Source organism: Falco biarmicus, chromosome 2, assembly GCF_023638135.1.
Source record: "Falco biarmicus isolate bFalBia1 chromosome 2, bFalBia1.pri, whole genome shotgun sequence".
Lineage (NCBI taxonomy): Eukaryota > Metazoa > Chordata > Aves > Falconiformes > Falconidae > Falco > Falco biarmicus.
The window spans coordinates 77,263,241-77,388,186 of NC_079289.1; the positions used below are offsets into that span (position 1 = coordinate 77,263,241).

At 39.6% G+C, this 124,946-nt stretch overlaps 3 protein-coding genes across 6 annotated transcripts; 1 reads left to right on the forward strand and 2 right to left on the reverse strand.

Annotated features, from left to right (window-relative positions):
* Positions 1-229: 229 nt before the first annotated feature.
* Positions 230-4,983, reverse strand: PIGP (phosphatidylinositol glycan anchor biosynthesis class P). Its single transcript, XM_056329322.1, has 4 exons — positions 4,565-4,983; positions 3,207-3,279; positions 2,561-2,679; positions 230-1,171 (listed from the first exon to the last, which is right to left on the reverse strand). The coding sequence occupies exons 1-4, from the start codon at positions 4,644-4,646 to the stop codon at positions 1,041-1,043; spliced, it is 405 nt and encodes a 134-aa protein (XP_056185297.1). The 5' UTR covers positions 4,647-4,983; the 3' UTR covers positions 230-1,040.
* A 381-nt stretch (positions 4,984-5,364) lies between these two features.
* TTC3 (tetratricopeptide repeat domain 3) lies at positions 5,365-77,779 on the forward strand (the record flags this gene model as incomplete). The annotated part of the gene is made up of 46 exons (XM_056329096.1): positions 5,365-5,945; positions 6,193-6,280; positions 9,239-9,284; positions 10,450-10,582; positions 10,998-11,082; positions 12,332-12,385; positions 14,498-14,621; positions 15,592-15,677; positions 16,490-16,584; positions 18,360-18,422; positions 21,616-21,670; positions 22,917-23,079; positions 23,214-23,262; positions 25,109-25,232; positions 28,492-28,546; positions 33,037-33,097; positions 35,461-35,527; positions 37,620-37,757; positions 38,799-38,879; positions 39,612-39,724; positions 41,974-42,100; positions 46,194-46,316; positions 46,501-46,602; positions 47,284-47,376; positions 48,083-48,147; positions 49,564-49,706; positions 51,985-52,299; positions 53,095-53,358; positions 53,800-53,846; positions 56,598-56,654; positions 57,909-57,985; positions 58,727-58,879; positions 59,198-60,107; positions 62,010-62,075; positions 62,746-62,895; positions 64,128-64,267; positions 65,722-65,790; positions 66,502-66,598; positions 67,559-67,659; positions 68,321-68,414; positions 69,019-69,117; positions 71,139-71,560; positions 72,025-72,145; positions 72,298-72,525; positions 72,723-72,812; positions 73,448-77,779. Coding segments are annotated over 46 exons (6,525 nt in total), but the record flags the coding sequence as incomplete, so codon positions are not given.
* Positions 77,780-78,005: 226 nt separating this feature from the next.
* Positions 78,006-100,983, reverse strand: VPS26C (VPS26 endosomal protein sorting factor C). Of its 4 annotated transcripts, none has more exons than XM_056329768.1 (8): positions 100,542-100,954; positions 93,057-93,200; positions 91,654-91,803; positions 88,398-88,478; positions 85,795-85,869; positions 80,675-80,825; positions 80,175-80,327; positions 78,006-78,558 (listed from the first exon to the last, which is right to left on the reverse strand). In XM_056329768.1, exons 1-8 carry the CDS (start codon positions 100,596-100,598, stop codon positions 78,476-78,478), a joined length of 894 nt encoding a protein of 297 aa, XP_056185743.1. In that variant the 5' UTR covers positions 100,599-100,954; the 3' UTR covers positions 78,006-78,475. The 4 variants fall into 4 exon arrangements, 3 of the variants coding, with proteins under 3 accessions (XP_056185743.1, XP_056185742.1, XP_056185741.1); XM_056329767.1 differs by lacking the exon at positions 100,542-100,954 and adding an exon at positions 93,918-94,023; XM_056329766.1 differs by lacking the exons at positions 78,006-78,558; positions 80,175-80,327; positions 80,675-80,825 and adding exons at positions 82,673-83,358; positions 84,288-84,447; positions 84,679-84,817 and having other exon boundaries at positions 100,542-100,983.
* Positions 100,984-124,946: the final 23,963 nt, after the last annotated feature.

A 124,946-nucleotide genomic window follows, 5' to 3' on the forward strand; every position in this document is an offset into this window, starting at 1 on the left:
ACAGTTAAAAAAAAAGTAATTTCAAGACCTGTTTCAGAAAATCTTCACAACCTACCTTCCTTATTCCTGGTGATCTTGTTATTTCCATAAACCCACCAATTTGGGGGGGTGGGGTGGTGGGGGTGGAAAATCAACATATTTTGCTGAATAAAGAATTATGTAAATAAAATTGGACCACTACACACCTTTACCCAGGGCAAATACAGAACCACAGAAAAATGGCTAAATATAACAAAAAAATAGCTACATTTTATTAATATTTACAAATGAAAACCGTATATCTACAATGTAAACACTTCAAATTAACATCACTTGCAAAAAGAAGTTCCTCAAGCATTTGACTAGCAGAACACATTTTCTCTCCTTGAATTCAACAGGAAATAGGTTAAGCTACGTCCAAAAGCTCTTTTCCTTTCACTCTCACAGGGAAATTACAAGCAGAAATCTACAAGTAATAGAATACTATTCTAAACTCACAAGGATGGTTAGATATTTTCTGGTTTTTGTTATTTTAAAGCAATTTTCTGTTGCGTTAAAGGGGAATGGAGTAATTTAGCAGGAAATAACCTCCCCCTCCCCACCTTCCAACTCTGCTTACCAAGGTGAGAGGCTGGGTGCAGCTAGGGTTAAATTCTAGGCGATGTTCAATTTACCACTACCAGTCCAGTTGCATTCAATATGTATATTAAACTACCATGGGTCTGGATACACTGGTACCAGCCTGCACTGCCAGTCCAGTCGTGCTCATGAACTAGCACGGCCACACTCTAAGGTATGGTTGCATTCAATGAGAAACTGTGATGATTAAAACAAGATTAATGTGACGTAAGTCTCATGCCAATGCAGATTATTAAGGCACATGCATAGTAATAAAATCAAGCCATCTCAACGAAACATGTTAACATAAATTTAGTTTGGAAGTCAGAGAGAGAAAAAAAAAGCTTTGTTCTACAGCAGAAGGAGGGTTATTTAGCTTAGAGAGTTTTGGTTTTCCTTATGTAACACTTCCACTAATCCTTTATTCAAACAGATCCTAATAACTATCTGCTATTGCAGATTCCTTTATCAGGAAGGAAAAACATTCTGTTTACTTCACTGATGGGAATATCCCTCAATGCTGGAATTGCTTCTTCTTGAAATTTCTTCTGTTGCTGTTTTTTTGCATAGTTATCTACAGGAGACAACGAGAACATTTCATGTATTAAAGACTCTTCTTTCAAGAAATTCATATAATGGAACACTATAAATTCAGCTACTATAACTGATGCTGAAAATCCCATCTTGCTGAGGTGTAACAAGACAGTCATCAGAAATGCTTTACATCATCAACATATTATCAGAGCCCCTGAAAAAATCAACCCTACCCTTCTGCTGAAATCACTGCCTGGGACTTTGCTTGCCTTAAGATGCCATATGACATTAAGCCATAACAACCCAAAGATAAAAAGAACAAACAAACAAAAACCCCCACAGTGAATAGCTCAGTCTGTAGTTTAAGCACCTGTACTAGGATTTCTGCCGAGAGATGCTGTCCACCCTCCCTTCATCCTGGCTGCTTGTTCCCATCACCACACAACAACGATTCCTCTAACAGCATAAACATTTTTACAGGTGCACTCTGAACACACATTACCAAACTGTTTCCTCTGAAAAAGAAAACTTTCTAATAGTTGTTTTTCAAACAGAGTAGGTCCCCCATCCCACCTGCCATACAGCCAAACTGTTAGGTTGACATCAAACAAGAGGGTGACATGAGAGTGTGAATGAACAGCCAGGAACACAAAGATGACTAAAGGGCAGTTCTTGACAGAAGCACTGGAGTAATGCATTTGAACTGCAGCCTTGACTGATTTTTTTCCTTAGCAGTTCAGTGTAATGTAATGCAATGAACACAGCTTGTTAAAACAATGCAACTTCAGCAGTCAGCAATAGGCAACTTCCTTGACAAATTTTAGAGTCTGCATGTTTTGTAACAAAAATGGCCACCTGCAAATAGCGGTGGAATTCCTCATGTGGAGAAAGATGCCTGGAGAATATTGTGAATGCTTAGAACATGTCTCCTTGACAGGAGTAAAGTCTACAAAAAAGCTGAGAGAAAACCCTGAAGAACAGCTTTTTTTTAGACAGGGAATCACTAACATATCTGATCAGGCCTCAATACTGCAGCATCCACCTCTGCATCACCTTGACTCCTGCATGCCTTCCCACTTCTGCTGCTGCCAGGTAGGTACTCACCTCCTTCCTCCCGTGACACTCACTGGTTTGTAATGCAAGGTGCATGGCAGGGAGATCTTCACATGCCTAAGCCCTGTTCCTCTAATGTGGTCTGTTCTACTAATAAAGTACGCTCTACTAGTTGCAAACCCCTGCCATAAGATGGCAAAGAGGGAACAGTCAGGCTTGTGGCTATCATTTCACTCCAGTACTTCCAAGAACTCCTCTTCTACATCAAAATATTTAAAGGCATAAATTTGGTTTATATTATATGTAGCTACATTATATGTATTTACAGAAATTACCAGTTAAGTGTCAAAATCTTAAAAAACACCAGTAAAATTACCTGTAATGGTATGCGTTGAGTTCAGTGGAGCTGTACTCATCATGTTAATACCAAAAAGTAATATATAACCAATTCCTATAGCAACTAGTAGGTACACTGGCAAAGCAACTGCCCAGTATCTGAGGAAAAAGATTAACAAATAACAAAAGATTAACAATAACAAATACCTAATGATATAACAGGTTTAATATAGTGGTTGTTACTGTATCCAGCACAAACTTAGCCAAGAAGAAAAAGAAACACTTCTGAATATAGACCCTGACCTCTCCCAAGATCACTGACTGCAGGGTCGCTGTAGCTAGTTTGGTATAAACCACCAAACAGATTCCCTACAGAAGGGTTTTGTTTTTTTAATTATGGTTTAACATTTACTGTATTTTCATTGGCAAACTTCCTGAAAACAAAATGTCAAATTTATCACAGAACACTCAAATACTATTTATTTCATTACATAATGAAAAATGCTCATCATAGCTACTTATCTACATTAAAAAAATGCTTCACAAAGATTGGTCCTTTATCAACAGGAAAAAATGGATTAAATACAATGTCAGTACTTAAAAAAAAGTTTTGTAATTTGAAAATAATTCAGGGTGTTCTACACTTACACATATTCAGGCTAAAGGGTTTAATTGGTTGAACTTACTTTTGAGGCCAGTATGTTAGTCCCAATGAGAACAGCCAAGTCTCAGGAACATATGCCCAGATAAGATACAATACTGCACAAAAGAATTAAAGAGTCATAATAGTACAACTGATACTGTTTTAGACTTACTCCTTAAGTTTAAGAGCAATACTTCTCTACTGATACATGCTGAGATAGTATTTGGCTTTTACACTATTTAAACCAAAACAGCTCTACCAAAACATTGTAGAATATGCCTCTCAGACAAAAAAACTACCCAATATGGGGGCAATGTTTTGCAGCTGGTTACATGATATGATTTTTATATCTGCTTTAACATTTAGTTTCTGATTTCCTATGTAGAGAGACAAGAATTACTAGCAAGTTGAACTGCAGAACAAAAAACCCGCAGCAAAAGGATGCCAAATGACTCTGACAAAAGTATTAAAGCAAAAAACGGTAACACAACGGGTCATATGGTTGAAAGAAAAGCTGGTAGAATTACAGTGCTTGGGTGGAACTGTTCAGCAAAAGCTACTGGAAATACTTTCTGATTCTTGACAAGCTAATCATTTTCATGCCAACAAAACAAATACTAAGAAATTTTTCTCCCTTGCAACAAATCCAGAGAAAGGTTTAAAAAAATGTGAGGGCAAAAAGTTAGCAACCAGTGACACAAGGTATGGAGCCACAGTGGCTTCCTGTGAGAGGCACATTTCATTTTGACTTACTTCCCAAGGGTGAGAAACTTACAGTAGGTTCCTAGTTTATTATTCGACTGCAATATATTTGCTGCATCTTTTCTTATGTTGAAAAAGCGTTCTCAGCCTCTCAAGCCTTGGTCCTGCGTGGGCACACAAGATACACCCAGTGAAATGCTAAAGCACCTGTCATACCAGCAAAGATACGCTGGTGTAACGCGAATAATTGTCCATTGCTGTTGACCAGATTGACATAATTTACTGCATTTTTTCTTTTTTTTCCCCAGTGTTTGGGTAGGGAAAGTTAAACTACTGTTATCTACCGAATATACTGAATATCTACTGAATGGTTACTGAATAGTGACAATGTATGCAATTCAAGTAAAAAAGTTACTAAAATGAGAATACAGAGAATTTTTCAAATACCTTGACTCCATTAATATTACTAAGGATTCCATAGTAAGATTAAAGACAAAACATGAGGAAATGACAAAAGGCAACGACACATCTTTGCAACAACTGACAGGTCCAGCAAGTAACGCTCACTCAGTTCACCATGTGCCCTTGCAACAGGGTGTTAATACAATCCTGACCCGTTCCAGCCAGCCTTAGAGCTACACTTGCCTCGTAAACAAAGCCACACTGCCTGGTGGGGTACTCGGTACCCAGTATACTTACTAAAGCCAAACCACGATCCTAAAAAAAGAGCAAATCCATATATTGCCCTTTCTGGCAAAGGGGCTGGAGAGTTTTCAACCATAGCGGTCTCTTCCCTTTAACCCGGGGGGGTGGGGGGGTGGCAGGCGGGGACACACGGTAAGAAGCTGTTAGTGGCTTGCCGGCAAGTTCCTCCCGGAAGCCGCCGGTATTCCCCAGTGCGGGAACCGAGGCCGCACACGCCGCCGGTGCTGCCGCCCAGCCCGCGCAGGCAGGCGGCCCCGCTCCCCTCAGCCCCGGTGAGGGGCCTCAGCGCAGGCGCCTGCCCAGCGCCACCCGTGGCGGCCGTTGCCGCGGCGCTTCAACGGACACTGAGGGGCCGCGGTGCTACCGACCGACCCCCTCCCACCCGCAGCCCCCCGCCCCGCCCGGCAAAGCCGCTCTGCCTCCTTGCCGAGGCCGCGGCCTAGCCTGGGGAGGAAACCACACCCAGGACACCCTCCCCCGCAGCCGGAGGGAGGCGGAAGCGCCCAGCCGCCCCGCCCCCGGCCCCGCCCCCGCCCGCGTCCCCGTCCCGGTCCCGGTCCCGCACCACCGCCCCCCCGCCGGGCCGCACATGCGCGGGCGCAGGGGGCCGCCCGCCCCGCCAGCTCCGTGCAGCGGGCGCGTGCGCACAGCCCCTGAGCACGCGGCAGGCGGGGACCGCCGGCTGCTCCCCGCGCGTTGGCTCGCTCCCGTGACGTCGGGCGGGAAGTAGCCAGTAGCCAGCGCCCGGCGGGGCGGGGCGGGGGTGCCGGCGCGCGTAGCGGGCGGGTGGGCGGGGCTCGCTGAGGGAGCGGGGAGCGGCCGCGGCCCTACGGAGGCGGAGGGGAGCGCGGCGGGCGGCTGAGGGGGGTCGGCGAGTGAAGGCGCGGCGGACGCTGGGCGCTCCCACCGCTCCGTGCCTCCGCTTCGTCAGTAGGGCTGGGGCTGAGGCCGGGAAGGTGGCGCCCGTCTCTCCCGAGTCCCCCGGCAGTGTGACAGCCGGCCCGGCCCGCCTGGGGCGGGGAGCGGTGCTGTCGGCCACGGGAGCCGCGGCGCAGCCTCTCCGGGTCGCTGGAGCCATTTGCCGCGGGGAGGACCGGGCACGGGCAAGGCTGGCTCGGCGGAAGACGCCTGGCTGCGACACGTCAGTGGCGAGCCTCGAGGCTTCCGGAGGCTTAACGGCAGCGGGGAGCCCGGCCGGCCCCCGCCACGCTGCGGCGGGGCTGTCGCGGACGGACGCGGCCCGGTGGGGGCTGCCCGGCGCAGCGGGCTGGGCGTTCGGCTCCGCGCTCCCCGGGCGCGGCAGCGGCTCCCGCGATGGGCCCCCTGACCCAGCCGGTGCAAACCGCCGTTCCCGCTCCTGCCTGTCCCGTGTGAGGTAGCGTGCTGGAGTACTGTCGGGCGCCAGGGACTGGGGAGGCTTTTGAGTTCGTCGATTTAGTTAGCATTTAACTGATGCTTTAGGTTACTGTTTGAAACCTTAACCTATGCTATGTAAAAGTAACACCTCTTCCGTAAAACTGTAAAGTGTAATTCAGTGTTGTGGTCATTTCAAGTTGCGCAAAGCACGCATTACTTGCCTCCTGCTTTCCCTTTGTGTATTTCACATAATCCTTTTCTTTCAGGATCAGATACCATGGGGGTGAACGTATATCCGAATCCGACTTGGCAGCCTTGGCTTTTTATGTTGATGATAAATCTTGCTGCGAATCGGTAAGTAGGTTTGAAACTAGGTGAAGAGTTTGCAGGGTGTTCTGATCTGTTGTAGAATAATTGCTGGTGTTGATTCATTGGAACTGATGCAAAGGTACCTTATATCACTGTATGATAGTCACTTGCAAGAGCACTAAATCGGGGTGGAGCATAGAGACCGCATCATCTATCAGGCAAGTTTTACTGAATACGTATGCAACTATGTAAAACTGGACAGTGATGCATAGGTTCTGTTAGCAGAACTTGACCAACTTGTTGGCTGTGTGTCCAGGCCGTACTTGGGATGCTATACCTCAGAGTGACATTAAATTCCTTTAATTGCAAACCTATCACAGTTTAGTTTGTGTAAGTTCAAGTCTGCAAATTAACTGCAGTGTTTACCCAGTCTTTGTTCTTGTCATCTCGTAATTTTTTTATAGGTTTTTTGTGCCCAATAAGGCCTCTACTCACTTAATTTTCTTGTATTGAATAAACTGTACTGCTTTTTTGATTTAATATTTTTAAGAATGCATTCTTTAATCTTATTTCCCCCTTCTTGCTATGTGTAAGGAGCTGTTGAATGTGGTAGTTAATCTTTCTGCTGCTTTGAGAGTTCAATTATGAGTTATTTATCCTAAGTGTTGCTGCTATGAAATACAGGCTAGCTGGCCTACTATTCTTCCTGTGCAGAAATAGAAAGTCCAGGTAAATTGAATTTCTTATTTGTAAAGCTGTAGCTTTACAAGGGGCTGCTACCAACGTTAATGTTTTGGACATTGTTTATATCAATAAAGTTGGGGGTTTTTATGTACTGTGGACAAAATAAAGTAACAGTTGCGTTAGCATAAGATACTAGACGTTTTATCTCTTAAGGTGATGCGTATGCAGTGCTATGGAAAGAAAGCCCTTGATTCTGTGCAAGCGCTAAATCTTGGTTTTCCGGTTTGCTTTGATGGGAATACCACCATGAGAATGATGTTTAGAGGGGTGGTGTGTGTATGGTGGTGTGTGTGTTGTTTGTTTTTAAATACTATAGCAAAATCCTGGCTATGGAGTGAAGGAGATGTTCAGTCATCTTTCAAGATTAACTGATTTTGAAATTGGTTAATTTTTTTCATCTTAGGTTATTGAATGTCCTGGTCTGTTAAATACGTCAATGTTACAAGTTGTTTTTGAGAGTAAGCCTTGATTTACATGTAATGTTGTAATAGTTCAGAAACGTTACTTCAGCTGAAATCATGTGAATGCTTGTCGTCACCTTAAGTCAGATTAGTAAGTTGTCCTTGCAGAGCAGGCTAGTATTTCCAGAAAGTCTGCCACTGAAAAAATAAAGGTCTGTTAAAGAAACTTTATAAAAGATGTGTTTGGTAATTTGTTTTTATACTGTTCTCCAGTTGTATTCAGAAATAGCTTTGCATTTCTTTGCCATGGTAATACAGCAATACATAGACATGATATGTAGTATTTATTAAATGACACGTAATATTTGTGAAAATAATAGACTACTTAGGGATCTGTAAAATGGACTGAAGTAATTTATTATTCAGCTTGAGAGGCTCATATGGAGTACTAGGTTTTGAACCCATTAAAGTATTGACACAGTATGCTGCCATGAAGTAGTAAATCAATAACTCACTCTGCTTCTTTGATGTATTTATATTTACTTCAATACACATGCACTAATTGTCAAAACTTCATTATTATTTTTTGAAAACTGGTGGTGTCATCTTAAACATGTTTACATAGATATTCTTGAACGTTATACTGCTGTCTAATACCCGATTTTGAATTCTTACTTTTTGGAATACTAGCGCAATTAAATATATTGCTTAAACTAGCAAGTTTTCCCAGACATTTATAACTGTTGATTTATAGACATTTTTTTAATGGATATGCAGGTATTTTTTTTTCATGAGACGGCATCTAAACCATTGTGTTAAATAACTCTAGTAAACATGCTTTTCCCCCAGTTTGCTTTGTTTGCCTTTTGGTTGTGCTTAATATGAATTACAAAGACTGTTTCCAAAGGGGGTTGTTGTTTGGTAGTGCAAAATATTGCAGACTTTCTTTTTCTTGTTTTCCTCAGAAAACCGTTGTCAGAAGTGCAGAAACATGTGGGAGAATAGGGAGTACCAATAGTGTTTTATTCTTGGGGAAACGGGATGGGGGGGGAAAAGCATGGGGTATTCACCCTCCTCAGATTGGTCTTAGAAGACAGCAAGATGCTGGTGAGCATTGAATGAACATTCAATTGAATTCAATTCAATTGAATTGAACTTGCTCCTGTTCAGAGCAAGTAGGTACGTAAAAATATTTTTTCTGTCTAGGTCCTTGGAGTATGCACGATTATTTTAGTTAACAACTAAATAATTATATTTGATAATAGATAACTAAATAATGCTAGTTCATTATTAATTTTGTTAATTAATGTGTCTGCATTAGTATTTTAGTTTGAATCAAGAGAACACTCCTGAAGCAAATATCCCAACTGTCCCTGTCTTTCATGTTTTGGCTTAAGTTGTGAAGAGATCTTGGAGTATGCTAGTGGGATTCATTGGGGATGAAACTAATCCAGAGGGTGCTTTTAAGAGTATAGGTAATGTGCATCAGCCACAAATGGGTGGTCTGTCTGTGGGACTAATTTGAACCAATGCAGACTAAAAGAAAGAGTGTATCATGTGAAAGTAAGCTGCCCAGTACCAAATACTTTGCTTTATAGATTTGTTTCTGGTTTGATCGTGCTGCTTGTTTATGAAGATATAACTATAGACCATCTTTCATACTGGTTTAAATATGTTCAATAATTACCTTTTCTTGAGAAAAGGAATTGGAAATTACTTCTGTGTTCTGTCACTGTTCCTTCCTTTCTCTGATGTAAACAGTTGGTTTAATACTAAGAAACAGTTAAGCAATCATTGCTTATAGTTAGTGTAGCACATTTGCAAGGTGGGTAATGTTAAAAAATACGTTTATCTTTAGGGTCATGGAGTGTTTGAACAGCAGCCGCCGCATAAGCCTAAAACAGGTATGTAGACTAAACTTTCTAATGCACTTTTTGTGCTGAGTTTGGATCTTTTTGATTGCTATTTCACTTTTTCCCTTCTTTTGTCTGAATAAGTAGATAATTACTGTTTCTGAGCAGAAGTACTGGTACGTTCTTTTACACTGGAAGAGTTCTCATCTTTTTGTCCCAATGTGATGTGCAGAAGACTGCTATACATTTGTGAGAACAATGCAAATAGTCAATACGATATGTACATATATGCAATCAATTAATGTTATAAGGATGGAGATTTAAGGCTTGTGTTCTTTCCCTGTATTTTAATTGTAGCTATATTTTAGCTGTATAGGTTAAAGACATCTTCAAGTTGATCTTTGTAGGTTAAGTTTTGCATTTATTTTTAAAAAAAATTATAATAGTTGCAGAAAAGCATGTGGCTCAAGAGTACAAGTCCTTCAAAACTGTATTCACTATACAAATGGTAACCTGTAATATATAGGAAACTCAGGTGAACAGAGCCAGCTGTGTAAAATGAATTTTTGCATACATTCATGCTCTCGGGTAATATTGCTTCTGGTCTGAGAGTATATGATGCCACCTTAGTAATCTAATCAGGATCTTTACCTTTTAAAGACAGTCTCTGAGGGGAATAGATTATATTTTTGAAAGAGCCAGGCATTGCACATAATGACCTCTGGAGAAAAGAATATTGCTGATCTTCTTGTACCGTGTGGCTATGTGCCACACTAACCTGGATTTATTGTAGAAAATAATTGAATGGGTACAGTTAAAATGGCTTTTGTTTTATCTTGAAGATAGCACCCCTTATAGCCATTAAATGGCTCGCAGCCCTTGTTAGGATCCTTATGTAGAAGCAGGCTGCATTTATGTATTTAATGTGTTACATCAATATAATTCAGAACACAGGCAGTTCCTTGAGCAAGGAATATAAAGCCTGCCAGCAGGGCTCTATTCTTACTTCCATATCGATTCCCTCTTGCCCTTCAATTTATAAAAAAAACCCTTAAGTTGCTAGATGTATTTAGAGTGTTTAAGTTTTCTTCTTTTGGTTAGATAGTACTTAGGAATACAGTATGGAAATAACTGATGTTTTTGAATGTTTGTTTGGACTTTGATTACTTGTAATGCCTGATCTGTGTAGTCTTAATTCCTAACTCTTTCTTTGAAGATGTTGATCCCTGTGAAGTATGGTGCAGTCAGCCAGTTGAAGTACTAAGAGAATATTGCAACGTTATTAAAATACACATCTTTTGGCCTTTTCTCTTCACAAGTGAAAGTAATTCTTTGGTAGCTGATTGGATGTAAGTAATCATATTCTTGAAGTGATTTCATCAGCCTTTACCTTTTTTTTTTTAATTTTGGTTACCTGTGAAAGATCTTTGTATAATTTCAGTAGTGGTTAAACTGTCTGCAGGAATGTTTTTATCTGTGGGCTAACTTAGTTAAGGTCAGAAGGCATAGTTCATGAATATACAGAAGAAAATATTAAGAATGGGTTTCTGAAGTTTGGAATCGAAAAGTGTGTTTAAGTACTTCAATGGATGTCGTTTATTTCCAAAGTGCCAAAAGCTTTGCAGCTCTTCCCCATCCCACCCTGGACTTGATTTGAGTTTGTAACCATGTTCTTGCTTAGATCTAATTACCTTAAAGTTAGAATTAAGACCATGCAACGCAGTGTTATTTTTCTGAATAATAACTTGTTCTGTTTCTAAGCAGTTCGCAGGTCTTAGACCAGAATTGGAAGAGACTCTGTGCTTTAGAGATTTTGGAAGACCTTGTTGATTTAATTAAGAAAGTTGTTGTAAGTACTGTATTTTAACTTTACGTTTTTCAAGTATAATAGGTTAATTAAATCTCTAACTTACGCATCTTGGGATTATATTGTAAATTAGACTTTTCCTTTTGCCGGAGTGAATAAATTGTCTGGTAGTTGAGTTGCAGCTTTCTAGAAAGTGAGTCCATAGGTTTTATTACAGTTGGGATAACTTACTAAATACCTGAAGAGTCAATAATACAGTTGATTGAATCCCTTTTAAATTGCTAAAAGAGAGAGTCACATCTGTGGGAAAAATGGCACCATTTGCAGATGAACAAGTTAAATACTCCCCCCCCCCCCCCCTTTTTTTTCCCGCTAATTCAACAAATTATATTTAAAATTCACCATTGTTGCTGGCTTAGAAACACACCAGTGCAGAGGAGAGAACGATATAAGCAACGTTCTTAGTGGCTGAAGGGAAGATAATTTTATTAATTATTTTTTAAAATTTAGATATGACACATTTAAAAAAATATCCATTTGTTTAAATTCTGTGCTCAACTGCAAGCTACACTTTCCCAGTCTGCCTTACTGTTATGTGACTTTCTGTGATTAGGTATTTATGTTTTATATTGACCTTGTGGATTCATACTTCCCTACGCTCTTTTTGCTGCTTCCTCCTTCAGGCTACCAGAATGCTCTATTTTCAGCTCCTTGTACTTCAGAATGTCCTTACAGTATTTTCATTTTGTCTCGTATGATGGGTTGTGTTGTTTCCTCCTCTGGTAGTCTCCCATTCAGTCTTTATAGAGAGGGTCTGAGTATATTCCCATCTCCCTGTTTACCTCTGCTTCCCTCTTCTTACTTCCTCAGCCTGTTATCTCCTTCTGCATGTTAAAGATTGTCTATTCAATACTAAAATGTATTTGGAGGAGCAGAAGATCTCAGGAGAGGAAGTACTGTTGTTTTGGATGGTTTTCATTGGATATGTCAGATGGTTCTTTGGTGTGTAGATAACTGCAGAAGTGGTTGAAGTGTCTGGCTTTCCTAAACAGATGTCATAGCATCCATGCATACTCTATGTCCCTGTCAACGTTTTCGACAAAAAATGGTAGGGGATTTGCTACTTAATACAAAAATACTTCCTGAAACTTTGAAGTGGACCAGAGCAACTGTCCAAATGATACTGCATTCAAGCAGAACAGAAAATGCTATCAAGTTAAACCCGAGCAGATAGAAACTAAAGCTATCAGATGTCAATAACGTGCTTTTTATTTTTCTGTCCCTCTTCTAGAATGTTCCAGCTTTTATTGGTGGTGTACTGAGAATTGGCAGCAGAATAGAAAATGTAAGTTTCTCCAGTTGTGTTTAATAGGAATGTTCCTTTATGTTTGAATGCCAAGAAAATATTTGTACAAATATCCAAAACTTTGAAATGCTTGAACAAATAAACTGAGTCTGTAGCTTATGGTGTATGTAGTATATAGGACTGCAGTTGCAGCTGTTGCAACTCTGAGCCACAAAATGAAATCTTTGTGTGACAGGAACTGTGAAATAAATATAATCTGTGTAAGACAAAATGAGTGAGAACTTTGGCGGTGGTACACATGCTGAAAATGAATGATTTCTCTTGGAGGTCACTACTGCAGTGTGGTTGGGTGGGTTTAGGCTGTGCATCAGCCTTCCAGTTCCACTTCGGTACCTGCTGGTGGCTTTACTTGTTGGTTGCTTGCAGATTTGGCATTTCTTGTTCAAGGCTTATTCCTTTCAGACATGTCTGTGCTCTCTCTGCCTTGTCTTGAAAATTTCTAGATTCCCTCCCACAAGCATACAGTCCTATGTGCTGTGTTTTGCTTTTTCCTCTCTGTGCTGGTGTTGGTGTGTTATGCTGAAAGGCTAGGTACGGGCAGAACGCAAACACGCTTTGCACGTAAAGACAAGAAGCTTTTATTAGTATAGTTGAAGTATTCCAAAATGAATTATTACAGAAGAAGAAACAAACAAACAAGCAAATACTACTAAACAGAAAAACTCTAATGATAAGATAGCACAGTTAAAATTGTAATACGTGCACTTTCTAGAAGCTGACCTTTTTCCAGGTGTTGTGCTTATCCTTGCACTGCTCCTTGGGATCCTAAAGCAAATGGCTTCTGTCTAGTGTTTACGTGTGTGGGGTTTAGTCATCACTAGGTGGAGTTCTTTGCTGCAAGGACTGCTGTTGATGGTTTTTCCTTCCTCACCCTAGGGTCTACTTGGGTTTATTTTCAAACCAGATTAGTCATAACCACCCAGTCAGAAGAAAAACTGCTGGTACAATTTAACCCAAGTTAAAACAGAGCTCTTGGCGGGTCAGAACAAGCTCAGAGTAAACCTGACAAGTAGCAGTCTTGTGGCCTTGCAGTCTGTACAAAGCTTGTGGCCTATTACTAGCAACGGCAGTATGCCGTCGTGGGGCTACAGGGCTATGAGCACGGCTAAGCCTGATCACTGAAATGATGCAAAAGTTCTCCTCTTTGGAGACAGGTGGGAAATCTTTTAGCAGATTCTAAAATAATTATACCAATTCAGTCTGAAGGACTGTGAATGGCAGACTAAGTGTGTAGTTTGGAAACCTGCTGATCCATCTTCACTACCAAATTCAGTGTATAGTAGAACTAGTTACTTTTTTCAGCTTGTAAACTTTGGACTGTGAATGTTTTTAATTTCACTGTGTTTGTCGCTTTTTTCCCTCTTACTAGTTTCTGCTGCCTGCTATAGGTTAACTGCAAAAGTTAAGATAAAACCTTTGGAATTAGAAGGCACTATCATAGCTGACAGTAGCAACAGGAGAAGCAGAATAGGAACAACTGTATATTACTGCTGGATTACCCAGTTCCTGTGTTTTAGTGATGTTTGTCTTTACATTATTTTTCAAAATCTGGAGGCTCAAATAATGTGGGAGTATCCCAGGCAACAGACATTCTTCACTCAATCCCTCTCCTACAATTAAAGCTCTGTAGCTCAAACAATTGCATTTAGTTTGAATAGAAGGGAAGTCATGATTACAGAATTAAATCTTAGTCCAGCCTGCATGTCTAGCAGCCTAGAGAATGTTGCTTTTTTAAACCAGGCTTGTCATTTCACATTGAAGCAATTTTGAGTGCAGTTGTCTAAAAGAAGTTTCTAAATCAAATTCTGTAATTGAAATGGCTTCCCTGTCTCCTGTTGAAAGAATGACTGTTTTCATTGTGTCAATATGCTGTATTAAGCTGTGCTTGAGTTATCCAGGTATTTATATTTGTGAACTGTTGTCTGTTTCAAAGGCTTACAAATCAGGAGCAATGTTTGTTATATTTACATGGAATGCTTCCATTATATTGCCAGTGAGATGTTGGTTTGGGTGGTGTTTGTTGGTTTTAAGACTTTGCTTTGTGTGGAATTAGGATGGTGTTTTTTCTTTATTTTCCTTCAATTGCAACAGGGTGTCTTTGATGTTGGGGACGCACTTGATTGGGTCAGATACACAGGTGATGTCAGTATTCTGCAGAGGCTGGAGAAACTTGGTGATTGTGGTTGGATTTATCTTGAAATTTTCTTCACTGAATGTAAGTATGAACAGTTCTGGAGAAATGATGAGGAGAGTCAGTTAATGTTTGCATGTGTTTCATTATTGTGGGAATGACTAGAGAAATCGTGGTGGTGGAGCGCTTTTTTTTTTTTTCTTTTTTTCTTCTTCTTGTTTGCACCAGTCAATTCTTCCTTGAATCCCTTTATGTGGGTCATATTTACAGTGCACGTGCTCTTTTTGAACCAGGAGTTCAGAACACTTTTTTCACTTTGGTGTCCCTCATGGGCTGTATGTGTGCCTTCTATTCCTTTGAGTGTTAAGTTGAATGTTGCTGGAAATATTATTTGGGTCTTTCTGTTAAATGTTTGGCAGAGGATTTTGTCAAAATACTAATTGAGATGTTAGTCTTATAAAATGAGCTCATGGGAGTTACTGTAAGATATATTAATATGAGCAGCAGAACTTCTGCTGAAATTACAAAAAGCTTCCAGGCTGGCTGTATTTGATGTATGTTAAATGGCTTATATTCTACTTTTGCACATACCTGTTCTAACTCAGCTGTTGCAGTAAGTGACAGGATAGTAGAAACTGAACTTGCATGTAAAGAGAAGAATCTTTTTATAGTTAAATGCCAAAGTATGGATTCTTTAAAATACAAATCTTTGCAAATTTTTAAAATGGAATTTTTTTAAAATACAATCAAATTTCACTTGATTGCTTGAAATTAGGCAAGTATTTAAATGTTTTATGGTCTGCAGCCAGTCATTTTGGGCTTAATCAATAGCAATTCATTTTATTCTGAACATTTCTGTTACTTAATTTGTTACTTAGTTTGTTTCTGTTACTTAGTTTGTTTCTGTTACTTAGTTTGTTTCTGTTACTTAGTTTGTATGTCAAATTTCACTTTCAGTCAGAAAACAGAGCATGAGTTTTAGCAGCAGCAGATAAATCCTACTTGTCTTTGGTAATTTCTTTACCCACTGTGTTTTTCTGCATTTTGTCTCCAGGCAAGCGTTACATTAATAAAGTTGCTTTGGAAGATTGTAATTTAGTTGATGAATTCAAAGCTGTGACCTGTGAAAACTGTAGGAAGGTGAGAGACTATATCAGAATGTGTTTGTGCTTTTTCTGTTGTGGTTTTTTTTTCTTGGGTTTTTTTTTTTTTTTTTTGGTGAGGGTTGTATGTGGTGTTAATGATCAAAGATTTGTAAAAATGGGCAAATGATTAAAGGCAAAGGTTTCAAAAGCTTGAGTGAGTAATTGTCCTGACATAAATAATTACCTTGAGAGATCCTGGCCTAATAAACAAAACGTTAGTTGTTTACATTGCCAGTGTGCATTAGACAGCATTCCCTTCCTCACCTCCCCAAAAAGCTCAAGGAAATGCAGTTAACACCGATACAAGATCGTTCAACTTGATCCTTTTAACACAGAAATAAGATGCTCTCATACTTTGCCATAGGTTCCTTTAGTGTAGGTGTTTGGGTTTTTTTTGTCTATGGGAGTGTGGTTAATTCCTCTGTCGTCCTTGCTACAGTTCCATAGTTGAGGGGCTACGTTGAGAGGCACTGAGTAGGGAACAGGTTGAGCGGTGCTGTAGTCAGCCTACTCAGCTATTTGACACGTGCTTGCTTTTGTTGACAGCTGTATTATGGAATCCAGGAGAGCTTCTACTTAGTCTTGCTTTTTAATTGTTCATTGTATTCTTGTCTGCATTTGCATTTGTACAATTTTAAGCATATTAATTGCAATGAATTAAAAGTATTAAATTACAACTAATAATACATATGTAACATTCTGGTTTTACAAGCATAAAAATGTAGCTGCTTCTTTTAGCTGTTTTCTTCTCGTTGCAAATGAGTTTGTTTACACTGGTTGCTGAATTGTTTTTTCTTGATTTCACAGAACAGTGAATTTATGAAACAGAAAGGAAATGAAGAATTTTCCCAAGGAGACTTTCATCGTGCTATAATGTCATATACTAAAGCCATAGAGTTTTGGTAAGAACTAAACTGGTTAACCAGATTGTGTTTATAATATGTGTTCAGAGTTATCCTGATTTTTGTATAGTTTTGCATGAGCCATTCTACTTAGAGGCCAAATGATACATCTTTTTTTTTTTTAAAATGCTATGTAATACATCCTTTGCTCTATTTTATTTCTTGCTACTAGTGGTTGTTTGCGCTTTTACTGCCTCAGAAGTCCTGTTAGGGTTTAAAGCTGATCTAAAAGTGACTAACAGTAAGTATAGTAAACCTGAAAAGAAGGAAAGTTACTTGGTATGAGCAGCCACTTTTTGGTGTCATGCCTTCTGAATACTCTTCCAGCCTGACCAACAGTTGCAAATATTTATCATCTCAGCTGTGATGTGGAACAAGTGAACAAGAACAAGTATTTATTTTTAAATATCTGATTTTGGCAACTCTGTATGCAACAGTCTTAATTTCCTTTTGTAAACCTTGTTTAATTTCTTCCTAACAGTAATTTGCTGAAAGGCTTTGGAGACTTTCCTGGGCTCTATAAAGAGGCCAGGGAGACAGATTACATGAGCATTTATGCCATATGGATATAGAGCATTTGCCCCCTTCCTGTAGTCGACACTATGTCAGCTAGTTACAGAACGCTGGTTTGGTGTAATCGCTGCTTGTGCTGTAGTCATGCAAATGCTGCTTTTACAAGTTCTGGTGTCTGTGAAATGTGGTGAAATTTATAAAGTACCATCCTTCATAAAAATTTGATTGTGCAAACTTTCATTTTTTCATTTTAAAGTCTGTAGCTTTGTAATTGTGCAGTTGAAAGGATTAGCATTTTGCTGATGTCTTTCGTCAGATTTTATGTCACATGGTAGGATACATTACAATCCCCAGTTCAAGCTGATTTCAGCGTCCTTGAAAAGTTGTGTAAGCTGACTTCAGTATCTGAGATGATGGAGCAGGCTAAGAAGGCTTTGCTCAAGCTAGATGATGGGGGTGAGGGAGGAGCAAGCAGAATTCAGTGAAAGAGCAAATGAAATCCCATGGCTTGGAAACAGGAAAGGAGGTCCAGGGGCTGTATAGCTGAGATGTTGTCACAGCTGTTCGTTAGACATTGTTCATCCTTAAGATCCTGCTGGAAGGTGAAGGATAGCTGAGTGATGTCTAGCAGGTAGGGAATCTTTCTTCACCTGCTCTGTCCACTGTCTTCCCTTTCTTGCTCTCCCAGTGTGAGCTGACTTTAAACTACATCATCACACTCGTTCTCTAACTAGCTGCATCCTCCACTGGCTTCCTTTCAAGCGGTTGCTGGATTGTATTTATCGGTTCTCGCCTCTCGTTCTCCATTAGGTAGGCTGGGGGTGATGCTTTAGCATTTTGTTTATATATTTTAATTTTTTTTTAAACGAAGCTGAGATTGTCAGGAGCATACTAGCCATACTTCTGACTGCCTGAGGCGTGCTTTAGTATGTTTTTCAGAGCCTAGTGAGTTGCAGAAGGAGTTTAAATCTCTCTCTCTCCCCTCTCCTCCCCCTGCCTCCAGCCCCAAGGCTGGGAGTGATCTGAATTGGTTGGAAGTTGCATTAATGGGCCCAAATCTTAGAAATCATTACATAATTAAACCTGATATTTTCAGTGACTTAACTTATAAATTAATGGGACTGTTCAAGGAAGCCTGTATGTAGTTGTTGGTACTAGATTGCTTGCAGACAATTATTGTGAAAACTTACTTTATATTTTTCCTTTTTAAGATTTTAAAAAGTAATCCACATTACTAACTCTTCATAATTCTTTTTTGTAAGCCCTGCAAACCATCTTCTGTATGGAAACAGAGCTCTTTGTTTAATTCTCACAAGGCAATACAAGTAAGTAACCCCTTGTTTATAATCTGTAATGTTGTGGTGATGTGCATTTAAGAATTGGTAATATAGTTAGAAAAACAGTATTTTTAAAACAAGTATATCGTAATTGTGATGTTACTACCTCAGAAAACTGATATTAAGAAAAATGAATATCGTTAGCTCTATCTTCTGGCAGTAGATAGTACCATTTAAAATTTTTATGTAAGGGGTTATACAACAGGAAAAAATCTCAGTACCAGTGAATGTTGTGATTTTTCTTAAGCCTCTTGAAGAAGAGATCAGCGTGGGTATGGGCGTTATTTTCCTTAAGCCAGTGTTAAGCTAAAAAAGTTGAGCAAGGTGGATGTATACCTTTTATGTAAAGCCAACCCAAGAATTTATTGTTAGTATAATTGAAGTCTTAAGGGTATGATTGTTATTAGTCCAGATCTAATTATTGGAATAAAAAGAAGTAATAACAGTGTAATTAGCATCACTGTCCACATGATTTTTAGTTTCGGCCCATTTTCTTGGTATTACGCTCACCCTTTGTCATGTTAAAGGGAATGTTTTTCCCAAACCCTTTATGTTTAAGTAGTCAACGTCCCAGGAAAGATGAGACCCAACCAGCCTGTCAGAGCTCACTACAGAGACTCTACTGGACAGCACACTGTATCGGAGGTTGATTTGACTGCCCTATTCAGGGATTCATGGTGATGTTAGCTGGGGAATGAAAACTCCATCTACACAAAGCAGATAAGCAGGCACTTCATTGTAGTGCTGGGTGCTAGGTGGAATCGCCACAAATCAAGCACACCCCATGCCAATTTCACTGTTACTTTTATACACAAAAATTGTAAGGTAATACACTCCCAGTTACAATGATTGGTTAGTGATTTCCGTGTGATTCTAATATCTGTTGTGTCATTCTCTTCTGTTACTACACTTGTGCAGAGGAAGGGTTTTCACCTGAGCAAGGATCTTCTTGACCTGTGGGTGTGTTTTTTAGTATTATAATGAAGGTAGTTCACTTCAGGACACCTTAAAAGTAAGTGTTATGCCAAGTTGGCTGGCTAGATACCTACTTTGCCAGGTTGTCCAATAACTCATCTTACATACAATAGAACTTAGGTGTTCTGGTTATGGTCTAGAGAGTAAGGACTAAGGCTAACATGGTCCAGAGAATAGGGACTTAAAGTAACACCAGCTCAGGTAACAAGCATCACAGCAAGCCATACATCATTGGTTAATAAGTGCTAATATAGTGCTAACATAGAGGCTAACTTCTTAAAATCAAGATGTTCCTATAACTAACTGTTTCACAAACAAACACAAAATATGGAAAGTTTCAGTAAAACTTAAGATAATTTGCAACAATGACAGATTCACTAGTCAAGTCAATTACTCAAGTTTCTGGAAATTCACACAAAACACATTTTATTTGAGAATTTTTATTATACAGATTCATGGCAGGTTAAGGTTAGTCATTGCCGTTGATAGTACACTGACTGTAAGAACAAGTATGAAATAGCATACACACAATCTAATAGCTAATAAAAGCCAGCTGGAGTTAATAATTAAGCACATATAGAGTATAGTTGTTACCCAATAGGCATCCTCATGGGAGAGAAGACAGGTTCAGCCCATCAACTGACCCCAGCAGTTACAGTGGAGTCTTCCCTAACTTCTCCCCTTCCTAATTCCTATATTATTTCTTCGCTTCTAGATGGAGCTTGAGTGACTCTACTCATACGTACTTTTGTTACTGATAGGTGTAGAATTCTCTCGTTTTACCTTTAAAGGTACAGTCAGTAAAAATACGAAGCACATGCTTAGTGAGGGGTGGCTGTACTTTCGAGGTGGGTAGCTTTGAGATGGATGTGTGCTTTAGTATTATAATGAGCAAAGTTCATCTGAGGAAAGTGATTTTGCCAAAGTTGCTGGCTCAACAGCTGACATTTTCACTTTTCTTCATTGGATGGCTACTAGGCAGGTTATCAGTACATGGTACCATCAAGTTCCCCTTCCTGTAGGGAGTACAACAGAGCCTGGCCATGGTATCTCCACTCTGCTCCACTCTCTGTTCAGTTCCTGTTAGTGTGTGCTAAGGTTGCAGGTTGTGTTGCCTGGGGAACTACCTGTGAGTAGATTCCATGCATTTCAGCTGCATTCCACCCTGGAAGAAGCAGCTGCAGTTTCACACTAAATTTTTTTTCAATGTTATAATATAACTTTAGTACTTCATCCACACCCCTCCACTATTCGTCTGGGTGGGTACTAAAGCTGGCACTTTTCTTGCTGTAGTAGTTGGGTTAGAGAGCTGTTGGCGTGCAGAGTCCTTCTCTGGGAGGAAAGTGATGTTCATGGTTTCTTCTTCCTCACTCTAGGATCCACTTGGGGTCACTCTTGTGTCTGCTAACATGCTGTTGCACCTTTGCTCTGTCTCTGTTGTCTACAGCACTCTGTTAACATCTGAATTTACTATACATAGTACATTTTACACGTATTTTTTCTTTGTTACACTTAGTCATATTTGTCCAGATTTGGCATGTCTTTAACTGATCGCTGGTGAATTGTTTATAGCCATGGGGTCTCCAGTCCCAAGCTGGTGCTCCATCTTTTGTCTTCTTCTGCCTGCACTCTTTTGCTGTGTTCTGTGTCTCCTTCAAGGCCTCTGCTGTCATATCTGGCTTGTATTTCTTTATGAGACATCATCATTCTTGGGTCATAAATACCTCATTCTGTATAGATGGCAGTAACAAGCAGTTACTTCACTTAAATCTATGGTTGTACCACACAAAGATGAACAAAAGTAGAACAAATTAGCCATAGACACCTGGTCAGTTAGAAGAATTATTGTCACAGTTAAACAAAGTAAACAAAAACTGAGGCAGGTGAAACTGCAGTTCACCCTGATCAAGACTGAGAAGCCTCAGTCCTGAGGTTTTACAGACTCAGTACTAAGCTTATGGCCTGCTATTGGTGGTGACAATAGTGTATTATAAATAAATATCTGATGGGTGAAATAATTGAGACTGTAACATTTTAATCCAGGTAAGTTTCAGCTAAGTATTATCCGACCATACCTTTACACAGGTGAATGAACTGTTCTTTTATTCACTTCATATTTTTATAGTGCCTTGTATGTCTGGTCTGTAGAGTTTTCTGAATTATAAATAGTAAATACCTCTTCTTCTTTTTCCCTTCCTTCTCTAAGGAGAGCCCTTGCTGATGGAAAGAGAGCCACTGTTTTGAAGCATGATTGGCCAAAGGTTAGTTTCATATACATTTCAAAATTGTCTTTTGTTGGTACTGCAAACCAACACAAGAATGCAAATCTTAATTACAGCTTTGACCCAGGTGGATGTGACATTCTTGTCTGCGTTTTAGCCCTGTAACAGTAAAATGAACACTGTACCTGGTAGTCTAAGAATTCTGCTTCTGTCAGCCAACTAGAATGGAATCATTTAAGTTGGAAAAGATCTTTAAGATCATTGGGTCCAACTGTAAACCTAACGCATGGTTTGTTTGTATTTGTGTATTAGAAACATTATTTTGACATGCTTCTAAGTCTTGTTATGATGCCAAACCGGCACAGAGTAACTGCTCAAAGACAAATTTTGTCTTTAAGCAGCAAACGTATTTATTTTGTGTAACGTTGGGGAGCTAGTCGATTCACACCAGACAAACTAGCTCCCAAGTTTTCAGTGAAAAGTCAGGTAATTTGTACAGTTTTCATGAGAGTTACAACACCTTTACATTCATATCCATTTGATTTCTACACCTAATTATTCTATTCATAATAGGTGAGATCTAGGTGGAGTAAATCTTTCAACTTTCTTTGTTCAACAGTTTCCTGACTCATGGTCTCCTTATCTCGTTCAGGTCCCCACCTTATCTTTTCTAATTATTCAGAGTCCATTTCTTTACTTTAACATTGTCAGTGGAGCCTTTTCTTATTATTCAGAGTCCATTCCTTTCTCAACACAGAGCATCACCCAGAGCATTGTACCAAACTCATCCTAACTAACTTTTTTAAGACCTTGCTCTGTTTCAGTTACATGGTGTTCTTCATGTGTAAAGACAGAAGAAAACATTTATTACATTGTTGTGAGCAGCTATGTTATTGTAATGCTTTAAATAGAACATACATAGTCCTTACTATAAAAAAAAAGATCCTGACTAATGACCAACGTGTATTTCCCAATATTCTTCACCTAAAGAAGAATAAATTAGGGATAGTTACAAAACTGCAAATTAGTAGTTGAGATTAGGGGGAAAAAACACACTTTTTCAAAGCCAGAGGCTAGATTCTACTGCCAGTGAATTATCTTTCTGTTTGTGTGCCAAGTAGTTGAAAACTGATTATTCATCATTTGACCTGAAGCAGGTGGAGTAGATAAATTTTACATACTCAAAAGTTTTTACTTTATATTGTCTACTGCATCTGTTTCGGATATAAATTGTTTTCTTCTTTGTGTGAATGAATGCTTGAAATTCAAACTTGCATCTGTGTAGGGTCATTACCACTTCTGTAAGGCGCTGTCATTACTGGGGGAACATGAACTGGCTTTGGAAGCTAATGAGAGAGCTCAGGAACTATGCAAGAATATTCCTGGTGGACTTAAGGATCTTATTCAACAAAATTACAAGTTGAAGAAGACATTAGAAGAAATAAATGGTAACTTTTTCTGATTTCAAGATCTACATTGAATATAGCAAAATTCCCTCATTGGTAACTTTCCTATGAAAGTAGCTAATGCCTTTTTTTTTTTTTTTTCTCTCTTCCCCCCTCCCCCCCCTAATTTTCTATAGGTATTAAACAACACAAACAGAAACCAAAGAAGTCGCTTCTTGAGAAAAAGTAAGCAACTGTCAGGTTTGTTTTTTTAAAATTAGCAATGCTTTGTATAAGATTTCAGTAATACATAGCATAGATACTGCTTGAATTTTGTTGTCTATCAGTAAATAGAAGTGGAAGGAATAAACTTACCAGAACTGCTACCCAGAGTGCAGCCTAGGAGTAAAGAGGAGTTTTAGCAACTAAATAAGCTATCTTGAGTTATGTTCCATGTCCAAGCAATTTCACTCAGGCCTAAGTTTTATCCATGTTGGGAATAAAAGAAAACAGTTAGGTTTTCATGTTTTTTTTCCTCCCAATTTGAAGTACTTTACTGTTGAGGAAATTTGGTGCCTGCAAATCAGTGCAGTCACACCCACTTTTTTGTGTTAACTTTGCTATATAAAGTTTACTAGGAGATTAAGCTGATACGAGGAAATGTATGCGAGCAATTCGTTTTGGCAGTGTGTTTTGCTGACTGACTGGATACCAAGCAAAAATGGACCAAATCAAATGTAAAAAGAAATGTAGTTTTATTATGTTACAGTATAATAAAGGAGAATAGCATGCGGTATGATGAAAGGAAATGCACAATATGATAACAGATATAAGCAATGCGTTGTATCGTTGCTGCAAAGTGTTACAGTGATTAAGAAAAGGATACATCACCAATTACCACCTTAATAACATCATCCAGGCCCACACTTCTGCTGGGAAGCCCCATTACAGCCAGTGTCAGGAATCTTTTGGTAGCTGGGAAGCTTCTACACGGTGCATCCACTTGTAGGTGAGGCTTCTGGCCTAGTCCTGGAGCTTGCCTGCCTTAATATCCAGTGAAAACAAAACTAGCTTATGTAACTAGTGTATGCAAGCTTTTAAGTTTGTGCCAAGTGTAGGCGTACACTATCTCATGATCCATAAGGGCCACACACGCCAGGGATGTTGGCCACGCATCCAAGTGTGGTCGAGTTAACTGTCATGACACAGCTGCATGCATTATTTATTGTCTGGATGGTCCTGCTCACATCCTGCCTGTTCAGGGGGCCCAGAACAAGCACCACCTGTCAAATTTATTAAATGCAATTTAGAGTTGTCCTTGAGCTCACTATCCAAGTTAAACAATTCCTGGTTAAATACATGGTCAAAGACTTTTTCATAAGTTGTAATCAATCATTATTTAATAAACTTCCACCCACAATGGTAAAAAAGAATGCATATCCTAATTTGTAAGAACTTGGTTTTGCTACATCTGTTCTGTGCTTTTGCCACATCTGTTCTCTTTCGGCAAGGCGAAAGCACAGAGTAAGAAAGAATCCATGTTCACAAATTCAGCTAAGTTACAATATATGCTGTAACTTTCGTGTTAAACATTTTCTTGAAAGATCTTTTTGATTATTATTGGCCTGCTTGTAGTGATGTGATAACTGATACTCAGAAACAGTACACTAAGTAAACTACTAAACAGCTTTTTGTAAAACAGAAAATTCTGGAGGAGCTTAAATTTGTTTCCCTTCTATATTGCACTAATAAAATGTGGCCTGCAGCAAGACTGATTTTTTTTCATTAATTACCATTATTACTTTTTTAAAATAAATGTGCAGTAATTCAGTTCCTGTCCCTTTTATAGAAAACAGAGGGGGTTTTTTTGTTAAATTTTTGTATACCTTTGGATGTGCAATTTGAAGGTATAAAAAAATGGCTGTTTGATGAAACCCTTTAAATAAGATTATGCTGTTACACTTTTGTGAGGGGTAGACTTCTTGTATTTGTCTTTTATTTTTTCCCATGATACATGTATGGTACATGTCTTAAATGTGGGGAAAAGACATCAACGTTGGAAGAACTAGAGTTCTCTCTTTTTACATGTCAGAGACTGCAGTTCTTCAGAATCTCATTTAACAATCTCTCAAGAACAAAAAGAAATAGAAAAAGACAGAAAGAGAACACAGTCAGATCCTAAAGATCATCACTGTCATCAATACCGTGATACCAGGGTAAGTTACGCTACAGCTGGCATTACAAGACTAGCAGTGTGTTGGTTTTTATTGTTCTGGAATGTGTTATTTACTGGTGTGGCTGAATTTTTGCAGCCAGTGTGTTTTAATGTTTGTGGACTTTCTCAGCCAATTGCACTTTTCATGTAATACTGAACTACCAAATCTGTGTTCAGAACTCTGGGTTGAAAGGCGGTGGGAGGTGGTTGCTTGAATGAGAAGATGGGGGCTGTATGCTATAGGGAGGAGAGGAGTCTCTTCAGGCTTATAGAAAGGGAGACTGAAGACATGTCTGGTTTTGACTGTCCAGTCCTGCCTGTTAATGTGTTATATGTGTTATATATATATATATATAATATAAAACCATAATGTTAATGTCAGGTGTGGCCTTCCCTTTGGCTTTAGGAGAGGATTCAGTTAATGTGTACTGGTGTAATGGAGTTCAGTGGAAGATTCTTTAGCCAAAGTTAATTAATATACAGGTCTTTTGCTATACTGGAGCATTGTTTTGCACCGATATTGTGATGTTAAGGTATTTGTATGGTTATAGACCATTATTTTCATGCTCTGTAAACAGGTTTCTTTTATATGGGAAAAATGCTAGTTAAACGGTGTATTTATCTAGATTGTATTTAAAACTAGGGTTTTGTGGTTCTCAGATGTGCTTGGCTTGTGTATTTGAAAGAAGTGTAGTATAGTGCTAAAATGCAAGATGAACTTGTGTTATTTTAGTAACTCTTTAATTCTTGAGGTTCTTTCAATTGCAAAGACTGTTCATAAGCACAATTTTTCTACTAGGCTATTTTCATTAACTTAAAGAACGACTGCCAAAGATAGCAGCAAAAGTGGTTTTAGTGAAGCAAGATGATGTAGAAGTGAGGCTTAACAAAGTCTGATGGCAAAGTTCAATCTATTACTCTACTGCACAGAGGATATAATAACGAATCAAAGTTACCAGTGTAAAATCTTAATGCCCTGTGATACAAGGTTATGTACAATAGTGACCATACAAAGATCTGCAGTGGGTAAAGGGTCTCTCAGCCTTGAGGAGTAACCTTGAGCAGTGTCCCAGCTCAAGAGGAGATCACTGCCATACTACCAGCTACTTAGGAGGGAGAGCTCAAAAAAAGTTCATTCAGACTGTCATATTTGTTTAGTCAAATTATATAAGATGGAAGAGGTAAGCATGAGACTCCTTGTACGCACAACTTTGTTCCTTGACCAAATTAGTTTTGGAAGAACCATTTGCTATTTATGTGTTAATTGCATGATCAGTGTTGCAGTTTCCAAGCTCATATACATCAAAGCTTGTCATGCCACCCCGTCCGAGGCCGGGTTTTCAGAGAACAGGTTGAAGCTAGAGAAGTTCATGGCCTTGTCACAGCCTAGGCCTTTACTTACTTTAGAGCCTGAGCCAGACTACCACTAGTTTGATGAAGGAGTCAAATGCATCCATCACAGAAGCTTAATAGAGTAAACTTTGTTCTATGTTCATGGTTGACTTTTGTTCCTGAAAAATAATTAAACTAAGGATACATGTTAGTGAGGATCACCAAAGAAATCCACTAAAAAAGCCTCTAATTTTGTCTTTTAGAAGGTTATTTTGCTGTTAAAAGTGCAATGGCATGCTGTGTTGTCATGGTGTAACCGTGGTAGGCAGCACACCCCCATGCAGCTACTTGCTGGGTGGAAAAAATACCAAGTATAAAAGTGAGAAAACTTGTCTGTTGAGATAAAGACAGTTTAACAGGCAAAGAAAAGCTACACGTGCAAGCAAAGCAAAATAAGGAATTATTTCACTGCTTCCAGGCAGATGTTTAGCAATGTTCTGGAAAGCAAAGCTTTGTCATGTGTAATAGTTACTTGTGAAGACAGGTGCTGTAACTGAGAACTTTCTTCCTTTTCTCCTCCCCCGCCCCCCCCCCCCCCCAGCTTTTATTGCTGTGCACATTGCCTGTGGTGTGGGACACCCCTTTGGTCAGTTGGGGTCAGCTGTCCTGGCTGTGTCCCCTCCCAGATTCTCATGCTGCTCGTAGCCTACTTGCCGGCAGGGTGGCACGTGAAACAAAAGGCCTTGATGCTGTGCAAGCACAGGTCAGCAGTACCTAAAATGTCCCTGTGTTACAAACACTGGTGTAATCGCAGATCTGAAACACAGCACCATACAAGCTGCTGTGAGGAGCTTTACCTCTATCCCAGCCAAAAACACTACATGTGTTTTTACTCCTTAAAAAACACACCGCCAAAAAAGGTGGGAAGTTGGGTGATTTTGTTGGTGCTTGCCTTGTTTTAGGTGGGTTTTGCTACTGAACGTCAGTGGAATTTCCCAGCTGTTGCTGTCATGGTACCTGGCTCATGGCCAGTATCACGGGGAGCCTGTAAAGCATTCTTGTACATAAATTTTCCTGAGTGGTTTGCTTTGCTAGACGAATGCAGACTGTGACAGTCCTGCTGTAACAGTGTGGAATTAAGAATTTAATTATCAACCTCGAGTGTGCTTACAGACAGTTCTTCTCTTTCACACTAATTTGTAATTTAAAGAAGCATTTGTGCCTCTTTCTGATTGTCTTCACCATTTATTGTAAAGTAACCAATAAATTGTTTGTTATAATTTACCCTATAAAGTATGTTATAAATAAGCTATATAATATGGAAAGTGAGATGATAAATAATGTGAATCTACTAGTAAGGTCAAACCAATTTAGCACACGTGATAAAACCCTTTCAGGTTTCGGAGGGTGGAGCAGCAAAAAAAAGATTACTTGTTAGTGGGGAAAATGAAACCGATGTACAAGGGACAAAGGGAAGGAAATGAACGTTAGAACTTGTTGAAAAAGAAAGTGATTTACAGAATGCACAAGAAGTGCCTGAAGATTTTTGACTGCCTTACATAAAACTTCCCATCTGCTTTATACTACAAAAATCTTCGTAATGTATGTGTGTAAATTTATCTTCCTTTGGGATGAATATTACTGTGAAAAAGGTTAGTATTTGTCAGGCTAGTAGATAATGTAAATTGATATGAATTTGGAGGGGAAAAAAGTGTAAGTGTGCAAATGCACTTTGAGTAATGAAATGGTTTTTCTTTAGGTATTGATTGGGGACATAATATACTGTAGTGTCATTGTGATTTCGATGTTTAAATGTTAGTGGTTTAGGTTTTTTTCTTTGTTTAAATTTAGTAAGTGATACCTTTTTGTTTTTTGTTTTTTTTGTTGTTGTTATCTGTGTAAAACTGAACTAATGTACTTGTCATTAGGTGACTGACATCCAAAGAACAGAAAGCAAAGGCTGGTCTCTGGAGTTTTCACCAAGTGAGTTCATTTTTGCTATTTGTCAAGTCCAAGTCAGTTCTTCCCTTGCTGTTGCCATTATTAATAAACAAAAGTGTATTTAGTGTCATTCTTAAGAGTAAACTATCATGTTTCACTTCTTGTCCTGTTAACATGCAGTTACTTAGAGACTTTTTCTCTCCTGCTTTTGTCTTACTTCCTTCATGCTTTTGTAATTTCAATCTACATGAATTCAAAATTGAAACTGGAACTAAAAAGTAGAACGCTGAGTCACATGCTAAAAATGCTTTCCCTCCTTCTGAGACAGGTACGGGATCTAAACTTGGAGAAGTCTGTGTGTAGTTTCAATATTCACAAATCATTTGTGATTACTAAAAGCTCCTTATAGATCCTTAAGAAAATAATACTGCAGTTAGAGAAGGAGGCCACAAAATATTTGTCAGAGTGGATTTTTAGCTAAAACTTAAGAGGTATAAGTTGGTATGATTGTCCCTTTTTTTTAATTGATAAAGAACCATTTTTTTCATAGAAAGAACTTCCGCTCCCAAAACTTTCACAGTGCCAGAGTTACTTTTCTCTGGTGAAAGTGCAAGCAGTTCTGATATTCAAAGTGAAATCTTTTCTTCAGTTTTGCTTGATTTTTTTTATCATCTACAGCTAAATCTGCTGTAATCGAGAAAGCATAAGCTATTTCCCTGACATTCAGAAATTTTTCTTATTAACTTTTGTATGGAGTACTCCTACTGAATATGGACCAGCTGCATGCTCACTTTGTATTCTAAAGTTGTGACCTCCAAGGCCTGTGGGCCCTGCTAGTCCTGACAGCGCAACGGTCTGAAGTCCTTGGTGCCCAGGTGCCTTGGGCTCTGCATACTTAATACTTGGCTGGATAGGTGCCAGAGTGCAGAGCACTTCAAAATTTGATTTTAGGAAACCAGTGAAGATGTATTACAAAATAGTATTTTAAAATGAGCAGTAGGAGATCTTGCTCTGGTGGACTTTGGACATAAGTGAGCATCTTGAAGAATTAAAGGATTTATTGAGAGGTGGAAAATGTGAGTAAGGCTGCAAAAAAAGTCAAGACCGATTTGTTGAAAAGATGTTATGTGGTAGGTAAAAAAAGCAGTGTTGAAGGAACTTAATGCAGAAACCACAAATCAGAGAAAGGTTTTAGAAAGGGGAAATCAAGCTCTGGAAGACAAAGCAGGTTTGAGGAACTATGTGTAGATTTGTGTGAAGGAGCAAAATGAAATGCGTGGAGGCCACAGAAATTTTGAATGAGTTTGAAGCAAGTGACAACTAAGTGAATCGAAACATTTTACTGAGCAAGAAGGTGTGGTTCAAATAGTAATGGAGTCTGACGACACCTTATAAAACAAAGCTTTATTGAGGCAGTGGAAGAGATGAGGACCAATGTGCCCACAAGGCGACCCACCCAATCACCAATAGCAAACACAGGACTGACTATTCGTGATGCTCTGGCTCCAGCGGGCTGCCAGGGACACTTGGTGTGCAGGTCACCTGGCAGCAAGACCAAATCATACAAATACCTTTTGAATGAGGGTGAGAGTCGTTCTGCCCCTTGGCTGCACTGATAATCGTGGGATTTGAGAGAATCGTACTTTACACGAATAACGTGGGCAGGATGCTGCCCTTGTTGGTTAGGGGGCAGGGTGCCAGCAGTCTGTCTGTGCTGCTGTGAAGGGGCAGGGTGTCAGAAGGATAGCTGATTTTTAGCGAGGTTGAGGAGGGAAGAGAGATAATGAAAGGCTGAATGTTGGGCAGCACTGAAAATTCTTCTAGGCTAGAGATCATAGGACTGTGAAATGTTGCGTTGAATGTAGTAATTTCAAAAAAGCCCATGCTGATTCCATGAGAATTTTTTTTGTTCTTCCTTCCTCCTTCTCCCCCCCCTCAAACTTATTATGTCGGTACTGATGTAGAAGAAAATATTTGATTTGGCTGTGATTTGAAAGGAGGAGTTACACTCTGAATGGCTAGCTGATACAAGTTTGCTGTGGGTGGGGAGGAATAGCTTGTTCTTAGCCTTTGTTCACTGAAAGGCTTAAGACTTGCAGGAGATTTCATGTAAAGTAACTTTATGCCACTATATCTTATCTTAAAGTTACTGTCTTTTTTAATTTCAGTTTTTGTCTGCATGTACTGTTTTTTTGAGCATGTGTACGTTTCTGTTAAATATCTTTGTTCACTCCTAACAAGAATGTCTAGCAAAAGCAATACTACTTCTACTAATATTTTAAAATGTTTGTGGGGTAAGTTAATAATGTTTGCTGTTGAAGTAATGTATCTCTTTAAGTGTTTTAATTATAATTCAGCAAGATTTGCTTGTTAATTTTATTTAAAAGTATTTTTAAAAAAAATCTGAAAGCAGTGTCTTTAAAGTTGGGTGGTATATGTGAGTAGTCATTTCTGTAGAAGATTTTTCAGAAATAATTTTTGTTGAATGGCTTTTAGCATTAGATCACTCAATGAAAAAATAGGGCTGATTAATTCTTTATTCTGATGGTGAGCAGGAAGGCTTGTATTCCTTTATCTTCGATAAGATTTTGTATTGAATGATAGATCGGTTTCTTAAGGGAAAGGAACCTATACAGTGAAGAAAAAGTAATATATCTGTATCTCTAAATGATTAAATAATGATATGCTTGAAGTGTTTTCGGGCTTTCAAAAGGTTTATTGTTTTCCATCACTTAAATGTGTCTCCTATGAGGAATTTGTGATGATTATTAGTGTAACTTCGGAGTTTTTAAAGTGTGTGAACTGTTTCAACAGACACATTGTGACAATTTCAAGAAATGGTTCATGAGATAATTCTGAACATGTTCAGTCTTCATGATACTTGATTTATGTTCTGGTCAATTTAAATTTAATGTCATTAAGTAATATTTAATGAAAAACTACTTCTGGCACAAGGTGCAAAATGTGTATGCCTATGATTTACCTTGAGAAATGAGTACACGAGATATCTCACTGGCTTGAGTGGGATTACTCAAATGGGTAGATTTTGTATTTTTTCCTCAGTAATTTGTATCTAATTATAGAAAATACTTCTCAGTATCACAAAGTAAACATTTTAAAGCATAGATAGCTAATGAAACATATATAAATGTAATATTTATATATCTATAAATGTAATATCTCTTTTTTCTTTCAACTTTTAAGGTAGTTCAGCGTAAGCACAATAATAAATCAAGCAGTATTTAATGATTTAGGTAGCTGTACCTTATGTTTAGGTTCCAGTGCTCAAATACCTTGAATCCAGGTGCTGGACTGTATGTTGTCTGTGTGATTGTGTCCAATATTAGGAAGCCACAGTTGCCCCCTAAACTGCTTCTGGAAGTTTATAGCTGGAGCTATGCCCTCTTGGAACAGGTAGCTGAGGCAGAAGGCGACATTCCTATATGCCTTGTAAAATCCATTAGGTTTAACTAGCAAAAAAAAAAAAAATCTGCTGCTCCACACACCTTCAGTTTACCATATGTAATAAGGAACATCTGTGATGTGATGCTCAGCAGCACTATAACTGAATGTGCCAGCTGCTTGTTTGTTCCTTACCAGTTCAGAAATGTTGTTTTTTCCTTGTTTGTCTAGTTGTCTGGTTACTAGAAGGCAGCTCTTCCGTACTGGATTTTGTCACTCTTGCTGTTCTAGTCATTAATACCTTGTGAAGTTTGAACTTTACAATTCTTGGTAGTCAAAAATTTCTTGACTTAGTCATGAGTATGCGCGTGCACATTCAGATGCCAATGTTATATTTTAATTGCACAGAAAATGGTTGAGAGATTATTTTGCAGTTAATGGCATACTTCCTGGTTTTGACCAATCACAATACAGTATTAAAACATGTTTTCTTCTTCTTTGTTACTAATGAATTTATTTACTTGGCTTGTAGAGCCCTGTAACTAACCAATGACAGTGTTAGTTCTCTGAAGTTATAAAGTGCATTGGTCAAGTTTTTTGGAGTTAGAAATGAATCAGTATCACATGATAGATTTTTTTCTTGTCTTTGTGATAGTATTTCCACATCATCAAACATTTTTATTTTGTAATTTATATCAATCCAACTCATACGTTTACATTTCTGAGATTAACATGGGTTGAACTTAATTCCTTTAGCAGTGTACTTTTGAAGTGGCAGACTCCTGTACAATTTTCATACTGATTTCTTTTGCTTGGAGTCCACTTTTAATGGTTGTTACAGTATTGTAGAGTCAGATCATATTCTACAGGATTTTAAGATTTTTCTGTTTATTTGAAGTGTCCTTTCCCCTTTATAGGGTTAATAAAATCCTATACTATTTAATAAAAATAATACTGAATTCATACTGTAACACTCAGAGGTGGATTACTGAAAAACTTTGATTGTGTTAGTTTTCCATATTGTAAATGTTTTAAGATACATGATTTAGAACTCACATTTTCTTTACAAATACACTTTTTTCTGTTACAGGTGATGATCAGTTTGTTTGAAATACTTTTTCTCATTACAGGCCAAAGTCATCAAAACAAAGGAAGGCCAAAATCCAGTCCTGGTGACTCTGAAAAGACAAGGTAAGAAATTTTATTTATGTTTTAATTTATTTTGAGTTATTTTATGTAGCACTTAAAAATGAGTTAATGCAGCTTTGACTTGCTGCTTGCTCTTTACTAATTGCTTTGTTAACGTTGTTTACATACTCTTCAGGGTATAGTTCATGTTAAGATAGCTGATTAAAGTTCACAAAATTCCAGTTTTCATGAAAAGCCTGAGTTATTACTTGAAAACTAAATATTTTCCAACACTCAGTTGAATTTTAGTAAGTGAAGGCATAATTTTAATAACTGCTGTTTAGAAATTTTTGCCCCAAGGTAAGTCACATAGTATAGCTGTAACAAAAAAGTGCTTCCTTTACAACAAAAGATAATAGGAATCTTGTTCCAGTTGTTACATTCAGACTTACACCACGACATAACTCAGGCTCTGTCTTATCTTTAAGGCCCCTTTGTACTAGTTCTACTCAGTGTACCAAATAATTTTAAAACTTCTCTGAGACACTTCATACATTTACTAGGAAGAAGAACTTTGACTGCAAGGAAAGCATTGTAAGTCAGTCTCAGAACTGAATACTAGAAAAGAACTTTGGCTTAAGAGTCCTGTTAATCGTTCGTAGATTGGAATTTTTGCTTAAAACAGAAGCATATATAATTTTAAGTACCTTAATACTTCCTGTAGAACATGCTGAATGTAAATGAACGTTTGACGGTTTGAGGCCAAAATTAAATTAGTTGAAATAAAAAGTACTATAGATTTTATGGGCAAAAAGTTTTGCTTCCATCTGTTACAATGTTTAAAACAGATTTTAACAAAATAAATAATTATTTCCAGTGATATTGGGGCCAACATGCTCCAGACAGGTGGGAGGAAATTGCTGCATTTATGGGTGATTCCATATGCCAATGTACTTCCTCATCTAGTAGATAGTTAAGGAGTAAAGAACTGTTACTGCTGACTTATTTGTAAGATGACTGAAGCAAATGATGACTTACTACATAAGGACATGTAGAAATAGAAGCTTTCAGTAACTTGAGCTGTGAAATAGGACAAATTAAGCTGACTGTACTTTCTTGCTTGTATGTTTCAGCTAGTGTTTTTAGTTGTGTTTAGGATGATTAAAAACAGATGAGGGGTACAGCAAAATAAGCTGTTTACATTGAAATAGAAAAGTTTTCATGAAGTGCTAATTTTTTAAGGCAGATTTCTCATGTAGAAGAGTCCAAACCTTTAGGAAACCTGGGAGCTGAACTGGATTGTCCCCAGTCCTCATCAAAGTATGACCACAAAACCTACCATCTTTTAATCTCTATTTACAATACTTCCTCCCCCAACTCTGTTTTGAATACCGCTGTATCTAGGATATTTGAAACTTAGTCATAAGAGAGGTTATTTATGTTATTTAACTGGGTTGCTGTTGACTTCTTTATCCTTCCATTTGAAGAGAGGAGGGAAACATTAGAATTCACAATGGGAACAAATCGTCTTTAATGTAACTAAACCATCTACACAATTGCTTCTCTCAAGGCAAAGTTTGTTAGACCTACAAAAAACATGATGTATCTCAAGAAGTGAGATGCATGATCAGTTACAATCTTGCCTCCATCTCTGTAATTAGCGGGTTTGCTTCTAAAAATCTAGGGCATCCTCTGACACTGCAAAGAATTTATCTCAGATGAGCATTTGATGCCTTTGAACGTGGGACAGAACTGCATGTGTATTAGCAAAAGACTATATAGAAGTATTAAGCCTTGGCTAGCAATCTTAGCATTGAGGATTTAGAGTATTAAGCAATACTTTACCACTTCATTGTACTGGCTACGTTCTATAGTTTGCATGGTGTTTCTGCTGCAGTAGTGGAAAAGAAGAGCTGAGAAGAACAGATCTGTTTCTCTCTCCTCTGCTCTCTCTGCCCCTACCATGCGTAGCTGCTACATATGTTTGATTTTAAGTGGTAGTTGTGCTAGGATAAAGGGTCTTATACTTAAGAAGAGTAGAAAAGGGGAAAGAAGCCTAAGCACCTTCTTATACTGCTGCCTTTGGTGTAGGGAAGTTCTCTAGTCACCTGTTCCGCCCCTCAACTCAGCTGAGAATAAGGTGAAGATAAAAGAAGGCAAATAAAATGATAGAGAAGACTGCTACTTCCCTGAAGCCCTGGTGATTCCTGAGCCAGAAGTATACAAACTATATGAATAGCATCATAATTCTTCATAGTATTATAGTACTTGCTACCTGATTGTGCAAGTGTGCCATAATAATCTCTAGCATGTAGCCGAAAGTGATGTGGTTGATAAAAGCACTGAAGTTTCTGTTTCTTGAAAGTAAGACTATATATAAAGTACATGTACACAAACTCATGATGCCATTGTCATGTTATTTGTAGAGATCACCTTGATTTGAAGATAGAGTCTAAAGCCATACAGGATAAACTCTTCTGTACTGTGCAACAGGTAACTGGGAATTCATCAGCATAAAACCTTGAGTGTAAACGACCTTTTAGTACCACTGTTCAAAATCTTGGTTCATTCAGGAATTTAACACTTCATGCTTAGCATTACTTTTATCAGGAGACAAAGATTATATGATTACGCTGATTGATACTGTCTTGTTGCTGGTAGTCATCTTTTTGCTTCTCCTTCCCCTCCTGTAAGACCTCACACTGGAAATTAGTGTAACGAAACTCAGTATAGTCATAGAATAACTTCGCTAAACCCATGAGTTAGTAATGTAGCTCCTTTGTATCTTAATTCATAAGAAAAATGACAAAAATCACTGGAAATCATTCTGGGATTTATAATACTTCTCCCAAAGTTTTGACTAAATATGTTTTCCTCTGTCTGATTATATATATTTGAAAATAATCATAGAACATTTTGTTGGAATAGCTGTTGAAAATGCTATAAAATTTATAAATTGAGAATTCTCCTTCTCAGGCCTTATGAGCAATGAATGTTGAGTATCCCAAAGTTCTTGAATGAAATCATGGAGACATACATAATTAATCATTTCTTCTCTGTTAATTTGGGGAAGCAGATACTGGAAACTCTATTCTGATTAATTACTTTGTAAGACATAACTGGAATCTGAAGAAGGTGCAGGTTCTGCCCTTATTTTCTTGAAAATACCTGTTTTTGTAAGGCTAATGCATTATTAGTATTGAAAGTAACATTTTTAGTTGGCTTAATCAGCTTCACGTGTTACTAGCTTAACATTAAATTAATATAATTTGTCCTGTTCTATAACTCTGTGCTCTGACATCATTAACTTGTAGCATTAGTTCTAGGAAATTAAAATAAGTCTTAATCATGTTTTTCGTTAGCTCATTTCTGCATTTTGATCTTTTCTTTATCTATTTGTAGTTTCCACTATCCCTGCCACTTTTGTTTGTAACTGTTATTAGATCATGAGTATTTTCTTATGTTTGTCCTTCTTAGTCAGTTGACAGGACGAAGACAAAATAAAATTGAAATTCATAGATGCTTAGGAAAATATTCAGGACATAAATTTAGTATATCAAAAGTGTAATTCAGTTCACAGGAATACAGTTAAGTACTCCATTGGAATAACGTTACAAAAATAGGGCAACTCAAAAGTTATGTTCCATTCTCAGCAAACGTTCCCACTCTTTCAGTTTTTCTCTGCCCCTGTCTTTAGAATCCCAGGCTCAAATGCTGGCATATGGGACAGAGGGGAGGAAAAGGCAGTTAGGTAATCCTACTTCATAGGCTTTTTGTTCATATTGAAAATTAATTCATACTGAAATGATGCAGTGGCCTAAAATACATAGGTGGGCCTCCTCGTTACTCTTGCTTTTTACTTATGATTGCAGGATTAGGTGTTGGAGGAGCTTCTTAAATAGTCAGATTACTTCTACCCTGCCACGGTGATCTGCTCCTGAAGCTAACTTTATTTTAGTGTTTCAACAGATCAAGGGAATGGAAGTTCTTAATTCTGCAGCTGCTTGTCTTGATTTACAGTTTCACTGCTGGAAATTCCCTCAGACTTCAGGAAGTATCTGTAGTGAAAGGCTAATAACATAATGCATTCTGAAACCTTCTAACATTAACGATTAACCTAGATGGAGAGAAAGTGTAGACAGAAAGGAATAGTTCTCAGGTTTGTCAAAAATGTTTGTACACAAAATAATGTACAAGTGAGGAAGAGCGTAGGTCTGGGTTTGGCGATTTTTTCATATGTCAGAAGGATTAAAATGATGCTTGAACTATACTTGAAACTTTCTGGAGAGAAAAGGGTATAACCTTAGAACAAAGCCTAGATTTTTAAGAGATTAGCAGCAGTAGGTCCATGAAAAACTTAAGTTTTTAGAAGTTGAATTTAAAACAGCTTTATAAAAATGTACCTGATCTGCTGCTTTAAAAGTGAAGTTGTGATAAAACTCCAGGAATTACACAATATTAACAGTTGTCTGTTGGGTAAGTATTTTAGCAAATAGCTTGCTTGCTTTAAAAAAACCCACAAAGCACGAACCCCAAAGGAAAATACTTTTTTCTCTTGGACTTACTGTTTTCCTAAATATTTTAGGTGGATTTAGCTATGTTGCCAGAAGATGTTAAATCCCTTGTTTGTGACGGTTATACAGCCTTGATGGACCAGCGATGTCACAGTGCTGAACGAGCCTTTTCGCAATTGTTGAGCATTCTAAATCCTTCAGAATTAAAGGTAAGCTTAGAAAAATAACCTAGTTTATCAAAGTAATTGAAGGTTATGCTTTCATTGCAGTATTTCATTCTTTCCTTCCACCAAAATAGTCATTATTACTGTGTTGTTGCCGGTGATGTTGATTACAATGCCAGGTGTTTCACTGATAAGTATGTCAAGGAGCTTACAAATGAGAACAGGATAAAAAACCCAGTAGTAGCATAGGATGTATTTCTGTAATGTTCAGCATACACGTGCATTTCTAGATGCAATCTGAAAAATATTTAGCAAAATAATATTCTTATAAGAACAAACCAAGATGCTCTTACCAAATATCTTATTTGTCCATTGTCAGCTTAACCTTTATTCTTAATAAGGTAGGGTAAAAAGAATTTATATTCTCAGGTCAGGTAACTCTTTGACAGCAAATACTGTGAAATTTTGTGTATATATATCTCTAGCCAATCAGTCATTGACTGACATTTGTTCTTCTGGATTTCTTTAAATTATTGTACTCTAGTATTAAGTTTTGTGTGACAATGTGTGTGCACATGTGTTGCTGTGTTTCAAGCTCTCATTTTAGTAAGGGCTATTGCAATGCCAACAAGTAAGCCTGTCCGAGGAAGTAGTGCACCGATCCATCTGGAATTTTGACCTAGTTTATTAGGAAGAAAAAGGTTGAGAAAAGGTGGTGGGTTTTATTTAAAAGAAGAAAAAATCTGCTCAGTTCTGAACATGAAACGTAGCAAAGACACACTGGACTTCATGAAGTCAACATAGTAAGACCTGTAGTTACAGCTTTTCTAAGAGCAGACATTTCAGGATGTATCACTTTGAAATGCATAGGGGTACCAAATGACCAGCAGTAAAGCTGTAGTTAACCTTTACTTTTTATGTTAGTTGTAACATAAATCTGGTTAGAGGCTATGATAAGAATGATGAGAAAAGAGTTTTCTAGCTCTGTTGCAGTGAAGATCTTCAATTCACAATATACAGTAATGTTCTAGCTACCAGAAAAGTGTTTTTGTGGGTGTTACTACTATAATTTGGCTCTATTTGCAGCAACTGAATCTTCATATTATTAATTATGTTGTAATCATCTATGGACATGCCACTGCTCTTCTTGGAATAGGACAGCCTGAGGTATGACATTAAGCCACTATATTGCTTTTATTCAAAATTCTAGTTCAGGTAGTTGGCCATTTGTTTTTGTCTCTTCTTAAGAGACATAAAATTAGTGGGGAAGGAAAACTTTAAATTTTAGAATAATACAGTTTAATAAATAAATAATAAATAAATACAGTAAAATAAAAGACTAGATCTTTAATGGTTTTTGATAAATTAAGCAACCAAATAAAATTTCTTTTTAAGTTTTCAAATGAGATTCCTAAGTATTAATGAAGTATAGTCAATTATTTTTCTTCTACTTTGTTGTAATGTATTTATACATTAGCGGTTTTGATGCAAACATTCTTCTTTCAAAACAAAAGAAAGAACGCTTTTGGTTTTCGAAAACACCAAAACAAAAGTGTGGGTTGTTTGGGGTTTGTTTTTTTTTTTAATTTTTTCTGCAGTTTTAAAACTGTTCAGTGTCTTCCAATGAATTTTAAAACGTCTGGGTGGTTGTAGCTCAGTGAGATCAATCATTTAATTTCATTATTTCAGAGGGAGCCCTTATTTACTGAGTAAGTTGCCATTTTTATAAAAAGGGAAGCCTTTGTGTGTGATCATAGAGTTGCTTAATTCCCTTTACGGTTCAGAAGTGATCAAAGAATAGGGCATACTGACCCACTCTACTGGAGCAAGAAAAGGAGAGGGAAAGTCAAAAGCTTCTGGCAAAGTGCCACATATTTTTGTCTTAAATTTACTTTGAAGGCATTGACAAAGGCTGAAGACCAGTTTAAGAAAATAATTGAACAGTACCAGGAGGAAAGATTTGGTTGTTTGGCATACTATGGAATTGGAAAAGTGTACCTCAGACAAAACAGGTTGGTATAATACTTTCATTTGAGAAACCGTGATGTAGGGTTTTTTTAAATTATTCTTTGTTAATCACTGATTCATACATCAGACTGAGTTATTACAACTTTAAGTTTGTTACTGCTAAGAATCTGATGGAAGCCGCTGAATCAAGCAGACTCCAGGGCATGGGGATATGACTGATCAGCACACCCCTGCAGTGGAGGAGAGTTCATAGATGAACTACAAAAAAACAATGATCTCAGGGAGAAATGTATCTTAAAGAAAGCTTAACTTATCTCAACACTAGGGAGACTGGAGGGTAACCTTGGTTTTAGATTAAGCAGCTGCACCAGTGAGTCATCTGGTTCCCTGAGATAATGTCTTCCTGAGGTAGCCAGACCAGCATGGGGGAGAGGAGGGGAGTGTGCATGTGGCTTAGCTGAACATAAAGTGCAGAAACTGGGTAAGTACTGATAAACTCAAGAGCAAAGGGCTTGAGCTGGCTTCAGCCCACGTATTCCTGGCGGTACTTCTTCCCAGCATCCTGATGGTAAACGTATAGAGACCGGTAACAGGAATCATGTTTGTATTGATTCAATAGTGTATTGCAATTGCTATGTTATGCTTGTGTTGTGATTTCAGTATATCACTGTATTGCTCTACTTAATCAAAATCCCCTGTAATGGGTTGACTGGCTGCCAGATCCTCATCCAGCTGTGTTCCCACTCCCCCTTCTCAACAGAAGAGGGGGAGAAAATAAGACGAAAAAGCCCAGGGGTTGAGAAAAAGACAGGGAGATCACTTGCTAATAACAGTCATAGGCAAAACAGACTCAGCTTGAGGAAAAAGAATTTAATTTATTGTCTGTTAAAATAGAGTTGGATGGTGGGAAACAGTAAAAATCACCTTTCCCCTACCCTTCCTTTATCCCAGGCTCAACGTCGCTCCCTCATTCCTGACTCCTCTGCTTTCCCCTCCTCCCCGGAGCTGCCCAGAGGGATGTGGAATGGGGGTTGTGATCGGTCTGTAACAGCTCCTCTCTGCTGCACCTTCCTCCATGCCCTCCTCCCCTGCTGCTGTATGGGCCCTCTCCGCCAGCCTGAGTTCCTTTGGGGCATGTCCCCCTGCTCTAGCAGGGAGCTTCCATGGCTGCAGTGCAGATACCTGATCCAGCAGGGTCCTCTCAGGCGCTGTAGGAGAACGTGTGCTCTGTGCCTGGAGCACCTCCTCCCCTCCCCCTTCTTACCTTGGTGCTTGAAGGGCTGTTTCTCACACTTTGTTTTTTCCTTACTCCTCACAGCTGTGCAGCAAGTTTTGTCTTTTCTTACCCATGCTTTCCGTGAGGTGCCACCATCTTGCCTGAGGGGCTCAGCTGTGCCCCGTGATGGGTTTGCTGGAGCCAGCTGGGGCAGCCCTGGCCTCTCCTCGCAGAGGCCGCCCCTGCAGCACTGCTGCCCCCCCCTCCCAGCACAACCTGGCCACATAAACCCAGTACAGTGCCAAATAAATAAGTTTAATATCAAACTGTAAACCCTTCTTATATGCAATATCTAAAAGCACCTGGTCAGAGTGTGTTGCAAACTGAGAGGGGATTCCTCCTTCCACAGGGTAGCCAGGTGCAGTCATCTGAGGCCCAGGAGATGTCTGTGTCCCAGTCCCACAGATGCAGCTCGTTTCCCTAGTTTTGACTCCTAGGCTGCATGTGTCCCAAAGGGGTGCATAAACACACACATGACAGCACAGCTGAGCTGCCCAGACTACCCCAAGCAGAGCAGCTCCCATGTAAAACTCATTTAAAACATAAATATAGGCAGCAGAGTCCTGTGCCTCTTCCCTGGCTGATCAGGGTTGAAGGTCAGTCATGAACATACACATGTCCTGACTCTCTGTATTGACAGGCACACCCAGGGTCATGGGTCCCCTGAATGTCAGTGCAGCCTCTCAGCCTGCCTCACATCTGGACTCTGGGCAGGCTGTCTTACTGGCTCACGCCTTGAGTCTTTTATACTGAAGAGTCCTTAAACAGATAACTTAACGAACTGGTGGTCTGTTTGTTTCTAATAATGTTTTATTAATCTGGGCTCAGTGCAAACCCTGTGGGACTCGGAACTGACTTTACATAAAGCTACTGTAATGTCTTTACCTAGGTACTCTTTCATTCCACAGATCATATTCTTGCCCCCTCCTCCCCCTCATAAAGTAAATTGTGAAGAGTATGATACGTAGAAGTTACTCATATATGATTTGAATGTGTTGTACCTGTTTCAAACTTCAGATTTTCAGATGCACTCGATCAGTTCATGAAATCGCAAACAATGGTTAATCACAAGATTGTACCTGGAGTATTAACTTGGCCCACAACATCTCAGGTCATTGAAGAGACACGGATAGAGAATTTACAGGTATGTTTCAAAATAAAATACAAAAAAAAAGGGGAAAAAAAGGCATAAAAGGCATAAAAGGCAAAAAAAACCCTGTTCTGTCAGATGGCCTTTCAAAAAAATAAAAAGGTTGTCATCCTCCCATCTTCCTCCCTGGCCCCCCGTTGTCAAGGCCAAACAGAAATGGGGGGTGAAAGGGAGGTTTCAGTCTGGAGCAGCCAGCACAAGTGCTGCTGCTCATTGTCTAGAGTATTGTCAGCACCAAGGCTTGGTCTTTGTAGAGCAGAACTCTGGTGAGGACAAATTTGAGCATATGGGAAGCATCCCATTTACAGCACGAGGGTGGGGGCTCTGTGTCAGGCTCTATGCTTGGGTATTTCCATTTAATAATACTGTTCTAATCTGCTCCAAGTGTTTCATTATGTGTTGACTTCTTAGTTGCACATTACTGAGCATTAAGTAGATGTATTATATACAGTGTAATGCTAGAGTGAACCAGCTAAAAATTCAAATTAGCAAAAATGTGAAGTTGAAAATTGCAGTAATCATGCTGTATTTAAAACCAAGTAGGAGAGTTTGACCATGTAGTTCTTGGTTGATGCAGTGGGAGTTGTATGGTAAAATTCACTCTTTGACTTGAAACATCTGACTTGTGGATCTGACACTACAAATTGCTTTCTCACACTCCACAGCTCTTTTTAATTATTATTACTGTTACTGTTTTTAAACTATAATTGAGTCACTGTTATTTGTTAAGGGTTTCTGGATAAACCATGCCATGAGAGGTAAGATGCGTGAGCTGCTCTGCATGGATGCAGTTTGACACAGTAGAACTTGCTAGGTTATTCAGTGTATGAACTTGGCTATACTATACTGACCTGCTTCATTTCTGGTAGAAGCAACAGTACTGTTGTTTCTGAAACCAAAACTGACCTAAAGATTTCTCACAGATCCCCAGCTGACACCACAGTAGTCTGGCCACAGTGATACGTTGGTGGTCTGGGACTTCTAGAGAATGTAATACAAATACCTGAAAGGCTGTAATTGGTGGTCTGTTTGTTTCTAATAATGTTTTATTAATCTGGGCTCAGTGCAAACCCTGTGGGACTCGGAACTGACTTTACATAAAGCTACTGTGATGTCTTTACCTAGACACTATTCAGGGAGATCTCTGTAGCTCCAGTGCAGAGTCAGGTCTGAGCTGTCCCTGGGAATGTACGTGATCCTGTAATCTGTGGCATAGGAAGGCATGGACCCCAAGTCAGTGAAGAAGTGAGATCGTTTATTGCATACAAGTGCTAGTTATATACAAACGCTTATCTACCCAAGTTCTGCCCTGGAATGTGCCAATGTGCATTAAGGCACCTGGGAATTTGTCTATGTGTAGCAAAGCAGTTACTTATTCAGAGCTGTTCACACGCTTGTGGTTTCGCTGCCAAATTTGTCTGCTTATCTGTACACTAACAGTTCTGCCAATTCAACCTTGTTTCTCTACAAGGTCAACTTATTTTAGTCCCTTACAATTCCCCCTTTTTTGTTAGTTGCGATAAGGCAAAGGTTGCATGCAGCTGGGTGACCATGACTTGATTCGTGCTACGGTCAAATAAGCACTGAACACAAAAAAAGAGGCATGGGAGACATAAAGCAAACATCAATCGGGCAGTTAAGGCGGTTATTATAAATCCTGCAATATTTTTGATCCACGGTCTGAAGTTTCCCAGCCATGAGAAAAGTCCAAAGCCATCCCACCCCTGGCTTTGCTGTAAATCTTTAAGGCTTTGAAGTTTTGTATGCTTGTGTGAATTGATTCAGAGTGGTCACTCAGATTCATGCAACACATCCCATCAAAGTCTTCACACCTGTGTCCCTGTGCCAACAATAAAAAAATCAATAGCAGCTCGGTTCTGTAGGGATGCATGACAGACAGAATCGATATCTGCTAATATACCTGAAAGAGCAGTGCTTGTAACATTACTTTCTTTAGCAAGCCAACAGCCTAATTTATTAAATGAGTTAAGGGTGTGTGCCGTTTGTACAGAGGAGATCAGAGAAGCAAAAACGCGTTGCGCTGTGTTCCAGAAATGAACCTGAGGGTTACGGTCTGCTGTGAAGCTTGTGCTACGCCATTCTTGAAGGTCGTGCAGTTTCCATGCCCTAATGGCTAAATCACTGGGGTGAAAGAAAGAAAGTTTGTCAAATGTGCAAGGCTCTCCTGCTGCCCTGCTCGGAATTCCCATCCAGGCCCTGTCCCCACCGATCAAAAAGGTGTTGTTCAAAAGGCTTCCCGGGCCTATTGCTGGGTTTACTGTTCTAGGTGCTATATAATTGCACCAGGTGGACTCAATCTGATAAACTGCTGACCTACTTGTCAGGTCAGTGCCTGTGCTGTTGAAATATGGCCCGCTAGTGTGATTCAGATGGAAACACACTGATGCTTTTATGGTTCCCAATAGTTCCAGTTCTGAGAGAGCCGGAAAGTTACTGATTTTTATCAAGCCTTTTCCCTCCACGTTGTTCTCTTTAGACCATTGAGCACTTTCACCCTCTGTTAAGCGCCAGGGGCCGTCACGCCACCATTTTGATTCCCAGACACCAGGGTTGACACAAGCCCCCCAGTCGAGGCCACTATGCATAGCTCACAAAAATCAGACAACCACAACATATATTGCATCGGGTGAGCACCATGTGAAGAAGGTGACCTCCAACTGTGCGGTGCGAGTGTATAAGATTCTGCCATTGCTTCAAGAAAGAACGTAGTGAACGTACTATGAATTCCCCTTTCCCACACTGCTTTTCTTGGCTCTTTGATAGTCTCATATTGCATAGGCTACCGTTCTGGAGGCTGATTTGGCTGATAAAATACTGGACATGCCACTGCGACTCCCAAACCCCCTTGTTTAAATGCTTCCTGCTTGCATTCCTGCCACCAATCCCCTGGACTCCCTTTCACCCTCCCCAAAAACACGGTCAACTCGCTGGGGGATGGGAGGAAGAAATCTGGTTCATTTTCCAAATCTGTAAGACCTGGATCAAAAGGGTTCTCAGTGTCGATGGAGTCATTGTACGAGTTGTCCTGTTTCCACATTTGGTTCTGTGCCATCAGGGCTGCTGCAACTGGTGATGGGAGCTTTGAGGGCAGAGGAGGTGCAGACAGGATCACCGTTGTTGATGGTGTGTTGAGAAGAGCTGCGTTGTCAGTGGAGTTTGCAGCCTCCCCTGGTTTAGCACTGTTAGTAGAATTGGTCGACACTTGGCGAAGGGTAGTCAGAATCTGCCACCAGGCTGACAAATGCTTTCCTGCAGCGAGGTCTCCCTCCATGGCAGCATCATACAATTGTCTGCCAGCTGCTTGCCAGGCAGTGATTTGCAATGTGCCATTAGTTAGGTAGAAAGTCCAACACTTGGTCATGGGTCCAAAGTTACTAGCTGTGGACCCATTGCGGCTTGTTGCTGAGCTGCAAGCAGCTGTCGCAATACATCCAGGCTGCACTGCTGATTTTGGGCTAACTTCCCTCCCATGGTTCCCAACTGCTCACCTCCTTCGTAGGTGATGGGTGCACACAGTCAAAGTTCCTGCGCCTCCTGGTTCAGTTGGGTGATGCCACCGGTTTGGGCTTTGTGAGCCTCCTCTTCAGTGTCCCCGCGCGGGCGCCGTTTGTGGTTATTGCTATATAGTGCTAGTGCAAGGTCAACTTATTCTAGTCCCTTACAGTAACCCAGATCCCAGGTGAGGCACTCTGAAGGGCTAGGGAACAGTGGTAATGAGCAGACGGTATCTGAGTAACCTGGCTCATCATTTTGGTAATAGAAAATTTACTTATCTCATGCATTTGGAATTGGTCAGCATGTAAAACATTGGTCCAAGATAAACGTGCATGCAGGGAAGCTAGGAGTACTTAGCTGATAGAAGTTCAAATGTGCTTTCGAATGTTTTGCCATAAAAGGACAATCTTCCGTAGCTTTCCCTAGAAAAGAATTGTTCTTTTGGTATTAGTCATCTGCTGTTCAGAAAGATGTGTGTTTCGCTGCAGAGTTCCCTAGAAGTTTGCAAGTAGATACTGAACATCTTCCTGGTTTCTGCACAATTTGTCCTATGTAATTTTATGTTTCTCAGTTGACTTTAAAGAATTGTATTGAAGAGTGCAAGTTCCCTCCGGAACCAGATGCAGTTTGTCGATATCAGAAATGCCATGGCCACTCCAAAATCCAAATATTTTTTACAGACCCAGACTTTAAGGTAAATTTTTAGTCTAAAAGGGTTTGGGAAATAAAACTTTGTTTACATGTTTCCTGCCTCCTTTGATATTAGAGGTATCTGGAACACACCATCTTATCCTATCTACTGTTAAGTTGTGCACTGGTTTCTGTTGTGGTGGTTTGTTTTTTTTTAATGTTAAATTCATACTATTTCTCAATGTTAGGGTTTTATACGTATTACTTGCTGTCAGCAATGTAGAGTGGAGTTTCATATCGGCTGTTGGAAAAAGTTGAAAACAACAAACTACAGTGATAAAAATGATAAGGTAAGAGCTGTGTCAGACTATAAGCATATTTTTTTTCTTTTAAGTCAAGATTATAGCATTCCTTTTGGTTTGTGGTAAGTGCAGTGCTACAGCCTGATGTTTCACCTGCATGACAATGACAGGAGGAGACACAGGAAAGAGTAGTCTCTTGCTAAACTGACTGATGAGCGAGTATGGGTGAATCTTGCTGTTCTTTACAGAAGAAAGACCTGTCTGTGTGAAGGCTTAGTATGCTTAGCCTGTTTCCCTTGTATCATTTATGTCCTCCCATATGGAAGTTTTATTCCTTCTACAGTCTTGAGGTTGAAGCAACAGTTTGACATTGAGAATGTCTAAAGGAATTTTACAAAATACAGTATCAGCAGCCAATATAAAATTAAGGGAAATCCAGGCAACGTATGAACTCATAAAAGAATATTCTTAAACTTGACTCTTGAACGTGAAGTTGGAGGGGTTTTGCCATACCTTTGGGAATAACAGCTGTATGCTACAGATCTAGGATCTTTTTGATTTGCAGACCTTGGCCAAGTCAGCTGTCACGTGCTTTCATCATCCAGTAAGAGTTTAGGATTGTGCTAGCTTTAATTACCTTGGTTGTCTCAAATTAAGAAACTAATCTGTATAAGAACATAGGTTTTGAATGCATTTAAATGTCTTTGTGTGTCCCATTTTCTCCTGCAGGATTTTCTTCAAGAATTGTGTATCACTCCTGATTGTACAGGCCTTATTTCAAAAATAGTTATTTTCAGTTCTTCTGGTCTGGTAAAATGTGAAGTAAGTAAATGTTCATATAAAATATGAAAATAATATTTAAATTTTTCACTGTGGTAAAGGAAATAAAGTGAAGTTGAGAATGTAGCTGCAAACATAGAAGTAATATGCTGTCTTAATCACAGAATCTGAACGTTACGTAGGAATATTAGTTACCTGTTCTCTTCTTACCTGGTCTTCTGGTAGAGCAAGCATTGCCTTATGGTATTGGTTAGAACTGTCATGTATAGGAACCAGAGATTCGTTTTATATTTAGTTTGTGTGACATGAAAGGAACTGTGTTAGTTTAAGTCAGAGCTGTTCTTGCTAAATGAAATGATTGTATTGGAAGAGTGTTGTTACCCTCTACAGAGTCACAGTAAGATGGATGCATCTTCCCAGGGCAGTATTGATCTGCAAGAACCAAAAAAATGATTGTCACATTTGCTTTCTGTCCACTGGTAGAGCAAAATAGCCTCCAGTTCTTCCTGACTTTGTGTTATCTTTCAACCTGTCTTTTCTGCAAATAAAGATGTATTGCTATATACGAGATTGTAGGAGTAGGGGGTAACTTTAGGTAGACCTTCAGTAGGCTGCATATGGGCTGCATTATCTCTTTCATAGTATTACTTTTACTGCTTTCCAAAGCATCAAATATTCCTAGGTTTGAGTACAGCAATGTTGCATTGTAACCCAAATTTAATTAATATGATGTCACTTATTTTGGTAGTTTGAACAAAAAATCACAAAACCTAAGGAACCACCAGGAGGCTGTATTAAACAGAAATGTTCAAGGTAAGCTCTCTGCTGTTTAAAACTAGGTTGAATCAATTTGAGAACAAAACAGTTTCCTCTAGGATTCGTTTTTATACCTTTTTTTAAAGAATTGCTAAAATCCTGCAAATACTTTGGAAAGCTATTCTTGCCCTTTGCCTCTGATAAACTAAATAGTCTGGTAAAACACATTATATTCCAATTATAAAATCATTTAAATTAACTTGTAAATGAAGATACAGAGCTACAGACTTATAACGTGAGCACAGGAGGGCGTTAACTGGTATTACTGAATAAGTTATTGGTTACTCTCTACTGGTCATACGATTCTTTAGAAAAAAAAGTATCTGTTTGGTAACAGGAAGCTTTTCAAATATACAGGATATGAGTTGATGCAGATCTGATTCCCCACACATCTGTATTAAGGGATGAATTGTCCATTGCACCATTGACTTCCCAGCAATTTGAACCAAGAATTTTTGAATATAAATTGTGGCAGTCACCTTTAAGTTTTCTATACTTGGAACCTAGTTTCATTGTGAAATATGCAGGCAGGGAAGTAACATGTTTTTTGAGGAGAGTGTGATTTGGAGGCTGTGTGCGGACCTTGAGGACTTGTTTCTTTTGCTCTCCATACATGTATTTAATTTGTACTAAAATACTTAACAATTAGAAAAGAACAGGCATTTGTTACTCTTCTGAATGGATTGAGCGTCTTAATTACTCAACATGAAAGTCAAGTGTACTAGATTAGAGTACCACCTCTCTTTGCAGTCTGAGATTGCAGGCATTGTTCTATTCCTTCCTCTTGCTAGAGGGAAGAAGCTCATCAAGGTTTTTAGCTGGATGGGAGAGGAGGTATTGCTGTGTGGCCCAAGTTCAGCACCACTGTTCCACAGAACTGACTATCTAACCAACTTTGAATGTTTTGGAAGTGTGAATAAAAGCTGGATGTAATGATGTATTTCAGTTGTTGATGCATGTACCTTTGACATATAACTTGAGTTTACACTTTTTGGTCAAGTAAGGTTATAAATAATGAGGAATCACACTGAGAGGATAGAAAAAATTGATTTTTAAATGTTAAGGAAATCAAATGTTAGTATTTGGTTCAAAATGCTGAGTTATAAGTTAAGAAAAAAACCCTGATAGTATTTAAGTTAATCCTAATTCAGACATCTTTAATGGGAGTAAAAGTTATTGCATCTTGAGGATATTTTACACTTACATACTTGATCTTTATGAAACTTCTATGAAATTTTGTGGTCTCCAAACTTCTAAATGAAAACTAGCTTTATTATAGTTGTACTTCTCAACATAGTATTTTATAGAATGGAGCTTACAGCTATTGTAAAACATGAAGAATAACTGAGATGTGCTGAACTCCTTTGGCAACTTACCTGAACTAACGTAAGGCTCACTGCTTAATTTGTTCAGTCTTAGGAAGTTAAAGATTAAACAAGAGAAAAAATTACAAAGAAAACATGCACGAGAAGAGGCACAGAATTCTGCTAAAAAGAAAATAGAAGAAAACCAGATGGGAAATGGAAATGAACCATCTCAATGCAGTGATCACAGTGGTATGTGGAAGTATAGATTATTGTTCTAAGTTATCATGAGGTAGCATAATTAGCATTCTGAATGTCCTAAGTCAAATTATAGTAGAATACTAATGTGGGACATAATTCCCCTCTTAAATTTTACTTAAAATTACTTTTATTTCGGTTCTGGTTTTAGTTTCTAAATACTATAAGGTGTTAGCATATGGTTAAGTTTGTTGTAGGAAACTTTTATTCTTGCTTCATTGTTCACAACGAAGCAGCCTGAAGAGGGCAAAGGCTCCAATTCAAAGTTAATCTATTTAAAAGTAGTTTCAGAAAAAGCTTTATGCCCAGCAAGTTAGGACACTGCTACAGGGAAAAAGAAAAAAACAAAAAACAAACCAACCCCAACTGCATCTCAGTTAAAGAACAAACAATATCTGAAGCCCAGGAACTGCAGTGACTTGAGTAAGTATATTTGAGAGGATTGGGGAAGATAAAATACTTCAACCTGTAAGTATATAGTTAGATAATGCTTCAGGTTTTGTGTTACAGTTATGTTGCTCTGCAGTGCTGCCTATTTCGGAGGTGTGAACTTCTACTGCATTTTGTATTGGGGCAAGCTATAGTGCAAAGAAAAATGGATGTGTTTTGTTTGGGTTTTTTGTTTATTTTATTTTTGTCTGCATTGTTAACTTCAAAATAGTGCTCACATTGATTTCCTTGTAGAATTTGGTATTAAATACCGAGGGCACTTTTTCATCTCGTACATGCCATATTTGGAGTTCTCCAGAACCCTGTTGCCTGTTCAGTGGCATATCCCAGCACCTTCTCTTAAAAAAGCTCTCGGGTGCTACTCTTTTTAGAATTTTTTTCTTAATCATTTTGTTTGAGAGTGGTCCCTTCCAATTAGCACCATAGTTTACTATTTTTGCTTCCATGTGGTTTTCTAAAATCATGTTCAATTGGGTTTGTGTTGGGGTTTTTTTGAAATCTAGGCTGTCTGCTTTTCAGTGGCGTATCTTTAGTTCTGGTCATTGGATCCACTGCAGGTCACTGAGTTACACCTATGTGACTTGGCTGTCCTAAATGCCCTTAAAACTTCCAAGGACTAAAAATGCCTTTGGTGTGACAAACACACTCACCCTGAAGTACTGTGGGTAAAAGTTGGGACACTGATGCAAGAATATGTCAACATGAAGCAACTTAACACATTTCAGAAAAATGTGCGTTGGTGTTGGCCAACCCTTTTTATCTGTCATGATTTAATTCTGTAATAAAATTGGAGTCTTGCATGTCGTTGGAGACAAGCTATCTATTACCCTGGAGGTTTTTTTGGCTTGGGGAAATTTTGTGAGGAAATCAAAAACACCTGATTTAATCTCCCAAACTTTCTGAGAGGCTGAGAGGCCAATTTCAGGGGTTAGCTAGATCACAAAGAGGTTTTTTTTTTGTTTTGTTTCATTAGTAGCCATAGCTACCTTTTAAATAAAAACAAATCTGCTTGTTAATTTGGGGGGGAAGTGCAAGTGAGAGGAGCACTTGTTTGTATGCATTTTGTAAGATACAGAGGTTTTTAATGCAGCCTCCTGCAGGATAAAATCAGGCATGGCTAGCACCTGTAGAGCTCATTGAATCCTTTAGTAAGCTTCTAACTGTTTGTGTTACAATGCTTAATTATTCTCTGTGTATGTAGTGTCTGGGTTTTTTTTTTTAATTTTTTCCAGACCTACATCTTTTGACTATAGTTACTCTCAGTTAAGCTGTGAAAGTGGCATTCTATAAATGTGTGGTCTTGAAGAATAATGGAAGGTGAAGGCTGATATGAGCCAGTTATCTTTTTCATTCTAGTTCCACAAAGAACCAGTGGCAGGGTCAGGACAAAGGTTTGCTTCTAGGTATATGCTCAGGCATTCAGAAGTGTGCCCTTGCTCTGAGAACTGATGCTCGGGGGAGTTCTGCCTCTGCGTGAGGGCTGGCATGCAGCCCACATAGATAAAGCTCTATAGACAATTGCTGGAAGCTACTATTGCTAGCTGGTATTTTTTTTTTCCTTTCTGAAATCTAGTAAGGTGCTAAGGATTGCTTGTTTGTGTAAACCAAATTTAAAACAATGTTTTACCAAATTCATAATGCTAAAGCTAGTTTCTGTGAAAAGTTCTATACTTCCTGTAATTTTCAGTGTCGTGATAAAGCAAATAATGAGAAACACCACTTTAGGCCAAATTATCTGTACTTTAAAGTTGGTGGTTTTAATTGTGGTAAACAGACATGTAATCTTCTTTTGTTTGTTGTTTTTTTTTAAATCCCATTATAGGTAGTGTTCAGGATTTATATGATGGTGATCGAGTCCTGCAGCATATCAGTCTAAATGCTGAGCAAATAAAAACAGCTGTTTACGATGCTTCCAAACTATTAAAGGAATTACTTTCATGGTTTGTAATCAGTGAGGAGGATTACATGTCATATTCCAAAACTAGTAGCACGTCATGTGAAGTGATGGAGCAGCTCATCAGTTACTTAATTCAAGAAAAAAACAGAGTAAAAACAAGGGGTTTTATCCATGTGCTGAGTGAACTGGAAGAAGTGGATCCTAAACTACACAAGTGGCTTAAACATCTTAACAACTTGGGTAGGCTATATGTTTATGTAATAGCAGAACACCTTACCCTAACATAGTTGTTCAGTTTACAGATTAAAAGATAACCTCTCTGTTTTCCAGTCTCACTTTTCTAACTTTAAATGGTAAAGCTTTCCTCTTTTTCATTTACTTGACCCTTAGCCAGGATTTCTAGAGAAGCTTGACTATTGGTAACACAGAAACAACCTCTCTTGTCTCTGCAAGCAAAGCATTGGCAGGGTTTTGTCCATGTAAGAAAGAGAAAATTGAACAGATTGATTTTTATAATGTCTTTAAATTCCAAAGTAGGCTTAAAGAATACTTGTATAAATTTATTTCTGGAAGGTAAATCATTGGGGGGAGTGGTGGTGTTTGTCATAAAAGTTGAGCTGATTGTATGATTTGGAAGTAATTTAACTTGGTGCTCTTTGGTAGCCTTGCCTTGCTGTGTAGTTTCCTGTTGAATTTATAATTGGATGAAGGCAGGAGTTTGGTTTTGCAGGCAAAATGGATGTAAGATGCCAAAACCTTGGACAAAATTTGGGTTCTTAATTCTCTTCTGTTGTGTCCATGTCCTTTGAGGAATTTTTATAGATTTATTATGCTAATAATAATTTGGTGTTGACTAAGAGTAAAATTTACCATTTTTGTTTGCATTTTCAAGATACAAAAGGTTTTACATAATCTGCTTCAGCTACTGTATACTTCACTTCTAGAACAAACTGTTCCTCTTTGAAGAGGAATATCCCACTGTAATCACTAAAACTCTGAAGCCAGAATGAAATGGGTTTTTTTCATCTCTTTTAGGTCTGACAGCTACAAAGAACTTCCTTCTTCAATATGGACAGTTTTTAAAAGAACTTGACCTTTCAGTTTTAACCACCCTCTGGAATGAGAAGTATGGTAGTAAATTTGACTATGTGACAACTAGTTCTGAAGACAAAGAAATTTGTGATTATTTCTTAAAACCACCCTTAGAGAAAACCCGTTGTTTTATATGGCTGTTAGAAGACAACAGAGAAAACTTTCCATTTCTTCATCAAGCTTTAGATGAATTCTTTGATAAAATGGGTGAGTGTGCAAAAGTCATCGTTCTTGCAAGCATTGTATTTTGTCTGGTTTTATACCACATTTGATGGGCTCTGTAAAAGGCCAAAACCTCAGCAAACTACTAACTGCCTTATTATATGGGATCCTCTGTGTTCAGTGCTTAAAAGGCGATGTAGCCTCAAAAGGCAAGCCACCCCTTTTTAGGTTACATTCTGCTGTTTTTTCGTCTGCCACAACCAGCAAGTGAGTTTACTTTAATGCATGTATGATGTCCGATCACAGTAAGTATGTATCTTTCAATTTAAGCATAAAGATTCTGCGTCTACAGCCTTTGAGATGTTTTGGTAGTATTTGATAAAGGATTATAATAATTATTACTGTAATTTCATAGCTCACAATTCTAAGTTACATAATGTATTTGTATTTCCATTTATGAATGTGATTTTGTTATCCTTTCAATAGATGACCCTACCATTATATTAAAGAAGCAGGGAAATGAAAATATATTGGTAAGTGAGCTTAATGTCTATTTGGTATAAGCTCAGAAAAGAAGTATGTGTTTGGTGTTTTAAAAATTTGCAAAAGCAAATAGGGATGTGCATCTCTGTTTATTTTACATCATCATAATTCAGACCTGATTAGAGATTTACTCTTTTATCTGGCCCCACTCCCCTTTTCTTAAAGCATTTGAAAACTGCTTAACATTTTTCTTAGAATTCTGTCAGTAAAATACTTGGGTTTTCTCTTTTGTTAAAGCACAAACCATCATGATACCTTTTAGATTATGAGCATTTCAAGGATGCAGTTAAGGAAGTCACAGTGAAAGCAGATGAGAGTACACTGATGTGCTGTATCACCTCTTTTGGATAGGGAAAATAAGGCAAATAAGGTGCATGGGAATAGCATTTGCATATTACTTGGTAAGAGCAGTTTGGTGTTAACTTTAAAAAAAAGTCTCTGAAAATATCATTAGGAAAATTAATTCTAAAAAATGCTTATTTAACAGACAGACTCTTACTAACTTGAAACTGCATATTTACCATGAGAACTGAACTTGAAGTGTGATTCTTCCTTGAGCATCCTTAACTTGAATCTGCATAATTTTGTATACTAATTGTACTGTATATTTTACAGTCATAAGCAAGAAATGGGAACATGGTATAACCCAGCTTTACCTTCAGATGACATTAAATTGTAAGGCTGGAATTTAATGTTTGTTCCACTAATAAGCAAAGTAAATTTGGAGTGAGTTAGACATATTTTGCATTTGTTTGTTAAAATTTATAGATGCTTTTCAGGTTCAACCCATAAGTCTTCAAGTGTACATCATTCTGAATCACTTTTTCATTAGTATCTTAATTAAAATCCATTCTAATTGGCAGAAGTATGTGTATTTTGGTTAATTATGTTTGAGGCACTCATTTAGAATTATTCTGGTGTGCAGATAAATTTATCTGTACAAATCCAAGATGTACTTTTGGTAGAGAATAAATCTTTAGAGTTAATTAATATACATGTTGAAAAAGCAAAGAATTCCACATTTTATTATTTCGTGAATTGGAAATCCAAGGATGAAATCACAAAATCATTTAGGTTGGAAAAGACCTTTGAGACCATCAAATCCAATTGTTAACCCAGGACTGCCAAGCCCACCACTAAACTGCCTTTAAGCACCACATCTACACAGTTTAAGTGCTTCCAGGGATGATAATTCCACCACCTTGCTGGGCAGCCTGTTCCAGTGCTTGACCATCCACCATTTCAGTGAGGAAATTTTTCTTAATATCCAATCTAAACCTCCCCTGGTGCAGCTTGAGGCTGTTTCCTCTTGTCCTATCACTTGTTATCTGGGAGACGACCCACCCCCAGCTGTCTACAGTCTCCTGCCAGGCAGTTGTAGGGAGCAGTAAGGTCCCCCCTGAGCCTCCTTGTCTCCAGGCTAAACATCCCCAGTTCCCTCAGCCGCTCCTCATAAGCCTTGTGCTCCAGACCCTCCACCAGCCCCGTTGCCCATCTCTGGACACGCTCCAGCACCTCAATGCCTTTCCTGCAGTGAGGGGCCCAACACTGAACACGCCATGCCAGGTGCGGCCTCACCAGTGCTGAGTGCAGGGGCACGATCCCTTCCCTAGTCCTGATGGCCACGCTGTTTCTGATACAAGCCAGGATGCTGTTGGCCTTCTTGTGTTGAATCTCACACAACTGGCTTCAGCCAATCGATCCAGCCTGTCCAGACCTCTCTTTAGAGCCTTCTTGTCTCAAGCAGACCAACACTCCCACCCAGCTTGGTGTCATCTGCAAACTTACTGAGGGTGCACTCGATTATCTTGTCCAGATTGTCGATAAAGATATTAAAGAGGACTGGCCCCTGTGCTGAGCCCTGGGGATTAGCACTTGTCACTGGCTGCTGGCTGGATGTAACTCCATTTACTGCTGTTCTTTGGGCTCAGCTGTCCAGCTAGCTTTTTGCCCAGCGTACAGTACACCTGTCCAGGCCATGAGCAGCCAGTTTCTCCAGCAGAATGCTGTGGGAGATGGTGTCAAAGGCTTTACTGAGGTCCAAGTAAACATCATCCACCCTTTCCCTCCTCCTCTAGGCAGGTCATCTTGTTATAGAAGATCAGGCTAGTCAAGCAGGACCTGCCTTTCATAAACCCGTGCTGGCTGGGCCTGATCCCCTGGTTGTCCTGCAAATGAAAGCCATTACAATAAAACTATTCTATTTCAGTGTTACTTATATCCTAAAATAAAGTTAGTAAGTTCCTGTTAGTAGCATTATGTTAATTTAATCACAATCCTATCAAAAAGTGAAGATGCATTTTATTTCCTTCATCTTTGCATATCTTAGAAGACTGAAGTGGCCAGAACATTTGACAGTTCTCTTGGCCTCTGGTTCCCCATGCAAAACTCTGTTGTGTGGGGTGTCACAGCTCTTTAAATACATAATTTCAGCTATAAGTAATGAGTAAGCATCTGAAATACTGGAATGATAGAATATTGCAGTTTTAAAAATCAATGTTCTATGTGTTTAAAGAGGAAAATGATGAAAAGGACCCAAATGGATAAAGTCTTACAAAGCTCTGTTACTGTTTTCCACCTGGGGATGGAGTGGAGATAAAGATTGCATACGTCACCTTGTAAATCTTGCTAGTCAAGCTAGAATGAGAATTTGAATATGAAACTTTTTAAAATTCACTTACTGATTTTGGAAATGCATCATAATTTTATTCTAAATAGTGACTTTATTTTTTCTGTTTCAGACTAACTGTATCAAAGTTAAAAACAAAAATAGGAAGAAGAACTCAAAAGACTCAAGGGTCGGTAACTCTTTAGCTGCTTACTACAAATAGGCTTTTCAGAATTGCTGGTGTTCAGATGTGTGGGGGCTGTTTTCCAAAGTATCTTGTGGAGACTTGCTTGTGAAGTAGTTTTTCCTGAAGCAGAAAAATGCTGTTAAGACTCAGTTAATACAGTTGTGTTTAGTTCTAAACTTGAAAAAAAATTATTTATTAATAACTTTGGCTCTGACTAGATACCGATACCTTCAGTCTGTCCACTGTATTAATTCTGAATGAATGTTTTGATCTTAATTTACCGTATTGGGGAAATGAGTACAATACACTGACTGCATTATGTAATTATTACTTTAAGCTCCATGTTGTTTTGCACTGACATATACCAGATTTGTAGAAGGACACTTTACCAGTCATTTTGAGAAAGAAAAATGTGTCCTTAAACTTCATGAAGTAGATCTGAAATTGTCTTCAGCATGCGCCTATCAGTGACTGAAGATGCAAGTGTTCCATTTATTGCTCAGATAAATGTTATTATTTGATTGGTATATTTTATAGATTTTGCTTTATTGAAAGCTTCAGATAGTCGTCTTTGTTTCTTCCATGCCCCTACCTTTTTATAATTTGACTAGAATTTCAGGAGTAAACATAAGATTATTTTTTTTCTTTTCTGACTTGGATGCATTTATACAAGTCAGTGTATTTCTAAAGTTGTTAGATGATAAAAAATAAAAGACAACTAAAACATTTGTAATGGTGAACATAGAAGTTAACAGGTGCCTTATTAAAACCAACATGGAACTAGAGATAATTCAGACTTACTTGTAGTAAAATTATTAAAGCTTGAAGGCTCTCAAATGTAAAGGTAGAGATTTCTAGAAAGTCAGCTGATGTGCAGCCCAGTGGAAAGAAGTTATATGAAAGTCATAACAAAGTGAAGCTGTAGCATTGGTTTTTTTTTAATCCAAAGTCAAAGAAAAATCAGGCACGTCTAGTATTTTGATGAAATTGGTAAAAAAAGAGGGAGATTGGGCTGAACATCCCAATTATTTTCCAAAATGAGTTCTGAATAAGAAATTAATAATTTTACATTAAGAACCTTCTTGCTATGGCTTAGTACTCATAATTGTACTTAAAAGTTTTGTAGTTCGTAATAAGGCTCTGAACGTGATAAAGTTACAGAATAAGGTTCAGTGTAAAGTTTCTCAGTCTTTTACAGTTGGATCATTTTGCAAATATTTCCATGACATAAAATATTAATAATCTGTTTTTAATTAGTCTATTTTAGTATTATCCAGTGGAGTTAGTACAGCAGCACGAGAAGAAGATAAGATATTTATAGAAGAAAATACTTTGTAAGTACCATCATATATCCTTGCTTTTATTGCCTAAACTCCAAGGCAGTGTCTTAGAAATACCAAGTCTGGGTTGACATCTAAGCGTGTTTGATATGAGCTTGTATAGAGCCATTATTTCTATGCTTCCAGGACAGGTGTAAGGGGCATTAGAATTTTAAAGTTCTTAACAATATAGGAAGTAACCAAATGGTTGCCAGGCTGCAGCCCAATACATCTAGGCCAAAAGCTGTTCTTTCAAGCAAGATCTTACTTGTGTTATGTTCCATTTTAATATAGCAAGAAATTGATAAATTTGTGCATGTTCCATCAGTCACAACTGAACTTTCAACTGAACTTTGCCATCCACACCATATCAAGCAGGTTGTGATGATGAACTGAGGTAATCTGTAGTGGTTTGCTCAGAATTTGTGTGTTCATCAGGAGTCAGACTGTTGTATTTGAGCCCTGTTTCGGTCTTGCTTGTACACGTGGAAGCTACCAGCAAGAGCTAGTCCTTATTATTAGCAAGCAGCAGGTCAGTTAAGTTTAGCAGTCGAGTGTTTTGGGGATAGTGTTTATTCTGCTTGTTAGAAAAAAGTTTGCTATTGGGTTATATTTTTAGCACTATGCAGTTACCATACAGTATGCTGTTTTCAGTGTATGTGAAAAACACAATTACTTTCAGGGGCAAGAATTATTGTTCACATATGCACTATTTCTTTCTTTCTTCTCTCTCTCTTTTTTCCCCAAATGCTACAGAGATTTTACAAATTCTTATGAACCGTTCGTAATCCCAGAATATCTTCGGGGGCAACTAGAGGAATTTGAAGCTCTCTGTGACATTTCAAATAGCAACAGTTATCAAAGACTTTTCGATAATAACCCAGATCAAACCTGTGAGAGTTTATATGAGTATGTATACATTTCTCTGTTTAGTAGATTAAAGGGTTTAGTAGTATTTCATAATTTTTATAACATACTGTGTTTAAGTCCAGAATTTGAATCCTGTTGGGCTGGTATAGGTAGGTATATACTAATCCTTTGAAATAGTTGCATGGTTTTCGTAAGATGTGGGTAAGCAAGGGTATTACAGAAGATTTTTATGCTTGGCTAGAACACCATCTTCCAAATCACTGCTCAGTAGTTCTGATATAATGTATTAAATACTATTTTAGGTTTACGTGAAAGAACTTTTATTAATAATGACAACTCTTTTTGTTTTTCTTGAAGATATTTCTCTCAAATCTTGGAAGAACATGGCCCTATGGAAATTAATAATAAATTACTAGTTGGGGAATATGAACAGTTCCCTGAAGAAGCTCAAAAGATTGTAGAAGATGAAGGTGGTCTGAAATCATTTCTTCTGAAATCCCTTCGTTTCATTATGGTGGATAATCTTATTGGCTTAAGAAAGCATGCAGTTCTAATTAAAGAAAATACAAACAGAAATGAGACTGGAGATAATGAAGAAGAAAATTATATAGTCTGTGATATGCAAGAAAATCCTTCCCAGAACAAGCTACAGTTAAATCCAGCTGCTAAGGAATTCAAACCGCTCTCTTATCCTAAGCAACCCCATATATCAGCATCTACTGATTTAACAGTAGCAAGTTATGAGACTACACAATATTTGCCCGGGTCTTCTCCTACTTCATGTGAATTGGTGCATTCTTTGCATAGTCAAAATATTGATACCACAGAAAATGAGTCATCATTTTCAGACCTTTTACTACAGTGCTTTGATACTAGAAGTACTGGTATAGTTTTGCCTCAGACTTCCTGGGGTTATCAGTATGAGAGAGTATTGCCAGTGTCTTCTCAAATGCCTCTCATGTCAAAAGTTGCAGAGCAACCTAGTTATATTGATGCTGATCATGTAGCTCATCAGTATAATGATGAATCAGTGATTTCAGATGGAAAACACATCTTCAGCAGTTTTATATCAACTGAAGTACAAACATATGAAGACCCTCAGTGCCAGCTGGAGAACTTGGATGACACATGTTATGAAGGCAATTTTTCACTTGCAAATAGTACAAATAAAGCTGAATGTGGTATAGAGGTTATTAAGACGGAAAATGAAAGTAGAGATATACCTCTAATGAAAAGCAATCCTCATGCAAGGATGATAGCTGTTCAGGTAAGAAATTAAAATGGAACAGGTATCTGAACTTTAAAGTGATAAGTGACAGTGTTGAGCACTGGTAAGTGCAACTCCTTTTTGAATTATTTCTTTATGACTTCCCAAAGGGCCAAATGTTGTATAGAGTGTCAAGCACAAATACTCAAGTAATGCTTCCAGCCACCCAAATGTAAAGGATCTTAAGAGTAGTATTTTGCATTCTCTAGTACTTATCTCCTCCCAAAAAGGCAATGAGTTGGAAGATACTGAGGTGTTTATCAGACTGGGAGCTTCCTTAGAACTTGCAGTTCAAGCTGCTGACACTTTCTACAGCTACTCTTGTCTTGCATTTGTAATTCTTAAAAGCATTGGTCACTGAATTTTATTCTGCCTGAAATCTTTGCAGATCCTCTTATTTGGGATCAAAGGAGAGAATTGGTGCACATCGGTTTAAACTGCTTTAGAGGTTAAACATCTGTGTCATAGTTTTTCTTTCTGTAATTAGTTCAGTGATTTAACTTCCACAATATTTGAGGATTTTAGATAGTTTGTACATTCTGACAACTGTTGGCTTATGCTTCCCTTGTGGTCTTGCAGTGGAAGCCCAGCTGTAGGGTGAGTCCAGGGGGCAAACCTTCACATTTCCTTTACCCTCCTGAAGTAAAAAAAACTGAAAGTTTTGTCCTACAGGCAGAGAAAGCGTTGGTGAACACCTGAAAGTGGGAAGGGCAAGCAGCTGAACAGAAGAGAGGCGTTCACTCTTTAATGGTATCCAAGAGTTAGATCAACATACACCACTTGCAAAACATTTTGAGTAACAGAGGGAGACAACGGTCAGAGCCGCATTTGTTACAGAAAACACTGCACTAAGATGCCAGGTTTTCAGAGTTATGGATGTGGCGGTTTCACACATCCATTTATGACATGATCCAACATGCTAGAGGGACTGCTGAGGAGGAATTCCTCATCTTCACTTGTTCCTTGTCATTAAGGGAGGAGTAGCTGTTTATAGCTATAGGAGAAATAGCTGTCTTTACTGCTTTCTAAATTAGCAAAATGTTAATATGGCTGTTTTTCAAACTTTTTTTTGTGTACAGAACTTTTCTTCACTTTAAATCTTTCCTGAGCAGTTGCTCACAGTTACTTTCCCATCAGTCTGGGCAGTTGAATTCTGTCACTTGGCTGATAGGACTTTTAAAATGGGATTTCTGTTTGGTTCTTGAACACATGCAGCAAAGAGATAACAGAAGAAGTGACAGTTTCCAATTTAGTGGATTCTGATTAGCAGAGGTCAAAAGGTCACCGACAGATACATTTCTGTTTGCAAAAATGTGGTAGAGCAAGCCGTTTAACATTATCTGACTATGATTTTTAATAGCTGATTGGAACAGTAACATCATAAACTAGATCTTTTATGTGTCACATTATTAGATTTTAAACTTCGGTTCTTTCAGTAAGTCCTTGATGGGAGGTATTAGAAGAAAACAAGCAGGGATTCTGAAGGTCTTTGAGTCTAGTCCCCTCTAAGTAGAGGCACTTACGTAGTAGATCTTGAGTTCAGGAGGAGCCACAAAACACAGCTCCTTAGTTGTCAGACACTGTTTTGCAAATCTTAAGTTTTCAGACATTTAGAGCACAGCTGTGTTCAAAAACTTGGAGAACTGTTCTCAATGCAGGTGCCTCATGGTCAATTAGACTAGTAAATGCTCACGACAAAAAGGTGCTTTCATTATAGATTGAAGTCCATTTCAGAAACACTTGCATAACTTCTTTTTACATTGTGGATAGACCTACTTTTTATTGTAGTTGGATTTGTAAAATTGTAGGTCAGGTACAAAAGCTCCAAAACAGAGCTGACCTGCTAGTTGCATGTATAAACTGGAAAGCTTTTTAATAAACTAATGATTCTTTGTATTCTAGGTACATCGTGAAGTAGCTGATAGAGACACTAATACTTTGCCTTTTCATCCATTTGAAATGCAACATGTAAGTTACCTGCATATTTGTTTGTATTTCTTACTAAGAAGGTTAAAGCCCAGAAATTCAGTAGTGAAAAGATAAAGGGTCTCTCAAAATGACATGTTTTAACAGATACTTTTTTAGTTTGGTTTGTTTAGGGTGTGTTTGTGTAGTTGGCTTTTTTGAGGATTGTCCTCTCCCCTTCATGTTGGGCTGTATTCTGTGATAGTCTCCATGGAAACTTCACGTAGGCCCACAACAAGTAGGTTTTGTAGCTTTCTTCTGTAGCTGTTCAGATATTGAAGTATGTTTTAGGGAAATTTAATATTTTCTCTCCAAAAAATTGAGGTTTGATTTAAATATTCCATTTGGACATATAGACAGCTCTGACTGATGTTAATGTCAGTCTTATGTCTGTACCAGGAGGTAAAAGTGAGGAAATGTGGCCTTTGAACTTGTCATATTCCACATTCGTTGTCCAGTATGAATGTTCATTTCCTGAGCTGGATTGAAACCGTTACACAACTTTCTCTTAAACACTGCACCCACCTCCCCCAAACCAAGAAAAACCCCTCACCCCAACCACACTCAAGATTTTGAATCTGAACTGACAGCACGCTGTTCCTTCTAGACGTCACGAATGTTTGCTGCCCTGTGGCAAAAGGTACTAGATTGTTTTTAACTTACTTATTTTCAGGGAGATGTGCTACGTATGGAAAAAGAGCATCAGGTATTAAAAGAACAACTTAAAGAAGCACAGGAAAAATACGAACAGTTACAAAGCCGAAGCTTGGAGGAAATCGGTGCTTTAAAAAAGCTCCTGAAGAAAAGTGTTGAAGAGACTAAGGTAATGTTTTTATCCATGCAACAGTGGGACAAACTGCAGTGGTTCACAAGGTTGGTTGTAATTTAATCAACGGTATTTTTGAAACTTAACTGGTGGTCCTCATTGCTGTTGAAGTCTAACTCGGCAAACATCACAATCTTTGTCTGTTATCGTCCTTTGAACACACTTAAACACATAGGATGTTGGTTGCTTCCATCTAGTGGATAGGTATTAGTTTTGGCTCACCCCGAGAACAAAAAAGCACTGCACTGCTGGCTGGCTTTCATCATTATTTGTTGCGTTTTCTAACAGGCTTTATTTTCTTGAAAACGTCTGGGGAGTAGTCCACAAAACGTACTATCAGCCTGCTATCACTTTGACTGGATTAATTTTATGGTTAAAGCTGTGGTTAAAACTCCAGGCTACCCATTTGTCTACATGAAAAGGGATTTTTCTGTTTAAAAGAAAATAATTCTGGTGAAACCAAACCCATCTTTCCCTGTGCTCTTTCTTTAATCTTTAGGAAGATGGGGCCTGTCATTCAATCTCAGTTTAATATATTTTTGTCCTTTCTACAACGTGTTGGAGTAAACTTAGGTACTGCAGCTTGGGAGCTCCTGAGTTCTAGCTTTACCATTGCCTGAGTAGCCTGGCAAACCTCCATACAAGGGGTGACGGAGTCTCACATCTGCTTTTTTCGTATGAATATTCGTAAAAATGTGAGCTCAGAGAGTTTTGAGCTGAAAGCATGTCTATATGCAGGGTGGATGAACTTGTCCATGGGCACTGTAGGCACTTTTTAAAAAATACATTTTTCTGTTTCCCAGTGATGCATTGATGCTACCTCAGTTTTTTTTTATGCAGTTATGGCAGCTGTCACGTTGTGTTATGAACTGTAATTTCCCAGTTGTTAGTACTAAAACAACAGTGCCTAGATTCTGAGTTGGGTATCAGTATGTATTTGTATGTGACACTGTGGAACTGGGTTTCTTCTTATAGCTGACTGCAAAACAGGGTTGCAAGTATTCTGAAGCCAGGTAAATGAGGTATGCAGATAGCTGCGGGGAGACATTGATGCCTATGTTGCCCACGCTAAACACCTGAACTAACAGTGAATTAAGCACCAGTAAAACTCTGTTACTGTAATTTTCACTGGCTTACCTTTTGATCATCAGTGTCAGTAATGTGCTCTAACTGGCATTTGAACAAAATAGTATTTTCAGAAATACTGTTTTCTTATTTTCTGCTTTTAGGTATCAAAGAATGAACTGGATTGGTTTCATAAAGACTTAGAAATACAAGTGAAAAAATGGCAACAGGAGAAAAAAGAAAAGCAAGAGAACTTAAAAGCACTAAGGAGCACAGCTAAAAAGCACGCAGATACCAATGACAGGTGCCAATTTTAAATACAGATTTACATTACTTTCCCTTTGATTTTTTTTTTTTTAAAGCAGCATTAAGTACAGTTATTTCTGATAAATATGGTAAATTTCAGTATATATTGATTCCATGATGTATGCAGAGTGAAAACTCAAACTTGTTGCCCTGATCATGTCATTCTGGAATGAGTTAAATGCAATTCTTGGACTAGAGCTGCTGTTAGTGGGATCTACGTACGACATTATTTAACCTCATTAACAAATACTACTCCTTCACTATTTAAGATCTTTCCCTGTTTTCCAGAATCCTTTAGATCTGCCCTCCTTTATCAATTTTCTTCTTCATGATTTACCATTGCTTTCTCAGTGCGATCCTATACTGCATTATGATTAGTTTAAAATTGTCATTTCCATTTTCATTCTTCCTTCTTCTACTGTACAATCAACCCAACCAAACCCTGGTCTGCAGCTGTTTTCCCTACAGGTTTTTCGTCTGTTCTGCCACACAGCCTATTTGAGGGTCATCCAAGGATGCACACTTCCTTCTTATCTAGTCCTGTCACTCATTTCTCAGATTCAAGTAAAACTGCAAGAACCACATAACTGCCACGTATCTAATGTGGTGTGTGGGTTTTTGGTGTGGATTTGTGTGGGTTTTTTTTAACCCATCCTTCACCTTAGAACAGAAGTCTGCAGGGCTTTCCATGGAACTGAAATCAATAATATCCACGTATGAATCCCAGCATGACCCTGCGTGCAGCAAACCTTGCTGTTGCTCTAGCAATAAGCTCTCCTGGCTGTGGGGGAGCAGGAAGCAACTCAGCTTCTACCAGAGTCAACAAGCACCCATGAGACCTCATCACTGACATACTGAAAAATAAATGTGTTATTTGATGATGTATTATCAGTAGCTTTTCCTGAAACATTCTGAAGACTTTAGAAATCTTTGTAACTGTGTAGCTGTGTAACGGGCTAGATGTTTTATCACAGTAATAAGCTGAAATATATACGTGTATGCTTTCGTATTTTGATTTTTTTGCAAGTGACAGGTAAACATGTAAAATAGGTTTTAGATAACTGATGAAGCTGTCTGACTTAGAAATTATTTTTCTAATCAGATTTGACAATTCTTACTGAATTTTTAATGTTTCATCGCAGTTTACAGACCTGAGAAGACTTCTGTCTTTGAATGCTGTTGTATTTTATATATATATACGTATATGTATATGCATATGTATTTTATATTTAGTTTGAGTAGTTTGGGCCACATCTCTTTTGAAAAAACATCAGCCTACTTTTATATTAGTTACTGCTTAATTAGTTAAATGCACTTAAGGTATTAAACAACATATGAAACATACAGATTATCACCTCTGCATAGTTGTCACTGTGGTTATAGAATAATGTGTTATGTGTTCGCTAATGAACATTTTTCAGAACAAGCTTAATAAATGTTTGATTACTGTAGGTATTTGAAGACCATTGATGAGAAGGAAAAGCAGTATAATGTATATTTAAACACATATCTCGAGACCAGGTAAAAACTCTTGTACCTTTCAGGAATATTTACATTTTTCTGCTGACTTGTCATTATTGGAGTTGTATGCATCACTCTGGGTAAACAGGCTTAGAAGAAATCAGCACTTTAACATGTATCTCTTTATTCTAAGTTAGTTATCATAAGTAAATATTTTCTTTTAGATACCTAGAATAATAAAAATCTGACTTTCCAACATAATCATGTACTTTTCCCTTGATTATATGATGTTGTGTTTTAGAACACATGTTAGAAGTTGGGCGTGGTACAGACACGCTGAACTATTCTGTGTAGCTTTAGATCTTCACACGCTTAAGAGTCCTTAATGTACATAAGGTTACCTACACATTTTTTTAAAAGTTACTAATTTGCACATAACATAAAGTCAGTTTCACTTATAGATACATATATGTGATCAGGCTCAGAACAGTAATATTTGCATGACTTCAGTAGTCAAAATCCTGTAAGCTTTTTAGGTTGTACAGTGAAATGTGGTTAAGAAATTCCAAGGTGCTGTCTGTGGAGCCAGCAGTATGGCTGCATGAGCGTGATGCAATCTATACCTGAAGGCACAAGCTGCACAATGTAAATGCAGATGGGTGGTTCCAGGGAAAAGAGAATAGCTGTAGAAAACTTGTAAAATGCCGTAAATTTTAAATGCTACTCTGTTCTTAGTGTTACTACAATATTTAACTTCTTTTTATTTCACAGTAATAAACTTGCTAATGAAAAAGTAAAATTAGAAGAGCGTATAAAAAAGAGTCAAGACGACTGCCAAGAGTGTGTGGCAAGAGCTGTTAAAGCAGAGGTACAAACAAAACATCTTAAACCACTTTTCCTAGAGCTTGGTTCATTTGCACTGATAGTAGGTGGGGAAGGTCGTGAAATCTAACAGTTTACTTTTCAAATAGTATCTAAAACTTTTCCTAAGTGTGTATCAAAAGTGTTAATTAAATATTAACAAGTGCTGTTCCTGATGTTATCCTATAAAACTTTGTGGATCATCAAGGCAAATTATTTTTATTATTACTATTATTGACCAGCATTAGAAGTGCACAGAATTTGGGGCATATAGTATTGCCCCAAGTAATAGTCAACTAGTAATTGAGTTTCTTACTTATTCTTGTTACAAATACATTCCATTATTAAGAATTAACCACAGGTATACAAAAAATTCCTTGTTAAAAGTCATGGTTAATGAATATAAAGCTACTTCTTTACCCGGTGGAATTAATGCAACAGCCAGCTTGTGTGTTTCACTGGAAGGAGGAGAGTACTGATAAGTAGCAAGAGTTTTTTTCTAAACCAGCATGTTTTATACTGGAAATGCTTTGAATATAATGAACAAGTGTCTCTTCTTAAGAAAGGGTTCAAGGCTGTCTCGCCTGCAGTAGGAGATTAAAATTGTTGGTCTGCAGTAGTCTTCAACCATGCAGTATTTAAAAGGCTGCCTTAATCACTTTAAGTGTGTGTGTATACATATATTTTTATATAGATAAATAGCTTAAGTTGCAAATGGAACACTCATGGAAGCTTTCTAATATCAGTTGAAGTGAATTTTTTTTTTATTCTCCTGCAGGCCTGCCAGGGCTTGTTATTCCACTTGAAATTCCTCACTGTAGGAACTATGTGTGTGTGTTGTACTTTGTATTATCAAACTATTGTTTCAGATGCTTACTAAAATCTATTTTGAGGTTTTATTCCTTGTGCTACAGCAGTGCTTTTACTGCACTTTTTTTATTCTTTACACAGTTATGTTTTGTTGCAGATATCAGTACTCAAAACCTGGAAGGAAACAGAAGTATGTAAGCTAAATGGCATAGCTGCCACTGCAGAAACAAACCTCAAGCTGTTGAAGTCACTGAGCAGGTATGGAGAGTTTACATCAGAAATTTCAGTGCTACTAGTCGCTAAATACAAATAACTACTGAAAGTTTAATCATGATTATTTAACTCGACAAGTCAGCTTTGCTCACAAAGCCATGCTAGACCGAAAGATGCATAAGAAATGTAATAGTTACATACAGCTTTCCTAAAGCTGAATCTCTTTCTCACCTTTAAATTACCAAGATGTGTGATAATTAGAGCAGGAGCAAGCTTCTTGTCTTACTCTTTCTTAGCTGGGAAAGATCAGGCTGCTCCAGTTATTCCTGTACAGTATTACTGGGAAAGGGCTGCAATGTAAATAGAAAACAGTGCAAACAAAACCGCTGGGCATGCAACGTTGTTTCCTTCCTTACAAGGAAGGAATTTAGCCCTTGATGTTACCTTTTACAAAATTTATGCCACATTCTTTCCCTGTCCTTATGTTGCTGCAAAATACTAATTTACATTTGAGGAGTCCACATCTTAAGGTTAGATGGGATCTAAGTACCAGTTATTTAAGTGATTTTTAACTTAAAATTGCTTGAAGTCTTTAACTGTGATTTAGTTGGTAGGGGAAGGAATTTTTGTCTAAACCCATTGATCCTAAACAAAAATAACAGGAATGGGAATGTTGGAGTTTAACTGAAAATCTTGAATACTTCAGCAGCTCAGCTTCAGCAGCACCTCAACTGAAGTCACAGATTGATTCCTGGGAAGTGTTTATTTCAAATGTAAAGAAACAACTGGAAAAAGTGGAGGTAAGCCTTAATTTCTCTTAACGAGCTTTAAGTTGAATTTTGGAAATTAAAACTTAAATATATACCTTAAATAATTTTGCATTCCTTTTTTTAAAACACAAGTAGCTTGTCCTCCAAGTACTGAACTGTGCTTTTTTTAATTTGAAAAGATAGATACCATTTTAAGTCTATATTATTTAGGTATAGTTAAGTTACAATGAGTATCTTCAATTTTATAAAGGCAAAAATCTGTCCTTTAAACACTGGCTTCAAAGTTGGATCCCATGTTAACAAGTCTGGTCCCTTGGTTCTATTGTATTTTTTGGAACTTTAGGAATCCATGCAACATCTTTAAAAACAACAGAAGACAGTCTGCAAAGTTAAGACCTAAAATGTCTAGGCCGAGTTTTAAGAACTAGAAAGGGTTTCGCAAACCCTTTCAAGCACCAGTGCAAGTACTTAAATACAGATTTGTTGCTGTAGCAAATGGTAGCCTTACGTCTCCATTTGAAAGGCCTGGTATCTTTGGCATTTTGCAAAAAAGTAGTTGTGTTAATGCCATTTTACATAAAGAGCAAGCTTTAGTTAATGCTGATGTATAGGATAATTTGTTTTCCTTGTGCAGACCGAGTATGAAGAAAAAATTCAGGCGGTGAAAAATGGTGTACGGAACTGCCTCACTAAAATGGAAACTCTGAATCTTCCCTCTCCTCCCAGCATCCTAGTATGTATCTTACATTTGATAGCAGTTTGCTAAAAAGCTCGTTAAGATTGCATTGGCACGGCTCTTCGTTACAGGACACCTGAATATATAGGCTGGAATACAAAGTAATGTCTCTGCATACATCCAGGTAATATTCAAAAGGAAAAAGTGATTGCAGATGAGCATGAAAATGTCCAGTGAGAAGCACATTCTCAAGTCCTTTGAGAGGCTTAAGCTGTTCAAAGTTAACTTTTTAAAACGCTTCATGATCTGTCTGAATTGGGACTAATGTTTTTGCATATAGTGACTTTCCTGTAGCACTAAAATGCACAGGGACAAGGCTCCGTTCCACCAACATGTGTAACTGATTACAAATACCCAAATAAACTTCCAGCCATACCTGTTATGAACTAGATGGAGTATAGACATTTATAGAAATGCATCTGAATGGGACCGCATCCCAGATAAATACTATTCAAAAATATTTTCTTGCGAGCCAACAGTTCCACAAACACTTTGCTCAAGTCACATCATTACTTCCGAACCCTGCGATTGTTCCTGATGCAAGGATGAAGTCAGCTTCAGTCAGCACACCTTGAACTATTGATTGGCATGGTGGTGGGGAGACGAGTGAGAGTGATAAAATGCTTGCAGCCAAGCTAGCCGCAGCAGCGGTGCAAACAGCCTACATGGTGCCATTCACTGATGGTAAAATGAAAACCAGGGCATAGAGGTGATGCCCAGTCCTGAAGACCATTAGCATTCAGACACCACTGGACCTGGGACAGTTTGGATTAAGGAAAAAAGGGTTTGGTCATTTCTCAAAATAAGGGAGATAATTGACTGAGTAAGTAAAATGCAGTCGTAGTGCATGCATGTATGAAATCCCTGAATTTACTGAAGATGCCGCACAATTTTCTGTAAAGAATACATTTTAGAAAGTCATGGAGTTTTCTTTTGTTTGTTTTTGGTATAATTTAGATTCAAGGTTCTGCTGTATAGTTACACTTAATGCTCTCCTGCATACCTTTTCTTCCTCACTTATTTCAAGGCATCTCCTTTCTACTTACTGGCACAAAACTCAAGACTATGTAGATAACTTGGTTACCATCCTTAGGTTACCATCAATTTACAGGATGGGAAAGAGCAACTTCTGAGCCCCTTGTTCTGCATTTAGCATCTATTTTTACTGCAGTAATACAAGAGTAACCTTTAAGAAGAGAGCTTTCAGTTGCAAGAGGACTTTTAATAGGCAAATACAGAATCCAAATGAAAAAGACTTGATGAAACCCCTTTTCTCCCTGTTTTAATTAATTCCATTAATTAATTAAACACCTTTACTGAGAAGGTAAAATATTACTTCAGAAAGGTGGTAAACTAAAGAACACAGAAAAAGAACCAGCAGGTTTGACTATGAAGAAATGTATAATTTTAGTTCTGTGTGTTTGAAAGCCACCTTCCTAGAGCAGTCAAGTTCTGAAACAAATAGCAGTCATGGGGTCAAACAACTGAACTTGTTTTAGGGAGTTCTTTCCATTTATGGAAGCGAGCCGTCAGTGCAAAAAGAAGTCTTCCTGGATCGTGTCAGCTCCCAAGTTTTTCAAGATGATGACTATAGCTGACTTGTGTTTCTGTTGGAAAAAAAAAATTACAATGGATTATATAGAGATTATATAATCTATTAAAAGCAGTGAATTTTGTGTTTTCAAATTGATGGCACTTACTTCAAGCTATGCTTCTGTACAACTCACAGCTGTCCAACAACCGTGCGTTCTTTAGCAAAGCCAGAATATGTTAAAGGAACAGTTTGCATGTGTGCTCTCCTGTTTAATCCTGTTTCAGAAAGGTTGTCTACATGTAGTACCTATTAAAAGAGCTCCTTTTTGCAGTTATTTTTACCCAGGTAAGGCGAGTTAAGATAAACTGATGTGACCTTCCAGTTTCTTAGCATGACCAGATGTGTCATAGTTCATGCTGCAAACGCTCAAGAGTTCTGCTCAACTTAATCAGTGCTTTTCTTGTGATATCTGTTTATTTCCTAGGTAAAGCAAGGCAGACCTTCAGTCAGTGATCCAGCCATTGCCATGTATTCCTCTGCATCTGCATCTCCTAATTTGCTTCCTGCATTTTCAAGTTCTAAAGATCAAAGCCCAGCACATGCTTCATGCAGTACACAGCCCAGAGTTAAGCCAGCATATGCAAAGTCTAAGGCTTGTTCTGCAAGTGGTGGATCGGTGACAACACACTCCAAACCTCTGGAAGGATTATATTGTGATAAAGTTTTGGCGCCTTGCCCATTGGGGATTTCTGGAAGTAATATTCAAAATGTCCAGCCAAATCAGAACCACCAAGATGACTCAGCTAGACAACTGAGGCCTTCTGGACTTCCAAACAACAAAACGCTTCCAAAAGCAATTGAAAATATTATTGCGCACCTACAGAGTATATTCCCAAACTACAGCAGGTATTTGTTTTTATGAGTGCGATGTTATGTTGAGTAACAGAAGTTCTGAACATCCAGTGATAAAATACAGAAATAGTTGATTTCTTAGTCAATGGCTTCTATTTCACAAGAACATTAATATTTGTTGTTCCCCTCCTGTGCGTGAGACATTCCTTAGGGGAACAGACCTGTGGTGCTGGCTTATGTGTTCTGGGTTTTTTTTCCCCAATTAGAACCACTAACAAATAGAAGTATTTTTACTTTCTTGTTTGGGGTTTTTTATGATTAAGGTAGATCCTAGTTATTGAGACATACTGGAAGCCAGTTCTTGCTACAGTTCACCTGAGAAGCTGGTCTCTTTGAAAGGCTCTACTGCTGGGAATCAAACACGGCAACTACAGCGTTCTCTAATACCGCAACTGTGCTGGTAACAGCCGTAGCATTGCCAATCAGTAATTGCCTCTCTTGGTTTTTTGTCCCTTCAGGTCAGACTTGATCAGCTTCATAAAAGATGTACAGAAAATAAATGGGAATACATTGTCAGGCTTGAGTTCCGATGAAATTCTAAGCAGAGTCACAGAACTCATTCTGGATCAGCAAAATAAGGTACCGTGGTGTCTGTAGTTGCTGCCTTTTCTACTGTGTGTCTCTGACAGGGGGAACAGGGCAGTACAGTCCAGAAAAGAATGTGAACTTTCCTTTGTTGTCAAGCTCCAAAATACGAACTTGCTCCAGACTCTTTTCCAATACCTGTCTAGGCACCAGCTTGCACAGGGAGACACGTGAATTCAGCATCCTCTGCTTCACCAGCACGGGCTGGAACTCTGAGTCGGGAAGTACCTGCAGAAGAAAATGTTTCCAGCCCAGCCAAGGCACAACCTGCGCAGAAAAAAGCCTTGAGTAAAAATCCATCTCAGCCAAATCTCCAGCCCTGGGGAAATGTTGGAGCCACACCTAAATCTAAATGGAAAAAACTAGACTATACAGTAAGTATCGTTTCATCGGTGAATGTGATGCGATTGCTGGGTACCTCCTACACAAAATGAAATAATCAAAGTATTGCTGGAAAACATAATTGACTTGTTAGTTTTGTGTACAAAAGCTTAAATAGACTTGTTTAAAATTAGTAACACCATTAACTTATTAGAATTAGCTTTCAAGTAACTTAATGTTTTATGTATAGGCCTCCAGTGATGATCCTTGCACAATATGTCATGATGAGCTAAGCCGAGATATGTGTGAACTAGAATGTGGGCATCGTTTTCACAGAGAAGTAAGGACTTTTGTTCTTATCACTTAGATGCAAATGTTGATGAACCCCATTCAGTTACGCCGTTGCTCCACTCTCTAGAAGCAACCCTCCCCCCCTTACCCTTCTGTGCTTAAAGAACAGCGCGCTGTTTTCTTTTACATACTTCGCACACCAAGACTCACCATACATACAGTCTTGCTGCGTCAGAAAGCTTCCAGCTCTAGATTTTTAAGTGAAATGGTAATTCATCAGAGTGATTTTAAGCTGATTCTTCAGAGAACACATTTGGTAGTAGAGTTGCACGTGTTTGCAGCATACTTACAGAATGGGCTGTCACACTATAAACCCTGCATTTGCCACCTGACAGCAGCTGCATCGATTTCATGTAGTAAGAAAGTCAGGATTATGTTAGCGTAACGTGATGTTTCTGTCCATGACCACTTCCTGTTACCTTATTTGTTTACTGCTGATTTGTTGTTGCAGAATAGATGCAAATGTAAATTGATCAGCACAGTGTCAGAATTGGAGTTTTCTAACTGCAGATTTCAGTAACAGAACACAGAAAACTGCTTACCCGATAGTGACGATTACTAGCAGACTTAGGCTGAACTCTTTATACCAGACCTTGGTTCCTCAACATCTTCCTATTCTTGCAGTGCATTAGAACGTGGCTTAAGCAACATTCCAGTACCTGCCCCATCTGCCGCATCCATGCTTTGTTACCTGAAGATTTTCCTGAGCTTCCTGCACGGAACAAATATACCTAGACCTTGTTTTATTTGAACACGTTGTAAGATGCAAAGTGGCTGCAGAACAACCACCGTGACAAAGAATGGAAACATGATGCCTAGAAAGAGAGAGAACCCTGGTTTTATTGAAAACAGTAGTAGACCTCAGACTGATTCAGTATGTAACAATTGGCATTAAAGCTGCAAGACACTGCTACCACCACGGCGCCTGCAGAATCAAGCTGGCGTACCCCAAGATCCAGCACTTTCCCTGGTTACTACCTACTTTTCTCAAAGGATGGTGCGTAATTCCTGTCATGAGGGGGCCTTCCTTCAGTGTTTACACTGCACTGAAAAGAAAAATATTCTAACATCAAACAAGTAGGTGACCTTAATGACACAGTAGCAGAATTTGGAAGAGCCGAGACATTACCTTCCTCTGGCATAAACAATTACAGTTTAACTGCAGGATTCAAATTGGGCTTGTCATCATTATGAATGCAGCTTATATAATTGCAGTTCCTTTCTCTGCGTAAATCCATAGCTAATCATTCAAATTGTTTAAATAGTGACTTTCAGTAATATTTGAAGTAAGAAATTTTAAGTATTCATGTGATTCTTTCTGTTTGTGTATCATTTGAGTTGGAATACTGTGGCTTGATTCTTTAATCCCAAAATAGGGTTTGAATTTCCCCCATTGTTCCAGAGCAGATTTGCTTAAATCAGACTTACAGGATTTTTATTTTTGATTGAGCACCACTGCATCTGTATTCTGTGCGTGAATGTTCACTGACAGCATCCTTTTCAGCTTCCAATTATGTTCTTGGGGTGGATGATGCACACGTATCACCTTCTAAGCGTTTCACAGAAGCAGCCTAAGTCAGGACTCAGGACACTGCCCCAGCGCAGAGGTATCATCCTTGACCTGCCAACCAGGGGCAGAGCAGTCCCCCACACAACACACTGGACAGAGCATCCTCCGCTGTCGTGGTTTACCCCCAGCCAGCAACCCAGCACCACGCAGCTGCTCGCTCACCCCCCTCACCCAGAGGGATGGGAAGGAGGATCGGAAAGGAATGTAAAACTCAGCAGCTGAGATAAGAGCAATCTAATAGGTAAAGCAAAAGCTGTGCACACAAGCAAAGCAAAGCAAGGAATTCATTCACCGCTTCCCATGGGCAGGCAGGTGTTCGGCCATCCCCAGGGAAGCCGGGCTCCATCACACCTAACGGGTACTTGGGAAGACAAATGCCATAATGCCGAATGTCCCCCCCTTTCCTTCCTCTTCCCCCAGCTTATATACTCAGCGTGATGCCATATGGCATGGAATGTCCCTTTGGCTAGTTGGGGTCACCTGCCCTGGCTGCCCTCTGGCTGGCAGGGCCCAGGTAACTGAGAAGTCCTTGATAAACATCACCCAGTAACAACTGGGACACTGATGTTTTTATCGCCATTGTTCTCACACCAGATCCAAAACACAGCACTGTACTAGCTGCTAAGAAAATTAACTCTATCCCAGCTGAAACCAGGGCAGTATCCACCCCTTACTCCATACCATTTACATCATGCCCCACTTTCCGATACAACCTCGTTAACCACCATCACCCTTCACATCCTTTGATATAATGCACGGGCATCATCCCCCTAGTCTATGCGCCACCTCTGCAAAGATGTCTGTAAAATGTCCACTGAGTTCACTGAGTCCATGAACACGATCTCTCATGGTGGTCACTCAGGAGAGGAGAGGTCGTGTGCTGCACGGGGTGATTCAAAGCCAGCTCAGGTTGGGTCACCGCTGCACTTGCACTGCTGCATGTAAGGCTTGTCCTCCAGTGGTTCTGGTGGTTCCTGCTCTAGCCATGCCTGTAACATGAAACTCAAATCATGGCTTACGACAATTTAAAGGTACATCCATTACAGTCTCCACCCCTGGACCCTTTGGACCACCCTGTAGTGTTTAACATTGCAGTGAACTCCTCCCCTTGCCCCTGCTCCGGCTTGGACTTACCCACGGACTGCAGTCCCTTAGGGCTGTACCTGCTCCACGTGGAGCCTCGGCTACGAGCCACAGCCTCTCCAGGGGTGTACCTGCTGCGGCACAGACTCAGCCACAGTCCCCTTGACCCGAGTTCACACTGGAGTTCCAGCCTGTCCAGCACAGAACAGCAGCCATGCCCTGGCCACGTGCCAGCCCAGGCACATTGCCATGGCTGTTACCAGAATGTTCCCGGGCACAGCGCGGTGAGATGATAAGCAGTGCAGCAGCACAGCAAGCAGTGAAAGCAAGAAGCAGCCACTAATGAGCACTAGACCCTAATATACAGTAAGGCAAGCAAGCCCCAGGGCCAGCACAGAGACCTGCCCCCCAACAGCTGAACAGCAATAACAGCTGTGAATTTGAACTAGCACATTCCAATCAAATCAGTTGTTATCTCGAACGCTTTGAGCCCACGTTGGGCACCAGAAAGGACTGTCGTGGTTTAACCCCAGCCAGCAACCAAGCACCACGCTGCTGCTGGCTCACTCCCCTCACCCAGAGGGATGGGAAGGAGGATTGGAAAGGAATGTAAAACTCAGCAGCTGAGATAAGAGCAATCTAATAGGTGAAGCAAAAGCCCCGCACACAAGCAAAGCAAAGCAAGGAATTCATTCACCGCTTCCCATGGGCAGGCAGGTGCTCGGCCATCCCCAGGGAAGCCGGGCTCCGGCACGTGTAACGGTTACTTGGGAAGGTAAATGCCATAATGCCGAATGTCCCCCCCTTCAGTCTTCTCCCAGTTTATATACTTGGCGTGATGCCATGTGGCATGGAATGTCCCTTTGGCTAGCTTGGGTCACCTGTCCTGGCTGTGTCCCCTCCCAGTTTCCCGTGCCCCTCCAGCCCTCTGGCTAGCATTTATTATATAATATATATATATAAAATACTAAATAATATATATTATTATATATGATTTAGTGTAAGTATCACCCAGCAACAACTAAACATCAGTGTCCTATCAACACTGCTCTCACATCAGAGCCAAAACACAGCACTATACTAAGTGCTAAGAAGAAAATTAACTCTATCCCGGCTGAAACCAGGGCATCCACGCAGAATAGTCTGTCTGGAGGTAATACGGGTGAGCTGGCTGTGCAAACCGCGCACGCTCTTAAGCAAGTGCATGCACTGTTATCAGCCACTCTTTTCCCAGACCCACAGCACAGACAGGTCCCCAGATAAGCTGGATGATTTCCCATTTATGATCCTTTGGTCTACGCTGACTGCATTAAGCTGGAAGGATTTCAGTGATTTACAGAGACAGTTCATTTGCAACTTTAAGGCTTCCTTTTCAGAGCAGACAGAGCCCCCCTGACCATTACTGCGCACACTTTTGACAGCAGGAGGTGGCAGTGCCACTGTGAGCAGCAGGTGGCACTCTCATATATGTAGACTAGAAAGTGGCTTCCGTTTTCCAAAAATCATCTTGTATTATTTTCTGATCTTAGGTAAGTGTTGAGTTCTAGTAAATAACTTTTTTTTTCCCCCCACAAGACCATTGTAAGACATTGAAATAAGAATTTCAGATGTTTGTTTCTAAAATACAAATAGTACAGAACCAGGGCCAAACTTAGAATTACATTCTCCTGCTTGGCAATGCTGCTAGATAAGAGCTAAAGGAAACTTTTGGGCAGTTTCTGTAATTCTGTCTTCTCATGTTTGTCATCCTCACGGTTGTACTTTTTATAATACTTTATCTACTTAGCCTGCCTCCACCCCACATATTAGCATATGGAAAATTCACAATCTGAATGAAATTGTGGCTGTTCTTGTTAACTTAGAACAACGCGGAAATCTACAACCTGTTTGTGTGGGTAAGGTTTTTCCTTGCTGAAATAGTTTTCTGACATAGTTCCTTTAAGATGTGTAGTTACAAACCCTTTAACATATTTACCTTAAAGTTTAAATGTAAATTCCTGGAAAGGAGTAAGTTAAGTTGAACAAGTGACAATATTAACCCAACCAATTACAAAGAGCGACTGTCTCACTGAGAATGGTTATTCATCCAACAACAGTCACATCCTAAAGGCACACGGTGCCACAGCGTAGAGGTTGTTAATACAGCTTTTTCCCTGTCAGCACAGGCTGGTCTGCAACAACTCAGCAGTGCTGCTTCTCACACAACTACCATATTTTTTTTTTCACATCAAAACTCAGCTGTAGAAGTCTTATAAAAGGGAAGATGTTATAATGCAAAGAATAAATATATTCTCAAACTAAAACCTTCTGACTCATCTTGTTTTTCAGCGCTATCTTACACAAATTGACAAGGGCAACAATGTAAGCGCATTGTTTTTCTAATCCAGGGAAGAGCCACACATGAACAACTTCGGTTCTAACCATTCTTCAAATAAGACTCATATGCCCAATCTGACCAAAACACACTTGGTGTTATTTCACATCACTTATTTCATATTCATCTTAAAATATTCATCCCACACTACCATCCTGCATTGGTGTAGCACCATTTATTATTAGACTTTCAAAGACACTATGCAGTATTTTATTACAAGTCCCACACCCTCCCTCCAGTACAGATAAACCTAGTAAGTCCCCTTACGCCTGGTGTAAGAGGTCTTGAAAGGACCCTGGAACAAGTATTACAGAATGAAATAGAGAAACTTACTAGGTATTTCTACAAGTTGTAAAAATACACAGAATCATTCGTTCGGGATATGTCTGAGAAGCATTGGAGCAAACAGTGGTGAACTCGGAAAGAGCCCTGACACATCCATCCATGTAGGCTCTTGCAAGGCAGGCGAAGTCTTGGCAAGATCTATAGAGAAATGAAAGCACGAGAACTACCAGCAGGGCTGAGCCAAGTGATGTGTTTTCAGTTGAAATAAGACCTTTTAGTTTGCCTCTGAAGAATTTTGTCCTTTTTCAGTAAATCCTTAAAGTGTTTCTCCTCCGACTGTTTACATCCTGCAGAGCTTCAGCGGAAAGTTCTCTGTGATGAGATGATCATCGTGCAGAAGAACAACAATGTTAACTTCAAACTCTGGAAGAAGGGGAAAAAAATTAAAATAGTCTGCTATGAATCTGAACTGTAGCAGTGGGATGAGAGGCAGAGAGCTCCTGCTCTCAGACCAGCATTTCACAGGGCTCTTCCAAGTCATTTCATTGCCCTATCTTCCTGTGGGAGGGATGGACACGGTACTCCACGCAGAGCCTCACCGCAGGCATCCCAGACCTTGGACCCTTCCTAGAGCACCTTGGCTTGTTCTAGTCTTTGGGATTCCCTGGATTAACCTCTGTATCACTGAGAAACTATGACACTGTCCTCTGGACAACAGGCAGAGTTCAGACATCTAAGATTAAAATGTTTTGGGAAAGATGCCTCACGCCAATAGGCGTTGTTCAGAAGCACGTAAATGGAAGAGCTGGGGAAGAGACTCCTCCCCGGCTGTCAGCACAGAACGCTGCCTTGGAATCTTGCACTGTATACGGCCTTAAGAAATCAAACTCCAAAATACAATGTACCTTCAAACCATGAAAAATTTCAAAAGAAAATCTACTCTTTAAATCCTAAGTTGTGTTGCTCAAAACTAAAATCAGTATCACATCTATAACTGAACCTAAATGGAGACAGAATACAAAGTCAGATAGAGTTGATAAATGAAGGGAACGAGAGATCAAAATAAACTGGAAACAACTGTCCTTTTTTAGAATCTTTGTAACTTTATTAAGACTGTTCTTTTAAGTAGATACTACAGTAATAGTAGCAATTTGTCACTGTAAATTACTATTCAATAGCTAGAAATGGCAAAAACTAGAGGAGAATATTGTTTTGGGGAAAATCACTGTACCCATCAGCTGCAAAAGTTTTCTTGGGGGGAACAGAAACAGGCAAAGCCGAAAAACTAGTTGTGCACGCTTGTCCAAGACGTACAGCAGAAAAGTAGGGCTTCAGCTGGGAAGGATCCTAAAGGCAGGGACTTGTAGTTTCAATCTGATACAATAAAAAAAAAAGAACCACCAAATTCCAGCAGAACAAAGGGGAAAAAAAACAGGATAGCAAAGAGAATTTCTACAGTAATTATTTGAACAATCGAGGAAACCCCTGTTTCAGGTGTGTGTTAAGAAACGGTTGGATTTTGGCAACAATAAGTAGGAAGAAGCAGCTGGTGTAGATCAAGAAAAGCAAAGTCACGTACAGCCTAACCTTATTTTTTCGAGTCTGTGCAGCAGAAGGGGAAACAAAAAGGAGAGGAAATAGAGGGGTTCTTGCTGGTGATAAAAAGGAGGAAGGGATCACCTTGCCATTTTATTCTTGAACTTGTACTCAAGTGTTTAATCACATGTAACTTTTTGGCAGCAGCAATTACCTGCCATTACACTGCTTTTCTCCCTTTACTATATAATTCTATTAGAAGTAGCTTAATAGTTGCACAACTGTTTTCAGTTAGAGGTATGTGGGCTGTATTTTCTTGATTTATATGAAATACAGCAGACTACAACCCTGTTCAGGAAACCTCTACAGGGAAACAGATGGATGTCCTTGGTTCTTGCAGTGCTGTCAGCAATTTATTCTGTTACCAGCCAGAAGTTAAAGTAAAACTCAAAACTTGTCTCAGATGAAAGACGCCAACACAGCATCAAGTCCCCCACACTTACCAACTTTGAAGTTTGTTGTTTCCAGGGTAGGGCAGGTGAACAACCTGGGAAACACCATGTATATAGGAACTGGTAGGCCCCTGCAGATGTCCCCATCAGCGATCTGAATATTCTGTATTTCTGTGGCATCTCTGGCATAACCTTCCGCACACCCTGGTGAAAGCGGGAAATTCAGAGGGAGAGGAGGGGATGGGAAAGACAGAAGAGAAAGCAGTGGCCAAAATTTAAAACAAAGATAGGCTGGCGCTGAAGGGAAGGTACGTGTGGGCAAAACATTTTGCCCTCTGACCTGCAAGTTTTCATGTCAGCACTTAACCTCTATGATCCTTAATTCCTTATTTAAATTAATGTTTGGACCATTCCCCCTAAAGTGCCAAACAATTTTTTGCAAGTCTTTTTAATTAGACTGATTTTGACAATCTTTCCTATTTAAGCTGGAAGAGTGCAAGTGGTAATTACTGCAGTCTATTTTACACAAAGTCCACTTGAGAGAAACTTACCACAGGTTTCCACACGTACTAACTGCAGCTCAATACTTTTGACTGCAGCCTCTGCACTCTCCACCACCAGCTCCCCTGTCAGTGGCTGTGTGATGATACAGTTCGTAGAACTGAGATGACCTCTGATGAGGAATTTTGGAAGTGAAGCTCTCTAAAAAGATTGGGGGTGGGGGGAGAAAAAAGACAGACACAACTGTGAGAGCAGACTAAGAAAAAAAAATACCTTACAGAAAGTTACCAAAATCTGTAGGAAACCCCAAAAAGTTGCAAAGTTAAGACCTCAAAAGTTCAGAAATGCTTCAAGTAACTTAAATAACATAAAAATACATGTCCTTATGTGGATGGGTTAAGATACCTCTTACTACTCGCTCTTTTGACATGCACCCCCCTACTCATTCCATCCACAGGACCATTCTTCCTGGAGTGAACGACAGAACTTGGCTATTAGAGTTAATCCAGAAGTCAGGAACTGCATGCTGAAGGAGGTAGGCTGGCAGCAGCTCAGAGGACGGTTAGGTCGAGTCAGCTCTAGAGAACTGCATGCTGGTCCCACTTTGTACGGACTGCAGCACAGTCCACCATTCAGCACTTTTCCCAGCTTTTAAATTTTCTCTCTAACAGCCACTACTACTGGGAGGGGAGACAGGCATTTAAAAATCTCTGTTTAATGCAAGATGTGGCACTCTGCTTACATACCAAGACACCAATTAAGTACAATTAATGAAGAGCTTAATTTGAATACAGGATCACACTTTTAAAATTTTCTTTACAGCAAGCACGTTTCCTACTTGTTAAGGAAGGAGCAGTAAGAGTAGCTTATTGAGGATGACAGTCTATAAATCAGTTTCCATAAAAGACCAAAGCAGGGGCTTTGCTCCCCCTGCCCTCCCCTTCATGAAGCCAGCAGGCATCACAGATACTCTCTGCCAGCAGAGAAACTCGCGTGCCAGAAGCTCCAGTTACATTTCAAGTCCTGGCGGGAGGCATACTGAAAGAGTCAAGTTTTCTACCCACATCTTCAGCTCCTATCTTCTCCACCCAGCCTCCTTCAAACACTTTGAGCACCATGCTCTAACTTTCCCCTTCTTTTCCAAGCCTTATTCTCCTCTCCCTCAGTTTTTTTGTTATTGACATCTTTGATGTTAGGCCCTACCTTCCAACCAGCTGCTCACACTTGCTTGTGGCCTCAGATTTCCTTGCCCATGTAACTGATTTTTCCCTTCTTCCAAACCAACTTTCTTGTCCCAAGCTTTTTTTCTCCCAGTCTGTCTGTTTCGCTTCTTAATCCTGGCTGCCAGTAGCAATGGCAAAAAGTTCTCAGCTATTGTTTAGACTGTTTCACCCAGATACCCAAGACCTCTGCAGAATTTAGCTGTTCCACTCAAAACAAATCTTTGGGGGAAATAAAAAGAGAGGAATTTTCATGTGTTTAGTAAACGTGACCTCACTTGGGTATTTTCTCCTAACTTGAATAACAGAAGTTACATCCCTGACAAAACCACCCTGTGAAATATTGAGTCCTAATAATGTAGTAGTAAAATGTAAAGTAATTAGTAAAATTGTTTCATGATCCCTTGCAGGTTCTTCCCATTACCATAACTGGTGTAAACAGAGTTGCATCCCTGCTTCACAGGGACATCGTACAGCTATTCCCCGAAGTACAGTGGTCAGGACAGAGATAAAAGGAAATTGCAGGAGGAGAACTCAAGGCCATTTTCCTCCATCCTAGTCTACGAGACTTGCCTTTTTAAGGGCGTATTTCCCCTAGAGCCTTACTACTCTTGGCAGTATTCCTCATATTTTAATCCTAGCTAGGTCTTATTTCATAGCACCTATCATTTACACTTTTATTCATAATCCCCCACAAACGAGAATCAAGAACGTACAAGCAAATCTATTCTGGTTTTTCATCCAACCTCTCTGTGCTTTGCTTGGCTACTGCAAATCTTCTAATCCGTGTTCTATTGGTCTACTAGAAATAACAGTTCAGCCACAACCTCCAGACAAACCAAGAATTTAAATTTTTGTACTTTATATATAGCAAACCGGTGACTTTTGCAACCCGTCCACCAGGTAGTTATTTTAGACCCATATATTTTTCAGAGACAGGTAGAAGAATTAAAAAAAAAAAAAAAAGAGGCCACACATTCAATACCATTCTTTAGACTGGACTGGAGCTCTGGATCCAAGATGTCAGAAGTTTTAGAACCTACTTTTGTGGTTACGTACTTGAAATAGGGAAAGGCATAGGGTCTGCTATTAAACATAAGAAAACTTTTAATGGACAGGACTTTTTCATGATGTTCACCAGTGAGCCTTTGCTAAGCCAAGGAGTGAAGTATCAAGATACAGAAAGAAAAATACCTCAGAAAATAATTTATATGGAAACATGGTTCATAGGAAGAACAGACAGCTGACAGCTTTAGTATTTAGCAGTAGTCTCAAAAATAATTTTCCCACCAAGAATAGTTGTATCCTTGTATTTGGAAAAACATGTGCTTTCAGTGTGCAGCAGACTCCAGAGACACGAGAGGCTGCCGGACACAACCTGCTCACTCCCTCACTCAGCTAGACTTAGAAGAGTTTCAGCCATGACGGCTGGCTGGTTTCCTAGAGTCACCTCCTCCACGCTCAAGCACAGTCTATTCCCACACGCAGAAAGTCCAGCAAAGGTAGGAAGAGACCTGTGTGGATAAACGAGATGCTACTGATAAGATCGTAACAAAGAAGTATACAAAAGATGGAAACAGGGACAGGTGACCCAGGAGGAATACAAAAACACTATCCGATTGTGCAGGGATGGTTTTAGGAAAGCCGAAGCCCACCTGGAATGAAATCAAAAGGCATGAAGGGTAACAAAAAGGGGCATTAAAAATCTACCAGCTGCAAAAGGAAGAGGAGGGTAAATGTCAGCCTGCTACTGAATATGGTAGGGGACCCAGGGACAGAAGACATGAAAAAGACAGAGGTACTTAATGTCTTCTCTGCCTCGGACTTTACTAATAGGATTTGCCTCCAGGAAGCCCAGGCCCCTGCAACCATGGGGAAAGTGTGGACCAAGGAGGTTATCACTGGTAGAGGAGGAGCAGGTTAGAGAACATTTAAACCAACTGGATGTACACAAGTCCATGGGACCCGATGGGACACACCCACAAGTGCTGGGGAAGCTGACCCACGTCGCCGTGAGGCCAATTTGGATTATCTTTGACAGGCTGTCATGAACAAAGAAGGTTCCTGAGGAATGGAAGACAGTAAATGTCACTCTTATCTTCAGTTAGGAAGATCCAAGGAACTATAGACTCCTCAGCCTTGCTTCAGTCCCTGGGAAAGCGATGGAGCAAATAACACCAGAAGCCAATCCCAAACACACCAAGAAGAAGGAAGTGGCTGGAAGCAGTCAGCATGGATTTATGAAAACAAAATCATGTTTAACCAACCTGATAGCCTTCCATGCTGAAACAACTAGCTTGGTGAGCAAGCGAAGAGCAGTGGATACTGTTTATGTCGGCTTCAGCGCTGTTTTGGATACTGTTTCTCCTGGCAACCTCACTGACAAACTGATGGAGTACAGACTAGGTGTGCAGGTTAGACACTGACATGGACTGAGACCGACCTGAACTGCTGGACTCCAAGGTTTGTGATCAGTAGCACGGAGTCCAGCGGAAGGCTAGTCACCAGTGGTGTACACCGCTGGCTGGGGCCAATACGGGAGCCAGTATTAGTTGACATCTTCAGTGATGGCTTGGATGATGGACAAAGTATCCTCAGCAAGTCTGCAGGTAACACAAAATTGGAAAGAGCCGTCGATTAACCAGATAGTTGTGTTGCCCTTCACAGGGTCCTCAACAGGCTGGACAAACGGGCCTACCGCATCCTGAGCTGCACTAGAAAGTGTTGCCAGCCGGCTGAGGGAGGTGATCCTCCCCAGCTTTTCAGCACTGGTGAGAAAAAACTGGGGATAGCGCGTCCAGCTCGGGACTTCCTGGTACAAGAAACAGACTTACTGGAGCAAGTGAAGCCATTGCTGGATTTGGCCATGAAGATGGTTAAAAGCACATGACACACAAGAAAGGCTGAGAGCTCGGATTGTTCATCCCTGCAGAACAGAAGGCTCAGGGGGATTTTATCAGTATGTATAAATATCTGATGAAAAGGAGTAAAGAAGACAGTCAGGCTCCTCTTGGAGGTATCTAGTAAAAGGACAAGAGGCTATGGCAACAAATCGAAATAAAGGAGATTACTTTTAATTTTTTTGTTTATTTTTTAATCCTGTGAGGGTGGTCAAACACCTTAACACTGCCAAATGGCTGCAAGTCTCCATCCTTTGAGATACTGAAAACTTTACTACATGTGGCCCTGAGCAGCCTGCTCTAGATGACTCTGCTCCAAGCACAGGGGCCAGACTAACCAGTCTCCAGAGGTCCCTTCCAACCACAGTAACTCTGTGAATATGTAGAATAAGGTCAACACCAGCATGAAACAACCAAACAGCTCATTAGGAGGTCTGTTCTGAGAAACAAGTGGAAGAGTTGGTCTAAATTCAGAACTCTGGAACTAAGAGCATTGGAAGGCAAACTGGGGATGCAGAAGGGAGACCTAAAGCAGGAAAACAGTCGTGTTAACAAAAAGAATGCAACAGGAACATCTGGAAAAAGAGCACACAGGTTTCAGTGGAAAAAACAGAAATTCACAGAGGTAAATGACCAAGACAGCTATACTGTTCATACAAGTTTCCCAAAGCCACATGGGGCTGTAGAAAAATGCACGATCAAGGTTCAAAATACATATTTTTAAAGGATCTTGGCTATGTATGGTATAGCATGTTTTCCCTTGCTTCACTATCATGTTTCATTCAGAAAAATTATAAAAATGTTTAACCACTACTGAACAAAGTCCCATGTTACATTAGTCACCATTACCACAAGAGATCGGGCAGAATCACTTTATTGCTTACAAAAGTAAAAAAGGAGAATGACGGTGGGGAATGAGGGGGGGGAAAAAAAAAAAAAAAAAAAAAGGAGTTGATTATCTGCAGGGCAGCATTTAATCATCCCTCTCTTTCTCACTCAGAATCACATAAGCATTGCATTTAAAGCAAAATAAGAAAACCCTTACCTTACCTCTTTAACATTTTGCAGAGTTTCAGGAGTAATTGTGAAGTCTACTGGGCTTGGTGTCAGTTTCCCTTTCTGTGACTGCAAGTAATGAAAGAGTTTCACTGTAAGCCATGATTTACAAAACACACAGAGAGAATATTAAAAAACACAACAAAGGCAGGCAGCTGTTGGGTATGTTAAGTCTTCAGGATTGCCTTCATACTGAAGTATGCATCTAGGTAATAAAACCCCTGACATTTCCTGCCTTTGTTATTAAATAACATTATGATATTGTCTAAACACAAGTCACAATGCACCACAAATCTAAACTGTAGAAGCAGAACTGTATTAATTTTTGGTTACTTCCTGTTTGCTGATGCAATAAACTACAAGATCTTCATGTGATAGTTTCTGGCATAAGCTGTAACTACACTGAAAAAAGAGAAAAAAAAAAGGGGGGGTGTATGTGGAGCAAACCCCAAACATGTGGTAGACTAAACCACCTGGAAAAGAAGAAATAAAGAAATATGCTACCTACCTGAAGCATATGGTATGCTACCGAAAAAAAAGTGAATTTTCACATTTCTGTATTTACAAATAATTACATTTTTATGTCACTTGCAGTGTTTCCTTTCGTTATTAATACTTAGGAAATTTGGGCAGGGGAGAGTGGGGGAGATTATAAATGGACTTGCTCCATTGCTTCAAACACGTTTTAGGAAGTCTCCCTCCCTCGTGTCACCCCTGGGCACTTCGAACACGTCCTGCTGCGCTTTCAGTAACAGCTCAGGTCTCCTAAGCCATCCTGATATTACCAGGATATCCTCAGCTGATGGAATTACTGTATTGTTGATTTAATGGGCTTCGCATTCCAGCTCCTTTAATAGTAAAATAAGCAAAACTTGGTCCAGGTTAGCTTTCCACACCGGAGAAGCAGTTTTGGAGGCACATTATTACAGTTCTTCAGTGTCTAGTTATACCATTTATCACAAAACCAAGTTAAATCTTTCCATAGTGGCTGAACAGGTCCTGAGCTCTGCTAAGGTGGCAGCACCAGGCGCTTACCATTCACCGATCTCTCCTTCTCTCCGCCCTCATCAGGGAGTTGCACTGTCTTTTCCCTACATATTTAAAATAAGCGGCCAGCGCAGCGTCACTTACAAGAGACTCAACTGCACCTAAGTGGGGGCTGGCAGAGCACACCACCACCACCGGGCTAAACTTGAACTCTTAGTTAGGATCTACCCTCACTACTTAGGAATTCAAAATAACTTCTGCTGCCCAGCTGCAAGATGGAAGATGTTAGCAAAAGATTGACTGGATTTTCCCCGCAAATGACAAATTCTGGCAAAGAATAAGGTTAAGGGAAACGGTACATTGAGCACTGACAGTGAGAATTGTATGTTCAGTAAAACCTCATTAATTCGCCCTGAGAGATTCATGATTTACTGACTTGTGATCTAAGAAGTGCTGTAGTGGGAACAAGAAATAAAACCAGGAAACTGCATACTATGTAATTTGTTCAGTATTTTGACAAGTGTGGCTTACTTATAACAGACCAATAAAATGTAGTGTAATATGTGTTAGAAAATAATGAAATCTTACCAACATGAAACTTCTTTATAGCACCTAGCTAAATCTTAAAAAAAGGCACGACATCTTTAAAATAGGTACTATAGCACTAAAATAACATTTCTACCATTATTGACAAATAAGACAGAATAGTCTCATACTTTACTGTCCTATTAAAAGAGTTCAAAGGAATGATAGAAACAGTATGTTCCTGCAAGTTGTGGGATGAGAAAAGAGACTTAATTAGGCCTGCACACTCTGTACTGACATTAGATGCTCTGGACATGTGTACAAGTCAGCATAAAACTAAACTCCAATCTGATATAGAAACTTCAAATAACAAGCAGCAAAGCATTTCTTGTGAGACAGTCACATCTTATCCCACAGCGGTACCTCCACAGGAGGAAGGCTGTCTCCATGCTGCTGACTGCAGGATGTGGTTATTTGTTAATCTAGTTACCTTAGCACGTTGCAACCAGGGGCCTACTTAAAACCAAAGGTGATTAAGTTGACAAGCTTCTCGTTTCCAGCTTGATGCAGTCCCAGCTTTGATACTTTGAGTCAGGGCTCTAAATCATAATTAGTCATCTGAAGTACAGAAATCAGGTATTTTCTCTTCACCAACAAACTCCCATTTCTACGACAGGCGTTGTGGGTGCCCAGAACCTCTGGCTAAGAAATGCTCAGATAATCTGAAACAGGGTTTAAAAGAATGCCGTAATACTTATCCAACCTCATCACTGTTTCAGAACTGAAAGGATGAATAAAAGAATAAACTCAGTGCGGTACAACAACATCTTATAATCCAAATCCTCTTTGTACTATTTTCTTCAAATGAAAAGAGAAATGTGTTGTTCTAATCAGAAGCGACTGAAACCCTAGCTCTTCTGGATGTTTTTGTTTTGAGGCTGTCTTCCTTTACTCAAACGTATCCTGTACGTTGCCATTACAAATGACATGGTTTTACTTGGTTTTCTAACCCTACTGCCAACCTTCTCTTAAAGGGGGGTGGGTGCGAATCTCACTTTTGTATAGTTAATACAAGCCACACTTACCAGTGAGTGGACAATGAATTCACAAGTCTTAGTTAGGTCTTTTGCTAGCAGAGAACGTCGCATATCACACCGAAGAGTATACTGACAAGAACAGGGCAGCAGAGAAAGAGAGCCTTTGTTAAGATTTCCTCTATTTCTCTCTAACTTTTCATCTTTTTAATGCATATGTGCAGAACGTTACTATTATTAATAATTTAAAGCATCATTTAAAACAGATTAGTAGGCAACATACATACCAGTGATGGGGAGAGGGGAATAAGGTAAAGAGTTATACAATGATTTTAGGTGCTCCCAAATGAAAGCTGATTTTTCTTTGTGTTTACAGTCCCATAGTCACTTTCAAATGCTTTCCCGATCTTCTGTGTTACGTTAACAACCTACCAGACTGATGGACTAACTCACTGACAGAGTCTTGGATTGCTTCAGCACCCAAATTGCGTTCAGTTGAGAGTGATTATGGTATTGCTTTTCACCGTACTTTGGTTAAGTGATTATCAATAAGATATATTCACAGCCCCTCTAATTTTAAATGTACTGTAAGATCGGATTTAAGAGCAGTAACGTTACATGCATATTTAACGGGGAACTGTCTTTAACCATACAGCTGAACTTAAAAGCAGCAGTGTGCTGTACAGTCAGGCAACAAGGTTAATTTTGCTGTTCACTGTTCAAAACCTTTGCTGATGATTTCATCCCCTTTCTCCCCTAAAAAGGGAGCCACAAAACAGCGACTGAAAAATAGCATGACCCTGGTTATCACAGTAACCATATACTGCAGCATCTGTAATATAGCCTTTCAACATACTTACAAGGTAAGGAGTTTCTTGGGGTGGGGGTTTCTTTGTTGGTTTATTTGCTTTGGTTTTAATTCCTTCTTTACTCAGACTAGCGACTCAGCTTCATCATTTCTAGCTCATGGTGTCTCTCCACACACAACCTGAATACGCATGCAAGAATGAGACGCGGCGAGCATCTCTCCTTCCCCGTTACAGATCATGGTTTCCACTGAAGTCGGTCGCTATTTGAGCGAGTCTTCTATTACTGCACTACACCTCATTCTGACCAGGGAGCACAGTGCAATGGGGCAGCAGGAACGCACAGGCCTTGCAATTTGGCCTCCCCATCAGTGTCTGATCAGAAGGTCTCTGCATGAGAAGAGACTTAAATCTCGATACTGAACCCCCAGCTAACATACTAATACCTAGATCAAGAAATAGAGGCATGCCTTTAAATTATACAGGAATTGGAGAGAGGTTTTAGAAGTTTTTCTTAAACAGCACCTCAGCACTACATTTTCCTCTTCAGAATGAAATTTAGCCCCAGCTTGTAAAGAGAAGCTACATAGATGAGAGAGGGAATGACAAAACAAAACAAATATTCACCATTAAAGTATACCTTGAAACAACTGATATTGATCACAGGGAAGTTATCTAGACTATGGAAAGCAACTCAACCAGTTTTGCACCATTTTTGACATACCTACCACAAACAACAGATGCTGCATTAGGAAGAAAGCCAAGACTGAAAAAAAGATATGGCAAGTACTCAAAAAAAAATCTGAATGTAGACAAAAAACAAGGGCATTTTCCTTTTAGTTAGTTCTGATAGGCTTGTAAATGGGGGTGGGGTCTGGTTTGTTTGTTAAGGGTTTTTCAAAATCGCAGATTGTAATGTAAGACTTCCAGTTCAGCTAAACAGCTAACAGTTTTACACTTTGTCATCAAATCCAATACTATCATCAGTGAACTACAAGTGTGCATGTGTGCGCAAAATTTTTTGCATTTAGTGAGTTCTTAATCTTTTTCCTCAAAGAAAACAAAACAAAAAGCACTCCTTGGTAAGAAAAAGTATTGTCTAAATACATTATTTACATTCAAGACATGGCTTTCCCTCAAAAAATAAACCACCCCAAAACCCCAAATGAACCTACCTATGGTAAGACAATTTTTAACCAGAAAAGGTCAAATCTAAAAACGGTGTTTCCACAAATTCATACAGACTTGGGCAGGAAATGTTACTACTCATCTCTACCAGAAAGCAAACAACTCTTGGTTTTGAAGATACTACAAGCTCTCAACACTTTGCTTTGAATATTCATTATGAGATTACACATTTGTTTTGAACAAAAGGACACTGTGGTATAGTCTTTTTCATGAAGGGAATGGTTGTACTTGTCTACAACATAAGGAGGGATCAGGTATATGTTATGGTAGTTCTGACAAGGTATTTCAGGCAAGACATCTTGTTACTGTTTATGCCATCATTCTTTAAAGATTTACTCCATATGGGAGGTCTGAAAAAATAAACAATGGGAAGATTTCCTCCAGCTAGAGGACACTTCTCACAAATGAGCGCAGGAAAAGACTCTGAACACTAGCCATCTTCGGTCCTGTAGGATTTATCTCTGTGTCTTAAAACAGATCTGGTAAGACAGTACACTTAATTTTTGAGTATTATTAGCAGCGATTCGTTGTCTACTATGCTAACGAAGTGTCACTGGTACTAGGTTAACAGTACATACACTTGTATCTGGGTATGTACTACTATACAGATTATTGACAAAATGGTAAATGCAAACTCCTTTCACACAAAAATAATCAGAACTAGATGAAAACAGCACCCTGCAAGAGAACTGTAAAAGATTTAACAAGCGTGGCAAATATATTTTATCCTTTCTCAACCTAAAGTCCCTCTTTCCAGTATGCTTTTAATTTTCCCTTGTACATCCCATCTTACATCTGATCAGTTTCATCACTGTCAACTTTTCCCAATGAAAAGCTTAAATTTGCTGAAAAGAAAAGGGAGGAGACATCACAACAGTTTCTTAAAAGCAATGTTATATTGATGGGATACTGAGATCTCAGGATGATTCCTCTGCCACATTTAAGAAGCGCTACCACCTGTGGGAAGTGTTGACTCGTAGAAATTGGAACTGAAAAAGGCAACTAGAAACTACCTACAAACTAGAACTTTAAAGGTTAACACATATCATGACTTTTAATCTCAAGTTATATCTAGAAAATACAGTATACACCAGAAGAATGATATATTAATAAAGGAAAGCTTAAAAGATATTTACTTCAAAGGATCTCTTTCTGCTTATTCTTCAATTCGATAAGAGAGAACTTACTGCACTCTGAAAAGAAAACTTTACCACAAAACTTTATCCTCTGCTTCCATGGAATAAGACATGCTTTAGAATACATTCTGCGAGTAACAAAACTTCAGATTTTCTCCACAGATACGACTACCTTACCTGAATATTAACAAAGACACCATGATATGTCTCATACAGAACTTTGTTCCCCTTCATATGCAATGGAAATTCAAATGGAATTTCTGTCTTGCCACTGGGAAGTTTCCCTGGTTTTACCATTTCAATAGTGCTGTTAATAATCTGAATAGGCTGTAAAGACAAATATTAAGAGGTTTAGGTTAAAGCAGAGCGTCAGCCCCATCATTTCAAGAACAAGCAAAATCCACTACACTATAACCGACTTCCTGAATTTCCAGAAACTCAGGTCTTTCTTCACAATACACAGCTCTCCAGTCTTACAATGAAAAGAAATATTAAGAATGCTTTCCTCAAGAAAACAATTTGTGATCTATTTTATGGTTGTCTCATGGTAATGACCGAATGCGTCTAGAGAGCTAACTGGGAAGTGTAGTTCCATTTTAAGAGCCATAATCTAGAATAGTAGCAGCAGGAATCAACAAGTATGTGTGCCAGTTGAGCAGTTAGCCATTCCCTCCTATCTTCTCCCCAGTCCTTTCCCACCCTAAAAGATCTGTATTTATGGCTAGTCTTTCACTGGAGTAATGGTTAACTGTGATGCAACTGGGGAAGCCCGCTTGAAGATCACAATTCCTTTCTCTCCGGGGTTTTACTATTATTCTCCGTCTACCAGACAGGAATAAGAAAATCTATTGCTTCTACTGTTTTGTCTGTTTTTCAGTCATTCATGGGCAGATTATTCATACTGTACACAAATTAACTATGATACAAATAAAGACCTTCACAGGCCCTGCAGCGAGGCTATCCTAACTTAAGCAAGCTGGTTTGCAAACGTAGCTATACTGCCTCTAGACAGAGCCAGCCCTGCTTCAATCAGTACAGCCATGTTCGTGGGGAGCCCGGAGGTAACTTGCCCTGCTAGATCCCAAACCCCACACTTCCAAACTGGAAGTACTGGAGAGCAATACAGAGGCCTTCCAGGAGCTCTGCAGTCAGTTTGTGCACAGCCTCATACTCCACAAGACCATCTGTGCAGGTCCTGTATTGTGCCTAGTAACACACAACTTCAATGGCCTCCACAGAAACTATTATGATAGTGACTATTAAACCCAGTGACTTAATTAAAAAAATAAATAAATCACACAATTAATTATTTTTCTTTAAATCATGGCCCATCAATGCAATGTCCAATAACCATAGTATTTATGTTGCTGTATTTCATCCCTAAAGAAAACCTGCCAAACAGTGAAAGTTCTTCCCCCAAAATGTCATCATAATCACTAGATAATGCTGAGCATTTCTCTGCTTTCTATCATTTACATACCACAAAGTGCTGTAACTACCTGAGAGCCATTAAGGAAAGATCTAATTTGAGAAGAGAGTCAAAGGTCTGTTCTAAAATTATTAACCTGCACAGGTCTTACCTTGACAGAGTTATAGAAAGCTTCAAACACACCCACACTTTTGGCACTAAGCTGCAGGTTTACTGATCCTTCCATTGTTAACGAGATGCCTTGGTGCTGGACTGTGTCCTTACTTGTTATGACCACGACTCCAGAAAGAACTTCCTAATAGAAGAAAAGACAGCATGAAAACATTTAAGTAAATTTGTTCTATAGCCCTTACTCAGACAGCATGCTACCTGATTTTCAATCTCAAGAACAGTGTTCCTACAGAACAGCCTCACCTTGTCAGAAAGGACAAATACTGATCATGAAAGCAACGTCAGAAAGAGACCTCTGTACTTCCAGTTTGATTTCTTTACAAATATTCTGCTCCTCCTTGTAGAAGTACTAATCTGAGTTTCAATTTCTTTCCAAAGTATCAAAATCTTCCCCCCCAGGAAGATGAAAAATAGCCTCATAACCAACTATCAGGTTAGATGGTAATAGAACAAGGTCCATTTCACATGTTAGAATGAAATACCAAGAGGGAATTTTATACAGAGTGGGACAGACAGCCGTGGGAGACGGAAGAGAAGGCATAACTGTAAAGTGACAGCCAAGCTGAGGATAAATCTTGCCTCAAAAGCAAAGCAGAATAGACTTAAAACAAATAAATAAGTAGTTGTTCTGCTACACAAGCAAATTCCATGCTACATGGGAAACAGTTGGAAAGTGTATCTGAATTGGAGGCACAAGTTTTGTGACTCAAGAGATGCGTCACCCAATTAAGAATGCTTTGTCTACAAAACTGTATTTGCACAGGAAAACTGCATCTTCGAAGTTCTAGCACTGAAAAAAAGATTAACTGCAGGAGAGCAACACACAGTTCATTTTACATACCCCATAGTTTATCCTTCCCCTCTCCCACAACAGAGAATCCACTCCAATCCAAAGTTCCACGTCAAACATTCACACACATCTGGAAATAGCAAGGGATTTGAGAACCTGAAGAAAGTTTCTTGGGGCTAACCTTCTCTTCTGCTCGACGGCAATGCTCTCTGTACCTTCAGCAGACTTGCAAACCAGACACCAAACTACAGATCGTTCCAACCAAAGGATAATTCAGACTGCCCACTCTACACTCGACCAGTTAAAACCAGTCTAGTTCTGTAAATCTCTGACAGATGCTACTTGAATTTTGCCAGCCTTTTGTCTTTACCAGTGGTACAGGGTGACAATATAGAAAATGGGTCAGGCGGTTTAAAGCAGAACTGGACAGCAGAACATCAAGCATCACATTGAAGGCTGACATGCTGCAAGTCTGAAAAGAGGACCTGCAGCAACTGGGAAATGCCAGTACAGGAGGCACAGGCACAAAAGGACGGTGAAGAAAAGCTGACCTAAATACTGTGCTGCTTTGCTAACGGGCTTTAATTAGTACAAGCAATTAGGTTATTGCTTTGAAAAATGAGTACAGCTGAACTATAAGAAGCAAGGACAATCCTGAACATATGAACTGCTTTAATAAATGAGAACAGTCTCCCGCCACACAGCAACAACCTATTCCAGAGCTATCGCCTACATACTTTCACACGAGAAGGGTGTATGTATTTGGGGCAGAAACGAGAAGAATGACTTGAAGTTAAGTATGAATTGTTCTTCTAACATTCGGTGTCTCTTAAGAAATGAAAACACACCTCAAAACCACCTTCTAACAAAAACTTTTAAAGGTCACTAGTGTGGGAGAGGAAAGGATCAAGAAAAAGATGCTGTAGTATTTACTTTTAACTGTTTATACACAATCAGATTATATTTCTGTTTGATGTGGGGGGAGGAAATCAGCTATGTCTTTTCCCAAGAACAGCTACTCCGTCATTTTTGTGTGAAAACAGGGTCCCTTCTAAATAAAGCTCTCAGTTACTTGTCCTTCAAAAAAGGACAAAACGAAGAGCATAAGCTCACCATAGCGTTCGAATAGTTTGCACACAATTTATGAGAAAACTTCACTTTTTCAAAACACTTGCAAACGTGCATTCCTAAAAGCTACATGGCAACACTTAATACTAAACTAGTACTGTTTTCAGTCCATGTCAAAAAGGGGTTAAATCTACCTTTAACACCACAAAACTATAAAGGCATAGAAAAAGTCACCACTGGAATGGAACCCATGTACTACAATGTAGTAACCTAGAATCAGTTGCTTCTACTCAGCTTTTCACTTTCTCCCTTACTAGCAGCTCCTCATGGCTTCACCATGTGACGACAAAACTCTGCAAGATGGAACTAAGCTAATATGGTTCTACACACTTACTCATCTGAACAGAGTATCCATCCACAGGAAGGCCGGTGTATTATGCAAAGCAGACAAAGCAGCAAGGTACATATGCTAAACTGCAAACAAAACATTCTTGTGAGAAGACTGCCACCGATTAATGATCCCAAACAAGCTTTTTAGCCTTCTTGTCAGTTCCTTGCCATTCAAATATGCACATGAAACTGCCAGGAAGACTGACACTTTCAAAATGTCAGTCACTTTCAGGGTCACAACAAAGATGAACACCTGCTTCATGTGATCCAGCAGCACAATCCCTTGTTCCTCTAGTCATGGAGCAGACTCACCCAAGTCTGGCTGGGGACGATTTGAAACAATCTTCAATCAGTAACACAAAATGGTACATAACATGCATACAGAATTTTATCTTGGGACTCCGAAGTGACATCTCGACTTCTGACTGAACTAGACAGCTATTCAGTATCTATGAACTATGTAAAGACTACGCTGTCCCATGAATTGTTGGGAAAATTACTTCTAGTGTTAAAATATATACTAACTCCAATCTGTTTACACTGTCATGTCTGTTTGCTACATTAAGGAGACAGAAAAATAATTTTAGCTAGATATTACGTATTTTCAGATTGTATCTGATCACTTGACAGCATCACAGATAAGAAAAAGATCATCCTAATTTTTTAGGGTTTTTTTTTCAAATGCAAGGTAGCTTTGAAAAATAACAAACTAACCACAAGGCAGGTTTTCAAGACCACTTGAAACCTGCCATTACAGTTTCTGAGGTGTTGACAACAGCAGAGGATATCATACCTCACGCCATACAGAAATGCCTAACATTTTTCTAGTTCCATTTGATATCCGCTATACATCTATGGATTAAGGTCTTAGTTATTTCAGTAGAACTCCATGGTCAGTTGGTTAGCAAGAGGATGTCTCAGGTTCCTTTTAGATTCCACTTTCCATACCACAGACATTCACTTTTGGGACAAAGGGCAAACATCTGGCAATTTACAAATTCACATTAAGTTCACATAAGTCACATTTACTAAGCAGTCCTGATCATTTTATTCCACATTCCACATATTCCTCTACGCAAGCCACCTGCAAATTGTAACAACACAATCTTCTGGTTCTTTAGAAAGAAGCTGGCCACATTCAACAGAAAAAGTCTGCTAGACTCAACTAACTAGTCATAGATGCTTTAAAACCTCAATGCTCTGATTTACTAATGTTTGCTTTTTTTAGAAAAAGTAAGAGGCTTCCTCCTTATGGGCAAATTCTGACTTAAATATATTTGGGACTCATTTGTCATGAAAAGTCTTGGCTGGTGTTAACCATAACACCTTTCTTTGAATGACACATTTTTCAGGCCTTTCAGCCTAGAATTCTTTTAATTATCAATCTCAGACTAACTGCCACTGTTACTCCAGTCATCCTGTTTAGGTTTTCTAAACAAAATGCATCGTTAGTTGTGCCTGGCCCCTCATTCTTCTAGCATTCCAGGCTTTATTAAATGAGCCTCAATGGCTCAAGAATTCTCCATCCAATTAAAAAAAAAACACCCAACATCAAAACAAACCCCTCCTGAACACAGACCTTCCGTTCCTAGGAACTTAAACACAGTTTTGCTGCAGTAAGACTTATTTTGCTATTATAGGATGTGCTATTAGGATCAATTTTATTGTCTTTTTGTTCTTAAATCCCCTGTCACTTTTTTTTTTAAAAAAAAACACCCAACAAAACAATGCTATTACGCTTTTGGTCCAAGAAGTGGCAAACTTGGTTTTCTACTCATGATTTGAAGTAATCCGTTTAAGTCAGCTTTTCTCAAATCGAAGTCACGACAAAAGAAACGTTTGCTTAGTTCCTCCTGTTTCTGATGATTATAACTAACTATTTTTGGGTTTTTTTATGTACTAAAATAATTGAATAAAATAATTGAAATTGCTTACTGTTTACCACAGCACGTTAATTTAACCAACTTCCTTTTTAAAAGCAGGAACACAATCACATGCTTGCATGATGCGTGACCATTTCACAAATTTAGTGTCTAATTTCTCCCAGTTAATAAAGGACTGTCAACACTGAAACAATAAACAACAATTAAAAAGAAGAAAACAGTTGCCTACTCAACTACCTAGAACTACGGAAAGTTTTAGGATGTGAAGCAACTTCCACTTGGTGTGGGAGATTGCTTTGCAACAATCAAAAATGCTTGAATTCAGCTGGATTTAGCTCTGCACCAGGATGACAAGTAGTCTGACCCAACCCGAGACAACAGGGAACAGTATTTGAAGGTTCTGTTACATGGTATTTCAGCACCAAAGAGAAATTTTAAAAATCTTGGCCTGATGGGGAAAGCCTGTAATGAAACATCATTCTGATTCATTACTCTGACCTTACAAAAAACTACGCAAAAAAAGAAGTTATTCAGCCTTATTTCTCCTGGTCAGATATTTGCTTTAGACATACCCTTATCTTCTCCCCTCACCAGCTTTGTCACATGTACTTTCAACAGTATTTTCCCCTAACAAGACTCAAATTCAGTTCTGCAATAAAATTCAAGCTATGAGTTCTCCCGTAGAAGTTTGTATTAACAACTCCTGCACCTTCAGGGCCTAATTCAGTATGGAATTTACCATTGAAAGAGTCTCAGAACAGCTACTCGTTAAACATGGGTCTCCCCTCGATTTGTTTCCCCTCACCTCTTCCCTCCCAGCACGAATAAAGATGTATAGCAAATATACCTAACAGTTGTAAAGATGATGGCTGATGTACATGCAACAGATTGAGAGATGCTGATTGCTAAAAAATCCCTGAATATTTCACCCAGACCATGCACTCTCAAGAGATACAGACCTTGAATGGAAGAATCTGCGGCCGTTGCCATTACCAGTTCTTTGGTTTAGTATCATCTAAAATCACAAGCTGAGATCCTTCAGACTGTCCTTTATCCACCCTACTTATTTTGTCAAATTTTCAACTCTGTTGGAGCTGCTCCACTATGTCTAACCTCTCTTCTGCAGAGCACCCAGCACAAGACCATTCTGATACTGACTGACAAATATTCATGATTCAAAAGATCAATTTTTGAATTATTATTATTTACTACTTTTTTTTTTTTTTTGAGTGTTGTGCCAACCAAGCACTATCCATCTCTCTAACCTGGCTTACTGCATAGCCAGTACTGTCAGCACAAGAAAGGTGGCAGAAATTAAGTGGCTAGGAAAGCGAATAGCATTGTGGAGTTACGCTGGATTAACCATGGTCTCAGGCAAATAATGACTTAGAAAGCTCAGTAATGTTTTAGCAAATTTTTGATATTATAATGTAATAGGCACAACAAAGAGACTATACCAGTGCATAATTTAGACATCGCCTTCTCCCACATCTAAATGCAGCTTTAAGTAAGTTCAGAAAACCGAAGATCAAGCCTAGCCACAGTATCCCTTATTGCCTTGAAATTAATAGCTAGGCATACACATTGGGATGAACTGTTGTCTTTACTAAAGGAATCCCTTCATTTTCAAGTATCATTGATGCAAGCATATTTTGGGATGAAAGCTGCCATAGACCAAAGGTATTATTAGCACAGCTATTATCACTAAAATATACAACAATCTGTAAACTTCTAAAAATAAAAATCACCAACTCACAACCCAAACCCGTATACATTCCATGCCTGATTAAAGAGATTTGCAATTCCTTTCTGTCCCTACAAAATTTCTATTAAAAATTAATGTTGTAATTCTACTGTACAGCTGGTGTACATCACTGTGTTTTCACATCACTCAGAATTCCCGATTTCAGGCCTAGTTAATGAACTAAACAAAAATGACAAGCTTTTTCCCGTGGAGTTAAAAAGGATGCGAATAAACAATACTGGCAGATTTACTAACCGCAAATATCTTAATTTCAGCTTAAAGACAGAAGAAATATCCCTTTCCTATATGTAAAAAAACCCAAACCAACCCACAGCAAAAACCCCAACCCAATTTAAAGTGATATAAAGCAAGCCAAATGAAGAAACTGAAAATGGGCACAGTACCACGGTAACAAAATAAGTAACTAAGATACTTCTAGTAAGACGCAAAGGCAAAACAATATGAAAGTGAGATACAGAAAGCAGTTTTTCTCCCTATGACACCATAACTAAAGGGGTGTGTTGTTTGCAAACTGATAATTTAGCTTTATGAAAGTCACTCTCTAGATGATTTGACAGTTGTAGAACAGACGGCACACACCCTTCCATTTCAATCTGTTTAAATCAGTTTTCCAGCATTAAAAAATTCAATAAATTGAAACATGCGTTATACACTGTAAGAGCCAAATTACTAACATATGGGAAAGCTGTGTGTGAAAAGGTTTTTTTTATAATACAAGTACGTGGCTGAGTAGCCAGGAAGAAAAAAAAAAAAAAAAGACTTGAAAACTTTTGGTTAAACGATAGAATATTGCCTAGAAAAAGTGATGAGAGTCTCGAAAACGTGAGCAAGGTGTTTTTTATTTATTTTTTCCTAACAGCACTTGGAGTCTTCGACAATGAAAAAAGGCACAGCGTTTGATCAGGCAGCCGCAAAAGGTGAAGCAAGCACAGCCCATTCATCGCTATCAAGTATCAAGCACATCGGGGAAAAAAGTTAAGAAACCAGACTCCTGCCCAGTGGGAAAAAAAATCATTAGTTCCGCTCTTGTCCCAGGGCTTTATCTAAAGAGGAGATGTCCCGACAGGGCCAAACAACGCCTTAAGGTGCTTTCGGGCTTCTTGCAGAGCACAGAAGCGGAACCGGAGGCTGGAACGCCGGGGCACCGGCCCTGCGGCGACACGGGCACAAGCGGCTGCAGCCCCACCGCCCCACGGGTGAGCCCCGCACCGCCCCGTCTCGGGGGGCCTCGCCCCCCTCCGTCCCCCGGCGGGACCCCGCGGCACCGCCCCCCAGCTAGGGCCGGGGGGACCAACAGCGGGCCGAGCGCCCCAAGGCCGACGGGGACCCGCGGCTGCCTCGGCGGGGACCGAAGCGGGAGACACGGGGAGGGCGGCGAGGGGAAGCGCTGGGCGGGGCAGGGAAGGGCGCGAAGCGGAGCCGCCGCTGCCGGGGCGGAGGCCGCAGGGAGCGGGTCGTTCCTCCGCCCGAGGGCGCGCCCCGGTGCCTCAGGGCGGCCGGCTCGGTGCGGGGCGGCCGGCAGGGCCCGGCGCCGGGCGGGCAGAGCGGCCCCGCGGGGCCCGCACTCACCCCGCAGCGGTAGACCTTGTTGGCCCGCTTGATCTTGATGTCTAGCGCGGTGCCCATCGCGGCTGCCGGCCGCGCGCTGCCACGTGACCGCGGCTGTCACGTGGCCCGGCCCGCAGGGAGGCAGCTCTGCCCCGGCCACGCGCTTCCGCCAGCGGGCGTGGCGGTGCGCGTGCCCTGCCCCACCGACATCCGGGGCCCCGCTGGCGTCACTTCTCGGCAGGTGACGCCGCTTCCCGCTCGGCTCCGCCCGCTTCCCGGTGGTCATAGCAACGAGGGGAGCGGGCTTCCTGCCGGGCGGAGGCCCCAAGGCCCGGACGCGTGTGACGCGGCGCGCCCCGGGGACTACAGCTCCCGGCGTGCCCGGAGGCCCGGCAGGGCCCGCCGCGGGCGGGGGGCGCCGCCTGGCCCCGTGGGACGGGGAGGCGGCGCCCGCGGGGAGGCGGCGCATGCGCAGGGCTGCTCGGCCGTAACGGCCGGGCTCGGGGACAGGCCCTCGCGCGTGCGCAGGCGCGCGCCGTGCGCCAGTGGGCGGGGCGGGGCGGGGCGGGGCGCCGAGGGGGACTGGCCGCGCCTGGGGGCGCCGCGGGCGGGGGTTGGCGCCTCTCGGCGCGGGCGCGCGGGCGGCGGGGGCCGGTCAGGCGGCTCGGTGCGGGCCGCGGCGCTGGCCTCGGGCCGCGCGACGGGGCGGGACGGGGCCCCGCAAGCGGCGGCCGCGGCCCCTCTGGCCGGGGGCCCTGTTCTGGCCGGTGCAGTAGCGTTGGGCGATAAGGAGAGGCCTAGCGGTCTTTAAATTTACACTTCTGTCCGCGCTGAAGGGGATTAGCCTTACGCGTGGCCTATGGTCGTAAGAGCCTCTATATGTATGAGGACGAAACTTGTCTCTGTTATAATTACCCGTATGATTCAGCATACTGAATTTCAGTGTACATGCCAGCCTCTTCTCAAAGTTGTCTGCCACTGCTTTGATAAGCTTAAGAAGGCACTGTCTTGTAAAACACATAGTGAGAAAATCTGTCTTAAAAACCTGAAGCAAAGAAATAAATACCTGATGTGGAAAAAGCTGTAGGTGAAGTGGTGGTAACATGCATGGTCATGTTCTAGTACCGAGAGAAATGCTTCAATTTCTTAGAGATGTGGACTACACATCCGTAATTCTTGTGATTTCAGTGGGACCAGATACTGCCCATCAGCAGTATCTCAAGTTCCAAAGGAAAGCTATAAACCGTGAATCTAGTTACGATTGTTAATGCTTTTCTAAAATCATTATTCTTAGCGTGTTAAAAAGTGAGGGCAGCCATTTCATGGAGATGTTAGAAACACAAGCCAGCTTCAGAATCTAGCAACACCATTCTTGCCTCGTTTTAAAAGGTGGGAGTTCTTTAACTCGCTCTTAAACTATAACTTGGTGGGGGAACAGAATTTGGATAGATCATTGGTTTTTGAGTATAAGCAATCAAAATAACCACTGAAAGCCTGAACAAAAAAATTTGGAAGTGGACTGTGCAGCTACTGTAAGCTGGCTCTGCTGTAACAGATGTGCATAAAGTGCACAGCTGAAGGATCAAGACAGATTTGTCTGTGGAATGCTGTCTTCCAAGAAATCTTTAGATGGTCCAAGACGGACACTCAGGGAAGTGTTCATTTGTGGCATTATGGGTCTTTGGAGCCTGATTGCTAGAGCTGGTTCTCCTTACCAGAGCTTGAAGACTAGTTTCTGAGCATTTTTATTACTGTCCTCCATTAAAACAGCTAATGCAAATGTGTCTAGAAGAAATTAGAGAATGAATAAGCCTTTCAAGGACTCTAAAGTTCTCTGTATTTTAATTTTATTGCCTAGTATAAATAACTGCGTTTTTTTAAGATCAGTATTGAGAGGTAGCAATCTAAAGATACATTTTCTTAAGTTTCACGTAGTTAAAATAAATACAGCCCCTGTCAATGGTGGGAGTACCATGTCCTAGCAACAGCATGCAGAGAGACTGTTCCTGAGCGTAAAGGGACTCTGGAAGTGACAGGAGGGAAGCACTCACAGCTTACACACATGGTTGACAGCACTCCAAGTCTGCATCCAGTCCTCTCAGCTACTTGAAGCCGAGAAGATGGTTCTGTCCTATTCCTCCTCTCCCCTACACGTGCTTCAGTACTAAAGACCACCTCATCACTGTGTCCTCTTCCTGCTTGAGTGCTTACAGAAAGCTTGGCAAACACGCTTTTGTAATGAGGAACATCTTTTGTTTTGGGAAAAGAAGTGAGATATCTAAGTTATTCCACATTCTGCAGAGTGTTGTTTCAGAGAAGAGAGAATAAAAGTGGTCAGTGTAAAGAGAGAGGAGCATCTAACTTTGATTACTGAATATTAGTACCATGCCTCATATAGCTAGTTACTAGTTACTGTGAGGGAGGTAAAGAGGGATTTTTTTTCATTTTTATTTTTTATCCCAACGATGGAGCACATGAAAGACAAAACTTATTGTCTAGACAGTGTAGTTGCCTTCTGAGTATGTAGATTTTTCTGCCATTACTTTCACAATCAAGTGTTTATCATTCTTAGGAAACTTCTTTAAAGGTACTTCAGTTACTCATTTCTAGGAACTGAAGTCTTGCGTCCAGAAAAAGCTCCTGTTGGTACAAGCTGTAGCTGCCCATCTGCCTAGCAACACGGATCATCACAAACAAACTGCTCAGGAGCACCCTGGCTCCCAATGAGCCTGGTGTCCAAATACAGTCTCTGTATTGACAGTTCAACACTTAGTGCAGTTCTTTTTGCCAGCATTGGATACCTCTTTCATGACCATGACCTCTGATGCAAGGTATGTTCTGGTGGACTAGTGAGGCTGTTGGCTAAAATAAAAGAGATTTGCAGATGTGGCCATAAGTGTTTCTAAATGTCTGGACTGAGCTGATACTAGTTACAATGATTAGAGATGCCCAAGTCAAATACCAACCTCATCTCTTCAATTCAAGCTTGCCAAAATCTGACACTGATATTTACTGTTACTTTCCTGTGATCATCCCTTCCCCTGTTAACCACTTTTATCACAAGATAATATATATATGTAAACGGTTTATCAGAGTCAAATCCAACTTTCTGAGGTGAAAATCATGAGTCACCAAGTGATCATCTCTTGTATTATTTGTTTCTGTCATGGTACTAGCTACAGACCTAACTAGAACCATTCATAGGAACTGATTTATTTTGATTGATTCAAGTTACAAATTTTCTTTACTGAGTATCCACCTCATACAGAATTATTTTGGAAGATTTCAGCAAAACCAGTTAAACAGTTCAAGCTTCAGAGCAAAGGCTTGAATCTTGGCACTGAGTCCTGTCATTGTCAGGAGCGTGCTGCTTCTGTCCACTTGAAAAATCCACTCCACATTTGGACAAATGGTGAGACTGAAAATTTTAGGCTTCATTTGGCCAACGGGAGGTCCTTCACAAAATTGCAACTGTGTTTCCTGTGCCCCAGCCAGACTCCGGGATGGAAGCGCAGAAGCAATGAAAAGGGAAAAGTGGGTAGCTAAGGGGCTTCTTAGGGAACGACTGGTGCCCACAGACTGGGCAGCTCACTCGTCACACCTCAGCTGACAGCCACTACCTGCAGCACTTGTGACAAAACGTGGGGCTTACTTCCTCTGGGGGCAGGCCCAGGCACGTGCAACAGCCTGTATCCCTCTGAGGCAATTTAAGCAGCAGTGGTCTGTGATGGGGGTTAAAATACTCCAAACAGATTGTGTGTATGTGTGATAACATGCAGTAGTGTGTATCACTACTATGGCATGTAGCAGGATTTGGGAGGCATTTTCATTGCTTTCTTCAGCTTTTAGGAATTTGGAGGTGCTAGTTAGATCACAGAGTTGGAAGATCACAGGTTAGGTAATTACAACATTAGAGTTACTCTGCAGTCCTCAGATGCTCTCTCTGTATATGTATTTTAATGACAAAACCATAGTGAACATCTCTCTCCCTTAAAGCAGTTCTTTTATTCCTCCTTTTTTTCCTGTTTGTTTGGTGTTTTTTTTTTAGTTAGTTTGGTTTTTTTAAACACAGTTTTATTTAGAAGATCTGAATTAATTTAGAAACATAGTAGCTACTTTGATATGACAGCTCTTTATTACTTAATTTATGTTACTGTTGTTGGTTCATGCAATGCTGCATTCAGCTGTAAGAATAACATTAAATAAATATATTCTTTTTATTCCGGAGTTTATGACAAAGACCTAAACTAAAAGGGTACATATTTTGCTTGAATTCACCTTGCATGCAGTTCTAACTTTGTAGTTAACCAAACCCAAACTTGACTTTGAACTTCAGTCATTGTTTTCAAGTTTTGCTGAGCCTGAACCAGAACTGAACTAGAACAACACTGGTAACAGATGAACCTAAACTGCAGCCAAATGAAAAAATTGTATTAACTTCAGTAGAATAAGGAAGACTAGTGGAAAATGTGGGCCCACTCTGGAAAGAAATGGGAGACCTGGTTACCTGAGATGTGGAGGAGGCTGGGATACTCAATGACTTTTTTTGCCTCTGTCTTCACCAGCCAGTGCTTCAGCCACACCGCCCGTGTCGCAGAAGGCAAGGCAGGGAGTGGGAGAATGAAGAACTGCCCACTGAAGGAGAAGATCAGGTCTGAGACCATCTAAGGAACCTGAAGATGCACAAGCCCATGAGACCTGATCAGATGCATCCATGGGTCCAGAGGGAACTGGTGGATTAAGTGGCTAAGTCACTATTATATTTGACAGGTCGTCGCAGTCCGGTGAAGTTCCCATTGACTGGAAAAGGGGAAACATACGCCCATTTTTAAAAGAGAAAAAAGGAAGACCCAGGGAACTACAGGCTCGTCAGTCTCACCTCTGTGCCCGGCAAGATCATGGAGCAGATCCTTCTCGAAACTATACTAAGGCACATGGAAAATCAGGAGGTGATTGGTGACAGCCAACAAGGCTTCACTAAGGGTAAATCATGCCTGACAATTTTGGTGGCTGCTTATGACAGGGTTACTGCATTGGTGGATAAGGGGAGAGAAACTGACATCATCTACCTGGACTTGTGCAAAGCATTTGATGCTGTCCCACATGACATCCTTGTCTCTAAGCTGGAGAGACATAGATTTGATGGATAGACCATTCAGTGGATAAGGAATTGGCTGGATGGTTGGTCTCAAACAGTTGTGGTCAACAGCTTGATATCCAAATGGAGACCAGTAACAAGTGCCGTTCCTCAGGGATCAATATTGGGACTGGCACTGTTTAACATCTTTGTGGGCAGCACGGACAGTTGGAATCAAGTGCACCCTTAGCAACTTTGCTGACAACACCAAGCTGTGTGGTGTGGTTGACATGCTGGCGGGAAAGGATGCCATACAGAGAGACCATGACAGCTTGAGTGAGAGGTGCACCTAAGCAAACCTCATGAAGTTCAACAAGGCCAAGTGCAAGGACCTGCACATGGGTCAGGGCAATACCAAGCACAAATGCAGGCTGGGTGGAGAAGGGATTGAGAGCAACCCTGAGGAGAAAGACTTGGGAGTGTTTGTTGGTTGGCAAGAAGCTCAACATGACCTGGCAACATGCGTCTGCAGCCCAGAAAGCCAACCGTGTCTTGGGGTGAATCAAAAGAAGCGTGGCTAGCAAGTCAAGGCAGGTGGTTCTCCTCCTCTGCTCTACTCTCATGAGATCCCACCTGGAGTACTGTGTTCAGCTCTGGGGCTCCTAACACAGGGACACAGAACTGTTGGAGCCAGTCCAGAGGAGGGACATGAAGATGCTCGGAGGGCTGGAGCAGCTCTCCTGTGAAGACAGGCTGAGAGAGTTGGGGTTGTTCAGCCTGGAGAAGAGAAGGCTCCAAGGAGACCTTATAGCAGCCTTCCAGTGCCTAAAGGGGCCTACAAGAAAGCTTGAGAGGGACTTTATACAAGGGCCTGTTGTGATAGGACAAGGGGTAATGGCTTTAAACTGAAAGAGGGTAGATTTAGATTAGGTATTAGGAAGAAATTCTTTACTGTGACGGTGGTGAAACAGTGGAACAGGTTTCCCAGAGAAGCTGTGGGTGCCCCATCCCTGGAGGTGTCCAAGACCAGGCTGGATGGGGCTTGGAGCAACCTGGTCTGGTGGCAGGTGTCCCTGCCCATGGCAGCGGGGTTGGAACCAGTTGATCTGTAAGGTCCCTTCCAGCCCAAACCTTTCCATGGTTCTATGATTCTATGAATGATATGTACATTTGTTTTATACATGTAACTCATCTCCTTTGGGACATTATTTTAACAAATAAGTTTAAATTGTTCAGAATAATCAGGCTTCTATGAAATTTGCCTCAACCCAGAGCTGAAATGTATGCATTAATTGGTATAGAATGATAGCATTAATGGTTTGGAATAAGCAAAATTTAGCCTATGCAAATTGGGTAAATGTCCATAGGGAAGCTGAAACATACTTTTTTTCCTGCTTTTTTTAATAGTTTTGAAATATTTGCTTAGAGAACAGTGGTATGTATACTTAAGGAATTCAATGGGAGAAGTTGTACAGGTAGTACAAAGTCACGACAATAGAAATGTACTTGAAAGTTCACTACTTGCCATCAGAGGAATATGGAGTATGTAATACTGAAAGAGATCAGAGGTGATTAAGTCTAATAAAATAATAATTTCAAATATTGTTCATGTATTGGACAGTTTTTAGAGTACTACATGGTTTGTATAAGCATATGTTTGATAAATTGAAAATTGTTTTTCAGAGCACCTGAGGGGAAAGGCTGTTCTTGACTTCTAAGTAACACAAAGGAGTTCACTGAAGAAATAACTGTAACTGATACACTAAACAATAGCAAGCGTACTGGAATTATCTTTGGCGGAGGAATCTTACCAATCACAGCATTGTAACATGTAAGCGGCAGTTTTTCTGAATGCCTCAGAAATGAGGAAGATAATAAAAAGAAATTAAAATCTCTGTACCACATATAGGGGCTATATATACACACATTAAATCTTATCAATGTTTTCCAAAACATTTTGCATTGCACGGAAATTTCTTTTTCGTTAAAACTTCTCCTTTTAAAGTATATCACACTTAAAAGAACTATGCATATATAAATAAGAAAAGGCTACAGAAGACAAAAAAATACACCTATTTGTTTAAATGTCAAGATCGAAAAAGCTAGTCAAGATGAAACTAACCTGAGGAAAAGTCCATACAGAAGGTCTAAAGAAAGCCAGATAGTATCTCATGTTAAAATTAAGAGAGGTACAATAAAAGTAAATGCACAAAGACTTGGAAACAAAAGCCATAAATAGAGCAGTAGAATGCAGATGTACATTATTTGTCCATGTTAATACTTTTGTCCATGTTAACCATATTCAGCCACTAGAAGGTAAAAAACAAGGACTAGATTCTGTGCTATTGAAACCTACAGAGCTTTTTGTGTTAACTTCAGTGGCAGTAGGATAAGGACTCCTCTAAAGAGGTTAAAAGCACTGCAAACTGCTGTGTCACAGGAAATGTAGACACCTAATTTTGTGTGTGCCTGTCAACAAAGCAGTGCTGGAAGCTGAGGTATTGAAAAAGCAGGAAATGGTGATAGGAAGAGAAGATACTAAATGCAGATAAACCCGCAAACCAGATAATATTGGTCAAGGTATTTTGAAGCTATTTAAGAATGTACTAACCCATTTTCCAGCAAAAACGCAGGATTTTTAAGGGAAGTACCTCCAAGTAAATGTCATTAGATGGTTTAAAAAGGGCTTGAACTGACTGAAAATTGATCTTTACTTCCCTCTCAAAAGAATTAGCATATATGGAAAATAATGTCATGAAACATGTAGGGGGCTACAACCAACACTGGATAAAACAAAAGAAGTGATTTAGACATAAAAAAAAAAAAAATTGAGAGTCTGGTAGGACAAGAAAATAGTGACAGGCAAGGCCTTATCCTGAATAAGAAGTACTTTAGCATCAGAAAAAACCTATAAAAATAAATGGTAATTTTTCCTAGTGCAAAAGGTTGATACTGCGTGTTGTGAGATTCTGTATGATGATGTGCAAGTTGATCTTAAAAATTTTGTGGAAAAAGAAATTCTTAACAAAATAGTAAAATTCACAGACTTCTGTGTGAGAACTCATTGATATAAAGGAATTGTTTTGTAAGTGCCAGATAACCTATGGCGTGATATAAGTATGTAGAATAAAAGTATGATACAAGTAAGATACCAGTATGTAGAACAAAACCAGTAAAAAGTAAGTTGCACACTCCTACTGAAACTTGCATATTCCTACAGCAGCAGTAGGCAGTGTTAAAAAAAAAAAAAGTTAAAATAATATTAAAATAATCACACATAATTAATGTGTAAGATTCACTAACTCTTTGAATGCTGATAGGGCTTGAAAAGTAATTTGATATTTATATAGATACTGAAAACATCCACAGTCATATTAAACAAAAAAAAGTGTTGCCCAAAATTTATCTGGGAGCTGGATGTTTCATAACTCTCCATGATTTTTTTTTATGACAAGTCTTATGTAGATAGCAAACTCTTGAGTCAATTAACTCACTAGTTTGATCTTACTTAATGATTTTTTTATTCCTTTGGTTATTAAGCCCAGTACTTAGGTCAGAGGAGCAGAAACTGCTGTGTGTTCCCAGGAAACAGCATATGTGCTTACTCATAATGCAATATAAACCTCACATTTTACACCGGCTTTTATAATCAACATGCTTTGCATAGCTAAGTTTTGTAGCGGCCTGAAAGGAGACTTGAATGTAACAGAACTTTTTAAATTTAATTTTTTAAGATATTGATTTGGGACTGGAAAAAAAATATATCAGTAACCGATATCAATACCCTCAGGTGTTTACACTTTAATGTGACATAAATAGCTTTTAAAACTCCAAGTCTAAAATTACAATTTATGCATTAGTTTTTATCCACTGATGTTTCTTTCTGCTAGTTGTAATGAGTATGTAAATGGGCATGCAATTGAAGGTATGTTATTGATGAGATATTTACAACCTTACTATTCTGACTGTTGGCCTGTGGACCTAACTGAGATAGATAGTACACAGATCATTTTTGGTTTACTTCTTGTCACATGAAACTATGTAACTTGGTCCCTAAAACAGTTTTTTCCTTTGGCGTATTTTAGATATGGTGGCAATGAGATACCGTCACAAAAGGTTGAGTGACACTACACATTTTTAATGATGTACTTTTCTGTACATTTGGATGGCAGTATTTTAAATGGGGGAAGGGACAGTATGAAAATTGTTTTAAACTTTCATATAGACACATACACATGTACACAGTAAAGTTATCTAATAATTTTCAAAGGCAGTAAAGCATGTATATGTGTAAGATGCTTCTTAAAAACCATGCTCATTTTCAGTTTTAGAACTCTCAGCATTGCAGCGACAGATCCTCAGCTGCTGGTTGAGCAGGACTTGGCACTGACTAAGAACGTCAGAGGAGAAAGAATCCTTTCGTTGTGGAGAAGAAAATGTATGTTGACAGGAAGATGCAAAGTAACTCTTCTGCACGGTAAATTCTGGTAAATTTAGGACTATTATCTGGTGTTCAAGAGAAACCTAGTTTTCATCCTCTTGCTAATAATGGACTACTCCAGCTTCTCCAAACATTTTAAAGACATACATAGAAGAAGAGGAAGCCAGCATACCTAAACAACAAGGTAAGGGCAATTATTAGAAGCAAGAAGGTATCCTTTGGAAACTGTGTTGGAATTGCAGAAAACAGATGAGTTCATAAATTATGTTACATAAATACAATAAGGCAGATCACAACTGAGCTTGAGGAATGACTTGCAAAGGCATAGAAAAACAACCCCAGCCATAAAACAAGTCCTTTTCTCTAAATATCAGGAACAGGAGGCTTGTTACAGAGTGGGTAGGGCCTGTAGACCATCAAAATGTAAAACATACACTCAGAAAAAGCAAGACCATGGAAGACTACCTTCATGTTCTTACATCTGTGTTTGTGGTGCAACAGCTTAGAGAAGTCCGTGCCAGAACTTTGCATTATGGGGAATTTAGCAGATTTATCTCATATGTAAGTGCAGGGCAGAAAAGGTTAGAAAATAAACAAATTAAGCAAGACTGATATCATGGGGACCAGGTGCCCTCCATCCAGGAGTTCTAAGAGAACTCAGGTGTCAAAAAGCTGAAGTGTGTAGCCTTTCCTCTGCCAACCAGGTGGGGAAGGCAAATATGAAGACCCAGGCAACTACACAAGAGTGAGCCCCTTTAGCTGTCCATGCTGAGCAAATAAGTAATACATGTCCTACAGAGCAGAATGACTGGACATACATAAATGTGACATCCTGAGGAAGGGAACATAGCTTTTGTTGTATTATATCAACTATTGCAGATCTATAATTCTTTGGTGATGTCACCATATATGAGGACAATCTAATGTGTAAGGCTTACTGGGATTTCCAGGGGCAATGAGGTTCCTTGACAAAGCATAATTAAAAAAAAAAAAAAAAAAAAGTCTAAATGACAGGAAACAGAAGTAAAACAGAAATAAAAGGTCAGTTTTCACAGAAGAGGGAGATCACAAGAGGAGTCTGTAGGGACCTGTGCTGTGACTTGTGCTGCTTAATGTATTCATAAATGATCTGGAAAAAGAGGGTGAGCAGTGAGATATCACAGATTGCTAATGATATTAAGCTATTCAGGTAAAGGAAAGGTAGAGGACAAATTGTGATGCAGTTAATGGGCTGACTGTGAAGAACTGAAGAAAGACCTTACGAGACTGAGTGACTGGATAATAAAATGGCAGATACAATTTGTTGTAGTTGTGTAAAATAGTGCACATGGGGAAAAATATATACAAGGATGAGCTGTAATCTGGTTTTCTACTCACAAATGAGATCTTTGGGTTCTGATTAATATTTCTGTGAAAATATCACCACAATGTTCCCTTTTACTTAGAAAAACAAATCAAATATTTGGAATTACTAGGGCTGGAACAGAGAATAAAACAAAGAACACTGTAACACATCCAGCCCAGTATCAATCCATAGTTCTCTGCATATCGAGTAGTATGTACAGTTCTTTTCTTCACATCTCAAAAAGGGCATAATAGAACTGGGAGTGATTCAGAAAAGGTTTCATAAGGATAACCAAAGAAACCAAACAGTTCTGTATGAGCTATACCCACAGGCTCTTAACTCTGAAAAACAGATGACTGATGGAAGATATGACAGAGGTCTACAAAATCACCAGTGGCAGAGAAAAGATGAAGATGGAGACACTATTACTGTCTTTTTCCAGTATCAGTACTAAGAACATTTATGAAGCTGGCAGGAAGCATGTTCAAAACAAAAAAGGTGTATTCTCTACATGATGTTGAGCTGTGGAAATTTTTGCTGCAAGATGCTAAAGGTTTGGGAGATAAACCCAACCAACCAAATTAACAGAAGAAAAGTCCATTAAATATAAGGGCTGTTAAATAAGAAAACATCACCCACTGTCCACATTGCAGAAGCCTCCAAACCACAGATTACTGGACACTGGGAGTGCCTGGGGACAACACGCTTACCTTGTTCACAGGCTTTTCCTTGGGCATCCTCTGTTGGCTGCTGCTGGAAACTAGATACCAAACTAGGTGAGTTTTAAGTTCCCAATATAGCAGTTCTTCATGCAAATACTATATAAAAGAGAAGACTAAGAGGCCATGAGGTTTAGCATTGTGACATGATTCAGAGTCATGAAAGGTCAGGAGAAAAACCAATGACTTTGGGAAGAAAAAAATCTTAATCCATATAGCTGGAAAATAGTGTCAAAACCAGTTAGGCAGTGAAGTAGGTCACCTGTGTGCAAATACCCAGTATCACCCCTCTGCAGGCAAGGCATGCTGGTGTCTGAGGGTTCTGCTGGTGACGAATGGGACAGCTGCTAGCTACAAAGACATATCACTGAGCAGAGGGAGAGAATTAACTTAGAAAGCAAGAAATGAAAGAAAGACCACATGGTGGAAGAAAGGCTACCTCCCTGTAGGAGAAGAGGCCACCTCAAAATCCTTCTCCAAAAATAAAAGGAAAATCTCCATGAACTCTCCAGAACATTTTGTTTTTTCAGGTGGCCACTGCCATTGTGAGAAACAGAAAAGACAAGAGTGCAAATGTAGGAAGTAGTAATGCAAGAGGGAGAGTGACTGTCAGATGGGAAGAAGAAAATGCAATTTCTTCTCTTTGTGGTTGTATACTCAGAACTTCTCTCCTTTTAGATGTGTGGTAGAATATGGCATAATACTTCAATGCAGCCTGAATTAAAACCTTTTTATTCATTTTCATAAAGGTAACCTGAAAACAGACTGTATCAAAGATGCTCTTCCAGCCTCAGTGGTCTGCACATTCACCAGATTATAATGCTTGCTGCATTGAACTGTATAAGCTAAGACTGTAGTTGAGTATCCTTTAATAATCTCCCTTTTTCATAATTTAAAAAGTCCTTCTTCACTAGAGCTCTGTGTGCTTTGTTTCAACCCAAGAGTTAATAGAAACTTAAGCCAAATCAGTTAGTTTTTACTTATATAGCCTGAAGAAAATACATTTTCTGTTAGTTGCCAGTTGAAATGTCACACAATCATAATGCAAAAGATGAAATTTGGCTTGTGGTGCCATTAAGGAAAGGAAAAGTATTTTAAGTCTGAAGAAAATCAAATCATTATTTTGATGCTACAGATATTTAAAACTGAAATACCTATACTGGTGCAGTAAAACCTACTACTCATTCTAGATGATATATAGATAAAATCGTTTATAATGCTATAGGAATATCAAGCTGCTGTAGTACTGATTACTTTCATCACAAAGTTACCTTACACCCTTAGCAATGGCCTCAAAGGATTATTTGGTTCTAGCTATTCATAACCTAGTCTTCTGCCATTGACATGTCTGTTGCAAATGCTGTGCCATTTTGGAGGTGGTAGGTCTAGGCCCCCATGTCTTTCCTACCCAAGTAGGGGACTGGAAAGGTGACAGTATTTAGCAGATTAAGCAGCTAGGAGGGGCTGACAGCTCCATCAGTAGTACATAACCTCCAGAACTTAACTGTGATCTGTATACCACAGGTATGTAAAATCTGTGTCAGACAACAAACCTTGACACTTGACTGGGAATATAATTAATTTATAAATAGCTGAATTTTATTTAAATACTTTTTTTCTTTCTATAACCACAAAATGAAACATGTAAAAGAAGGTGTACTTTGGGAGTCGTATCAAAACTATAAGGTGCTTCTGCCGGCTATGAAGAAGCAGTGACTTAACACCTTTTCTCTCAGAACTAAGTGTGGCAGTCACTGACAGAATTTCGCGATACAACTGGAAGCTGTTGCAGAATGCCCTGGTTTTGTAGTTTATGATACTGTGTTGGGAAAAAGAACAACAAATGCTTGGAAAATGTCCCTAATCCAGAAGTAACTTTTATGCATTTTTTTTTCTTCTGGGGAACTCGTACAGCGACACTTGTCTGTTGCCTGTAAAAAAAATTGTATATTGTTGTCTCTTTGGCTAAGAAGTAGATGATGCTTAGGGCCGTCTGGGGTTTGGGTAAAAATTAATGACAGAGAGTTAGGATATTTTCTATAGTTTATTACAGACTGATTTCACTGCCCTGAAAAGCAACAAGAAAAAGACAATAAGAAGTTCTTTCTTGTGAAAATCTAAGCTAGAAATATTTTTGCTGCTGTTTTCAGCCTTTTAAACTTATGGTTGGTTTGCACTTGCTTGTAAGTTTCCCAAACCAAAATATTACTCTTTCCAAAGTAATCCCAAATTCTTCCTATTCCTTCCCCTTAAAAAAAAAAAAAAAGAAAAAAAAAAAAGAAAAGGAAGGAAAAAGAAAAAAAACCCCACGCCTGCCTGAAGCAACACCCAGGACAGAAAATTTCTTCAAAGTAGTTAAAGCTTGGCAAACCTATAAACAATGGAAAACAAACAGGGATTAGTTGGATGTTTGTCTCAGTCTGAATGCTCTGGACACTGAGAAAAAAACACAAACCACCCCAAAACCCCCAAAGCAAGGCCAGAAAGGTTTCAGTTGTTTCTCAGAACGAAGTTAGGAGTAAATAGGTTCTTTTAGTTTTCTGTTAAACCCTTGGACTTTTAACTGAAAACTCAGTCCTCTGGAACCAGGCTTTAATCAATATAGGTGCTGCCCTGGTGTCAGAGGTTTTCTGGTTTTTTCAGGTTTACCCCAGATCTCTATTATGGGTGCTCAAAGCTCTGACCACTGTGCATGCAAGTACAGCATGTCCAAGACACCCAGTGTATTCCCCATGTGTAGAACATGGCTCTGCATCACACATACAAGGGAGCCTGGTCTCAGTGACTACATACCATGTATATAAATTGATTTTTTTCAGTGCCAGGCTTATTGAACGTTGGCTTTGGGATCTCTTTGAAACTGGGACTTGGTTCTTGCCCCAGGGCTTGAGAAGACAATCATCCTTATCCTTCCCAAGCAAAATTATGAATGTCTAAAGAATCACAGTTGCCCATGCACAGTAGAAACTTTGCTAAATTCCCTGAAGTTCCTCCTTCTCCAATTAATACAGAAGCAGGCTAATTATACTTGCTTGCTCCAGCATGTGATAGCACCTGAGTTCTGGGCACCTGCACTACAGCGGGCTCCCAGGAATGTCTCTTCTGTCTTTTCAGCATCGCTGCTACTGAGGTCCAGAGGAGACACATATCTCACCAAATGTGAGAGGACAAGGAGCAGGGTTACTGCTGGCAAGGGGATAGCTACAAATGGGGCAAAAAAAGAACTCTGGGATATGGGAGGTGACAGAGACAAATGGTACAGACGAGTTTAAGCCTTAGCAAAAGAAGGCCCCAAGCTTCTTTTGATAAATACTGCTCTTGCTGTGCTTTCTTGGGTTAGTACTAGCAGCCATTGCTTTACATCTTAGATACATCCTATGATGTTTTGTAGTGTTAGGACTCTGCCTAATTTAATAAAAAGTCAATAACTTCCCATAGCACAAACTTAAATATGACATCTTATTTCATCTAGTTGAGCCTTTGATCAAGGTAGCTGGCTTTTCAATGTATTGGGGAGTTGTGTGCCCTCTTCAGTGGCCACTGGCATTAACCTAGCAATTAAGAGTAATATTAGGACTAAAGTGCCAGGAAGGGAGAGTTAGTAATTGTATAACAGAAGAGCTAAGTAACACAGTGTTCTGTACCATTTCACATAGGAAACTGTACACTCTTGTCCATTCCAGATATAAAGTACCTGTGTAAATTTGAGCAGGTTTTTTTATTAGCCTCCTGTGCATATAATTGGTACCATGTAATTAGTATTTTATTAAATGAATATAGTCTAGTTCTTCAGAAAATTTATTAATTCAGACTTCTAGGTATCAAATATAGGATTTACATTCAATACTGATGCACCTAGAATAAACTTAAAAAGTCAGAGTAAGTATGTTACAATAATTGTTTTATATGCTTATACTATTACAGATGCATCTTGGCTACGGCAAAGATAGGGTTGTGTTAAAGGGAACAGCTTAAAAATTAACATGTTTGGGATTTTCTTTGAAGTTAGTGGGATTTTGATATGCGCATTCACAATTTAGTTTTTAGACACTTTGAATTTTCTATGTGCTTTTCATTTAGCTTTGTTACAATTTTTAACTGGAGGTCTTCTAAATTATATTCTGCCTGAAGTTTGGCTACAGCAGTCCAATTTCACATACCTGAGAAATATCTTTACAAAACTCCTCTGTCAATGCATACAAAATTCAGTTGAGGCTTATTGTGAAAAGACTTGCTATGACATATAGGTTGGAGGGGTAAAAAAAAATGGGTTTGAAGTAATTTTTCAGCTTTTGTTTTTCATAACTGAGTTTTATATACCAAGAGATAAACTTTATGTGCTGTGAGCATAACTGTTATGTGCTCTGCTTATAAACTCGATGATGTGTGCATTCATAAGCATGATAGTCTGTGCATTCATAAACTTGATGGGCCCTACATATAAAAATATTAGCTATCTGGAGTTATGTTAATTTTATTCTTCAGAAGGGAAAGAATTTATGGGCAATGCACTTAACAGAGAACAGACAAGTGGTTTTGTGCAACCACTGGCATAGTGAGTTTCATACACAGCTGCTGCTGAATGAAACCTTTCAATTGTCTACAAGACTTGCCACCTTTACTCAGTCCATTCTACAACTTAAAAAATGACAGATTTCTTGTGAATGACAGATTTCTTGCAAAACAGTTTAAAATACTATTTATGAAATACTACCAATGCAAATGCATAAAACCCAGCAACAAATGAAACAGTGGTAGAAGTCCTTTTCCTCCTCTACTCACAATCAGGTTTCACAGCACTTACGCAAAGAACACCCCTCATCTTCAATTACGCTACCAATGCCTGCCAATATTCCATCATCCCCAATATAAACCACTTTTTTCCACACATCATATAACTGTATCCACCTTCCGCAATTAGTACTGGTGCAGATAAAGGTGAGCTGGAGGAGTTCTATACTATTTACATACAATAACGTTAGTAATGTCATTGCCAGTAGTCAATGGTGGATAGTCAAATGTAGTTCAACATGCTTAGCATCTTGAAAGCCAAACCACCACTGTTTAAGAGCCACAATGCAGATTTAGGCACTTATATTTAATTTATTCAGAAATGCACTCCAAATATATTGACACTGAAAACACTTGACCACAAGTTTAGGCAATCTGTAGTTACCGTTCATCATTGTGTAAACATAGCCTAAACAAATCAGTGTGACTGCAGGAGTTTCCAACAGCTGTAGCACACTACTGTACTAGCTGTGCGTTTTGTGTTGACATAGATTTACTCAATGTACAAAGCCTGGAACTGACCTTAGGAAAACAACATGTGACAACACACGTTCCTGCAGAGAGAAAACCAGTAGTAAAGAACAACTACCCAACTACCTATTCTGTAGTACTTACAGGTCAGTTCTTGCCCAGCAAGTGCTGCCAAAACACAAGCATCTGGCCCAGCTCAGGATTTCCTGAGCTGATTTGGAGATGGTTAAAGCCATTTTTGCTAAGGTCTTTTCACAAACGTATCTGGGCTGAATAAATGAACAATCAGACCTTCTGACTGCAGCTGAGGAAGAAAATGGATGCATTACCCCAGATTCTTTTTTTGGGGCAGCTGGACCCCTTGCAAGATTTTCTGATTTCCTGAGACCTGAAAGCCATCTCTTCTCCAACCCTTTTATTTTTTTCTTTTTTTAAACTTACCCTGGCAGTTCAGCAGGTGGGTAGTTTAATATTAGAATTCCAGTACAAGGGACTTTGGGGTGGCCGTCACTAACACTGACACTAGGAGATAGATAGCCCTGTAGCGTGTTTAAAAAGAAAGGGGATGGAGAACTGTAAGGTCCAATAGAGTCAACCCAGCCTAACTCATTGCAAACCATCTAGTGGCCTTCTGGACTCATCCTCCCTATTATACCTCTAAAGGGGACTGGGAACCTGACTTAACCACAGGAAGAGCAGGCTGGCTGACAGGCTAGCACCAAATCGTTCGTATGACATTATTCTTCCCACACCAGTTTCACATCTGTGTCCACATATGTGCTTCCCCTACAGGTGCCTGTGGCATTCTGCCCCCTGCCCCCCTGACTGTTACAGACAGCCTGGGGAACCTACAGCGGGAATACTTCAGGGATATCCTTGCACTAGCAGAAAAACCCTGCCCGGCAGCTGGTGCGCTATTTTAGTAGCTCCGTTCTGGCAGGATTGCTCCTGTGGGACTTGACACCACAGCACTGGTTGGCCACACTTCTGGCATGCAGTAGTGATCATGATGAGGTGGGCAGGGGCATTTGCAGCATAAGGTCAGCACCAGCCTTGCCTGCCTTGCCAAGTTCCCTGGAATAGCTCATCGAGGTGAAACTGCAGGCCCCTAAAAAGCATGCCCTACAAAAAAAGGAGTGCTAGCCCACATAGCAATTAGCCTACATTAGTGATGCCACAGAATATGCTCAAGGGCCACAGCAGTGTGTATAGCCAGGGAACTGAGTCTGAAATATACATTATAGCAAGGTAATGTACACACAGCTGATTTGGTTTACATGCATATTGGAAAGAAACAAACTCTTTTTATTCTGGTTTCATAAGGCTGAGTGGACTGCCTCTTAATTAGACCCTCAGTCCATCTCTCATAATAGTGTTTCAACTCCTGGTAGTGATCAGCCACCTCGCAATTTGAAATAAAAGAGGTTCAGAGAAGTTCTGTGAAAATTGGTGGCTGGGTCAAGGATTGATCCTGGTTAATCAGTTAACTGTTTCTCACTTTGGGAAAAGCTGAACTGTAAGCTGAACTGTTAATACTTCTGTTTGGTTGGCTAACTGATCAAGCTGCACACGTGTAACCTCAAATAAGTCACAGTTCACAGTCCTCTTTGCTCAACAGATAGCGCAGTCACATGCTGGAGCTTTGGAGTAGTTCAGTGTCTGAGGTACAAAGGGAATCTGAAAACCTGAAATATATGGGACTGGGAGGGGATAGACGATCTGGGAGGAAGAAAGGACAGACAACCAAGCATTCTTGCTTCTACTGTTTGAAGAATGGTTTCTTAGTATGGTGAACCGCTGTAAGTGGCAAGTTTAGAGAAATGTAATTTACAACTCATTGCAATTTCTTTTTCTTTGCTAGCAGGAGGTTTTATAGTCATGGTAGGCACCTAGCAGAACATACTTCTAAGAACTTTCTTGAACAGATTTGTGAAGTCAGGGTACTGCCAATATCATGTGTTGGAACTTCACAGGTAATATCCCTCCAGAGGGAACACAAGAAGCTTTTTCCTGACATCAAGAACAAAGTTTTCATTTTAGTCAGCAAAGACATACGTTCTGCTGCACAACTGAAGAGTAAGGAAATTGTATTTTATATCACTGGATAAGCTTCAAAAGAAGCTGCCAATGAAGGAGGTAATTTTAACAGGAGAGTTTTTGACTCTTCCAGGAATTCCTACAGAGAAGCAAAAGCTTTACATTGAACAGGTGTAGGCAGAGTCAATTTAGCTATGTTACGACCAGCAGAACCAAATACAAATTTTGGGAGAGGCAAGAATTGTGTTGTACTAGTCCTTTTGGATGTGAGTGAAACTTTATGTTTAAATTAACGTAATATCTTTTTCATCTTTTCAAACACAGGGAAACCAGATCCCTCTAGAAGTTTGAAATTGAGGATGTAGATAAGTTCCCAGATAGGAAATACTTGACATTGTAGCACTTGAGTTGCAAAATTTTAAAGCATCACAATTCTTCAGGATGCCTGATTTTAACAGAAAACTGTTCTGCACTCCTAAAAATGTCTTTCTCATGGAAAGTGGTTTCAGGAGGACTTCTGTGATACAACTTTAAAGTATGTTTCCCTTAAAATAAGTAATACAGCCTCTTCTTTCCCAGAGGCTTCTTTCCCCAAAATCTCCATTGTTTTGGGGAAGGACTTTTAAACTGGAGTGGAGAACTGGTCATACCTAGGAGTATAAACCTGCTTCTTTATAGAGTGAGAACACCAAGGAATGCATGACTGCTGTTCAAGAGAATATCAGAGAAAACTCAGGGAGCTGCACATTTTTTTTTTTTTTTTGTAGCAAGCCTCATCCGGCAGCAACAGCAGCAATTCCAGGACCTTCTGGTCCAGAGGCGTGCCAACCTACACAATATGCGGTACTGGCTGTCAATCCAAACCTTGTACTATCAAAGCTGGGCTCTGATGATGACTCAAAAGCATATCTATCTACATTCAAATAGGTTACCATGGCAACCTCTCTGGCCTAAAAAGAGATGGACCACATTAGTTACTTAGCAGCACCTTTTTGACAGGCGAAACACAAGCTGCTCACTCCAGATGATGGTTTGATTTAGAATTAAGTCTGTCTGAGAGGTGCCATGGCGTTCTCTGAAGTGTTAATGATGTAACCCAGAGAGAAGAACTTTTGGGACTTAACTTCAGATTGTGGCCTAGTACCAAAGACATTGAGCTATATGGTGGCTTTGCCTGAGAAACACAAGTTAACAGAACAGTTGACATCGTAATCTTTTTTTCTGTGTTATGAAGAAATCTCTCTGAAGATCTAAGCTGGGTCTGCTGGCCTAAGAAGGCCACTCTTGCAGAAGATGTGCAGGATACCAAGGGATATTTGAATTGATACTAGCAAAAAAACTCATCTAAATTGAAACATCTATTCACAGTACAAATATTAAGTCCTGGAAAGGTCAGAGTGCCCATGACTGGTGTGAAGGAAGCCTGGAGTTCAGACAGAAATGCACACACTCCAGAAGAAAAACCTTGTGGCTATAATGGCTTTTTAGGATTTGGATCACAGAATGAAGACTTTCAGAACATACAGTGAAGAGGTAAATGGACCCTGCTACACAATATAGGAAGGCTGAAAAGGGGAAAACTGGGACATATTACCCATAGTCACATTCCACTATCAGTAAACTGTGTGGCTGAAACAGCAAAATGAGTATCTATAGTTTGAAGAAGGAAGAGATGGACCCAAGCTGGTAAGATACTGAGCAGCTTCTGTAGACGTGGGAACTACCTAGCCCTTTAATTAGGAAAACATCTTCATCCCCAAAACGGTAGAGGTGGTCTTAATGATATAATGTATACTCAGAAGGACCTCAAAAATTACCATCAACATAACTGTAGTGCTGTAATTCTTTGACTGGCAGAACTCTGGGCTGAATAACTAAAAAGCTATTTTAAAATACTAGTTATGCGAGTAGACATTCCTAACTCAGGAGTTATGAACTCCTGGTAATCTTCCACAGGAAGTGAGGAAGGTTCTGAAATTAACTACTGCTTCCGACATCTGGGAGCCCAGGTGAGTAAATCTGGCATCATATGCAGACTTGTAGACTATACCCCATAATCAGAGGCAAACAAGTAAACCCACAAATAAATGAGCAGAACTGGCCATTGTGGATGTAAGAAGTGTCACTTTTAGTGCACCAGTAGTCCATTCTTTCACTAAAAGGAATTTTAAAAACAATTATAAAACAAACAGACCTAACAAGTAATTCCTTTCTAATCTTTACTGGGTAGAAGCCTCAAAGGATGGAAGTAATGTTATGTAATTTGCACTTTCCCCTCTAATTTATTGGTCTCTTTAATCTATTTCTTTAATAAAAGAGAAAGTAAATAGGAACACACAAATATTTATTTCTGACTTTATATTCATCTGCCATGCTGTATTCTGTTGTTCTACACTTAGATGACAAAGTGTATGGGTTTTCCCTCTAATAGCAACAACAATGACGACAATGATAATAATAACCATCAGTCTGAGAAACCCTATATGTTTCTACAGCATACTTTCTGTGGTAGTCCTGCACCTTTGGGGACTCTTGAATTATTTAAGTCCCAGTTACAACTGTTTCTGCACTGGTCCTAAGTCTACTTTGTTAACAGCATAAATGTAAATGCACACCAAAAAAGAGGAAAACAGGAAGGATTATATTTTTCAGCAAAATCATACCGAAAGACAGGAGAGGCAGAACACTCAACCATGGTTAACTGTAAGGTAAATTTCTGTCCCATTAAAATACTGTAATTTAATGTTTTGAATGTTGTGTATAACATCACCTTGCACCTACTGAACTAAGAAAACTTTAATACTGCTTTGTTGTTTCTTTTACATCTATTTCTCTAGACTGTTGTATATTATTTTGTCTCTTAGATCTTATTTCTCCACACTGTATTTTTTCCTCCTCATTTTTATGTACATTTTTCCTTATTTTTTCTCAAGTTTTCTGCTTACTGTTGTTTTTTTTTTGGCCCAAAATAGTCAGCTTTCTGAGGGGTTATTCTCTTAGGAAGAGAAACCCAAGTATTTCTTAGGAGCCTGTCTACTAATTCATAAAGAATGTATGCAAACTCCTATTTTCAAGTGTAATAACTGAAATACTGTCAACCTACTCTAGGTGGTTTTTGATGAAGAGTTAAAAAAAAAAAAAGACTGTCAGTCTCAGTCTTTCCTGTCTTGACAGTCCCTTCCTTCCTAAAAAAACCCAAACGTGTAAGATATGATAACTCATTATTATGAACAAAGTAGCAGAAATTAGCAAGTATTGGGATCCCCTCCTTCTAGATCACAAACTTATTTCTCACTGCTCCATCTTCAGCCTCTGTTATCTCCACTACTTCTCTCAAAAGTTGATCCCTTAGAAGGTAATGGTTCTTCCTGTCATACTTCTTTTTGGTCGGTTGTATTGAGTTCACTACCAAAACCAGTTAAAGTGTACCTTAGTCTTTTACGCCTTACTCCCACCCCACATTTATGCAATACCAACCTTTTGGTTACTCCAGTACAGTCATTTATGGGATGTGTTACACAATGGATCAGGAAGCTGAGCTGGTTTTAAAATCAAAACAAAACTCTGCAGGGAGCAAGATTCTGGCTGAGTCCCAGCATAGAAGACCCTCACTTCCCAAACGCTAGACCCAACCTTTACCCTAGCTGTATCTGCAGCACAGAAGAGGACTCCTAGCTCCCAGTGTGAAGATAAAGCTCTGCTCTGCTCCACTGTGTTTCCAGGTGAGGCAGGATTCTGGTAGTCAGCCTGGAAGATGCTCAGATTCCTAACCCTAGCCCTAAACCTACTGGCAGCAAAAGACACAAGTCCTCGTCCCAGTGCAAACAGACAAGCAAGTCTAACCTGACACCAGCTTTAATCCCAGTTTCTGTGGCTGGAGCAGGATTCTGGTAGAACTGCAGTTCATGATGGCCTTGTTCCTTAATTTTAATGGTTACCAACTTCAACAGTTTAGCTGTTGAGGACCTAAACAGCATATGTTGTAGGCCATCTGTAGTGTGTATACATGTTTTGAATGAAATGGACATTTAAGAGAGCACTGAGGTACAAGAGAAGAACTATACAAGTTATTCTTTATCAAAATAATATTAAGAAGACAAAAGTATTTAGTTGTTTGTGCTGGAAACCCAAATTTTAAAAAAAGGCCATCACCTTTTAAAGGACATTTTATCTCAGCACAAGTTGCCACATACCATAAGCTTAGGTATAGCCAGGAAAATAAAATTAGAGGACTACTGAGCAAGTGTACAAACTCATGAAAACTCTGCAATATTTTTTAAGTATTAGGAGAAGAAAACCAACCCAATTCAAAAGAACCCCCCACAAACCCCAAACACTCCATTACAGTAAATGGTGTGACAACTTTCTATGAGTTGCCTACATTGAACTGCAGAGAAATTATTCGGCCACTGCATATCACCATTCACACAGAATGGCAAAGAGATTTTAGTAAGGTTTACAAAATTCTTGTGGGGATGGACCCCACTGTCCCCAAGAGAAGAGCTGCCCTTCCTTACCGATGAATGGGGGAAGAGCATATGCAAGACAGCTAACGCTTTTCTGTATGTTTTGGATTTCCTGTACAATATACTGTGCATGCAGGTACCCTAGGCCAAAATATGATACTAACTTGGGAGTCCCTGAGTGGAAGCAGGTGATCCTGTGGGCCTTTGTTATGCTGCAGAACATGCGCATTGGCTTTCTTCATCCAGTGGTAAGAGCTGCATTCTGGTCACACTTGAAGGCAAAGAGAGAAGTGTCAAAAGCAGCTCAAAGTGACCTCTCAATCTTTCTGGGGCTGAGGAGAATGAGAAATGACTGCTTAAATTATGGTGCTCCCAGACACCTACCACAGCTTTAAGGTGCAATTTCACGGGTGATTTAATTTAACCTAATACTGTGCTGTTACTCAATGCGGTGGTCCCACAATACCCCAACCACGCGTTCCTGCCATCTCCTGCGGATCAGTATTTCTCCTAGCTATGCAGAGAACTTTTTTGTTTGGATGGGTGTGTGTCTCAGTTTGATCATACTAGCATTCTAGAAAAAAACAGGCAGAGGAGCTGTATGGCTGAAGGTGGAGGGACTCAGGACTGCTATTTTCAGCTGCAACAAAATTTAGCTTGGTTGAACTGCATGTGATACTGCATTTGTAAAGCAATGCTTAGATTATTTGGGAGAGATATGACTTCGGCTGTTGCTGCACCTGTCTCCCTGTCGTTGGTTGCTTATTTCCACCTTTTAAGTGGAAAGAAAAAATATTAATATAGGAAGAAAAGCAAATGGAACAAGTGTTAGTAATATGTCCTAATTTCTTCAAGGAGGCTGGCTGTGAACTAAAATGACTAGATTAAAGTATCACATGTTAGAATTAAAGTATTAGATAAAGGCCATACTCTACTTTTTGATCTTTGTAGGCATTCCAGAAAAAAAAGAAAAAAAGAAAGAAAAAAAAAAAATCCCTGTCACAGATTTAGGCTAGCTGCACCAACACCGCAGCTCGGCTCCGCAGCTGCGGGCGGAAGGCGGCTCTCCCTCAGCGGCT

What these genes read in the sequence shown, in the direction of transcription:
- PIGP (XM_056329322.1), bottom strand. Translation starts at nt 4,646, where the DNA reads ATGGTTGAAAACTCTCCAGCCCCTTTGCCAGAAAGGGCAATATATGGA. An exon ending in AGGATCGTGGTTTGGCTTTA is followed by an intron (nt 3,280 to 4,564) that starts GTAAGTATACTG and finishes TCTTTTGTGCAG; the next exon opens with TATTGTATCTTATCTGGGCA. An exon ending in CTCAACGCATACCATTACAG is followed by an intron (nt 1,172 to 2,560) that starts GTAATTTTACTG and finishes TGTCTCCTGTAG; the next exon opens with ATAACTATGCAAAAAAACAG.
- VPS26C (XM_056329766.1), bottom strand. Translation starts at nt 100,598, where the DNA reads ATGGGCACCGCGCTAGACATCAAGATCAAGCGGGCCAACAAGGTCTAC. An exon ending in CTTTCTATAACTCTGTCAAG is followed by an intron (nt 91,804 to 93,056) that starts GTAAGACCTGTG and finishes TTGTCTTTACAG; the next exon opens with CCTATTCAGATTATTAACAG. An exon ending in CTCTGCAAAATGTTAAAGAG is followed by an intron (nt 84,818 to 85,794) that starts GTAAGGTAAGGG and finishes CCTTTTCATCAG; the next exon opens with ATATTTATACATACTGATAA.